Genomic DNA, 134,146 nt, shown 5'->3' on the forward strand with positions numbered 1-134,146 from the left:
TCGGAGTCTGGGGAGACGGAGATGATGGGAGTTTATGATGTGACTGATGTGCCGTAAGGATCACTGTCAAAACAACAGATATCAGCGGTGTCACGTTCAATCCCAAACCCCCCCCTGGGTGTCTGCGGGCAGAAGCTGAGCGAGTGTCGGCGGTGGAGAGGTCAGACAGGGTGGCCCTAACCCCGTCACAAGGCTTAAACCCCGCAGTCAGTCATTATTGACCCCGCACCCCCCCTCGCAGCCATTGTTATCCCAGCATCTCGTCTCCACCGGCCGACCTCAGAGAGAGGAGAGAGGGGACGGCGCTTAACGGACCGCAGCGTGAGTTTGATGTATGAGTGCGCGTTTTGGATTGACATGGGAGCGACGGCGAATAGCGAGCTCCATCAAGAAACAGCGGGGGAGGGGCGGAGTCAGTCGGTGCACTTGCCAGGTGGCTCTTTTTTTTTTCCCTCTCCGCTTTTATAGACTTGTCGCATCTGACCCTAGAGTGAAAATGTGGGTGTGTGTGTGTGTTGTCTACCCAGGGTTCCCTTGTTTTCCCACCAGCAACATTTCCAACTTATTATTCTCATGATTGAAGCGAAATGCAAGTCGGAAGGTTCAAAAGTGTTATTGTCTTTTTGGCTCAAGGCGTTTCTACATAATACGCTCCTTTGCTTGTTTTAATTCTGCATGCCCACTGGCTAGACAGCAGTATTAACTGGAGATAGGTCCACTTTATCACTTACCCAGCCTACAGTTAAAACACCAGATAATATTTCCTCCCATATACTTTAGTTGGGTCTCGACTATTCATTATTTATGATCTATTCCAAATTACATTATCTTTCACCGGACTTCAATTACACCCTTCCCTGAGGCTGGGAAAATGACTCACGGTCTGTGCAAGGGACCGTGGGCCGCGTGTGTGTGTGTGCATGTTAGTGTGTTTGAGCAAGAGAGAGAGAGAGAGAGCGAGCATATTCTTAACCATAACTGGATATGTCATGCATGTATGTGTGCACACAAATACGTACGTATACTGTTTATTCCAACTCTTGTTTTGACAAGATAATTGATAGCGCGCTGTAAATCCGTTATTTACAAAGTGACACAATAATAGCTTGGAAAATGATCATTATTGATAATAATGTAACGAGGAGGACAATATCTGCCCTGACAATATAATGAAAGAATGTGAGAAGCGAGGAGAAGAAGAAGTCTGGGAGTCTGATTTGTTGCGATCGAAATTGTGATTATGGGGTAGACTGGAACTCGCTCAGACAGTCTCAGTGTTCGACGTGAATAAAGGATGCCCTTCCTACGTGCTCTTGAGCAAAAGACAAAATATCTTCTGCTGCCATACAAGAAATGCAGCACTTTAGGATGAATCCCTGATCGGTTTAGGTTGACACTTTATTGATCCTTGACCCCCTGCATTTGACCCATCCTCCCAAACTTCTAGGAATAGGCCAGTGCCTATGGATTAACTCCAGATGTACAGCCTAGTGCCTTGGTCAAGGGCAAAGGCAAGGAGCATTGATCCAACAACCCTGTTCTCCATTCTGATTTGATTCAGCCATCCTTGCATAACTGTTTCGTAGCCTCTCCAACCTCATGTGTCTCATTTTTGCCCACCACATAAGCCATCTGGGGGTTGGACAAGGACATTGGGGGGGGGGGGGGGGGGATGGCGTGGAGAGAGACAGAGAGAGGCAGGAGCAGAGGGAGCTTGTTTAACATGACATCTAAGTATCTAATTACCTCTGCGGCCATGTCAGACTCTCAAACCTGGCTGCTTTTCACACATGGCTCTGTGCAGCCTGCCACCAATGCTCTGCTGTCTGCGGGGGATGCGGAACGTGGGCAATCTAGTACAACGGAAAAGACTGCGGGTTCTACACGGGAATAACAACTCGTGGAAAAATGGAAAGCGACATTGCGGAAATCAGTAGGGGGGCGAGAAGACAGAAAGCGGAATGGCGTTTTTGCGTTCGTAGACTTTAATGACAGCCGCTTCTCCTTTTAGAAACACATTTAAGCCTGCAAACAGTGGCTTGTAGCTCAGGAACGTCACACAGCACGGCGTCACACATGCCGGATGAATATTAATCTTCTAAGCTGCCTGGAAACGTCTACTCCTGAAATTCCAAAAGTCATAATTACATTACAGCAGCGGTGTTTAATCTTGAAAGTAGCAATATAAATGTTTGATGTGGTGCCATTAGTATCACGGGCAGAGTCTGCTTCCATTTCTGACTCCATCATCTATTTATTTCCTCGCCATATTCTGTATGTGCTATGGTGCTTATTTTTGGAGAGTGATAAATGATGAAGATTGATAACCTGGTGTGTTTGAAGTGTGTGCTGCCAAAGAGGACAGTGTGTATCGGGACAGAGTTCAACAAAGGGAATGGTTAATACGCGGCTGACAGGGTTATGGATGTGCAGGCTGATGTCTTCCCATATATTCATGTATAATTCACCCGCCGGCTTTAACTTTTAATGAAGTCGAAAGAGCAGCATATTGTCCATTGTCATCAACGTTTTCTCTGCTCACCTCTTGACTTTTTACTGTCAGGAAGAACAGAGAAAAGCAAACAGGAAAGAACCTCCCAGACCAAACTATTTGCACACAGATGCGACCCTGGTGTTGTTGTTGTTGTTGCGAAGGATTAAATTCTATATCTCCACCAGGTGGCAACGTCAGGGACTAATCATAAATCATCCCAGGTTTGGGTGAGGGAACGCCTTTAAAGCGCCTTTTGCTCCATAGTGACGCAGCAGCAGCAGCACTATGAGCAGCGACGTCGGATGGTAAATGAATCCCACCACGCCTGACAAGCTTCTCCTTGAGCCTTTCAGCCGTCTCTCTGGTTGTCGCTGTCGCCATGCTGTGCTGACATGACAGAAGCTGATATAACCTCCCACACACGCACGTCGCCGACGCCTGCCGTCAAACGCACACGGGCCAACATTTCTCCAGCCCTCATGTTAATCAGGCTGCCATTACGTCCCCCCACTGACTTTCTTTCCCCTGGCTTTGTTTGTCCCGGCGGTGACATTTCATGCCTGTCTCGGCAGTAGAGCGGCATAGCGGTCTAACTGTTAGCATAGTCACCAACAGAGTCTATTAAAGGCAAAGGGCTGTAATTCTTCCTTTCATGCCGGGGGCTTTGCCTTCACTTTCAATGACATGCACAGTGATACGTGGAGAAAACCCAGCAGCGTGTGGCAGCATCCGATTTACCACTCTGGGTTTCAGGGGCCAATATAGAGCGGCCGACTCCAGTCTGCTGCGCTCTTCCAAGGTGTGTATTTTTGGGGGCTTTGGTTTTCAGTTCGCAGTTTATATTTATAATACCGCTCCGAGGCCTATTTCTTTCGTCGTCTGAGCTGTTTGGAAACCGTGGAGTTGGCGTCGTCTACAGGGCCTGCGGTGCCTTCATTCCACCCCTGCACTCCGCACGCCATTCGTCAAAAATCTCCCTTGCTTGCTCCCCCCCCCCCCCCCACCCCCCTTTATGATTGATTCATTCAAAGATGGATGGCTACATCGCACCTTTCCTTCCCTCCCCCTTGACTCTCATTGCCGCGGCAACAACAGAGCGTGTATATAGAATATGCCCGGCGTGTGCTCTGGTGCACACGCTTTCCTCTCGCATTCTCTCAGAAAGTCCAAAAAGCCCCTACAACTGCAAACAAAAGAAGCTCCTGTGGATATTTATTATGTATAGGGTTCACCCCCCCCCTTCACTCACACACACACACACACATTCCCCCCACCCCCCTAACATCTAGCAGAGATTATATCCTTTGGGGGAGAGGAGTGAGCGAGATGGATTGTAGAGTGTGCATATTTGCAGAGGAAGAAGGAGGAGGCTTTTTCTGACGTTTCAGCGAGATGCGTTGCCTTCACGGGATTGCATTACGATCCCCAAACCCCCGCGTCGTTTCTCTCCTCGCGTTATTGCATCAGCGAGGTAATGTAGAGGTTCGGGTCTAGAACGAGTGGGTTCAAAACATTTTACCCAAGGACATTATACATCTGTTTGGCCTTGGTGCGCCTTCCAAAGCCCCGACACTCACTAGGAAAGACAATAACTTGTTTATATTTCATGCTTTTATTGCATCCTGGCAGGGCTGCTTATTGTTGTGGGTTGCGTAATTGCGCCGGGGCCCCCCTCGCCCCCCCTCCCGCTGAGACGAAAGAGAGCACCGCGGCTCGGAACCATCAATTTTGGGTAAACCTTGGACGCCGGAGTGCCTCGACTCGCCGCGCTGTGAAATTCCAGAAGCACTTAACACGCTGCGCTTGTCATCTTTCCGGGCGACGGTACAGGGCGCAAAAGTACCGCACTGTTGCCGTGACGCTGAAAACGAGCTGGTTAACATTCCAGCGGCGCGCTCACATTAACGAGCTTTGCCTCCTCCTCCAATTACACTTTCAACTCATACCAGTCGCGGCTTATCATGCGAAAGTGAGCTGCTTGTTCCCTGCTCGGGTGTGATTCCCCCCCCTGCTCTCTCCTTAGAACCGTATTTATGCTAATTTGTCTTTTTTACTCCTCCACTGCTAGATAGAAGCGTTATTTCTATTTCTATATTTCGCTCGTTGGTGGCAGGTGGCAGCGTTAGGGAGGTGTGGGAAACGGTTTCTGCGGCCTCTGGGGATTTGAGATGCATGTGTGGCTCAAGGGACGGCGGCTCCGACCGTACGCGTGTTTGTGTCATTTCAGCGTAGTTTCGCATGTGAGCAGCCGGTCGCCCTGCACGTATGTGTGTGTTACTTTGGGTGTTTTCAGCATTTCAGCAACCGAGCAGCCCCGGAGGCCCATAAATCCTTGCACCTGTGGACAAGACGGTTCTTTCGAGAAGCCAAAAACACACACACACACAACCTGCACACATATGCACACATTTACACAATCACAAGTTTTATTCATGGCTTTTTACAGCTGGATCCCAGTGGAAGATATCATTGTTCTGAGAGGTCCCACTTCGAGTTCCAGTTTTGTATTTCCATGTAAAGTAACAAGCTCTGTCTGGATGTTCTGTGCACACACCTTATCCCTTTCGCTTCCAATTGTCTGAACATTCACTTAAAATGAACTTTATGCTTGTAGGAACAGGAGTAGTAAGAGCCTCCAGCGAATCAATTTGATATTCCTCCATTTTCTATTGATTTATGCTTAACACATGACAACACACAGGTAGGGGCTATGAGAACCAAAAGTAGAATGTGTTTCTGTAATTATGTGTTCATTAGATTCATTAGAGTGTGTGTGTGTGTGTGTTCGTCTAGTTGTGTATGGTTTGAAAGATAAGCAAAGATGAAGACCGGCAGACCAAAACAAAATGATTACAGTGTGGTGGATCCTAAATGAAGAAGGTGGGTGCCTGTTAATAATTAATCAACCTCCTCTTATCTCTTAATCAAGTCGATAAATGTGTAGCAGTTAATAATGAAGAAATAAATGAAGAAAGAAGAAGGAGGAATGGGTTTAATGAGGGCAGCGTCTGCAGAAGTGTCGACGTAAGTTCATTTAGAAGCTATTCAGCAAATTATAATAAGACGTATTCTTCGACCGGTACCTCCTCGTTCAAACGACGCTGATTTTACAAATTCCTAATTTGTCTTAAAAGAAGTTCCTCCATAGCTTCCTCCATGCAAAGGAACAGTAACAGGAAATGGGAAAAGAGGAAAGTGATCAAGGGAAAGTGATTCAAGTAGCGTGTGGAAACCCTTACACCGTGCCTTTGTCCGGAAAGGAACCCTTAGTTTCCATCTCCCTCTCTCTCCCTCTCCTGGTAGTAAAGGCTGCGCCCATCTTGCCCTTTTTACCTGCAACTGGCAGCTGACATTTTTATCCACGCGTGCAAGTTTGTTTTTTTGACATTTTTCACCGGAATAACAATATATTTGACCTTATCTGACATCTGATACACACGCTCAAAATGCCAGGAGTCTGCTAGGGATTTCATTGAATGTGACAAGGAGGTTTGTTTTCTTTTTGATTGTGTCAAAAGGGACTCAGAATGTTTTGATTGCTCCAAAATGTCCTCTGGTTTCAAATTTACATCCTGGTTTTGTATCCAAATCTCAAGAACATTGTGGTCTTTTCCCTCTCACACACTCACAATTATCTTTGTTCCCAGCCCATTGTGGAACTCCTGTTGAAACCCCAGAAACATTTAATCAGCGTGATTGTCTTACCACTAGACAATGAAAAATAAATGCCTCCTAACCACGACCTGGCATTTAAAAGGGCCGAGGAACAAACCCGACCTCTCACACAGACAACAGCGAGGTACCGGCAACATGTCGCACACAGGAAAACAATCACAGCCGCTAATTCCACAGACATCGCACCATCAGCACATCCAGGCGATACCTGCGTGTACACGATTTGCAATAAAGTGACTCCCCATGGTGAGAGGTTTAGCTCGTGCTAAGTAAGCTACTTGTAATTAGTTCCTTCCCACTCCCTCTCTCTCTCCTTCTCTCTCCCCTGCACAGGTAGAGAGACACATGCACCTGTAAATAGAAACCTATTTGTAGCTGTGAAACTCCAGTGACAAAACAATCTCCGTACTCTGGGCGACTTCCTGGCTCTCCAATTTCCTATCAATCCGACCACGGCTAGTCAAACTGTGTGTGTGTGTGTGTGTGTGTGTGTGTGTGTGTGTAGTTTGTCTACGTTTGTTCGCGTGTGTGTGGGGACTTAAGTGCATAGATTGCCAGCCCTTCCCTAATTTCCTCTCTACCTGTGCCTGGCTGGATTGCTTCCTGTATATGATTGATTTAAACATAATGGGGGACTCTCTCCCTCTCTCCCTCTCTCCCTCTCTCTCTCTCTCCTTCTCTGTTGTTTACATGTGTGACAGCGGAAACTAAACGGCAACATGATACTGTTAGTGTGCTGAGGCTCCTCGCTCCGATCCCTCTTAACTCCTATTCCCCAATTCCTAACGTGGCCCACTCATCCTCCCTGATACTCCCCCAGTCCGACATGGAGCATTCACCAGATACATGCGAAACATTCCACAAGTACTATTTCAGAAGCTTATTGAGTGCATCTCCAGTATATTTTCCCTTGTCTGCAAACATTGAGACTGCACAGAGCGTTCCGAGGAACTTTAATTGCTGGCGGATTTAGTGGGTGACAGCAACAGAGCTGCAGGCTCGCACTCAGACCAACTTCATCATACAAACTGCCGTATTTAACGATATTAGACTTTCACCCTGAAACCTTGAAGCTCTGCGCCGCTGCTAAATTACAGTTTTAGGCACGTCACCCCCCCTCCCCTCCTCCCCCAACCTTAAAGAAAAGCTCCTCAGATTTTCATTTCCCTCATCCGGGATGAGTCCATTGTGTCTCCAGTTTGCCCGAGCTGCCCTGTCTGTCTCTCTCTCCCTCGCCCCCCTCCCTTGCTTCTCTCTCTTCCTTCAGCTCGGTCCGTCTCCGAGGACTTCTAAAAGCGAGCTGCAAGGATTATGATGAATGTGTTGCGTGCTGTCGCTGTCACTAAACTACAGTTTGAAAGGAGTCCAGACTCCATAGGGAGCTGGTGACATCAGAGGAAGACGGTCACCCCTCCCTGCGTTTCATCCGTTGTCCGTCTCATCTCTCTCCCCCGTGTCACTCCCGTTGTCCCCCGTGTGGCCTTTGAACTTGCCCTTTTTAACCGGCTGCCGTGTTTAGCTGCTGACCTATAAAATGCGGAGACTGTCAGCATCCATTGAAAGACAGCGCCAGTGATGCCCAAGACGGGATTTACATACTATTAATGTGCCGGCAGGGCTCGCTAATGGATGATGTGTGGATATGTTGCAAATGTTAATGTGCCATTTTAGGAGCAAAGAGAAGGTCTGGGGACGTCAGGGAAGAAAAGGGTGCCTTAGCGGTCAAGCTGAGGGGTGTGACCCTTTATCCTGTACGCAGGAGAAGCAGTTTGGTTCATTTGTAGCAAGGGTGAAATGGCGAAGACGCTGACTTCCTGCGAATGCTCTGGTCTCTCTTTGAAGCCGTCGATGCTTTGATCCACAGTGATCCTGGAAGTATTTCAATGCTTTTACCTGATAACAAAATGGAGAAACGTGTTTTTTATTTCAAAAAATGAAATTTAACAGGTTATCGACTAGACCACTAAAATAGAAAGACTATAATACTTCCTCCAAACATAAATACAGTTTCTTCTTCTTCTTCTTAACTACCAACTGTTTATGTGTGTGCGTGTGTGTGTGCGTGTGCGTGTGTGTATGCTTTGTTACCTGGTGACATCACAAAAACAGACACAGACACTGTTTCTGTCTCACTCCCTGAGAACCAGGACAGTGATTGAAGACAGGGACAGGATGTGATTGTAGGACATCAGACGTTCTGATGGTGATGGGTGTGAATAAATATTGTGGTTGACGGCATTACAAGGATAGTGGAATAGTCTTCTTTGTGTGTGTGTGTGTGTGTGTTTGTGTGTGTTTGTGTGTGTGCAGCATCCTTTTCTGTCTGCATGTATTTAATGTGTGTGAACATAAGCAAGACAAGTCTGTGTTTAAATGTACGGCCGTGTAGGTGACAGCTTTGGGAGCAAATATTCAGAATTTGATGGCTCCTGTGTGTGTGTGTGTTTGTTAGTGTGTGTGTGCCTGCCTTTCCGCACATGTGTGTTCTGCAAAATGCTCGCTCACCTCCTGCTAAGCCGAGTGTGGCGGGGAAGGTGTCCCGGCGGAGCGACACCGTCATTACTCACCCGGCTGCCAACATTTTACCTCAGCTTCCCCCCTTGGCCCTCTGCACTTCCTCTCCCGAGTGCGCTGACCTCCAGAACCAACCCGTAAAACCGCCACCTTCATCCACCTTCATCCCTCCTTTCCAGCTCTTTAGCCGTCCCTCCCTTCACCCACTTCAACCCGCCCTCTGATGGATGGCCCCCAGACTGGGTTGCGGGAAGGGTCAAGGCTCCTCTCTGGAACTTTTCAGACGGAGCGGAGAGCAAGGTAGACAGATTTCCGGTGAAAAGGGAGGAAAAACGGACTGCTGCTGAAGACTTGCAACAAGCTTTCACTCTCGCAGAAACAGAAACTCTTCAGTGTTGCACCTGCAGCCCTCCACCTTCCTCCTCCTCCTCCTGCCAGTCCCTCGCCGACCACCGCAGCCTTATTCTTCTTTGCCGTCCTCTTCCCCCGGCCGCATTCTGCCAGCGTTGTCTGCTGTCAGTAAGATCAGCTGGGGACCGCTGTGTATTTTGGTGCGTGTTGCTCGAGTGTGCTCAGTAAGTATTTGTTTGGGCTGTCAAGGTGTCTCCGGAGTGCCTGCTCGACGTCTGCTGAATATTTATCACTTATTTAATGCCATTCAGTCCCCGGGGGGTTGGACCCTGCCTCTAATACCAGCCCCCCGTCCCTCCCTCCCCCCCGAAGTCTTCTCTTTCTCTACCTCTTTTCCATTCCTGTCCTTGCTTTTTCATGTTTTTCCCTCTCGTCTTTCTATAGAGCTCTGCGCACGGTACTTTCTGTCAAACTGTGTATCCGTCACACGTCAGCCAAAGACACACACACACACACACACACACACACACACACACACACTCACTTCGCCACATATGCATACCGGGAACGTCCCGGTGTGTAAATGTTGCATCATATTCCCCTTCGATCGGTGGCGTTTGCATGGTAAATATCCTCCTTTAACATGAAGACATCACACAGGGAAAGGTTCACAACGAAAGCTGGCACGGAGGTATCAAGGGAGACGCAAAGATGGAGGGAGACGGAGAGGAAGTTTAACCTCTCTCCTTCCTCTCACTGTTTGCTCTTATCAGCTGGATAGAGATGGAACAAAGGGAGGGTCCGGGAGGAACACAATCTGTCCTTTTCATCCTAAACGTGCTCCATTTCACCACGGAATTGTGCGACAGTGCAGTGCGGTGTGTGTGTTTTCTTTTTTTTTCTCGCTCGGAGAATCTGACAAGTTGGAAAGTTGGAGAGAGAATAAAGGTGAGGGGATAAAAATAGACTGCGACATCGGGCTAGTGGGGAATTTGATACAATAACAGAGGGGGTGAGGGAGATGGAGGTTTTGGAGAACACACTGGTGCTGTGTGGGATATCCTCTATTATTGCTACTCTATCCAAAACAATAGGACAAGATATTGCTCTCTTTCGCTGTCGCTGTCGCCGGCCACTCTCGCCTGCTTTGTTTTCAGAGATCAAAGGTTGCGAATCCATCAAAAATCACCACGTTTCTCCTCTTGTTGGGTTGCATCATTCTGTCTTTGTCTCTCTCGCCCCGTCTGGAGTCGCACAGGCCACAGGCTTTAATCAGAAACAGGCGCCGTGGGCCTGCTGCGGATATCTGGCGCGCAGACGTCCCCGCAAAACACCCAACACGCAAACACCAACCCCCCCTACTGTGCCTTCCGCACCAATTTGAAGTTTTCTGATTCCCATCGGCTCCATTAGAAACCAGGACGGTAGCCCTGTCCCTCCATCTTGAAGCCATTTTGCCAGGAAATGGTATAATTCCCTCATCTGGATCCCATTATATCGGGGCCGTCTGCTATTCCTGTGATGCCTGTACAGTGTAATTAAGGGCTTTGTGTCTCACAGTAAGCCACGGGACAGCTTTCTCTCGCTCTCTACCTCCCTTTTCCCCTCTCGTTTTTCGCCTCTTAACCTCACACCGCATCTCTGGAGGACGCCCGGGCATTGCGGGGACAGAGACAGTAAAGACCGTTTCGAATTTGTGACCCGATATAGGCTGCAACCAGCTACTGCGGTAAGAACTATTGTATTTACAGTCACTCCGGTGCTGACTGCACTACATCCCCCTTTACCGCATAACTAACCTACTTCCCTGGAGGAGAGAACTGAAGTTTAACGTGCTCTTTCCTCAAATCTGGGGCAGGAGCATGAGCGCGTCTCCCTCTCCAGGCCACAAACAAGAGGAGGCAGTACAGCTCCTGTCGTTACCTCTGGATGATCCCATATATTAGGTCATTAACTGTCAGCAGTGTAGTTAGCTCGGAACCATGTAAGGACACGTCAACGGCAACAAATCTGCGTTTCGGCGTGTGCGTTTGTACCTTATCCCCCGCCAGGCCTTTGAGAAAGAATGATAAGAGGGAGCCAGTTCAAAAGCACACGTCATGGAATCTCATTAAAATACTTCTGTGGCTAGACCTCACCCCCCACATACACACACAACACACACACACACACATCACTCCTGAAGCTTGTGAAGTGGGTGGGGGAGTGTGTGTGTAAACGACAACACAACAAACTGACCCGGCTCACTTTCCAAGAGACCAAACATGGACACGAAGGGTGGCTGCCCCAGATACCACACACACACACACACACACACACACACACACACACACACACACACAGTCATTTACATACACAAACAAACACACACATGTAGACCTGAGCGTAGGCACACAAACACACACACACACACAGCTCCATCCACCAGTCACTAATTAATTGGATGAAAAAGCGAGCCATATTGATTTTCCAATGACATGCACTGGGGGTTTCAAGATCACAGTGCTGGCAGAAATGTGTGTGCGCGCCCTTGTGTGTGTGTGTGTGTGTGTGTGTGTGGTTGTTAGACTTTTTTTTAACACGTATATCTTTGTAACTCTCGTCTCCATCTTTCCCTGTTATTGTACGGCGTCGAACCGATGCGTGTTTACTCCCGAGCAGCAAACAAGTTGCGTTGTAATCCTGTGAACACTGCACAGCTTGCAGTGATGTCACTAATACCACTCCAAGCTCACAGCACTTAAACAGCTCGGTGACAAACAATAACGCTCCTGTATAACCAGATTAGTCCAAAACCCTGTGTCTTGCTTTTGGCGCCTATTCTGAGGATCAGTGTGTAATCCTGGAGGCCTTTATACACCTGCTTGTTGACTGTGCAGCACAATAAAGTGCAATGAAACACTACACCGCACAAAAAAATGCATTGGGACGATGCAAATAAGGTGTAGATCATGTAACATATTGCAGTCCTACACAATTGAGTGCAGCGCTTCACAATCCAATGCAAATAATTAAAATGGAATTAAAACAATACGCAACACTATACAGAATGCAGGAATTTCAGCCAGCCAGCCGTTTCACATCCCTCACAATCTCGCCTAATCAAACAATCCCTCAGACTCAAATCTACTTTTTTGGCATGTGTCTGTCATCTACAGGGGATCATGTGAATTGTACTTCCTCAAAACTGGATTATACTGCAGAGCGAACAGAGAGAGACTCGTATATGTGAGAGACAGATAATCCCACCTCCTCTGCCTGCACCTGTTTTAATCTCTTCCCACTGTCTGGAGGCTTTCTTCTCCAGTCTCCTCTTGAATTGAAACACACCAGGCTGTCTTTAGAGTTTTTTTTACTTTTTTTGCTGAATATTTCATTAAAACAAATCATGACATGACAATTGTACGTGGTTATGAAACATTTGTGGAGGTTTTTATACACAGAGAGAAACTTGCTTACTCTTGTACACTGTCGCCCATAAAGTTGGAATGATTTTTATTTGGACTTTATGGGGCAACAGTGTATCTATATAAACTGTTGCCCATTAGGTTGGAATAATGTATTTTTTCCAACTTAATGGCCGACCGTGTATAAACTGTCTGGCGTCCCTCAGGGCTCAATTCAAGAGACCCTCTTAATTGCCTAGCCTGTATGCTTAAAGACGAATAGTAAAGATGCAGGTAATGACATAGTTCTCCCAACTCCTCCAGCTGAGTGTGTGGGAAGTGTAGATAGATGGTAACATGAGCAGCTGGTGGAATTTACACTATGAGAGCCATTGCCCCTTTAACGTAAAGTGTTTAAAAAAAGGATTTCACCTTTCACCCACATCTCAAACAGTCCTTTTCACCATTGACCTACCAAGAGATTGATGGGTAGCTGTTAGGCTGTGTAGATGGTACAGGGAGTAAACCATAAGCACAGATTCCAGTTCATTAAATTCATGGCTTGTAGAATGCAGTGTAACCTGATCCATACCTGTCAAAGGTAAAACACGTTCAAATACTGAAAGGAAATCCATGAAAAGCCTTCAGTCACGTGGTGGACATTTTTGCTCTCTGCAGTGAGAGTGCCAGGCGTTGTTTGAGGTCGATGAGTCTGACTAATGTCAAGAGTGAAAAGAAAGACAGAAAGGGCAAAGGACAAGGGGAGGTTAAAGCAGTCAAGGCAGCAAAGAATAATGGGGATGATTGACTGAGAAACTATAAAGACTGGGGTTTTACTCGGCAGTGATTAGTGTCAACACCTCCTCCTCAGGTGACCTTACATTTCCCCCCCTGGGAAAGAAACTGCTGGCAGGAGCAGGAGTTTATTCCTGTATGCATGAGTCATGAAATAATTTAATATAAGGTCATGCAGAATCGCTGCACAGCCTTATAGTGTATGCATATGGTACCTGCCACTTCTTAAATTGACTTTACATAGATAGATAGAAAGACAGAATGTCTTGAAAGAAAATGATTTTTAAGAGGCACGTGTTGCCAAAAAAACTGCGTGGTTTCTTCTAAAAACATTCCTTGTATATTTATAATAGTTCCTTATAGGATTGTATATGATGATAGCCTAAGGACTATGTAAATATACATACAGTAGGCAAAGACCTAACGTCATAAACAAACCTTACGTCAGCATCTAATATAGCCTCTTACACCCTGAGGTGTATGTTTTGGCCCTCTCTCTCTCTCTCTTTCCCTCTCAGCTTGATGGCCACTCTCATTTTTCACTCATTTTCCCCCGTCGCCTATAATGAAGCTCCTGGAATGTGACGTGTTGGTGAAAACTTACCTCAGCCTCAGTACGGATGAAGATATTAGAAAATTTCCAATCAGTTCCACTTCCGTCTGGAATAGGCAACATCCACTGCTCCAAAGTACATGAAAATTAATCTGTAATAACTTTAAAATATTTAATGGAAATTTTTGCATGCAGAACAGAACACACACACGCACACACTCACGGACAGGGAGAATTGAGAAGTCCAAATATTTCCCCCTCATGTGGAGAGAATTTCACCCCCTGCACATTTGCACAGAAAAATGGAGCTGTTGAGTGTTGATCACTTTGTGTACAAGTGTGAGCTCATTGTGCGTTCTTTATGCAATAGAGGAAATGTACACAAAGCAGACGTCTAGCATATTCTCTTTATGCCGCCGAGCGTACAAATACTGCAGATTAAACAGCCTGGTCCTCTGTGTGTTTCCAATGCACAACTATCCATTCTAAAGATAGTAAATGATGCACTGCATGTACGCAACCCGGCCCTGGCTCATCAATACAAATGAACAACAGGCCTATCTGTCTGTATCCAGTGATATGTGTATCTTTGAACCATAACAGTATCACCTTACCCCTGCCTCCTCCATCAGATTACCATTGACTGGCGTCGCATTATCGTGGGCCTGACTTAAGAGCGCAGCGGCTTCTAAAAAGTTCTACGTTGTCAAAGGTTTCTCCACACTTGGAGGTGACATCCCAGATACAGTCATTAGCTTTGGCTGTCGCCCCGGCAATCCATTTTTACCGCACCTATATCTCCCTTCGAGGTGGCAGCCCCGCGTTTGAAAGCGTGTCACCTTTACAGTGCGGGCTGGGTAGCGGGATTGTTCCCTGCATGGAGTGTGTCCCTGGCTCACTCTACTGTAGGCTGTGCTACCAAATGAGATTAGAGTAAGGAAATCAATAGGCTTCTCGGAATATTGAGCAAAACAAACAGACTGTGCAGTGCCACTCCCCACCCAGCTTCTCTCTGTCACTCTGTTAGCCAGTTTTTACATTACAGAGGGAAAATTTGATGGCGAGGATGAAGATTTTACTGTGGGCTGAGGTTACTGCAGTTTGTCGCGAAACAACGTAATTACAGACGGTGATAAACTGATTTACAGGAGACATGTTATACGTTTTGTTGTTTTCCAAAAGTTTTTAATTGTGTGATATAGAATGAGGTATGTGTTGAATATCTAATCAGAGCAGAGCGGATTTTTCAGTTTTCAGGTGTCGGGTTATATAGCGTAGTCTGTTCTCCCTCAGTGTGCAGAGCAGCGCTGCGTCAAAACCAGAGTAGACGTGACTGGGTGCTTTGTAAAGTTCATTATTTGGCTTGCAGAGCTTGTTACTCACCAACTGTGCGCTGGTCCAAAATGTTGCCGTTTTAATTTGATGGGTTGTTTTAGACCTTGTTGGCCTGGAACGCAGTGTTTGGCTGCTGGAATACCAATGTCTCCCATTTCAAGGTCTGCTAGGCTATGAAACAGTATACAAAGCACAGCTCCTCCTTTCTGGCCTCCAACAGAATAGAACATGTTTCCCTGCTACCAATGTGTCAAACTTTTTTTGTTCCTTGAATATATTAGACTGCAGCGCCGCAGTAATAATGCTGTAGGTTTTTATGTAAACTACAAAGGTCACATAGCTATTAATATGTATATGTAGTGCAGGGCACAACATAATTGCAGTACAACTTCACTGTTCACTTGTCTTATTGAATCTTAGATACAAATTCAAATAAGACCTAAATTGGCATAGGTTCGCGATAAGATGTCCTTTTAAATGTCACATTGAATCCTTTCCTTCCGTTTTCACTCTGCTCAGGTACGTCAGACCGCTATTGTATCCTTGGATGTTATACTCTCTCATTTCCATTATGACATTTACCCCAGAACTTCCTTAGAATTCATGTCATCTGCCTGCGCTCATCAACCGTCATTCCGCGTCCGTCGTGACCTCAGAAACACGGGGTCGCGACAACCTCTCATTCGTTAGCCCATTGACTCTACTTCCTACTTATTCTATGCCATTTTCATGTATTCTCGCGGTCTTGCAAGAAATTACGGGCGGATCATCATGAGTGCACACAAAGTGGCACCTTTCCCAGGGATTTTCGCAATTTAAATTGCTCAGATATGCCCTGAAAAGTGGGATTTAAAAGCGGATCAGTTCAATGACATGATTTCATGTCTGCACTCTCCATCAACCTTTCCCTAATTTCCATTGGCAGCTTCTTCCCTCTAATCATGGCACTTTGGCTCTTCATGACAAGCATCCAAGTGGTACCTGAGTTAAGATGAGTATCTCCAGGCACCTTTAAATTGCTAATTACATTGAAGGTGTTTAAGGTCCCTAAAGGCAGTTCCATTTCCCACCTGTAACATGATTTAATGACCACTCAGTCTCTGGCCTTTGCGGGTCAATAGATGTCCATTCAGCTGGAGGACGTGTTTGGCTTTGCTTCAGTCTTAATTATCAGAACGATCTAATTCATTCATCAATGAGTAAGTGTGTAGGTAGTTTTATCACAGCTGATGTAGACGGAGATTAAGAAAAGCATTGGAAAATCAAAAGTCAGCGTTGTCCAATTTGCTGCATTAAGATAACTCTTCAACTTAAAAGAGGCATTTAATTTTGACAGGTTAAAGGTCAGTTCTTGAAATTTCCAACAAAAAGCCAATCTAATTTGCTGATTAAGTCCAAGGGATTATAATAAACTTCAGGCATTCTTTTCTATTCTATGTTAATTGTACATTCAAAGCAGATGTGGCAGCGACAAAAAGGTGACAAAACCTAGGCGTGAATCTACAAGAAGAAAATCATTCAGCCTGTGCACAGAATGAATTTTTCACATGCTACCTTTGTACTCAGGCAGTGCAGTGCTTGAATGTGTCCTGTCTATTTTTTGATTTACACTCCTACACGTACACAATGAAAGCTTTAAAGGCAACAAAGTCAGTCAGTTCTTGCTCTAAAGCATTCAGGGAAATATGTAATTGTGATTTTTATAGCTAATATTCAGCTATAGAGGGATTTTGTTAGGAGAAGTTTCTAACCTCAAAATGACACTTTTCTTTGCTCCTACTGCTTATTTATCAAGGTCATCTACAAGTGCATTACATCTTTTTTGGTTGAATTGCACATACAGTAACAATAACGATTAAAGACCTTGCAATTTGAAAATTCACACACACACACACACACACACTCACTGTCATTCTTTAACAATGTCTGTCTTGCTCCTGACCCTCTCGCACACAGTCACGATGTTATGTTTGGCGTCTGAGGAAAAGGTCATGTGTGAACGTGTGAATGCAGCATCTCCAGCATTATTCGTCAAACCCGTGTAACTCTCTCTCTTACCTTCTCACCCTCCCCACCCTCACCCACCCAGGCTGCCTTTGTGTTCAATTGACCACGCAGATTTACGGCCCCTGTCGGGCAATTAAGAGCCGATAGTTTATTGCATCGTCCACGTGAAGCATTTGAATGTTATTAGTAGGTAAGATTAACAGCTGGAAAGTGTGTTACGGGAGGAAGCAAAGCTATGCCCATTATTCTCTGCTTTGAAGTGAACAATTAACCCCCCTCCGAAACCCCCCCCTCCCACACACTCACACACACACGCATGAAGCCAGATGTTTCGCATATTCCCTGGAGGACATCTCCGCTCTCGCCAGAATCACACTGCTAAGCATAAATTGTGATTTTCATATGTTATTGCGGTTGAAACGCACATCCCATACAGATTGAAATATGTGGAGTGCTTCTTCTTTCTTCGTCTTTCTTCTTCTTCTTTCTCTCCTTCGCGCGTCTTAAGCACTTCCTGCAGGCTTTGGCTTGTAAACATCCGTCGCCAGGGCTGACAGTGTTGAGAGCCGTGCCTGCCAGACACGAGGCTTTGATTCAGCGTTCCGCGCTTGGGAATACCTGTGTGTGGATTTGTGTCTCTCGCGGGACCGCCATTTCATTACTTCCCTCAGCCGTCATACAGACTTTATTTCCCTCCCCTTCGGCGTAGTATATCTGGTCGGGTCGGGGGGGGCCAGGCAGCCACACCATGGAGTCACGCTATAAAATGAAGTCTAATCGTCCACCGGCCTCCTGTAAGTGCTCATACCTTCAGGGAGACATTTTGCTGTGGACAGACATGATCAGACACTACAGCCATGACCGATAGCAATTGCGGCCGACGGTTGCCGGCGACCCCCCGCTCGCTTTTCAAGCCACGTTTCCCCACCCCGGCGAACCCGGGGTCATAAAAGAGGCATTGTCAATACATAACTCTTAATGGGGGCAACTCACTTTGTCCATAAAATGTAGTTATATCTCTAAGTGGACAGCGACCTTTGGCCTTTTCATATTAGGCCGGAGGGAGAATCTTCACTTAGCATTAGGCTACAAACTCAGTGGAGATTTTGGAGATTGATATGTTCCATCTCCCGCAGGTTTAGCCCCGGTGATAGATCTGGGTCAAGTGAATATTCCTGAGTTAAGCAGATGCCGTCATTGCAGAGGGAGAGAGAGAGAGAGAGAGTGAGAGGGAGACAAAGAGAGGAGGAGGGGAGGAAAATGTGCTGTGTCGCCGTGCTGGAGGACCACGATTGAGAACCACTGGCTCAGAACGTTTCTCATTTTCAACCCATACGAATGGAATTTAAGCTCCTATACCACAATCCTATACCTCCAATCCTTTACTCGTGGCTGTTCTTTCGCCCCTGCTTTTGAAGATACGCGACATAATGAAGGCGGCTTTTGTGCTGCACCTGAATGCCAGTGTTAATTACACCTTTAATGGACTTGGTGTCCCTGTGGTTTCTCGTCTCTTATGGCAACCTTCACAACAATAATTGAAAGTCCCCCACCGTCACAAGACGGAACGCCTCAATTAACCTCTCCCAGCGGCTGTGACTGGTCAATTACGCCCATCCACACACACACACACAAACACACACACAGGCGCACACACACACACATACACCACCCCCCTTTGCATGTCAGCACACACAGTTCACAGTTCAGACGGTGTGTCATCTAAAGGGCAAGCTTCTAAAGTGATGCTGTCTTTTATCTTTGTTGTCGACTATGCAACACTGTGGATGTTTGTGTGTGTGGGCGTGTGTGTTTCTTGTATGGTTTTATCCAAATGCTCGTGTGTGTGTTCGTCTAGAAACGTATGAGCTCTGACTCCGGTCTTTATTGAAGTTGCTTTCATTTCTCATTACTGTATGACACTGATTCCAATTGGCTTTTTGACATTGAGTGCCAGTCGATTTCAATTCCCTTTGCATCTCAGCCCGCCTCCTCCTCCTCCTCATCCTCCTCCACCTCCTCCTCCCGTACTCACTTACACAGCGAAGTTTGATTCGCCTCCAATCCCTCGGTTCGAATGAGGCCAACTGTCCTTCCCTCGGAGGGAGAGGGAGGCAAGGAGAGAAAGAAGGCAGCGAGATAGAGAGGCCATCAGACGAGACGAGGGTGAAATTAGACAGATGGAGTTAGCGGTGGGAGAGGAGTCAGACAAGCGGAAAAGGCATCGGTCAGTCTGTCCAGTCAAGCTTTGAGACTTTGGAAAACACAAAGGAACTAATGATGTTGAGTTTTCTTTCCTTTCCTCTCTTTTGCTTTCACTCCGCTCCTTTGTGGGTTTCCCATTGACGTGCATTTTGTGTAATTTGAAGCTGCGAAAATGGTTAATATACCTAAAATAATGTTTTATTCTCACTTGAGTTGGATTCTATGGTGAGAGGATAAAGAAGTAATTAGCGAAACGTACCTGACCTTTCATTTTAATGTCTTAATATTCGATGAAAGCTAATTTTGTGCAAACATGGCCAATTTGTATTTGAATTGGTTGACCTCTCTTCTTCTTTCTCTTCGTCGTTCCCTGGTCCCAATATTTGTCCTTTAGTCTGCAGGACTAGATTCTGCCGTGATCAGTTTAGCTGAGTGCTGCTACATCCGTCCTTCACGTCTGCACAGCCAGGACAGCTACACACACACACAACACACACATACACGCACGCACACACTCACAAACACAAGCTGGTGCCCGGTTGCCAGAGCGAGAGATAGAGAGAGAGGGAGAAAGAGAGTCCTGCCAGTCAGGAGTGTGGGAACAAGACAATCACCTCGGCCAAAGCTGGACCTCAGATAATTCACACCTGCAAGTCGTAGGTATGGGGAGATAATGATGACTGGGAAGTGTGTGTGTGTGTGTGTGTGTGTGTGTGTCAGGGCCTGAGTACAGGGAGGGAAACAGAAGTACCAAGGGCAGATAAGACAGACAAGACACAGAAAATCACAGGTCTCTAAAGACTCCCGCAAAAGGCTTTTTCTTCTTCTCTGCTTTTGGCACGGCTCAAACAAACTCCCGACTTCCTTTTATCCAAAGAACCTTGTTAAATAGCTTTTTTTTTTGCACTTGTACTTTTCTCTTTCCTACTAACAAGGAAGTTTACATCTCCTGCACTTTGAGATAACGTTCTTCCGTCCTCGGTTAATCCACGGAATCAGTGTCAAGCACGTGCACGCCGTGAAAGTCCATCCAGATAGCGGAGGGACAGAACGAGACCTATCAAGGAGAGTTATTTCAGCCCGTTGCTTTGGCAGTGGACAGGGACCGGCTATCTGGAGGACATCTGGGTGATGTATGAAGGGTATGGGTCGACCGGGGGGGCGGAGGAGTCGGGGGCGGAGAGGGGAGCCAATTTTTAACCATTTTCCATACGACACCGGGCGCTCTTAAGACAAATGTGGCACCGACTCACCAGCAGGGAAGAGTTATACCAACTTTTTTCGGTATCGGGAAAGATCAGTGATTAGTTGGCTGGTCTGCGACACCTCCTGACTCATGGGGGGCAGGTGGAGGAAACGGAGTGACGCCAAAGAAAAGGAGGAGGCGAGGAAGCGCGGAGGGGCCGAAGAGTTGTTGTCGATATCTACGATGGCCTCCTCTGTTATTTACTGCTCTATCTTTACATCAATCTATTTTATGTCGACAGGGGAGCAGAAAACCGTAACGTTACATGTTTTCTCTCATTATCCCTCATTTTTTCAGTGTGATATAATAGGGAGTGTGTGTTATATTGGCAACGTTGTGAAATTTAAGGATCACGCCGACACAAATGCATCCATTAAGCCGAACCCATACAGGTCCTGATCCGCCCTCTCAGATTGGCTCTTTTCTTCTGCAGAGTCGCCGGATCGCACACAGCCTACGAGGTTCAAGGCTAACAAGCCCAGCGTTCGGTCTGCAGACAGTGGCTTCTGTGTCCTGTTTTCAATCAGTGTGCACAGTGGTGCCACAGCGAGGGAGAGTATAGGGTCATTTGGTTGCGGAGCTCGTTACTCGCTCACGACGAGGTGGTCGGACGTGTTGCAGTTTTAATTTGATGGGATTTTGTGTTGGACCTTGTTGGCTCTGGAACGCTGCGTTTGGCTGCTAGAATACCAATGTCTCCCATTCCAAGGTCTGCAAAGCTATAAAACAGCATACATGCATATAAAGCATACAAAGCACCGCTCCTCTTTTCATGATGCCTCTGCTCAGCGCCAGACCGTGTCATACATTCTCTTTCTTGAGGAGGTTATGCGGTGTGTGGGTGTGTGTGTGAGTGTGTGTGGCTATAATAACAGTGGAAATAGACAAACAACTTTTCTTGTAACATCCAAAGGTCAGACTAGCTACCCATATGTATACGCTTTGTCTACTGCATCCAACAGAATGCAGTACAGTTTGGCTCCGTCCGTGGTGGAACTTTGTCTTCTCACGACTTTCTACAGCATTTTTCTCATTAATAATTGATTGTTTTTGTATTTGTATGCCTTTTTGAAACAGGGAAGAGAGAATATGAGCCTCACACCGTCATGTTTGGCTTCTCATTCCCACTTCGTGCCACATCGCGGCCAAATTGAACTCAAAGCCCCAGCCTCCAATTGACGCTCGTGACTCACTCTGTTTTATGTGTGCTCTTTAGAAAGTGGAGTCATTGTAATTATATATAGAAAAAAGACACATCACCCTGCTGAATATTGGTCCTGGTTTTATTTCGGCAGTGTTTCAAACTAATGAGCTTCTCTGCCAGCTGGACCCATACAAGTGTTGCTTACTGGGAACAAAATTCATGGCGCTGGCACTCTGCACTTGCTTAGTTTCAGGAACGGAGTAGATTTGCAAATTTAGATATTTGTTGTTTTGAAAAGGGAACAAAAAGGGAGAAAATAACCACTGGTTTTAGAATAAAAACCTGTTTTAATCTTCCTCTGACCAGAATAAAACATTGAATTCTAATATTTTCAGGTCAAAAAATGAATGCCTGCATTGACAATAAACTCTCTCTCTCTCTCCCTCTCTCTCTCTCCCCCTCTCTTATGCTGCTGCCGCCCTCCACTGTCGGACACACAAACAGGTAAACAACCCTTTTCATCATTTTTTAACCGATTTGCTTTTCTCGCTCTGTTGATCCATTGTAGCGATCAGATCTTCTAGTTTCTGGTAGCTGCACTCAGACCCAGTGACATATGTAAATACATGCAATTCATACTGCATTAGTGGTTCCACTTGACATCGCTGCAATCAACAATTACAGCTGACAACCTAAAACCTGTTATCAAAGCATTGGACCTCAGTTCGCTTGTTTCCTCTCATTTCCGTTTCCCCTCTGAGCTCTTCAGCCCCTGAAAGCTGCCTACGGCCTCATCACTCTCTCCCTTTGTAGTTTGACCGCAGACAGCATCGCCTCGTAGACCAGGAATATTCAACCAGGACTGTCAGAGGAACGAAACTCGTCTTGTACAGAAATAAGAATATACATTTCACTGGAAATCAAATCAGTGTCTTAGCTGAAAACCTTCCTTTTTGCCTTTGATGGTGAAAAAAAAAGTAAAATCCTCATTCGAACCGGAGTTCCGCCGTTGCCTTCGCTGATTCAGCTGTCTTGACTTGTTCACACAGGAAAAAAGAGGAAGAAAAAACAGAAAAAGATCAATAATTCACACTAAAAAGCAGCCGGTGCATGATGCTGATAAAATGCTAACCCAGCAGTCGGTCAAGTTTAGTCGGAATCCAAAGACTTGAGGGCGACAAGCCTTTTAACGGACAGGATGATATTTAGTGGAAGCTGTGCACCATAAAGGAAAAGTTCACTCAGACACTCAAATTTCATCTGTCGTCATACATAATGTATCTTGAAGTTTACTTTGTCCCTCAAATTGAATTGTGCTCCAGCATGTTTGACTTTTCACCACCCAAAGAGAATAAGATGATAAGAAAACGTATGACTCTGAATATTCATTTGTTCCGCCGTTTGTCAGTCTGATCAGATTTCAAGGAATACAAAGAATCGTGTTTATGTCTTCTTACAGGACTCTTGTTGATTCGGGTTTCAAAGTGTATTTGTTTGACTGAGGTTCTTGCAGATTGGTAGCAGACCGTCAGGCTGCGTTCACCAGCAGCTGCTCCCTCAGTTCGGTCACCCTGGCGGTTCCTCAAACAGCGCTGTTCGTCCCAGGCCCATTTAATGAACTCTCCTGTTTGTTCCTCTGCTTTTAGCGCCCCAGTCACCATTGTGTCAGCCCCCTGACAAATATTGGTTAGGATGGAAGACAGAGAGCGACTGAGGCGCGTGGATTGATTGGATGAGGATCAGTGTCTCCGTCGCTGTTGTGTCATCTTTCGCGGATAATGACATCAACGTGTTTTATGTCTCCGTAACGATAACGAGAACCCGACAGGACACTTTCTTGAAGTTAGACGCAGAGAAAGTGACTAGCAAGACAGTGTTGTGATTTGTCCTCCTTTGACCCACTAAAGCCATATCAGGAAGACTGCGGCGATATCTGACAGTGATATGTGAGACTTCTAACGGAGCCAAATTCCGCCAACATAACAGGCTATTAACACAGCTGGAATACACCAAAGTAACAGGGATAATAGTTATACTGGAAATAATAAACGACTTGACCCGTTTTGGAACCGTTTAGTTTCTAAAACCATGTGTTGCCTCGCTGCGATGAAGCTTGGGGGGTCAAAATGACAAATGGGGACATTGATACTTTTTAATCATGTTCTGCACCCTTTTATTTGTCAGCATGAGTGGATTAGGAACTCTGACGGGACGCTGTTATGGGATTGTCTTCGCTAGTTTAAAAGTTTCCTGGAACCTAAAATGGAAAAGGTCAGAATTTGACCAAGGCTTGAGTTTACACAGCCACATTTAAAGAGGCGTGGCAGAACTGTACTACTTCTACTTCTACTGCTACTTCACCGCTCCCCTCGTCTTCTTCTCCTGTCCGTTCGAGCACCATCAACAAAGATTCTGTTGTGCCAGCTAAATGGAAATGGAGAAAACGGGTAATGTAGCCTGACCACTTGCATCGCTTCATCTGAGAGACCCGCTACCTCTCTAATGTCTCCCGTGACAACGCAGAGTGGCGGTCGAGGCGGCGGTACTGTAGGTGGCTGAGCACGCTGGGCTGACAGATCGCAGATGGAGAGAGAGGAGGAGGAAAGTAGCACAAATGGAGATACGGGCGGGGGAGGAGGGGGGGAGAGAGAGAGAAGTGTAGCACCGGTGTGCTGAAAGGGAAAAATGATATATGATTGTTCTCACTTTACATTCAATGGGACTGCAGAGAGATGCAGATTAAAGTCTCATAAATTGTGGGTGCTGAGCCGTAGATAAGAGAGGAAATTACAACCCAGCCCAAATAGAGAGTGGCTGGGAATGAAATAGAATAACAGCCATTATTCAAATCAGGGATTATTAGTCGGCCAGACAAACACAAGACACAGCAGCACGCCGGGGCCCCCAAAGCACTTTCATTTTCTTGTGTTGTCCTCTTTGTTGACTCGGATTGAGTCCTCAAAATGGAGGGGGGGGTTGGGGGACCTCTGCCCCCAGCACATTCCAATCAGATTAAACGAGAGTTGACGACAGGACATATGGCCGCGACGCGCCTCCTTCTGTGGAGGATTAATAAGGAGAGAGTGGAGTAATCCCCCGTTTTTCATCTGCTCCTCTCCATCAACCCCACGGGGGAACCGGCGAGCATCAGATTTCTGTCCCCTCTTTCATCTGATGTAATGGATTTGCAACAGCCACAACCTGGAGCAAAAGACGCCAGCAGATCAGCTTTCTATGAGAGAGGGAGCGCAGGAGGGAGGGAGGCAGGGAGGAGAAGGATTTTTTAGGGGGGAAAGATGGATGGAGTGACAGACATGGGGCTGCACAACTCTGCTCCTTGTTTCAAACCTACTTTCTACTTTATCTTATATCTAAATGATCAAATTTCCAAACAAACAACAATCAAAAATGTTTGAAATTGGAAAGGGAAGAGCAATGAGGCGATGAAAGGATTAGAGAATGAGAGAAATTGCTACAATGTGGGGGGATTAAATCAGATTCAATACCTCTTTCCCTTCCTCGTTACTACCTCCTCTCAAGTGATGCCAGGTAGGGAGGACAGGGGCGGAGAGACAGACGGAAGGAGGGGGAAAAGGGGGTCAAAGTGACCTGAAGGAGGGATGCAGACGCAGGAATAGAGACGTGCGGGAGAACGGAGGGTTAAAGAAGAGAGAATAAGAATACGGCATGAATGAGACAGAAGCACCTTTGATGGTCTTATATGCTAATCTAGCCCTTCCCTCTCAGCCAGAACTGTTTGGCCTTCTTGAATAAAAAGCTTCCTCTGAAATGAGGACATGATGGATGCCCGGATTTAGTCAGTTTCATCTCCAGACCTCATTCAAAAAGGGGAGCGCCAGATGAGTTGCGGTCACAAAATTGGGTGTGCCTTTGGCGGTAGTCATAGACAGGTATATTAAAGTGACTTATAGCCACCCGTGGCTTATGTGCCTGATAGTTATATTTATATTTGACGTGCCGATCGCTTAATTTTACTTATTTTATGGCCCCGTGTTTGCAATTTTTGTGCCACCTGCCTCATTTATGTATATAAAGGAGGGGAGAATTTATTCACCATTTCTGCGCCGTCAGCCAAAATGATTCTACAATGACTTGACCTTGCATTGTGCACACTCGCTCATCCTGTCCAGCCCGCTGTGATCTATTTAAGCAGCATTTAGTCCCGATGTGTATCATTCATGTCCGATAGCAGCGGGGGGCCATAAGTCTTTAAGACGCACACACTTTGCTAATCTCCCCACGGTGGGTTTAAAGATCCCTCCTTCCTCCTGTTTTCCTTTGTGTAATTATTCTTTGGTGCCTTTGTGTCATTATTTATTATCATGCCGCTCTTTCATCTGGAGTCTTATCTATGGAGCCAGCTCCCTCTGCCAGCTTCACCAGGACTTTGGCCAGCTACATAAACATTTCACTGACAAGGACGGTCAACTGTTTACTGACGAAGCAAAAGTCTTACTGGCAGCGGCCACACTGTTCGTGTGCGTGTGTGTGTGTGTCTGTGAGTGAGAGAGAGAGAGAGAGAGAATGACAAAGAGAGCCCCTAATGTACGGCTACTTTTAGATTGGACACCTACAAGTCTCTCTGGAAGGCCCCATTTGTCAAATGCGTTTAGTGCTGACCCTAACCTTGGATGCCGTGTCTGAGTGATATCGAAAGGAAGGATTAAGGGAGTCTTCCTCTTTTCTCATCCACTCACTTCTTTATGTTTCTGCACTCATTTTCTTCCCTGTCTTCTTGCTCCTCCTCTCCGCTCACACCCTTCTTTCATCTTTATGGGAATCAAAATCAGTTTGGCCGGACTCCAGCACAAAGCAGATACCTCTAATTGAAAGGGGAGGCAGGGGCTCAGTGGGTAGTGCTTCCGCTTGGGAATTGGAGGGTCGCTGGTTCGAGCCCGAGGTGCCCCTGAGCAAGGCACCGAACCCTCAATTGCTCCCCTCTCTGCGAAGGGTGGTAATGTAATGTAAGTCGCTTTGGATAAAAGCGTCTGCCAAATGGTCGTAATGTAATGTAATGAAAGAGTCCCTCCACCTTCGGTGAATTCCTTCCGGTGATTTTCCGTCCCTTATCGCAGGACAAACTTTGGTAGAAGTGAGGAGGAGCAGCCAGTGGCACTACAGCGTGTGAGGCCGAGGCGGTGGAGTGCCCGCTGTATAACCATGTACTCAAGCATGTGCAATTTAAAACCACCCATTGGCTTCAGCCTGTGCACTCCTTAGTTCTATTGAACACTCCAGTCAATGGCAGAAGTGATTCCAGAGTTCAACAAAGTGCTCAGAAACCACCAGCCTCACCTGATAATGTCAAAGGAGGAGGTGAAGGTGGGATACAAAGTGTAGATATTTCTTTGTAAAATGTGCTGACTTGAAATGATGAAGCTGAGTGCTTTGCCCCTGTGGGCAGCAGGGATAGATGCCCCGGCTGTTCCGTAGTATGTTGAAAGCGCTGCTGGTTTGTTGTTCTTTTACCGTCTGTGATGTCTTATGATTGAGTTTTCATGCGGCGGCTCTTTGAAGACGAATGTTCTTCCAGCTTCCAGTTGCGAGTCGTCTAGGGCAAAGAGCGAAGGAAGGCACTCGCCAGATGCCAGCACCAACCTGGACTTCATATCTCTGTACAGGTGTGTCCACGGATGAGGAAATTGGTGTGAGGACGGCAGCTGTTGACATTCGCAAACACGTGGCCATGCACCAACACACACACACACACACACACACACACACACACACACACACACACACACACACACACACACACACACACAAAGCTGTCCACTGCCAGCAGATCTGTCGGGACCAGCTGCAACGCTCATTGGGGGGTAACACCAGTCATCCATCTGCTCCATGTAGCCAGACCTCAGCCGCTGTCTCTGCAGTCTGAACATGCCTCACGCCAAGGTCAAGTAATAGCCAAGGCCAGCTTGAATCCACAGTACACACACACAAGTTATGGAGGACTAAAAGTGCCAAAATTAAATAAATAAATACGCCATTGAATAATTAATTAAAAGTGTCAATAATTAATTAAAAGTGTCGATAATTATTTAAATGTGTCAATAATTAATTAAATGTGTCATTAAATGTGAAATAATTGATTAAACAAAACAAGTCATACAATTTAAAAAAAAACATTTAATTATTTCAATGCACATTTAATTATTTCATAGTTCGGTGTTACAGCGAACCATGGATTAATTTTATCCGTCAACCTCGCCCATCAAAGTCGGTGGGCGGGGCTAACGCGAACCTAGTCTAATCCACTGCTTTGGTCTGCCTTGTAACAGAAAGTAGAAGAAGTTTTTCTAAACATGGCGGCTGTGTTGATGGAGGATCTCCGTGAACTTTCTAAAAAGTTGGTGAGAGATATTTGAGACCTTGCACAGTATGTGGAAGCAGGACCCGCCTTGACTTGATGTGCAGGGTAACCAATCAGGTGTAAGAACCCGCCCTCTAACTTTGACGGGTAAATTTGACAGAGAAAATTAATTCATGGTTCGCTGTAACACCGAATTATGAAATTTTTTTTTTTTAAATTGTATGACTTGTTTTATTTAATCAATTATTTCACATTAAATGACACATTTAATTAATTATTGACACATTTAATTAATACATGAAACTTTTAATTAATTATTTAATGGCGTATTTATTTATTTAATTTTGGCACTTTTAGTCCTCCATAACAAGTATGTAGACACATGCACAAATGCTTACAGTAGTTCTTGGTGTTTATTTTGGATTTCTATTGCACAATCTGAGGGTAATAATAGCATAATCAGAGTCAGGAACACAGCAACTCCCTCATTAGTGTCTCAGTTTCATTCCTTTTCTTTTCCTTTTTATCTCCACTTTCTATGACCTGAAGCTGTTTGTGAGCTGCCTTGACTCATAGATGATCTCTTGTACTGTAAACCCAACCAAAAGGTCTCTGGGAGTAGTAAACATAGTTTTAGATTATATGTGTATATTCCGGTGAAATGCGGTAAAACAGAAAAACAACGACCCTTATATATTCTATGCGCCCGTATACCCACGTCTGTTATTGTTTTTGGGCTCTGTGTTTGCCCTGCAGACGAGTGTGATGAACTGTGAAGCAGAAAGAAAGTCAGAATCAATGTCTCAGTCTAGTATGACACAACCCATTCATCGGTCACAATGCGCCCCGTGCCACGACTCGTCGCACAGGGCTGACGCGTTTGGCACTGAGTTGTATCGACACGACGGCAGACTCTCTCCGCAGCTCCAGCTATTCTTCGATTTTGAACTTTTCTGCAAGGCCTATGATGTAAGCTGAAAAACAACCGTGTGTCAATACGGAAAATCTCTTTCCCCCGGACTTGAGTCTTTCTAGATCCATACGCTTCCGTCTCTCTGTTTTGATTAGCGTTCTTTATCTACACTGCAACATGGGGACATATTTGCACTCTTATTATTATAATGGATGTTACATACGTCAAATAATAATGACCAATGGCTTTACATATCTGTCGTTATAGCGTTCCGTACACCAAGGCCTCGGCTCTTAAACACAATTACCAGAAAAGAAGGGAAAGAGAGAAAGGCTTCCTGAAGAGAGAAAAGCTTCCTGATTGAGTCAAGCCTCTCCTGCTGAGAGTATGAGTGCAATATCCAGGCCTTGGGGGAGGAAAAAGGAAGGACATGTAGAAAACGTGGCAACTGTTGCATCTGGAAGGAGAGGCACTGTATATGTGATGTATTTTGCTTTAATGATTTCAAATAGCTGACAGCTGCTAATTTGGTTGCATTAATTGAGAATACACACTCCTCATTCTATCATTGCAGAGAATAGGGAAGGTTTAAATGGCGGTAATCAACTTCACATCTATTTTTGATGAACCGAAAACGACAATTACATCAGTAAAAGAAACAAGAATATAGAAAATTCGATTGTCGATGCTGAGCGGCCGCACAAATCTAAACTGTAGTCCAATCCTGTGGCTCGGCAAAGACTTAATTGACTGCTTGAAGCACCTTTGCTCTTGTTTTCCTGCCATATGAATGCGCATTAGCACCCCAAGCACCACACAGTTATATAGGCTAACTGAAACACCCTCACAGCCGCTCACACACATCATCACAACATGGATGCACGAGCGTCTACGCACCAGAGTGATGCCCGTCTCTCTCTCTCTCTCTCTCTCTCTCTCTCTCTCTCTCTCTCTCTCTCTCTCTCTCTCTCCTGACTCACACCAACGCTGCCCCCTCATTCATCAATAGCGCCGGAACAACTGGGGCGCACGGGTCAGCGTGGCAATGCAGGAGGCGGGCAGGAGATGTAAGAAGGATTTAACAGCAGGCATCATGCCCTAAAGAAACACTCCCTGCATATCCTGCCTGCCTGTCTGCCAGATTAGCACTCCATTCCGTTAGCAGGTTGGAATCGCCGGGGCCAGTGCGCCCGTGACTTTGATACGCCTGCCAGGTGACACCCAACCGCATGGCATCCCACACAGCCAGACAGCCTCAAAAGGTATGCTGGTATGTGTGTGTTGGATGAATTACAGAGATAGCGCTGTGACAATCTGTCCGTACGCTGGATTTGTACGTGTAAATATTCTTTTTATAGTGCGTGGATGTCTTACGGGTATGGCAGCGGTACTTCAGTGTGTCAGCCTCACTCATGCTGGTGAGTGGTCGTTATGTGTACGTGTGTGTATGTGTGTGTGTGCTGGAGGCCTGCGTGTGTGATCTGGGCATGAGTGTGTAAATCCATCTGGTAATGGCTCAGAGATGATGTGGCCAGTTGGCATTGTCCAAGGCTGCCATTTCCAAGGCCCTGTGTAGACTTTTTGTCACGAGTCTCTTCCTCCCCTCATCCACCTCATCTCAACACACACACACACACACACACACACACACTCTCACACACAAAGGCAGCTATGTAGTAAGCAGCAAATCCGTAGAAACCCTCTTTAGGCCTGTAGATTACTGATGTACCCACTGCCTACCTGGAAGGATAACTCCCCACACCACACTGCTGCCATCCACAGCAAATGCCACCGACATGTCCAGAGGTACAATGGATGAATGGGAGGTCTTTGTTCTACGTTTAACGGTTTCCATTTTGTTTTATTCTTTGCATGCCAGCATCTGTTTTCTTTTCTTGTTGTTCTCTGTGTTTCTTTTGTCAATTCTCCTCACAGATCCTCTCTAAATCCTTACAGTCGGCTCCCTTCATTATATTTCCCCCTGACCGTTCGTGGCTCATGCACAGATGGAAAGTGTCTAAGTGCATTGAGACAAATATTGAACTCTGTAGAGGTACGACGAGAAGGACTGGCAGGATTTGCCCCCGACACACACATTCCACAGCGAGGATAGGGTGGCAGCATTTGCAACAGCTGGACACAGGTCAGCCTCAGAGGTCGGACTCTTCTCATCACCCCGTGGCTGAGGAGATTCACTACTCATGCCCCACTAGAGACACAAAGGGAGGAAAGAATGGATGGATAAGAAAGCCTAGCGTTCAGATCGATACATGCGCCTCTGAATATCCATTGTATTGTTACGGGAGAGCTGCGAAGAGTGGGTGTGTGTGTGCCTGTGACTATTTTTAGGTATAGGCCTCCGAGGTGGGAATGAGTGTGTCTGTTGCCTCCCTCTGGAAAACTGACACACTGGGGGAAGTAGGTCAGCACAGATTTTCTTTGAGGGGTGCATCTCATTCAGCAGGAGCATGAAAACATCCTCCGGGATGTAATAGAGGTGCTCAAAGAAAGAGATAAAACAAAGTACCTTAATAAGCACCGTCTCCGCAGAGTCTAATTAAGGAAGTCCCATATATTAGAGCTCTGCATTTAAGCATTATAGCCGTCCTCTGGTTTCTAAGAGCCATTTTGCTTTCTTCGCTCCTCTCTCAGGTCTCGCTCCCCTGTGCAGAGTGCGTCTAGCTAACAGCAGTGACACAGTGTCTGAGCTATCTCTCCCTCGCAGACCTCTGCACCGTGGAATCACTTTTGTCTGGCCGAGCGGCGTGTCATCTGCATATCTAGCGGGAAGGAAGTGACAGATGAGAGAGGAGACGGTAGAACAGACAACAAAAGCCAGAGGAAGGGAACAGGAACGGGAACGCAAGTGCAAGACACGGGAAAGGGATGCGCCAAAGAAAAGCAGAAGGGCAGAACCTTTTTCCTGCAGTTGATTTGACTTAAAGTATGTGATTTGTTACCCTCGAGTCAAATTTTAGAAACGCCAAATCTCTCTCTCTCTCTCTCTTTTAGATACCGAGCAGCTTATGCTTCTCCATTCAGAGCGGCCAGTCTTTTAACTTTGGTCCCAGCTGGGTTGGTGTGGTTTGGTTCTGGGGCCCAGCACGGCAGTCCCTTTGTAGTTCCCTCTGTGAACCCACGATAAATCCGAGCTTCCCAAAACCAGGACTCGGTCGCGAGAGAATATAAGGAGACAGGGTTATGAGAGAATAGTTTAATGTCTTTTTTTCGGGGGGGGGGGTTAATTTTTCTTTTATTTCTCGTGCGCTTCAATTCTGTCTGGCTTTGCAGCCGCAGGCTCTGCGTCCCCGGGGGCTCGCCTTGAGAGCCGAGCGCGATCCGCTCTTATCTCTCTCTCTCTCCCTCTCTGTTAGCGTTTTTTTTTTATCTTGTTTCTGATGTTGATGCGGAGTTTGATACTCATCCTTGACTGTGCACGCTCGCAGTTACAGTGTCGACAGAGAGAGGGTATTACCAAAAGCAGAGGAAATTGAAGAGGAGCTGAACTTGGTGGCAAAAAAGACTATCTTTTTCCTCTCCCCGCCCCTCCAGCTGTGTATCTAAGAGTATTTCGGTTTGGAAAACAGGATTCGCAATCTCTTCCCTCGCCTTCTTTCTATTTTCTCTCTCCTTTTGCAGCTTTAGTGTAAGCGGAGTTACCCGTTCCAGCCTCAAAAATGGCTGTTACCAAACTTTAGAGGGGGGGGGGGTTGATAACAGCATTGTGCCATGTAATTTTGCCTTGCAGTGACCCAGCTCAGCAAATCAATAACAATGCCTCAGTCCTGGGCAGCACACCAGAGCTCAGGCCAGTAAAGACAGAGCCAGCCGAGGGGATAGAAAAGAGAAATACTGCATGTTTTTAGCTTAAATTATGAATTCGGCATCTTGTTGATTTTTCTCGGAAAAGGCAAGAAGGATCAAATGTCAACTGGTCATGATGTAACAATGTTACATCGGAGCAAATCACCCTGGTGTGCAGAGTTAACCGGACTGAACTAATGAGAAGCATCAATCTGTGACCCTTAAAGCACCACCTAGAGAAGCAATTGATTCACAGCACAGAGCCACTGACCCGTCGTGCTTTGTTCCAGTTGGTCTGTGCTCTTTCAGTTGTCTGTAAAGTCAAAACGTAGGCACATTACCCTGAACCCGCTCGAACCTTGCTTCCACCACGGCCGAGGCTGGACATCGCCACGAAAGCAGAACTAATCTAAGACATTGTACAAGGATATACTTGTGTGAAATTCTCCATATTCCAAAGACAGGAACAAATGTAAACCTCGTGTATGGAGTTTGACGTCACACACAGTCAACACACATCATATTCCAGCAATGTCTTTATTGCTCAAATCAACATCCCGCTGTTCAGAGACGCGAGCAATAAATCTTCACATCTTTATTGTTGCAGATGATTATTATGGAAATGTGTGTACTTCTTTACACGTTATTTGCAGTAATCAGTTTGGGAAATAAGCATCTAGTAGAAATAACAAAGAATAGAAGGAAATGTTAGTTTAAGTGTCTATATAACCGATGTCAAACTTTATTATATCAACATGCATGGAAATTGGCTTTTATTCTAAATACAAACATTAGGGATGCGGAAAGGTCAGAACTGAAACTATTGAACTGCTTTACTACTGCAAAAATGGATACTACAGCATGAAAACTGATCCGACCCATGTGTGCATGCATATACAGACAGTTAAACACGATGCACTGAATATAAATGAATCTATAGTGTTAAAAGTGAAGTGAAATCGTATTTGCAGATCGCATATTCTTGGCACCGGAAATGCTATCTCGCGTGGAATCTAACCGACACACTGACCCCCACTGAATCAGGTTTTAATCTTCAGCAGCTAAACGCGTACTTAACAGTATACTGTAGTCAAGCCAACACATGAGAAAAAATGCCTCTGATCCCTGATAAATAGTCATAAATTTGCACTTGCTGCCAAAGCTGCAGCAAAACTACTGCTGTTCCAACATTCTCTGATTTAGGTTGCCGGCAAGCTGGCAAGTACAACACAGACGACTAAGAGAGGCTCCGAAACGGGTTTGTCTATTGCTTAATCTTAAAATAAGACAGAACGTCTGCCAGTTGGATATTTTTAAACAACCTGGTTTAACTACAAATCTAGTCTCATCCAGTCGTTCTCTGTGCCTGCTTATCCCGTGAACAGTCTTGGTGGGCTGGAGCCTATCCCAGCATTCATTTGGTTTGCCAGATTGCCAGTCTATTAACAGGAGAACACAAAGAAAGAAAGACAAACTCACACCGACAGCTAATTTAGGACTTCCAGTTGACCTAACCTGCATGTGTTTGGACTGTGGGAAGAAGCCAGAACACCCACACATTGGTAACCTGCAAACTCCAGCTGACCATTTTAACAATTTCCAAGAAGAGACAGTCTCTTTCATATTGTTTCAAAGACTTCTTTCCAAACAACTGCCACAATTTTTACTAAGATGGATGTTTTTGCTATGTTCTATTCACAACTCGGCACCTGCTAGACACAAACACCAGCCTCCTCTTCCAGGGAAGCTTCTATCTTTTCGCCACGGCCATTACGAAACTGTCAGTGAAGGAAATGAGAGGAGCCGATCTGATTGCCCACGATTGATGCCGGCCACTAACGCTGCTAATTTATTCCTCCTCATATAACCCCCTTTTACAACTGTTTGGCCATTACATCACCGCTACAGCAGAGCCTCTGGCCATAAAGTTGCGAATAATCTACTTAAGAGCGGGAGCACATCAGGGGCTGGATATGTGCCTTGATCCACAGCAGTCAGAGGAAATTTTGACCCCGTAGGTTATGATTGTGTCTTATTTTTTTGCTCCACGCTTGCTGTGTCTGTTTCTCCATCCATGTACTCATTATCCGGCTCCCTCTCCCTCATCGCTGTCGGTCTCCCATCTCTACTTTCATGGTTGCTCCCAGCAGTAGTTAGATTGATCCAAACTTCTATGGCTCTCCCTACAGCGCCCTATCGATCAAGCGAGAGTTAGGAAGGACACGCCAGAGAAAGAAGAAGGACATAGCTGGAGGGCGCCCTGTGTTCTCACCCCTCTCATTCTTCGTTTCGCCCTCGCAAAACAACAATGGGAGAGACAGGGCGAGGCAGGTGGACGAGCGAGGAAGTCGGGGGGGGCACTGACACCGAGACAGGCAGAAAGAGAACAGTGAAACATGCTGGCTCAAGTACTCTCTTTATTATGACAAGTGTAAGGAGACAAGAGAACGGTGTAAGTCATGATTCAGACCCACTCAGCCGTGCAGGACAAGTGAGTCTGGTTCAAGATGCTAAAATGGGAATTCTCCTTTTAATTTTCAGCTTGATTCAATCATTGACAGTTGACAAATTAGTAATAATAGTTTTTCACGCTCATCGGTGAGGCACATTAAGGAGAATATGCTGACTCGTGCCACCCTGGGACCGGCACCGAGCTTGGTAGTGACCTATTTTTGGTCCCCACCTGCATCTTAGGCAACACAGCATTTTGTCACGACTGCATAAATCAGTGTATTAACCACAGATGATAGAGGGGGAATGTTGTTTACCTCTTACCTCTTCCACTTTTACACACATTGCAACTACAGTACGGAATTTCTGAAACATCCAAACCCCGAACGCAAAGCCCCTTATTTGTTCTGTTCTCTGAAAATACACAAAGACCATCAAATTGATATTGAGGCATGTGGAAATAGAATTATACAGTTAGCAGGGACTTATATTCCTTAGAGAGCTCAATGAAGAGGAAATGTCTGATGTGATTAAGATTATACCTTAACTTTTCCGAGAAGCAGGTACCAAATAGCCAGAATGATGGCAGACTGGGTCGATGTCTTGGCCCGTCTCTCTGTCTAGAGTTTTCTGAGCAATTGCCAATTGTTTTGTTTTCTTAATACTTTTGCAGAAGTTGCTTTAGTTTCTGCTCCTATATTTTCTCCTTTTTGACCACAGATTTCAAGTAGAAGACATTGAAATAATAGACAATAGCAGTTTTGCTTTGACTACCCTGACAGGATAAACATCTGTCTGGCTCAGAGTGACAATAATGCAGGCATTTTTCTGATCTGCCAGTGTGTGTTTGTGTGTGTGAGCGTACCGTCAGATGTACGCCCTGCGTGGGAACAAGGCGTCATATCAGCGGCAACATTGTTTTCCCCGTATTAAAGTCAACCGCTCCACACAGATCACTTCGTGGAGAATCGCCACTGATCCATCGCCTCAGGCCATCTCACCATTTGGCCCCACATTGAACTGTTCTCCCTCCGTTCTCTCGTTCCTTGTTCCTCCCATGTTCTGTTTGTTGCCGTGCCAACTGAATGAGAAACCCCAGCACGCGGGAAGAAGAAAGGGAAAAAGTGAAGCAAGCAACTCCCATAGACGGGGCAGCCTTTTGCCTTTACTTTGTCCTGTCTTTTCATCCTCGCATATCTGATCCCTGTTCTTTACTCTCAGGTAACATTGTTGCAGAGCGGCGGTGCTGTTTGATTCTCTGCCCCAGCGTTAATACAATAAAGGGGCAGAACAAAAATAAGTAGATGGAGGCACGGCAGAACAAGGGAAAGTTAATTGTGCAGGAAGAAGCCTCCACCTCCTACCTGGCTAACAAGCAACGATATGGACTGCTGGATCATGAAGAATGTGTGATTCGAATTTGGAGAATAAAAATGTAGAAATTCTTTCAAATTAGTAATCAAGTATTTGACTTTAAAGCTTTGGACAACTGAAGTTAGCGGTGGTTGGAATGGAAATAAATGATTCTATTAATGTATAATATATATTTATTCAGTTTCATCCCATCTCATTTTCTTTAATCATTTTGGACATTAGTTTTAGACTCTGGACTGTTTGGATGGAGGGATGTGACCCCATTTAATTTTCAATAACTTGTTGAATTGCTTGTTGGCTTCGGATTTGTCATTAGCAAACCAAGGACGACTGCATTGTTCTCCACCCTGTTGAAAATGAGCTCTCCGTCTGTAACAGCGTACTCTTACCGCCTTAATAGTGATTATTTGAATCGTTCGCAGACAGGAGAGCACCTGGGGCTAAAGAGAATGGAGAAATCCCTGCAGACATACCTATTGCTATACTCCAACGTGGTGGAGTGGTGATACAGTAGGAAGACCTCATTGTTGGGGGGTTGTCAAGTCCACTTATCCAGACGAACCCCCGACTAGCTCAGTCCAGGGACCGAAAGTAGTTAGATCTGCAGTGGAACCTCAGGCTTTTAGAGGCCTCTCAACCAACCCTGTCAGGATAATGGCTTCTCCTCCCGAGAGGTCACAATCTATAGGCATTAGCCCTTCATCTACCTCTCTGCCTTCATCCCCCTTCTGGAGATGTCACCATCAACCCATTACCTCATCCCCACACCTCAGAGGGACAGAGCTATTGTCATCAGGCTCTCAATAGCTCGGCCCTGTCACTATTAATATCTTTCCTCTTTCCATCTCTCTTTCCTAACTTGCAGGGCCTTTTGCTCTCTTTCTACTCATTGTCAGCTCATTTTCAGGGTCTCATTGAAGGAGTAGAGAGGGAGACAAAGAGGGGGGACAGGGAGAGATAGAGGAATAACATTTTCCAGGGCTATCTCGCCGAAAAGTGGGCCGAGGGGGGAAAAAAAAGAAACGAGCCCGGGGGTCAGTCAGTGTTTTCGAGAGGTTACATCCATCTCAGACTCATTTGGACGGTGTAATTTGTCAAAAAATATCCCGGCGCAGGGGGAGATTGCAGCCCCTTTTCTTTTGCAGAGAAAGCCACAGCTTCATTGACGAGTGTGTGTTATGTCCAAGGCACCGACGTGACCTGGAGAAAGTTGAGAGTTGTTAAGGTCACAAACAAACTCTGGGGCAGTTTGTTTGTTTGTGGTGGGAATATGATCCTGTGGTTCTGGAGCAAGTACCAAATCTGAAGTAGTGGATGCAGTAAGCATACCATACACACTTGTCTTTGGGCTCAGTACGTGCTTCACTCCCCCTTTCAGTCGTTTGCAGGCTTTCAGCACATCTTTGTCACATTATGCGAGACAAAATGTGTTTCGTCCTTGGTATATCGCCCAAACCATGCCTGGGCTGATTCAGTCGACCTCATCACAGTAAACCAGAGAAAAGGACGCAGCGTGAAACAATCTTCCCCCAATTACACACCAGCCCTCCATCGAACAGAACGGGAAGACTTCATTAGGATATTTTGATAATGCGTTATTAAGGGAAATGTGTGTTATTGCAGATTATATTTGCAGGCACCCACATTCAATCGTATATATAGATTCCATTTCTTCCCTGCATAATGGGGTCCTGGGGATGGATCCCATTTCAGAGGGAGAATGTTTGAGGCCCATTGGTCCTGTGTAGTGGCATAGTGTTTTGTCTCAGTTAAGGGGTTCAGCAGGGCAGCAGTGTGAGCCCTTACTGGGGTCCCTTAACACCGGGGCGGAGTATCAGGGAGGAGAGCGAAATTGGATCTGTGGTATTGTGGAGATGATGACGAGGAGGAGGAGGAGGGGGAGGAGGCTGACCTCCGGCGAGTTTCTTCCTCCGGCGTTCGCACCGTCAGGAGCACACGGGCACAAATCAACAATTATTCATGCTCCCCTGCGTTGGCCGGTGCAGGTTGGGCTTTATTCTTGTAGAAGTTTTAGAGCCTCAGGCAAGCTCCTAGCACAGCCCAAGAGGCATGATGGGTAGTTTCCACTACGGAAGCGAAGAGCAGCCAACCACTTCCACCGGGCAATTAAACCTTACGGGTCTAAGTGGTAAGTCGGAATCACAGGGGAAAACTACGCCCGTGCACATGTCAGAACTCCCACACGGACCCACAGACATCATGGGATACGGTCACACACACATCCTTGAAAGCATACACACACACACGCGTGGGCCCTTTTGTTTAAGAAGCAACAAAAGCTGGAGGAATGCAATACACGGTGGATTTCCAAGGAGAGGGGAAGGAAGGAAGGAAGGAAGGAAAGGAAGGAAATTGAGGCCATTAGAAGGCTTTATTACTTTTTCCTTTATCAGAAGCTGGCGGATAAGCTTGTGGAATAGGAGAGCGAGGGAGGGCGAAGGAGTGGAGATATAAGGCTAATAAACAGCGAGAGGAGCAAGTAAGAGTGACTTGAGAGAACTTGAAAGGCAAAGAGAAACAAATGGAGGATAGAAGCAGAGCGTTTCTGCCCCGAGAAATTAAACAACGCAGGGGCCGGGGGGGAGGGAGGGAGGGAGGGAGGGCTTGGAGAGAGTGTGTGAGGGGGGATTACAGTCCGGGCACGTCGGGTCGGCTCTATCAGCCATGGGTGCCAGTTGCTTAAAAGTCAGCGAGAGCGGCTCTTTGTCCTCTGCCGGTGTAATGTCTTCGCTCAGCCCATTTACCTGACTCACATAAAGGAAGTGCAGTCTGCAGAGTAAATGTGAGAATAGTAAATGAGAGTGTGTGACGCCCGTTGTGTGAGTGTGTGTGTGTGTGTGCTTCAGCCTACCTCTAAAGTTGGCACAGGCTGTGTTCTCCAATCCCCTTTTTAGCTTGGCTCTATATGTGTGTGTGAGTGTGTGTGATATTGATGAATGAGGCTGCACGGTGGATGACTCATGGGAAAAGCGATCAATGTAAGTGTGTAACCGTGTGTGTGTGTGTGTTTTTCGTGACCCCGGGCTTCAATGAAACGAGCCAACGTAGGAGTGTGTCACGTTGCTTTTAAAGCGTGTTTGCATTTGTAGCCGCATGGTTGGTGTCCCTGTCCTGATCCCGTCCTCCTCCGTCTCCCCCGCCGCTGCATATTCAACGCTCCTCACCTGTTTGTTAGGTGGAGACGCTAAATTGTGGAATTTTCATCAGGGTTAGGGTTCAGGCGAGTACTACACTTCAAAGCCTTCAGTCGCTGCATATTCAGCTCACCTACCGAGACCTTCTTTCAGAACAGGAGTGTCTCTCAACCCTCGCTCTCTCTCTCTCTCTCACACACACACACACACTGGCACGAGCTGGAGGGGATGTAGCGTCTTCAAATGGGGGAGACATCTCATTGGAGACCAGAGGAACAGAGGGGGAATGCTAATTGTCCTGTGCAACCGCTGGAAAAAGCAATAAGAAACAAAATCAGCCCCTCAGACACACGCAAACACACACAAAACACACACACGCGCGGACGCATCAGGCATAAATTCACTCGCGCACACTCCTGCTTCGCCTTATGTGCTATTTCCCATGTATACTAATGTTAACGCTATGGCAGCAGTTTGTTTACAACTTCGGTGAAGGGGTCAGGCTAAATAAACACACACATTGACGTGTACCACCCAAACACACACACACACACACACACACACACACACATTTACACAGTTATCCTCTAGCTGTGCTGAACACTGTGGTAGTTTTACGCTGCTGACTGGCAACAGATGATGATACCATTATGATACCATGTAACCTGTGTGCGTGTGTGTGTGTGTGAGTGTGTGTGTGTGTGTGTGTTGCCCCATTATCTGCGACTTAGAGCCCATCACCAACACTGACAGACCCGATGGTTAAGTGCCTGTAATAAAGGTCTTAAGTGCTTTGGGCCGAACTGATACTCGGTGGCCATTTGCAGTTGGAGGATAAGCGGCCCGGGCACGCCGGTGGAAACGATTGGGTTGGAGATAAACGCTTCCATGGGCGTCACCCGAGTGCACAGATTGGAGGCAACGAATCATAGAATGCAAACAGAGGCCTAGGAGTGACTTAGAGTCTTCTGGGCGATGATGGCGTAGGATTAGACGCGAGGACTTTGACATAAAGAGTTGCAGTAGGTGGCGCGGTCCAGACTTGAAAAGTTTCCTGACTTGAAGCTCGTCGGTACGACTCAGGCGAAACACGAATTCCCACGCCAGTAATTCCTCCTATGTAAGTAAAGTTTATAAAGCAAAGACTCCCGACTTCCCTCAGGCGCTGTTTCTTGCCTTCCCCTTCCCTTTATTTTGATTTTAGCCCTTTATCCCGGTGTGTTAATATGACTCTCGTCGCCACAGGGTAGCCCCGCATGTTTGGATAAGGTGCAGGGGCCTTAACTCCTCCGGCGTCCTTACAAAAAAGATACTGCTCCCTATGAATATTCATCCGGCAGGAGCCAAACGGAGGATGAACGCGGCTCGTGGCGTGCGTGCCTTCCTCTCTCTCTCTTTTTTCGCACTTGCCAAGGCATCAGCAGCGTGGGACGGAGAAACTGCGAGGTTGTCGGCTCTCGCTAACGAGGAACGCGCTGTCTTTACATTTGCTCTCGACTCCCTCTCTCCCTGCCTCCCTCTCTCTCTCACTTCCTCTCGCTGCCTCCGTCCTCTCACACATTCCCCATGTGGCCGAGGGTTTAAACTTTTATTAGAGCCTGGATGAAAATCCTTTCCTTGTGTTAATCTTGAGGAAATCACAGGGTTGTAGTTATCGCGTGGAGGATTTTGAAGCCTGGCAACCAAACTTAATAACCCTTCCTAGTGACATATGGATTAAATTATCAATCATAACCACTGTAAGGTTTTCAGCTCTCATCATGGCGCACGTTATTATCCAATGTAGGCTCCCTGCCATTCTGCTGAAAGCTTGATGGCCTAATAAGTTACTTTAGAAATGTGCTTGTGTGGTGAACAACCAGGGGTAGGCTTTATAATCCCAACCCCCCCACTACAATCACACCATTCACTGTGGAGGCTTTAAGCTTCCAGCGAATTTCAACATGTCCGAATGTTCCCTAAATACACAGCACGACGTCCCGTCTGGCGCAGCCCCGCTCCTTTCTCCTCTCTCTCGCTTGCCCCTCCGCGCAGTTTGGCTCAAATCGATCAACCACCTGCGGCAGCTATGTGCATTCTGTGTCGCCCAGTAGGTGGGATGAATCACCGCATTGGGGAAAAAGCCGAGCGGACCGGTTGATAGAGAGCCCATGCTGGTCCGTTTACAAAGCATCGTCGGAGCGTCAGGATTTCTTGTTAAGCCCTCAGTGATCTGTTGGTTTAGCATTATCGCCTAAAGCAGCGAGCGTCGTCTATTGGAGGCGACTGGTTGACTGATTTATACGATCACCAGTTCTGTTGTATGCCAAAGTAGCCTGAACCAGGAATGAATTCAGTGGCCTGCTCTGATTTGCGTGGAGCAACCATGAAGCCGAAGAAGGAGGGGATTAGAAGAGCGCATGGTGTTTCTGATGGCTTCTTAGTCCACACCAGGCCTTTGAGCCGGGCCTGGAGGACGGAGCGGCTAGTGGAGGGAAAGGATTTTGAGGACATTCCGCTTTTGTCGGAGCGAAACAGACAGAAATTGGCTCTAAGCTCGCCGGCGCTCCCCAAGAACAGAGAGAGAGAGAAGGGAGAGAGAGAGAGAGCGGGCTTAGCCTCCGCCGAGGATAAGAGCAATATCCAGCAGTCCTGTTCTTATTCCCCGTCTTCCTCAGATTTTAATGCTGTTTTCTCATTAGCTGCAGCGCTTCTTGTTAAATTATTAACATTAAACATTCACGAATTAATTGGTTCAAAGGGCATAATAGATTCAGCGCAGCATCGCCTTTGTTCATGGCCGGGCAGAGGGAAGCTGTTTATAGACGGAGAGCCGTGTTTGTTCCGAGCGACTGTGGCTGTTGTGTTCTTGTTTATGCCGTTTCATTTGATGCTCCTGTCCTCGGATCCACTCCGAGATCCCCGAACGGGACCCTGGCGAGTGAAGCGGAAGAAGAAGAGGAGGGAAAGCGGGGCTGAACGTGACCGAGAGGGGAGGAGGAAATGCAGGAATGGAGTTAGATCGCAGGAAATCTGGGCTTCTTAAACATTTTCTAGAACCGTTCTACATCCTGTCTCACTCAATCCAGACCCAGGACTTTGGAGTGAGGAGACCTTCGAAAGACCTCTCCTCGCCACATTCCTCAGCGACCACGTTCCCCTCCGACTTCATACCCACAGTCTATAAAAGGGAACAGAAAGACTGAGTCATGGAGCTGCTGGTTTTGGAGCCTGGAGTTCAGATAAACAGTGAAACAATACCCCGGCCCAGAATGTTGTCACCAGAGATAAACACAGGAGGGAGAGTGAGATATGGTATCCCCCCAGAAGGACACGTTTCCACTGTGTGTGTATGTATGTACGTGTGTGTGAATGTGTGTGTGTGTGTCTTTGCGGTCCATGGTTAAAGGGATGGGCCACTGTGGCTGACTGTGTGTCTCCATCTGGAAACACTCTGTTTTGGTCTGCTGTTTAATCTGGGAATGTGTAGGTTGTCGAAGGAGTCACACACACGCACACACACAAAGAGACACACGGTTCCACATACAGCGCACTGAGTAGGATAGAGTTTCTCTTTGTCGTCTCGGAGACCCGGTGAGGGACAGAGTGATCGAACAGAGCAACCCTGCTCTTAAAATAGAAGAGACGAGGCGTGTGCAGATAAGAAGGGACAAGGCGGTGACAAGAAAGAGAGAGAGAGAGAGAGGTAGAGGGAGAGGTTATGTGGTTGCGCTCCTCTTAGAGGGAATCGGCAGCGTTGGTGTGTGTATGAATTTGTGATTTCAGCAAAATAGCCAGGGTCAGGGCGGCTTGGCATTCATTTAGGTGGTCAGCAATGTGGAATGTCATATTTCTATCACACACACACACACAGAATGTTCTTTACATTTACTGCACCCACACACACGTACAGTAACTACATGTACACAGCAGCATTGTGTTACATCCTGTAGGCGAATCTATACATGCATACATTCAAGTTCAATCAGTTGCTATTGCCTGTACTGTATGTATGCACACACACACACACACTCGCAGCAGCATACAAAGCGTCACATAATGTGCCCACACACACCTTGACGCGCTCAACAGAACATGAATGATGTATTAGCGGACAGATTATTGGTTGACATCGACGCCCCTGACTGACTTCCTGTCACTGCCGTAGTTTTTCCACACACACACACACACACACACACACACACACACACACACACACACACACACACACACACACACACACACACACACACACCTGTTTTTGTTTTCACGCACAAATAAGCGCCAGGAAGCAAAACACTCCCAGTTTCCCACGAGTCTGGATCGGTGCAGAGCGAAGGCATAGCTCTGTTTACTGTCGGGGCCCGACCGTGGAGAAGAGGGTGTTGTTATCCAATTTTGTTCCCACTTTCCAAATATTAATATTGTATCGGGGTTCAAAATTGGCCAGGTGCGAATACACACACACACACACACACACACACACACACACACATGGAATCACTCACACAGTAATCCTACAGCTGGTGTGTAGCAGTATAAACTTTGCTGACAGTAATAGCTGATCTTGCTCCCTGTGCTGCACAGTTAAGATCCAAGACTCCATCAAACACACACACACACACACACACACACACAAACACAACTGCAGCCCCCTGTCTGTATTGCCACACATACGGACACACACACACACACACACCTGGCATTCCAACACCACCAGTAAGCCAATTCCTCCAGCCAGTCCATTAAATGGGCATTAATGCTGCTCCTCCCATCATGCATCACCTCGCTCATTAGCATTTCTCTTCATCACCCCCACTCACAGACACTCCCCCTTATCTGCGAGCGACATTGGAGACTTGACTCGATGGAGCGCCGGGTCTAAACACTGGGCAACAAACGCACGACTCCCCCTCCCCGCTCCATTAATTCTGTTAAACGCTCAAACGGCCGTTAAAGGCGTCACATTGGACAGCGTGTAATTTATTGTAATTATTATGGACATTATTAGTGTGACCGAAGCATTACAATTATTATCATTTTCATTATTTTGATTAGGCTGAGGCAAGCTGTAGTGGGCGACCATTGATCTTTGCATTATGTCAGTGACAATGTTTCACAGTGGGAAGACATTTTCCATGACACGGGGCCTTATTACATTACTGTATTGTCCTTGGAAGACATAATTGCTCCTGCTTTTCCTCCCCTCTCATCCCTCTGACCTCTTTTTGTGTGTTTCCTGCACCCTCGCCATGCTGCATATAGTGCGTCTGTGTGTGTATGTGTGTGTGTGTGTGTGCGCGAGGCAGCCCGGGCGTCTTCTTTTAGCATAATTGAACAGTTTGTTTGGCGTAATTGCAGACTTTTAAAAACGGAGGGATTAGTTCTGCCGTGTTGCCTCCATGTTTTATTTAGCAGGACTGATTGGAATCCGTCCAAACGGAGACGGAAATGGCCGCAGGTAGTGAGGATACCGGGGAATATCTGCTCGCTTTTTCAAACTTTAAACTCATCCCACCATCGAATATCAACTTAACTTATGCACATTTTGGCCCAGAGGTGATAACTGGATGCAAACCATATTACAGGGTGATAACCGAGCATGACTTAAATCATTTTAAAGATATTAGTGAGCTTGATTATGTGGAAATATTAAATGTATCTGTTTATATAACTATCCTACTAGTATTCATAGACTGGTACTTCAGAATAACAGCGTTAAAGTATCTTTTTCCTTGGCCCTTGACCTTCTTCATGGCTCTAAACATTTCTAGTCTATTCTATAGTTTATTCAGTTGTGTGCTCTAAAATGCACTGAAGGAGTGATGACCTTTGGTGCATTTAATTTGACAGCATGTTTCGTCTCTTTATCGGTTTATCGTCTAAGTGGAGAGCAAAAGTGGTGATGTCAGTATGATGTCAGTGGCATTTGTGTAGGAAATCAGTAAAGCACACACAAGTAGTCAGTGAGTGATTTGTAGATTTAATGTTGATCTGTGGTTGTTTTTGTAATATTGTGAAAAGTCAAAGCTCCAGCTAGATGGAGTTGCACAACTTTCAAGACTAAAGATGCAAGCCTTGAAAGTTCTGAGACTCCATTTTGATAAGGCGCTGCTGGCAGATATGGAAATGTATTGAAAAGAGTTGAAACTTTGTGAAACCTTTGGTCTCTTATGTCATTTTTGCAATCTATGTTTTTCAAACTAGCGCAAAAGAAAACCGTGCAACATTTCTTTTCCAATATCTTTTATTTTTATTTTTGTTTTTCAATCTTTTATTGATGTGTTTTCACTTTCTTCAAACATTCTTTAATTTTTTTTGCCTGTTAGAAAAACGAAAGACGAACACAAAAGATGTTTGGTGGTAAATGAATGAGAGAGAGAATGGAGATGATGGAGAAGAGGTGTAAAGTGGTGGCTGTAGTGGACAGACTGTTTGTGTTTGAACAGTTATTCTTGATCTGGGTGAAAACATAAATATTGATCTGCCTGTCTGGCTGGAGTCCGACAGCAAAGCTTTGAACTGTGAGCAGTGCCGGCCTGAGCCTCTAGGGGGCCTCGGGGCAGGGTTTGTTCTCAACTCTTGCCCTAAAATCACTTGCAATGGTCTGTCTAACATTGACGTGAAGACGAATTCAGCTTAGTAGCCTGACACAGAGCTGTTTATGATGTGTAGAATATGACTGCTACCTTCTAATAGACTGTTATCCAATTCCCAGGCGTGATTTGTGCCGTGGATTCATTTTCAAACATCTTCAAAATTGAAATTTCATGAATAAAGATATTTTCCCCATTGTTGGATTCTTCTCAATGTTTAAGCCTTTTATCAACAAACGAGAGACTGAATTATTATCTCCTCTGAGATTCATACTCGGAGGACTGCTGTGAACACAATTAATGAAGATGAGTGATTAATGAAGATGAAGAGGCTCATTTTCTGCGGCTTTTGCAGTGCGGTGCTTTTTTCTGGGCTTATCGAAATAAACACTCAGTAAGTTCTGATAAATTAGGTTTTAGTCATCCAATTTACTCCGAGCTTAACTTTAAAGTCATTTCAAACCTGTGTTCAGTTTGGATATAACAATATACTGTTTAACATTAGAACATGAGCGCCCCCACCTTCCTCCACTCCAAACGGTTTGTACCAAAGGGCAGAACGTTCTAGAAATGGGTTCAACTGGAGACTGGCAGTGGGGGCAGGGAGGTGCAGCACTCTTCACACTTGAGTAAGTGAGATGTAAGCCAGACAGTGTTGTGACATCTCCACATCCATCCTCATTTTCCTCCACATTTGCAAAGAAAGAATTTTAAACACATGCTCTCATCTTGACAACATCTGGGAGAAGGTTTCATACAGCTCTGGACAAGTGTTTCCGCACGCAGACGCTACACAGAACGGGCCCAGAGGGTCACAGCTCGAGCTGTTTAATAGCACAGAGTGAGTTCTCCTGCCGGGTCTGACAGCCCGTCACCTTATTCAACACGACCTATTTGCTAATCAAACTCCACCATTTCTGCTGCATTGTTTTCTCTCAGACCTCCTTTATCCAAGCGTCTAGGCTGTCACGTCTTATTTCTGAGGAATTAAACAAGCAAACAAGCCTGGTGTTCAACTTTTCATACCGCCCCGGGCCAACACATCAGATATGCCAGCGAATACCCAAACACTAAGCACGCTTTGGGCCTCTGCTTCCCTTTTATTCTCCATTTTGCAAAACAAAGACGCATGCCATGTTTTCTCGACAAGTGATTTAGCGGGGCCTGTTTTGTGCGCGCAATCTATGCAGACACTCACGAGCTGGGAAAGCAGTGAAATGACCTCTGACCTCCTTTTCAGAGAGCCTTTCATGCCTGAGTGAGAAAAGCACAATTTTGGGATAACAGCTACTCTGAAATTGTTTTCCAGCGTTGACTGCGTCGTCTGCACCCATCAACCTCGCCGCTACATCCACCCGCCCCCTCTGCCACCCCGCCTATCCCCTCACGTAATAACTGCCCAACCAGGAAACTCAGCATCCTCTTGTGATACCGTTTGGAATGCTGCCGGATTATAGTACGCTTCTGGATTAAGGCCATCTTCCTCCAAAACATCTGTTTTACTACAGAGGCTCATAGAGATTACGAGAGAGACTGTGCTACTCTGTTACAACCACAAGATGTAATCTTGTAAAGTGATTAGGATGTGTGTGTATTGTATGAATTCAGACAGAAGGGAAAGGACAAAAAGAAAAGGAGGGGGGTTGGGGGGGTTGTTGAAAAGAATTTGCTGACGATACATCGTCTGTTGATTGTTTCCTTTGATTAGAGGGCCAGACTGTGCTTGTGCCTGTTATTGTTTCCTGTCATCTCCTAAAAATGCCTGTTCATAGTTTAACAGCTTCACTCGTCACACTGTTAATGTGTTTGTTTGATTTGTTACCACGTATTAAAGCAGGGAGCATGTGTTGAATCATGTCTGCTTCAAAATCTGGAGAAATGCATCCAGTAACACGAGCCTGCACTAAGCCCCTTTACTCAGTGTGCACAGTGGTGCTGCAGCAATGGAGAGCCGAGGTGGAACATGTAGAGTACATACGTCCCCTTTAACGTTTGGGACGTCACGCATTCGTCTTGTTTCGTTTGAGTCCCTTACATGACAAATCCACCAAATCGGTGTGCAAACAATATCTGGTCCTCACATATGCCGACGCTCCATCAGTCCTTTCCCTCCCTCTCTCTCTCTCTCCTTCATCTTCATCTTCATCTCCCTGGCACATCTGCAAAGGTTTGTGTCAGCCTGTCCTTCCCTAATCACACTCTTACATACAAACAAATGCGCATATATGCAAACATGCACACACGCAATCTCTTAAACACACAAACATGTACTTGTACACACACACACACACAGACAGGGCATACACTCCCCACCATCCACTACTAATTAGGAGCTAATTATCTAGGCAAGTGTAAACAATCTCAGCAGATGGCAAAAACCGTGGCATTAGCACTAATGACCTTGGAGCAGTGTGAGACCGGGGCCTCCATTCAGGAACAGCCTCTCTCGTTATGATACGCTGCATTTTCATTAAATATGATCACGCACACGCACACACACACACCCACGCACACGCAGGCACGCATGTACACCTCGATCAGTTATAATTAAACACGTTGTTGTTAACCTCAAAAGTTCACTCAGCACAAAGAGATCTGAGGAGAATCGGCAACATTTCAGTTCTGGGGTTTGTTTGTTTTGGTTTCGTCGCTCAGGTTAAAGGTTAACAACACCATTAGAGTTGCAGTTCAGAGTGTAGAAGTAGAAATGTGTGAGCGTGTGTTGTTCTGTGTTTGTCGCATGTGTCCTGCTGTTGATCGTCGTGATAACGAACTCGATTTTGGTGGTAAAGGCAGACAAGACATAGAAAGATCAAGAGATAGTTTCACACACAAGATCCACCAAATCGTCTATATTAGAGTTCCGAAACGTCTAATCTCTTGCTTGGTATCTGTCTGATAAATGATTGTTGTCCACAGTAAAAAGGCCACGTCGCAAATGTTTACTTCAAGATCTATTATCTCGCTTTTGTATGATTTGATGAGGCGTTCAAGCGTCTGTAGGAACCGCACTAGTCAAACATAAAGGTGCAAAACTCTTTCACTATTTTCAGCTCCTTGTCACCGCGTACACCCGGTTATCCAAATGTTCCACCCACTTAATCAAGCGCTCGATAGTTGAAAGCCACAAGTACAATATATTAATTAAATCTCTGAGGGTACAACTGCTCATCTCGTCTCCTCGGCGGTGAGTAATGAACTCTTGGCTTACACTTGTACCTGCCTGGTAGCAGGAGACACGCTCAGATTGGCTCTAGAAGTCTTTATCAGTGTATTTCTCATTCTTGTTATGATTGTGGAAGTAGAGCTGTCACAAGAGACGCCTACTTGCACTCATTTGTGGCAAAACTGTGCAAAATGCGCCCGTCACATCTGCTCTCCCCTGAGAAATACATTAAATGAGATGGAGAGGAACCTTGGTCCTTTTAAGGTTACCGCGCTTTGTATCTATTCCAGTCGCCTCCACTCCCACGACTGTCGCACTTCAGAAATGCATTCAATTTTCAAACCCCTTTGACGGTGACGCAACATTTATTAAAGAATTGCAAAGCGAGTGCCGCTTACCCCCCTCCTTTGGTGAGTCGGGAAAGAATAGGACGTGGGAGTAGGCAGGTGGGTGGGAGGTGGTCTGGAGAGAGGGAGAGAGAGAGAAAGAACAAAGTGGAGTGGAGGTGCGTGGACAGAGAGCAGAAAGAGAGCGGAAGCGAGGAGGCGGCGTGCTGCGACCCCCTTCTGGGACATGAATGGCAAAGGCGGGCAGCTTCTGGTATCTCGCTTTTGATGGCCCTTAGCCCTCCATTTCCTTTTCGGCAGCCCAGCTTGGCGAGGCCATTCTGCCCTCTTTCTTCAAATGACAGCGCTCTCTCCTTCCAGGACAATGCAGCGTTTTGACCGTGTTTGGCTCTGATCTGCATCATAAAGGGAGCCTAATGCGGCAGGTAAGAATAGGAGCGTCTGGGCTAATTGCACTGGAGGAAGCTGGCCCGCTGTGTTTGGATCTTGGTCGCATGTGGACAGGTAGAGGGCAAAAGCGGGGGGGGGGGAGACTAAATGAGAAAGTTTGTCCTTAAGAGAGTGCCGAAGTTTTGGTCGGTGCCTGAAGCGTGACCAACTTTTTCATTAGCATGCCTTTGAACCTCAAAGGCAAATAAAAATATTACACCCGCACATTAAAAACACGCCTGAAAGCGCCGAGGAACACAAGGACGCGAATCCGAACAACGCCATTACGCTTTGAGAACATTACATCAGCAGACTGAGACGAGGTGAATACATGAATACGTCTCAGACATTCTCTAGTCCTCTGTCAAACGTCTCTCTTCATCCATTTTAATCTTACTTCACCGACAAAACGCCTCCGTTTTTAAAGCAGCTCCTCCACTGATGGAAGTGTACGGCACTGACATTTCCATTATGTGTATGCATGAATACAAATCAGCTAATACAGAGTGGGACCACTTGGCCATGCAGAGAGCACCTCATATAATGTTAAAAGGAGCAACCCCGGGGCCATTAGTCTTCATCGTCTTCAGCCATAGAACAGTCTGCTGTTGTGTTATGATGGTAAACGCACACTATGAGTTTGCCTTGCCAAGTCCCCGTGTCTGTGTGAGGGTGCATGTTTAGGGAAAGCCAAGGAGAAAGCGGTGTGTGTCTCGCATGTATTAGGATGTAAAAAGACAGCCGACAGGATGCCAATCCGAGGTGTTTCACCTGTCATAGTGTTACGGCTGGTGACAGAGTGAAGGATGGCTCTGACCTTCAGCAGTGACAAGAGGGCAAGGCGGCGCAATTAGTCCACTCTCCGGCATAGCTCCCACTCTGTCCGTCCCTGTCTCTGACTCCTTAGCCTTCCTTTCTCCTGCCATTTACACCGGGACACGCCCACGTCCCCCTGAATGCCAAGGTCAGTGTGCGGTGTGATGAGCGCATCATTTCATGTTCAAACTGAGGGAGGGTGGAACTTGACACACGCATGACGCCTACTTGTTCATGTGCAGCTTGGAAGAGCAACACAACTACAAATGCAGAATTTTAGGATAAAGCAGCAAAAGTAAGGAGAGATGAGGGCAAATGCATTACAATGCAATACAAGTAGGCGGAAAGACGGAAAGGAGAGAAGAAAATGCATCTGTTAAGTGAGAAAGAAGGCGATACGGAGCAGAACATAGAGGAAAAACATGGTGAGGACGGTTTGTTGTGTAGGAACAGAAAAGACAGTAAAAGGACAGCAGATGAATGAGGTTGGGCCAAAGTAAAAGTGGTGTCAACAGGTCACCGATAAAAGAAAATGGAGTGTGTTTAGGATGGGTAAAGGACAGGTGAGGCCCCGCGTTGCATGGACGATGAGGGTGTGATCTCCCTATAGACAGTGATGAGCGCGGGGGCTTTTGATGGATGGTCCACCCTGGGCCGTCTTGGCGGTGTCATTAGTCGGGAGCGGTTTGCGGGGAGGAGCGGTATGAATGCGGCGCACGGTGCCACCGCTCGTTCATCACCGGGGGCTGCCGCGTCCGCTGAAGCCATCAAGACGGAATTGATCCAGCGGCGTGTGTTCTGAAGCAACGGGGGAAGTATTTAAAGCCAGCCGCACTTGAGGCTTCACACGTGCGCAAGCGATCAGTCATCCCCCCGCTCCCTTGATAGCTTTAATTAATGTTTCTGGTGGCGAGCGGTCTTTTTTAACAGGAAGAACCGCATATTTGGCAACGTGGGACATCGTTCACTTGGCTGAACGTGTGTGTCGGTGGCTACTATTCAAACGCATCATTAAAGTTTATTGAGATCTCAGGAATACGCGCCCATTGAGATGCAGCGCTTCACACACTCCCCTGACCCCTTCATACACTCAATGATACTCCAAATTTATTTTTTATCTCAGCTCTTTTACGCGGTTCCTGGGTAATCTGTGAACGCCACCAATACAGAGGCAGGAGGGCAAACTCATTTCGCCCCTGTGCAAAGCCGCAAAAGTGGTTCCACCTAAGCTTTGTGCGGTAGAAATATACGTAACATGACTTGAAATCTGCTTCCTGCTGTCGATATGGATGTGGGCATTAACCCTTAAATTCCGTGGTTGTACCGTCTAGGTATAGATTCTCATCTTGACAAATTAGTGTAAAAAATTGCTACTTGAATTGAGTGGAACAAACGCTGCTATTTTCATCAAAGCACCACTTTGGCTCGTCAAACAATGCGAGATGTTAGAAAGTTGTGATGCAGACGTGCCAATCAGGGTAGAGACGATGCGTTATCATATGTGGGAGCTGTCAGTCACCGGGGAGGTGCAGTAATGGCTCAGCTGTCACAGGCAGACGGACAGACGGAGGGAGAGACGGAGCGGGCAAAGGGAGGTCAAGGCAGAAAAATGGAGAGAAGATGGTGCAGGAGATGTGTCACTTTTTCCGGAATCCTCTTGAAATCGTTGCTTTCAACTTTACTGTTTACAAGTTTCTGTTCACTTTGACTGCTGGTACAGATTGAAGGTTCTTCTTCGGTGCCCCTACACCTGAAGAATCAATCAAATCAGTCTCAAATTGGAGCTCAATCGATTTCTTTCAGGCCTTTCAGAATCATTCCCATAGCCGGTCCGTTGCAAAGCTGAAGATAAAACTTTAAAACCTTAAGTTATGAATGAAATTATTCCATCTTGCCTCCATTTTTTTTGGCTCATCACTCAGATTTTGATGCCAAGACAATATTACGCCTTTGCTTATTCGACGTTGCCGTGTTTGACGGACTATCTTGGAGAGGAGTGATTCATCTTGATGGTAAATAGAGACGTTGCTCGGCGCCCAGTGCCTCTCAGTCCTACCCGGTTTATCCGCGCTGCGCTTCTTTCCCCCTGCAAGCCCCGATTCCTAGACTTTATGACGCAGTTTAGTGTTGTGTACTCTCGGCTTTAAAACGGCTCTGTCCCTCCGTTCCTCTTCTCCTCCTCCTCCTCTTTCATGCTTCAGCCACTTTCCCCTCGTCTCTCTTTGACCCGGGTAAATTGGCACTATATAACTTGATGACAAATACCACATAAATTGAAAGCTCATTAATGAAAGATTATGGTCCTTCTGAATGGCTTGAGCTGCCTTTTATTCTGTGTCCTATATAATACAAAGAGCCATACTGAAAAGGAACAAACAATGACCCCTGCAGGACTATAAAGGACCACAGGGCTTTTATGCGCTGTAGTTTTGCGCAATTAAACTCATACCCTTGACCGAAGTCGTGACCTTTTTCTTAGACGGTCCCCTTCCCTTTTTCCCGTCCATTTTGAATCCGTGCCTAATCTTTTAATATCTATTGATCTATCCGTGGAAAGGCAATGGCAGCGTAGAGGAGAGCCAGGGGCGTAAGCGGAGCAGTCGTGATTACAGTGAGAGAACACAGCGGGAGGTCAGAGGGAAATGTATGGTGTTAGCTAAGAAGCAGCTAATTGGCTTGCTGAGCAGCGAAAGCAGCCACATCCATTCCCTTGGCTTTATTTAGACATGCCCTTCATTAGGTGGGGACAGAGGGGACAGAGCAATGATCACATTTGTCCCAGGAGGGATGGAGGGAGCTTACAGTGTGTGTGTGTGCGCGATTGCCTCTATGTGTGTGTGTGTGTGTGTGTGTCAGGAGGGGATGGAGGGGGGTCTCCTTGTTTATATGTATATGTCTTTGTCTCAGTGTGAGCATCAGCGGATGAACAGCAAGCTGCCAGCAAAGACAAGGACGAGATGGATGAGGTGAGAGGGGGGAGGCGACGTGTTTATGCTTTGTTTGTGCCCAGACTTTGTCGAGATCTCAGCAGCGGCGTAAACATGCGACATCGCCGGCGAACTGCCTGCGTGAAAAAGTGCATACCTGTACACACACACACACACACACACACACACACACACACACACACATACACACATTCATAACCACGCAGAAGAATGAGCAAGCGGAGGCGGTGTTTACTCACAGAGGCTCACACATTCTTATGCATGTACTGTATACACAAACACGCACACACACACACACACACACACACACATGATGAACATACAAATCACCCTCAAACGCACACCAGGCACAAGTCATGCAAATGCAATCCTGTTCTCTCATCAGATATGTGTTGTGAACATGTAAACAATGAAAAAAAGCATGCAGTGGATTGAATAAATCGATTTCCAGCCACATTCATAAGTGGAAATGAATCACATTTCCATCGGCCGGCTGCCAAAAGGCCTCTAATCTACACACACATCACAATTTCCTCACCATTCTGATTTGCACATAGTGGGATGTGATGTTTGTATATGATGCAGCTGTGATCACGAGCGTGCAACAAGTGTTCTAATTCTTCTCTCGACTTCAAAATATAAAGCGTTGTGTGTTTCCTGTTGTCCTCCAATAGCAGAGGTTGAGCTCTGGTTGACACTAAACACAGACACTGGATATGCGCCATTTAAAAAAGGCAATGATCTCAAAAACGAGGAAAATCTGTAGCATTTGTCTCATATTCAGGCCTTTGGTAAAATCCTCTTGCTTTCAATGTAAATTCTTCTATTTTTGACATTTTGCATTGAGGAATTTGCAGCGGAAACAGGAGAAATCATCGAAAATATGATTTTGGGAGACAGCAACAAACAGATTGCTTCGTCGAGCCCGAGTTCTTTGCGGTGCACGTATCACTTCATGTAATCTTCGCCGCCAACCAACCGAATCATAGCTCTTGAATGGTGCCAGACGTGTGTGTGAGGAGCTTGAAAGGACTGAGACCGATTCCTACAGGAGCCAATGTCAACGTGACATTTCCCTGAGGCGCCCGGACTCTCTCCCTGTATCTCTACACCACCTGCTACGCCACAACAAGAAAAGTCAAGTCAAAAAAGCCAGGCGTAGTCCATTACAAGCCTTCTCACAGAGCCGTGAAGTGCAGTTGTTGTCCTCACCACACTCCGGAGCGAGCCAGTGCTGAAGCCGTTGTGTCATGGATAATGTCCTCTTCTTCACACGGCGGTGATCAAATGCTTCACACGTTCACCTACAGCAATCATCTTCACTTAGCGCTGTAATTTAGACAATTATCCCTTCAAACCCCGCCCCCCCCATTTCAAATCAAGTACTATTTTGAGTTAATTCATGTTATCCGGGGTAAACCTGAACCTGAGCCCGCCCTCGTTTTAGTTACAGTCTAGATGGCACCAGGAAATGACACTTTGAGGTGAAAAGATATCGCCAGAGTAAAGAAGTGAAAGTACTCTGAAAAAAGGCCGGTGCTAGCAATGGGAAAGAAGGTGCTTTGATAACAATTTGAGGTTTTTGTGATCATCATTGTCAGGCAAATAAAGGATCTCTTCATGGGACGTCATGAGGAAATGAATGCACACGTTGCTGCAGCTTTAGATCCGACTTGCTGTCCTTTTGTCCTATTGGAATCTCCCTCCGAGCCTCTATGTAGATCCCGACCCTCTGGTTGTGCAAAACCAAGCACAGAAATATGGCAAGAATGCTTTTTAGACTTACAAATCTCTCTAATGTTGAGTAATTAAGCAAGCGAAATAACAAAATTGATTGTTGTTCTTCTGGTTAATTGTATCTCTCATTAAGATCCATTTGTGGAGGTCATCAAGCGGTCAATGCCTTAATGTCTCCTCCTATTAGAGCTCTGATTAGAGTGCAACACCGAAATCTGTCTACTTTCCTTTCAATCTCAACATTTGTGTTGTGTCGCACTCGTGTCACAGCTCCGCATTTACGCTCCGTCGGACAGGACGATTGTAGAGGGAAGTTTTTTTTTCCATCTTCGGTTATTCCATCAGACAGGCTGACTGACAGGTCCGCGTTGCTATGAGTAACTGGCTGTAGGAGTGTATACATGTATTATTTAGAGTGTGGTCATGAAAGCTAAATCTCCCGAGCTGCTTCCTTGTTTGTGTTCAGATTTCCCCCCTTCTCGCCTTTGACTCAGAGCTGGTGGAAATTCCCTGAGGCGAAGTTTTAGATTCCTATTTTGGGGGTTTTCAGACTGAGCTTGTTTCGCTAATGCTAACACACGCTGTCAACTCTGATTTTGAGGGGTTATTTAGAGTTAATGAGTAATGGAAAAATAGGTTTGATATCTGCGGGAAACATCCACGTTCTGCCCGGATGTTTCTTTAGCTCAGCAATGGCGTTTGCAGCTTCTCAAAGGTGTGGCACATATTTAACAGCTTCTCCGCAGCGTTTTCCTCTCCACCTCCCTCCTCACCTTCTATTACCAGAAGCTGTGCCATGTAAGTTGTTATCGCCCGCTGTAAACTGTGAGGAAAAAGTCTCCGACGACCTGACCTCGACTTTGTTCTCTATACTTGGCTCTGTAAACCCAAAGTGTTAGAAGTTTTAAATATCGCACAAAGTGTAGAACTTGAGAATATGTTCTACAATCTGGGCTTTGATTCATGTAATTATAACCTACCTACCTACCTACCTACTCTCTCTCTCTCTCTCTCTCTCTCTCTCTCTCTGTCTCTCTCTCCCCTTTATTTGCGACTCCCCTGCTCTAACCTGCATACATTATTCAGCAGTAAAGAACATTGTGCCGCTGTGTTAATTTTTTAACAGCGACCGTGGAGGCTCCCCGTCCCTCTCTCTCTCTCTCTCTCTCTCTCCCTCTCTCTCTCTCTCCCCCTCTCCACCGTAGGGTTAGTGAGGTCACTGATGCATACTGTAGCCGCGTGTAAGCCGGCACGTTTACCTCCTCAGTCGGCGTAACCTCGTCTTAACCTCTGAACTCGACTTTTTATCCCCCGGCACAAATCTGCATAATCGTTTACCGCACGTTCGAAAATCTGGACGGGGCACAACGGCTCAGCTCTGCTTTCCAGTCAGCGCACAATAGCACAGGTTATCTTCCGGGGACGCTCCCATACAGGGTTCCTCGCAGCCATACGATCCAAGCGTGCGGGGCGCTCCCCCGGCTTTATTGTGTCCCATAATGCAGGAATTGATTTGCCTCCATAAACATAATGGCATAATATGCTCAGCGCACTGTGCTGCACACTCCGCTGCCGAGGAGATTTTTATTTTCTGGATCTTCTGGGAAATTAAGCCCGGCTTGCACCCGAGCAAACACAACCACAACCCCCCCCTTGCCGTACTTACACAACGTGCACACGTACACAAGTTTGAGCGGGGAGGAAACAGACAATTTCACGAAAAAATAAAAACAAATGAGGAAGCCTATGTAAACATTATTTCGCTTATTTTTGTGGGAAATTACCTGTCGCACTCCCACATATTGAAACTTTCCCGATATTAGCCGCCTAGCCTAGCTTTGCCAGATGTTATCGGCGGGACGGGAAATTGCTCCGGGCTGAAGCGATAAAGTTAAAGCACGCGGCGGCGAGAGCTTAGCCTGTCACGGCTAAAGGTTAGCCCGCAGATTTACGAGCGCCCGTACCCTCTGGCCCGGGCTGTTTAAAGAGGCAGACACTTACAGCCATTTCCGCCCTCAGGTCTGATTGATTGCGGTCAGACGTGGCTTAGTTATATAGCTGCAGTGGAGAGGAGACGCAAAACAAAATGGCAGGGAAGAGGATGAGTGAGGAATGTTGGTATTTGCGTACAATTCAGGAGACGTAGGAGCTGCAAAATAAGAGAAGAAGAAGAGGAGACGAATGTTTGGATGTCACCTGATCTATACTCTATACTGCAGATCTGTTTGTCTATATTTGCTGTAGCTATACGGAGACGCTGATGCACTGGGATCACGCAATTCCACTGCGGTCAATGTGATGCTCAGCGACCGGGAAAGGCTAAAAACTATTATTTTATTACAAATTGTGCTGTGATTTCCATGCCATTGATGTTTGCCTAGCTCAGACAGAACGACACATACAAAGCTTCCCTCCTGTGTTTGCTTCCGCGCCGCAATCGCCACATATGACAGGTTAACGGCGGGAAAATGCCGTTTCCGAAGGGTCTTTGTTTGGCAATTATGAAACCCCCGCAGCCTGAGAGAGAGAGTCACGCAACATTTCCCGCAGTGATTGACAGGAAAAACAGGACAGGGCTCTTAATCACTCGTTCCCAACGCTCCCCCGCCTCACACCTTTGTCCGGCGTTAAGTGTCGCGCCGATCGCTTTGTAGGCGGCAGCGTTTTGACAGCATGTGTGTGTGTCGTGTCCGTACATGCAGCTTATGTGAGTCCAGTGGAAATCAGCTGTTGGCCTTGGTTTGAATGTCTCTCAGGGACATGTGGCAAATATCACTCACACACACACATACTGAATATACAGTACACACGTCTGTTCAACCACACACACACACACACACACACACACACACACACAGAGGAGCAGGCCAGTGTGCTAAATAAAGACAGACAGTGGAACAGATTTTCTCACCCAACGGGGCCATTAGCGACTCAGTTAGACCACCAGCAACCTTCCGTCTTCATCAGCGTCACAATCACACACACATACTGACACCTGCCATCACACAAAAAAAAGGACACACACACAAAATTATGCAAACATTTACACACAGATGTACACACAAACACACACACGGGGACCAATTCCAACGGCTCGGAACTGGAACTGGAGTTTAAACTTGTGAGTGTGGCTACTTTAAAAGTTGTTTCTTCCTGTGTGTGTGTGTGTGTGTGTGTGTCTGTTTGTGTGGAGCCTGCAGGCTATAGCTGAATATGTATGTATTGTCCAGGAAAAAGGCGACGGACTCCTGAGAGTTGACCGGGGAGGGAGGGAGGGAGTGAGGGAGTTAGTAAGCTGCCACCGCGCAGCACCGGAGCCTTCTGGGAACTGGAAGCAAACCCATTTGCGCGTCTCCCCGTCTGGCAAACTGAGCCGTGGCGGTGGAGCTCTTAGACGTATCGACCCGGAGCCCAGGTGCATCCGCTGAAAGGATGCAATCGCGTCCTCATTGGGAAACATTGCGCGAGGCTACGTCTCACCGGCAGGGAACAAAGCCTGTGATTAAACGAGGTGATTAAATGAGGTGGAATCCAGTTTTGTTGATGGAGGAAAGAATACAGACAGCCCTTGAACATGATCCTTGAAAAAACAGCATCAACTCAAGTGCTTCTCATTTCAGGAAATAAAGTCTGAACTCCTGCCCGCCCTTCGTTATTCTGTCCCGCCTTCCTCTTCCCGTATGGACACCGGCCCGATCTCGAGGCTTGTTTTGACCTTTTTAAGCGCGGCACTTGCAGGCAAACGTCCCCGACTACGGCCGCTGTTATTTTAGAAATGAATTCTGGGAGTTCTTCTCAATTATGAATGCTCACCCCAGGGCAGGCATTTGTACCTGGCACTGTTCTCATTAATGAGCGGCCTGATTTAATTGACTCTGTGCTCGCAGACCGGTTTGGGTCTGTCTGACACACTAACCTGCACACTCCCACACACACACACACACACACACACACTTTTGCTTTGAGTCAACCTGGACACTAAGCCCCCAGGGGAGCGTCCTTTGGCATGAGATGTGCTATATGCAGATGAGGAGCTCTCACACACAATAATTGCTTTGTATTGCAGCAACAGAATGGAGGCTCCAGCCGTATGTTCACTTTTAGGGACTGGAACTAAACAGGGAGTCTTGTTTCACATGACGGCAGCGGAGAAAAGCAGATGATGTATATCCGCCGGCAGGAGGTCTATTTTATCTTTAAATAAGCCTCGTTTGTTAGAAGCAGTTAACTGTGTGTTTCCTCTTTGTTCATTGTGTCATTGTTTTGCACATTGATTTGCTGTAGAGCCTCATAGTGAGCAGTCTTGATGATGTAATGGTTAAATCTCACTGTATTGTTCAACCCCAGATTCAATTTTCCCTTTAATTCACTCTGGATTCCCCAAAATATAAAGAAAAAACGTGTCTAATCCAATGAAAAGCTACAAAAAATTGCCAATTACGTCGCAATTTGTTGTTATTTTAATCAACTCAATTGCTTTGGCTCCTACTACAGAATATAAATGAGTGTAAGTGTCACCCAGTGAATACACAGCAATTTAACATAAGGTTGCATTATGTTTAATCATATAAACAAAGCAATGTGGTTTAACAGAAAACATTAATGGAGCCAGATATTGTAGTGTAAGAAGCAGCGAGCCAAACTAATAAGAGCTGTGTGTCCATTCCTCTCATTATGATGTTTATTGGGGTCATAACTGAGATGATTGTTATATTCTATGACTCACTCACCCCCCTGGCTTTCACTCCCTCTCTTGCAGCTCTTGACACGGCCTGACGGTGGTGCGAGAGTTCACTTGTGTGTCTCTCGTAAAAACCGTGCGTGGCACAATCAAAAAGTTGACAATGGGAGGACTGTTGGGTTTGTAATGAGAGCCTGGAGGAGCGTTTAAAGCCCTCACGTCTCCCCCGCCCGCCTGTCCCCACAATCGTTTCTCTCCCTCTGCTGCTGCTGATCCACCGCTGATATTACTGATGAGCTCTCACACACTTCCTAATGAGCAAGTCTGCAGGAGATACTCATCGGTGATCAATGTTTCCACCGGCCCCCGTACCTTCCTGTGGGTATAGCTGCGAGCGGCCAAGTACTCCTGTGTGTGTGTGTGTGTGTGTGTGGGGGGGGGGGGGGTGTGGGCGACGTTTGCACCCCTTTTGCGTCCTCCCCGGATCGCCCTCTTCCCTTTTCACTCCCTTTGCTTCCATTTCCCTTTGCCTCCTCCCTCCTTCCCTCTTATCTCCTAATCGTAGATAAAAGCACAGCGCACATCAGCGGGGGAACAATTAGCCTCGGCCGGCTCCAATCACGGCCGCACATCTCAATTGCCCTCGTTTTTTGCGCCCCCCCCCCCAGCCGTGCCAAGCATTGCATCACAACATTGCTCTGTAAGACATCTATCTCCTTAAACGGAGCTCTTCTGCATCTACTTTGCATGTTATCTCCGTTTGTAGATCTGTGTCAGCGATACTTCTCCTCTCAATATATCATTTACAGCCTCTTTTTTTTCCATTTACATCACTCAGGCTTTGTTTCCCTGCGTCTGTGTTTTGGTTTTGTATTCCTCACACTAACAGGCTTCACTTCACACTGTGCCTTTCTGATGAGCTGTGTCTTTGTTTTGGCCCTGCTCTGTATGCCTTTTCTGTGCGGAGGCTCGCTTTCGTGTCTGACTAGCTTTAGGGATTGGGAGTTTAACAGAAGCGCAGCGCAGCTCGGGGATGGCAAAGGGGGCAAGGATTCTTCTTCTCTGGAAAAAAATATCTCGGTAGTAATGCGAGCAGAATCTGACAGATCAATACAGCGCGGGGTTATTTTATTGAGTCTTCTCTGTCTGCTTGAATTTGTTATAAATATTTATCCACGCTGGCTGATCTCGGCGGCCTACGTGCTTTGCTCAGGTAAAGTCAGGAGTCAGACCAAAGAGCTGATTATAAATATGCAGCGAAGAGAAGGTGGCGGAAAAAATTGAAGCAATTCATTACCCAGTTTTGACGGCGTGCATGTTTGAACTCCAAACAGCAGAGTCTGCTTCCAAGCCACATCATTTCCCTTCATTTTACCTTTTATGCATGCTGATTTATAACCCGACCGCTACTCTGTTCTATTCTGGCAATACGTATGACTAATGTCTTTGACGTTGCGCAACCACTTTAAGTTTAGAAGTACAGTAGTAAAAGGAATCAAACCGCATTAATATTGGAGCATTCGAAAAGATCTGGAGGTCAAATCTGGGATGTATCTTTGTAATAAAACACCGTTATGCTTTTAGGTACGTCCGATTTTAGAAGGGAAGACATCAACATGGATAAATGCCTTGTAAGTCTTCTCTTGGGTAAACTAATACCACTTTATGCCCATTTTTAAGCTGAAATACCTAGATTGAGCTCATCTCCACAGCCTTGGTTGTTATAGAAACGTGCGGCGGTCGCAATCTCCAAATAGAATCTTTCATTCTATTAATTAAAGAAGCATATTCCGAAGATTCTTGATTGTAAGGCGAAGTGAACGCTTGTAAATCATCGTCTTCGCACGGCGTTTTGCTCTCCGTTCCGTATTCTCCTCGCTCGTTCCCTCCGCTCTTACCCGTCTACCCTCCCAGAGCCAAAATAGAGGCGCAAAATATCAGCGCCATAGATCATTTTGACAGTTTAATTTCGATGCCTGATTATCAGTCAATTTGATAATTATATTATCCAACCATCCAATTAATGTGTTCTATATTTACAATGATCATCGAGTGAGCGCCGCCGTTTTTGCGTCATTTATCAAGGTTGAGATATTGGAGCCGCATGGGACTTTGACAGCGAGTGTGCGGCGGGAGAGTTCTTGATTGAGATGTTAAAAAAAGAAGCCGTGCGCGTGTGTGTGTGTGTGAGAGAGCCTATCAGTGGTAAAGGCACTCACTGGTCTTCCTCGATCCATTCCTTCACACTCCAGAGAGCGCGTGGAGCGAAAACGCAGAGAAAGTGAAAGACAGAGCGAAGCGAGGAGGGGGCGAGAGAATGATGAAAGGATTTCATGCCTCCTCCTTGGCTTTTCTCCTCTCCTGTCTGTTTGTGTCTACCTTGGAGGAAAGTGGTGCACGCTGCCAATGAGTTACACACACACACACACACACACACATGCGGGCTCTGAGCAGGAGATGCATGGGCCGATCCCTTCACGACTTGTTTCCTCTGCTTCCCTCCTCCCTGTCAGCCGGATATCTCTCTTGACACTCCAGGCTCGGGCTGTACGTCACCAAAACACAAACAGCAGTGCATCACGCCGAAGATGAAGGTAGCCGCGCTCAGACGGGCTTTTCCATCTGGAGCGCGGCAGCTTGGCTTTTACGTGCCAGTAATCACACCAAACGCGAAAGAGTTTGCTTTGTCTTAGGCGATATCCCGGCATCTGACCATCTCCAATCTGTCATTCCGAGAAGAACGGCGCAACTGTTGCCTTCTCACTCCGGCTGTTTAATGGCTCTGTGTTTGCTTAGTCTATGGTCTTTGCTGAGTGGGATGAAAGTAAAGTTTACATGAGACATTTGTTTCTCTTTCTCATATCCCTCAAGCTTCGAATCCCGACCCTGTCATACTTTGCGTCGTGGATTCATCTACAGATTTCTGCCTTTCGTGCATTTCGTGTGTAGGCGTTCTGTCCTCAGGTGCTAGAACTTCAAATCCCAACCCTCTGCTCTTTCCTCCCTCAGATGACGTGCCGCCCTACTTCAAGACAGAGCCGGTGCGTAGCCAGCTTCACCTGGAGCGCAACAGGCTGGTGCTGACCTGCATGGCCGAGGGGAGCTGGCCGCTGGAGTTCAAATGGATCCACAACAACACGGAGCTGACGCGCTTCTCGCTGGAGTACAGGTAAAGTCAGTAGAGCGAGAGTGTTGATTGATTGATTGTCGAGTGATGTGTGGTCAGGGAATGATTGTGTTGGAAAGCGACCGTGATCTTTTACTGGATGCTGCTGTTGCTCTCTGGCTTGTTTGCTCTCTCTCTCTCTCTCTCTCTTCCTCTCTCTCGCTCTCTCCTTGTCTCCTCCTCTTTTTTCTCTGCATCTCTCCTTCCCACTCGTGGCGTCCTGACCTCCATCTCTCCCAAGAGAGGCAATGAACAAGCGAAAAGGCATGAATGAGGGTTCGGGCAGGAGATAAAACGTCTTTAATGTTAACTGGAAGATCCTAATCAAGTGGCAAACATTGCTCTTATCTCAGAGAGCAGTGTGCCGGCACCAAACGTGTGTGTGTGTGTGTGTGTGTGTGCAGACACCAGTGTAAATGAAGCACTGGAGGATTGAAAGAAAGCTAGTTAAAGCACTCTCTGGCTGATCTGTGGTTTGTGTGAGTGTGTTTGTGTGTGTGTGTTTGTGAGAGTATTAGTGAAAACAACAAAGGGTGAACGGATGGCCAACATCGGCCTCGTTGATGGAGCCGGGCTTTTCCTGGGCAATCTCCAGAGGCAGATAAGAGCGAGAGTGAGAACAGAGGGGTGGGAAGGGCACTGATACACACACGCACACATGCACACACACACAGAAAATGGACTATATGTGAAAATAAGCCTGTCTGTCAGAGCCTGGAGGCCCTCCGACTGTGTTATTGGGTGACGGAATAAGTGATGGAGTGATTGAATGGGTGATTAGACGAGTAGTCAGGCACAAAGTAGTACGGGATTCTGTGTGTGTGTGTGTGTGTGTGTGTGTGTGTGTAATAACAGAGTACAGTAGCGTTTTTGAGGTACTTTATATGAGGAAGTCTCTATATTTCACTATATTTACAGAAAAATCTAATGACTTCAGTTACTTAACAGATTAAGACTTTAAATTCAGAATGAGATATACCAATAAAAAGCTTTTGTCAGTAAAAGGGGAAAAATCGCGCCCGACGTGCTCCGTACTTTATTTTTTTTTGACATTATCTCCCCCAGTTTTGGAGAATGAAAGAGCTTAGCGGCTTTAGCGTGGAGGAGCGTGTAATCCTTCAATTGTCCTCACCAAATCCCCAAAATAGGAGAAGATGCTGATGTGGCGGCGTTTATTTCTTTATTTCATTTCTAAAATGTCATTAACGCATTCCGGTTCCGTTGGAGGACTCTGGATACATTTTACGGTCGATAATATTGGAGATTTGAGTAGAAGTTGTTTGTTTTTCAGCGTTAAAATATGAGAAAGTTCAACATTTGTGTCTCATTTGTGTATTAATCCATTGGAAATTGCACTTGTTTGTGTATGTGCGTGTATGTGAGTGTGTATGTGAGTGTGTGTGCGAGGTTACGTAGTCCTCGTTCTTCCCATTCTTGTGTTCCAGGAGTGTATTTGAGAAGAGCCGACTACCATATTAATGAGGTTATGGTAGAGGTCCCCGAGCGCTGAGTGCCGCTTTAAATATTGACACGGCGCGACTTGACCTTGTGTCCTCTGGCGACCGATCGATACGACGAGATGTGTCTGTGTGTGTGCGTGTGTCTTTGTGTGTGCATATGTGCAGGGCATAGCACATTCAGGGCGCAGGTGCAGGTGTGTGTGTGAGCGAGAGAGAGAGCTGGAAGGTGAGAGCCGTGGTTTTGGCGACTGTCACGCTCGGGAGTGGAGGAGGCTCGCCATCTATTGATTGCTGTCAGATAGCAGCAGTGTCACCCCTCACGAACACACACACACACATGCACACACACACACACACACAGACTGTTGGGCTGCCATCGGGCTTTTCAAGGATTTTTCTCCAAATTAAAGTTCAACTTCATCAGGATGGAGGAAAGTATCCAATACAATTACGGATTTTTGAACTCATCAGCAAGTGAATTATCTCTGCCACACCAGATCAATGGGGGAGGAGCGGGTGTGTGTGGCTAATCTCGCAGTGTAGCCCCCGCAGCGTCTGATCACGTGACCCAAAACCTCAAGGGCGGCTACCTGGCTCGCCACCGCCGCCGCCGCCGATTAACCTAGAAACTTAATTACCGGACTTAATTATTAGCCAAACCCCACGAGTCTTTTCCTGTTTTGGAAGCCACTTCTCCGCCGCAGCGTCGCCCTTTGCTGTCGCTTCCAGGAGGAACTTTACTTTTCAATTTGGTGTTACAATAAAGAAGGACAAAGTGTTTTAGAGTGTGACTTATTTCTCTGCGGTGACGTCTGAGAAACTTGATGATATGTTTGGAAATAGAACAACACTCACGACAACGCTTCTACAGAAAAGAAAGATAAGGAGGTAGGAAAGTACATTAGGTAGGAAGGAAGGAAAGCTAGGGCGGAAGGTAGAGATGATCAAAGTCTTGCTCCTTTTGTTCCCTTTTGTCTGTTCCTTTGTCATTATGTCTAACTGTCACCGCCGTTACGACGAGACAATGATAATTATCTTATTTTAAAAGCTGAACATTCCATCTGAAGGTTCCACATGATGCTATCCTTTCAGCAGCATGAGTGGAGCGCTGCGTTTTTTTTGTCCGTGCGCTTTCATTTCAGCTCTTCCACACAGCAGAAGAGCCTTTGTATTGTACAAAAATAAATAAAATCCAATAATAAATAATAAAACATGTAGTGCCACTTTAGTTTGAGGGAAAAATGCGGTTGAGGAAACACAGAGACGGATCCGTGACCGAGCGCGGCTGCCATATTCATGTCTTAACGACGACTAATCAGCTTATTTTGTCATTCTTTGTGTGTGTTTTGTTGCCGCGTTTAGTTTTAATGAGATGCTAAGGGGCAAGAGGAGCAGCACATCCAATTACAGGCACAACACTCGTCTGCACTTCACTTGGATCTCCACTTGAATCGCTTCGTCTCCCTCCCACAACTGGCAGGAGACTCGGACGTGGCGAGCCCCCAGCCAGCCTCTCTCTCTCTCTCTCTCTCTCTCTCTCTCTCTCTCTCTCTCTCTCTCTCTCTCTCTCCTCTCTGGATGACCCTAATGGATTCCCTTCTCTGGCTAAAAACATCCATTTTGCAGCACCCTGGCATACTCCTCTACGGCCCCCTGACACAATAGATTTTCCTCTCTCTCTCTCTCCCTCTCTCCACTCGCCTCTTGTTTTCAGAGTGGAGTTTGTGAGCGAGAAAGGACAGAAGAGAGAGAGGGAGAGAGCGAGAGAGACAGCAAGAGTGCATTCCCATTATTGTGCACATGCATACGAGTGTGTAAGAGGTTCATCGGCTGATCTACTGCAAGCACAAGGACACTACAGCCTTTAACCTTAAAATATCACAAAAGCATCTCGGTGAAGAAAATCGCTGTCATGGCTTCCGTAAGCTCTAAAAGAAGACAAGTAGATTTTAAGCAGGAGAAATGCAGGAGAGGCAGATTAAGGACAGATTAAGGCGGCGAGCCATCATAGCGGCTTCCTCTCTTCCACTGAGAAGCAGCAAGACGCGTGGAAAAGTATCTGCGATGTGGTTGCAGAGCACACAAACACACACACACACACACACAAATATTAAAAGCACCTAAATATGACATGCGGCACCTGAGTTTGATTTAAGTGGGAGGCTACGATCTGATAATGAAGGGGAATTCATGCCCGTTCATAACGGCGGCAAAGTGGTGCCACAAATTACTCCTGATGCCTGCATTTACTACAGAAGGCGGGTGTAAACCGAATCACGCCAAAACCTCTTCCCAAAATTGCACCGTCTGATCCGCGGGAACGCTCGTTTCAGAGCCAGGAAACCCTCCCAATAAATGTCGGGCCCGAGAGAAATGGCTTCCAATGAATCTGCGTTTTGTAGCGTCGTCACTGGCTCGAATAATTACAAGCTATTGTGTCGTAGCTTCAATACGCCATGCATGTTGCGGCCGCAGAGCTATCCCGCGGCTCCATATGGCTAATTGGCGTCGTTGTTGAAAATTGCTCTCCGCTGACCACTGACAAGGCAGCCACAGATGCAGACGCCTACATGTAACACTGAGCAACAACAGCATCCTGCTACACAATGACGCTTCAGCTGACGGTTGGCTAATAGTCTCTTTCTAGGGAGATGATCAATTTTATAGACATGAAGAAAAGTAGATACATTGATTTTCAAACTGAATGCAACAAAAACGTGTTGACGCCATTGAAATGTTTCCTCGCATCTTCCCCGTCTTTAATAGTTGTAAGATAGATGGCGGAACGTGCTGGTTGTCCCCCCCTGGGCCTTTAAAGAAGAATCACCCGCCATTGATTTCCACTAGCTTAATCCAGAAAGTCGCGTTAAGTATTTGCCAATGACGGGACCGGGGATCATTGTGAAGACGCTCATCACTGGCAGAATACAGAGGAGCTCTTCCGATTTGATTCACCAGCCTGTCAAAAGACGTCTCCTCCAAAAATTGAGTCAAGCGTTATTGATTTTTCTGGCGGCGGCGATGAGGAGTGACATGAAAAGACATCGCCTGAAGCTCAGTGGAAAATTGGAAACATGTGCCAGTGTTTTGTCAGTGATTTCCAAGTGGGATATTAATAATGTGACGGCTGTAGCGAGATATGAGTTATGAGTTAAGTTAGGATCGGCACAATACGGTAAATTGAAGTAGAATTATAAGACACGACTCTGATATAAGAAACTAAATTAGCTAGTAAAGTAATAAGTCATTTGCTACTGTAACCTTTCGATTTGTTTATTTGTCATATAAAGTATTACAAGTCTTAAAGATGAACCATAAAACTTTAAAAAGCACAAAGCAAATTAGCATCTGGCCATCTGTGATAGTAGAATGGTGACCTTTTCTTCAAATTGTCCTATAGCTTGAAATAAAATGAAATTGTCTTCAGAAGCGAGCCACAGCCGACTAGAATACGAATCCACCTCTGTAAGGAGTTGGAAGGTAAGTGTCGCATGGCGTGATGAAGAGGATTTAATTGGATTTCATTACAGCCACTCTTCATCTGAGGAGTTTTATTCAACCTAACACATTGAACAGATCTATTCTTATTTGCATGACGTGCTCTATTGGATTTTTCGATCCATTCCAACTCTCCAATGCCGTAACCCTCCTGTGCACACTGAGTCAAAACATGTAGTATTTTTAGCTACTGTTGCGTTGAGTGCAATTAGGTCATTAATTATAATATTCATATGCTCTGTGTGTATGATTCATAACATTAACATGACAGACAATTATATAGCATGTTTGTGACTGGAGCTCTCTGCAAGCAGGAGTATGAGGTTGTTATGGGAACAGACCGCGACAACATTGACCTCAGCAAATCATACCCTGTCATCCCTCCCTTCCTTCCCTATCCCACTCCCTCGCATCCTTTCGTGTCCAGGCGCGTCCGCTCCCTCCGTCTAATCCCCTCTCTCCTGAGTGGGGCTAATTAAAGGGGAATCTGACGAAGTGTGCTGACCACAGGAACATCAATCAATCTTTGTCCGACACGAGCGAGCCCCCTACTGACTCCCCCAACCTGCTGCCAGCGCGCGCCGCTCTGCAAAGGTTAATTGTATTCATTATATAAGGGACAGAGGGAGAGAGGAGGAGGAGGAGGAGAGAGAGAGAGAAGACACACTCTAAAGTCACCCTGAAGGTTCTGGCTGTAGGGGTGAATTCTCTATAGGCCTTATCGGGGTTAAACTTGGAGCACCGACACCACCTGTCAGCTATTTCTCCTGCTTCATCTGCCTCCATAGCTCTCTCTCTCCCCCTCTCTCTCTCTCCCTACACCGCCGCGGCTCGCCGGCTGCACGGTCTATTAACGGTCTAAAAACGGTCTAAAAATATGCGTCTCCACCTCAACTCCACCGACGTGACGACCATTTCCCTTTAACATCCCCTCCTGCGCCTTTGTCATGCTCTGCCCCCCCCCGCGGGCGCTTTGGCATTCACCTCCTATCGCCTCCATCTATACATTCATATGCATATTTGTATTAATTTAGCCTGATGGAACATATGAATGGAGTCACACATCATTAATGAAGGCTCCTGATTAGTTGATTAAGCCTTAACAGACTTTGTGCTGGAGCTCATTTAGTCCCTTTGGTCCGACTGACACTGATACTAATGAGGTTTGATACCCCATCATTTTTTGGTTACAGATATTAATAGCTGTCTGAAAGCTTCACCCGTACTTTGGCACCGGCAAGTGCAGCTAACTTCTAACACTCTGGCTTTGATGTGTTTAAGTCATACACATCTAACATCCCGGTTGGAATAGCTTGGTTAAGAGATTGCCTGCACTGATAATATTGATGTACACTTAATTTGAGTTTAAGCCTCAAAGTAAATAATTGATCTGATTTGGGTTATAAATCAGTGTATGCTTGCTTTCTCATCTGTCTCCCTTTAAGTGCATTGATCCACACATGCTGCCTTTGATGAACTTAAAAGGGGGCATATACACATTTCCATGTTCCTATTTATGGCATTGAATTTTCCAAACTTTGCGATGCTTTAATGTGCGAAAACACATCGATCTGCCGCCGCCACCGCCGCTGCAGAAACTTTGCAATGCAGCAAGTTGGTAAAAATAGAGTGGTTTGGCACCGTCGCTGCTCTCTCATGCTTTAGTGTTTCCGAGAAAATGCTTTTTTCTCCCCTCTTGATTGACAGGCAGGGTCGGGCCTGAACTCACTTGCTCCTTCCTGTGTGTGTGTGTGTATGTGTGTGTGTGTGAGGCTTAGAGGGTCTACCAGGGTGAGCATGATGTCATTTAAAAGGTATACAAGCAAACATTTTTAGTAAATAGAAAGGATCTGGGCTTTTACAAGTTTTTTACTCACAGCATCAAATCAGCTGTATGTCACTGTTTATGTTGTGACACATAATGTACTGTTCTACAGGGAAAGTACATCCAAACTGGGTCACCGGCATTGTTTTATTGTAAGTCGGAGCCTTTTGGGTGATATTTGATGTTCGCTTACAGGTCGACAGGTGTGAAATAAGGACAGGATTCCATTGAAAGGTACACAGACAATGAGAAGCAAACGGCAAATATCACCCAAAACGCTCCAACTTACAAAGAAAAAAGTGAGTCACTGTAGATGAATAATACATGAAAACACACTTTTATATCCTTCTGAGGTTTCTGGAAATGACTGAGTACGTGCGAAGACGAGATTGCCCCTTAGTTCCCAGAAAGTCGGAAAATAAACACGCGGCGTTAAGCTTCCACATTTTCCCGTGGACAGATTGTTGAATGCACCTTTGTTGCTCTCATTTTTACTTTTTGTTGCGCCTGTGTGCGCCCTTGCACGAATGAATTCCGAAGTACAAAACTTCTTGAAAACATAAGGTTAAATCACTAGTATATTTGAGGCCTTGCTTCGATCTGTGCGGCTCTCCTGATGGAATCGCGTCGGCGACTAATTACATGTTGTTGCCATAGAAACCAATAGATCTTATTACTGAAGGTTACTCTCAGGGTTCCTGCCAGGCTGTGTGCTAAGCGCTCTCGGGCACACACATCATGTGGGAATGTGACAGCAAATATGGTACACACACACACACACAGTGGCGACTGTTTCACCTCCCACGAGAAATATAGACGGGATTTCCTCGAGAATGTGCCACGATAGAAGGTTGAGATTAAAGACTTTAACTTGCTGAGGGCTGATTCTCAACTTTGGTGTGATTTCCCGTCGTTCCAGACCTTCTGTGACTTTCCTAGTCGCCTGCCTGGTTGCGTCTCCCAGCTTGTCACCGGTTATTCACGGTGGGACAGCTGTGGAGACGTTTGGCAGATGAAGCCTGTCTCTCCTGAGCAGCTTGGTGTGATCCAAATGCAAAGAACATCAGGCTGCTCATCCTCATCTCTGTAATCAAGAACTTTGAAAACAAATACATTCTGCACCCTGATCTTCACAGGAAAGGACTATATTTACATTGTGACGTGTGTGTATCTCCAGGTGTGTCGTCACCTTCACCACACAGTAAAGCAGTGTGTAGTGTGCTGGTCCCTTGACACACAGCAGCTGTAGGGTATGTTACACTGCCTCCACATGGCGGGGAGGCAGTACTGCCTCTACATCTGGATACCCTGGACCTTTGCCAAGGTCAAGGGGAAAGCTGCTGGAGTCACACACCCTGTGCGGCAGGGGAGCGTGTGTACCGCTGTGTGTGTTTGCCTATAGGACATTTTGCATACAGTGTTTGTTTGTGTGTGTGCGTGTGTGTGTCTTGTGGGAATGAGAGATTCTGTTGGCCCCTTGAGCATCATTATCATTGGAATAAACAACAGCTAAGCTCTGATGTCCTCTGTGCCCTTGCATCTCTATTAGATGGTCTTAAGTGTGTGCGCGTGTGTGTGTGTGTGTGTGTGTGTCCTTACATATTTGCTTACATGAATACATCCGATCCGTTCTCTTCTGCTGATTCTTTTTAGCAGTTTAGCAGTTTTTTTTTGTTATACCTTTAGTGCTGTGAAAGCTAATCTGTGTCTTGTCTGCCTCTGTGTGTGTGTGTGCGTGCGTGTGTGTGTGCATTACAGGTACCTAATCCCTTCGTTGGACCGTTCCCACGCCGGCTTCTACCGCTGCATTGTCAGGAATCGGGTGGGAGCTCTGCTACAGAGGCGCACAGAAGTACAAGTGGCCTGTAAGTACGACGTGTGTGTGCTTGCGTGTGTGTGTGTATCTCTGTGTTTACGTAGGGGAGGAAGATTGTTAGATAAAGCGATGGATGGCATACACAGCTTCCACAGATATAAATAGTCGGGGGACAGTTGGGAGCCAGTGTGTGCTTGTGTGTGTGTGTGTGTGTGTGAGTGCCTGCAGAGCACACACAGCGTGCCCACGCTCTGTCTGCACAGAGGAGCCAGCCAGCAGAGGGACAGATGCTGCCGGGGTCAAACATCTACCTGCAGCTCATTCCGGGGCGTCATCTACCCGGGCAGCTGTTCCACTCAGCGCTCTCATTAGATTGATATTGTTTGCTCACGGATTGTCTGTAACTTTTGCTTTCGTTTCAGTGTGACCGTCGCTTATTGTACTTCCCCCGCGCTTTAGTCAACAACATCTGTCACTTCAGGGGCAGAGAAACGAGGATCAGACGGTTCTTTCTCTCTCTCTTTCTTTCTTTCTTTCCTTGGTGATCAGATGTGATGGGATGTGATGCACCCAACCAGGCATGAGGCAGAGATTTGAACAGGCCCACTGCTCCACTTCTTTATTCCAGCCGCAAAAAATCAGATTGCTCTCGTCTACACTCTTTGCTACTCCCGTTACTGTCTGTCCTTTTGTTGTCGTCTCTCTCTCTCTCCCTCCGTCTCTCGGCCTGTGTGTCATCGCTCCCTCCGTCGTCTGGCCACCACTGCTTTCTATTTATCTTTCACCTTCCTCCCCACTGTTCCTCCCCCTCTCCTTATTCCCACCTCTCGCCCCGTCTCCGTAATTTACTTCTTCCACCTCATCAGTTGCTCGAGATGCGGTGTGGGCCGTGAGATGTGCCGAGTAAAGGGAGAAAAAAAAGAGGAAAATTAAGGACACCCGCGGAAGAAAGGATGATGATGAGACGGAGAGGGAGGGAAACGGAAATGGAGGGGAAGGGAAAGGGGGGCGAAGATCTTTTTTTGTGTGAGCTATTCCACTGAGGCAGCACAATTAGGATTGAGGAGACACACCTTGGAGAGGGGGGGAAACACGCCGCGGCATCCGCGATTAGGGAAGGGGCGGAGGACATCTCATCGCCCCGAACTGCAGATCAAAGTCGGGGACGATTCACACGCTTCCCTGATTTTCATTTTAACTTAACACCATCTTCTCTTTTAAACTGAGAGAGGGATGGGGGGAGAACGAGATTGCCATCAGAATTCACAACTACGCGCTTTCCGAAAGATAGAGTTATTCCTGCGGCGTCCCTTGAAATGATGAGGCGGTTAGAATTCTGCAGCCGAGGCGCTCGACTGTGACGTCTTCACCGAAGTCCGTCACTCCTTTTCCTCTCGGCCAACCTTGAACGCAAAGGGGAAAAAGACAAAGCAGGCTTGTTACCGCCGTCCTATTATCGCTTACTGTCAACGCCCGCCGACGCGATTCCATCAGGAGAGCCGCACAGATCGAAGCAAGGCCTCATCGACTCAAAATTCAGTATAATTCTGTATCCACCCATAAATCTCACTTACAAACAGGCAGGGCGTAGAGAGAAATGCGTCTTTTTTCACTTCTCCAAGCTGTAATGAGGTCACGGAAGAATAAAACATTGTAACAAATGAAATGTAATAGAAGATAATCAAATAGTGACAGCGGCGGGCATCTATTTTATTGAGTAATGAACACATTTAGAAAGTGATCGTGATTGATTGCCCTCCGTGCCTCCACGCAGAAGGAGATAGAATATGAAAATGAGTCGATCCGCCGTCCCCTCTGTGTCCCTCAGAGAGTCATTACGTCTTGGTTCCTTCTCCCCTTTCTTGATGAACGGCGGAAACCATGGCAACAACACTGCGCTGTCCATCAAAATGGCTCAATATAACACTTTAGAGCAGAAAGCAGATGGCATGAGCTCTGCGGGGACAAAAAGTCAGAAAGAGAAGGAAATGGCGACTCGGAATGAAATCTGCCCCTTTACTTCTCCGCACTTCCTCCCTTGTTAAAATGTCTCTCCTCTGTGTTGTGTTTCCTCTCTCTCTCCCCCCTCTTCCGCAGTCATGGGAAGCTTCGAGGAGGGCGAACGCTCGCAGTCGGTGTCGCAGGGCGAGGGAGCCGTTGTCCCGGCCCCTCGCATCCGCAGCTTCCCCCAACCGCAGGTCACCTGGTACAGAGACGGACGCAAGATCCCCCCCAGCAGCCGCATGTAAGTCCTCTCCGGCCTTTTTCTCCTTCTGTTTATGCCTTTTTTTTATCATTTCTGTGGATTTCCTGGGTAAACTAAAGCTCCATCACTGAGGTTTCTGAAATCCCCCCTTGAAACCCATTTGATCTCATCCCGCTCTCCCTCCGCGCCCTCTATGACAGAGTCTCAACATGGAGGCTGTGTGTTTCTGCGGTTGGACATCAGCTGCGCCACAAGAACCCGTCGGGGGGGAGGGGGTGGGTTGCTTCTCCTATTCTCTTTGCTTTGAAACTCAAATTGTGTAAGCGCGCGGAGGATTGGAGCGGGAGAGAGAGCGAGAGAAAGATCGTCCCTCTCCAAGTTGCTGTGGGCCAAACGGAGAGCTGCAGCATAATTGCTTCCGAGTAAAAGAGGCTCCTCCAGTCCGCTCGGTGCCCAATCTAACAAGCACGGAAATTGAAAGTAAAATTCATTGCCGTGCTATACGTTGAAGAAATATCTGAAATTGTCTCGGTAAGAGCTATTTCTCACAATTTCACTCCTAAAACGATGACGGCGTTTATATTCATTCTGGCCACTTAACGTTCAAGGTCTAACACACAATTCCGTGTACCTGCCCCTCACTTATCCCCCATCTCATCTCATCACATCTGCATTTCACCGTACAGGCTGGGTGGAGGGTGGGGGGGGTGTGACCTTCCCCTGGGGTTGAGTGTATCTCAACTTATCAGGCGCCCTCATCGTGGGTTATCATGCAGCGACAGAGAACGGCGACATTCCATCTTTGTTCCCTGTTGGAAAATCCGAATGAAAGAACATGTCAGTGACTCGTCTCCGTGTCCATAACAGTGACTGTCTTACACGCCTGGGAGGGTAAAATGAAACACTCAAGGATTAGGCTTTCCGAACTGGATCCAGCATATCTTTGAGAAGCAGAGAAGAAGCACATTTCTCCTTCTCTCACTCTCTCTCTCTCTCTCTCTGTCTCGCTCCCTTGCTCTCTCTCCATTACAGGCCACCCACTGTGCGCACCTCATTGTGCTCAAACCTGCACCCCCGTCCTTCCTTACCCCTCTAGCTCCGAGCGCGCTAATTCCACGCGTGCACCACCAAGGTCACTGTGTGCAAATGAGCACGCTTGATAACAGGCTGCCTTTTTTTTTTCTTCTTCATTGAAAATCATTTAATTGAATTTGATTCGTGCCACTGGCATTGAGAGGCATCAAAAAGTCTCTGTGGAGAGAGGGAGAGAGAGAGAGAGAGAGAGAGACGGAGTTCTGCACCAAACCACTAATGTAACCTTGATGAAAGGTCCTTTCTGAGGACTGCAGGTCTCCGGGGCAACCGCCAGCCGTGCTGCCACTCTTAACATTGTCCCGATGGCTTCTTGCTCGTAATGCTTCTCAGCAGTGTGAGCTCGCCGATCCCTCCCCGCTCAGCTTCCGGCAGCGTTTCGTAGGCGGAGCACAGCGGTCTCACGCCGTCGCCGAGAAGAGAACATGACACAGAACTGCTACCACGGCCGTGAACTTTCCTTTCCAATACCCCTGAGACTTCCTCTATTGCACTGCCTCCTTCCTCGTCACCTTCCTCTCCCTGGCTCTCTCCTCAGGTGTCATAACTTTAATTTGCAGGCTCTCCAGGGGGGCTCCCCTTGCTGCCTCTCTCTGTGCTCTGCTTAATCACACCTCTACAATAGGGGATAGGGGAAGAGGCGAGGGGCGAGGGTGTGTGTGTGTGTGTGGGGGGGGGCGAGAGACCCAGAATAACCACAGTAATCACCTCCAACCAATCAAACGGCTAATAAAATTGCCCGTGGCGCCCAATGCGGGTTATTTTACGGGCTGTTGTATCTCTGGCGTGGTGATGATATTCCCAGGTGAGACTGCGTCAGGACAGCAGCAGTCTCCTCTTTAAAGTGCGTCAGGGGACCCAATTTCTTCCCGCAGTAGAGCGTCACCACAGCTTGGAAATCGCTCGGCGGTAAATTTATGCTTTGTGCCGATCGGATTCTAAGTAAATGGTGTAACATGAAGGAGGGAATATTCAAAGAGGCGTCAGGGATGAAGGCCGGCGGACTGTAAAGGAAGCGAATTCCCTTTCTCCGTCCCTCTATCTCCTTGCCAGTTCCTCTCGGCTAATCAGTGTCTCGCTGTGTCCGTGTGACTCTTCGCTCTTCGCCGCGTCGCCTCTGCAGCTGTTGTTCTTGGCATGGGCCAAAGACTTCTCTTCCCTGTCTCAGCACGCCCACTAACTTTGAGGATTCTTTTTTTTTCCTTTTCGGTTTTGTCTTCGCTCGCTTCGTCGCGTTCAACTTCCAGTACATCCTGTGCTCTCTCTGCTTCCGGCTGCCGATATCTCGACGCGAGTTAGATCCTCTGACTGACCTTTGCGACGGATCGCTTCAGCCTGGATCCGTAACGTCGAGCGCCACGCCAGATGAAGCACTTATTTATCCATCCTATTCGTTATTCCTCCTTTATCCAATGAAATCTATTTGTAAGGGTGTTTTCTTTTCAGCTGGCACGATTTGTTGTGTTGTTTAGGAGACATACTGTGGTGTGTAATCGGAAGGTAAACACATTTGAATGGGATCAGATGGCAGCCGGGTGGAGTGTGTGTTTCACCCCTGACAACAAATCACATCCAACTAGTATGTTTCCTCTTCCAGATACTATTCTCTTCCCACTGACATTTAAGCATGGATTTATCTGTGTTGCACCGAAAACAACCTTGTAGACATGTCGGCGAAGACGGAAGGCCGAGCCCGACCGAGGAAAGTCAGTAGGGGGACATCCCTGACACACACACACACACACAGACACACACATTACCTCTGAGTAATCGGCTCGAGCCACTGATCAATTAATGGCCCCGCGTGTGATGCTTGGGTTCCTGTCAGTCTGCTATGGATTCCTCATTATTCACGTTGCTCAGCGAATAGCCGAACCCTCTCTCCCCGCACATTCCCTGTGACCAGCTGCCCAGAATGAGTCACGAACCGGCGACAACCGGCGGGTCAAAAAGGGGAAGGGATCTCAAGGAGAATTAGCTCCGGCGCCATTTACGAGGAGAGAGAGATGGAGTCATGAATTAATGCCCGTCCTGAAGTTCACATCCACGGGAGAGTTTGACCTTTCGGAATATTTCAGTCTCCTTCTACTTTTCGTCCTTTCTGTGCTGGAATTCGTTTTCTGAACCCTGAAGCCAGTGGTAGGAAACAAAGCGGAGCAATGAGCCACAAATCTCCAGTTTGTGCCCCCGGTGAGAAAACAAGTGGCTGTTTTCGTGAGCAACACTCCCCCCCTCGTCGCTCCCGCTCTTCATCTCGCCATCCCCAGGAGCTGTGGCTTTCTTATCACAGGTCCATCGAGCTGTGGGGCTACCTGAACTCTCTCCCTTTGTTTTCCTTCATCTGGCTGGGTTTCCGAGTCGTACCTCAGCCCCGCCAACACCCCCGTCTCCCCCTCTCTCTCTGTCTCTCTGTCTCCCTCCTGGGGGAGAGACCGTCGGCCATCCAGGGGCCATTTGTCGCCTTGTGATGATAATGGATGTCTGAGGCTGCAGACCGAAGTTAGGCCCAACAGAGAGGGACAGCCACGACGGATGCCAAAACACTCCCCAGTGGGGGTGTGTGTGTGTGTTTGTGTGTTCGTACAAGCCATGGCTTTGTCACGCTGGATGAAAATGACAAGATATTCGCACAAATCCCCAGATACGAAGTCCAGGGAGCTCGTGCGCCATGTCGCCCTCTAGAGGTGAAGCCTGTAACATTGTTTATTTCATTTCGCCCCTAATTTAATTTATTTGCTGTAATCAAAATCAGGGAGGGGAGGCAGCAAGCGGCAAATGACGCATTTCACTTCCACATCTCTATTTCAACCCAACATAAATCCTCATTATTATTATTGATTAATGTGCTGCAGTATCATTATCTGGCCAGCAGTCAGTGGAAGCTCACCCTTGGCTCCTGTAAGTAGATTCATTGGGGAAAGTAATGGCATGTGAAGCTAACATCGCTCCTCGCCACCGGAGGAGCTGCGAACGCCACCGCATTCCACATCACCAGGCCTTTGGTGTGCACCGCAGCTCCGTCCAGGAAATTATGACGGAGAAGAAGTTTGGAATGAAACAAAAGCATTAGAAGGGAAGACAAGGGACCAAACAACAACTGAGAGAGAGAGAGAGAGAGACAGACAGAGGCGTGTCCGCACATATCTGATTCCTCTGTATCGCTTGAAGTTTCTGTGACTTGATGAATGCTCCTGCTCCTTTGGGGGTACGTTCGCACGCCACCGCAACCGGCGAGCCACGGACAGCTGCTCGGGGGGAAGATGAGAGGGACGTGGCCTGAAATGCAATCAGCGAGAGAATGATATCTATCAAAAGAAGGAGCATGCTGAAACAAAAATCTGAACTTTTCCATCTGCTTCCTTGTGCTGCGCCGTGTTTAGTCGCTGCATTCCATCAGACCTCGGCCACCGTGATCACCAACAAGCGAGGGAGGAAGAATACTCAGCCAGGGGGGTTAATTAAAGATCAAATGTGGATGATGATGATGATGAGTGGCTGAGAATTAGTTTAGCATGTGTTTTGATGGGATAGTGATGGTAGTTGTTGGGAAAACACTGAGTTGAAGAAGCGCCTTGAAGATTGAGCTCGCCGCGTCACGCTCTATAGCGTCCCGGAGAGGAAAGTGTCTCCTAACAGTAGGTCATGGTCGAGCGCTGCCTCCTTTACCTCAGCGCCGCAATGTATTCATCGTTAACAGCTCCTCCAATGACAGCCCAAAGAAGTTCAATCCCGAGCCGTGTCCCCATTTCTAGGAAAGGTCCCGGGGAATCACCTGGGATCCGTTTAGTGTTTCGGACACTTCCGCTCTGCCCACGTCCCCCCTGAGGGATCCATAATTCATGGCCATGCGTCCAGGATGTCACCGCGCCAGTGAGCCAGTATTAAATATTTACCGCAGATCATAAGCTGGAGCCATTGCGGCCTGCCGAGCCCCTTTAGGAAGACTGTTTTCAGTCTCCGCACGGCCCGGGAATCCCAAATGAGAAGGCTGTGGCTCTGTGCAGAGGTATTCCAGAATCAATCAGTCAGTGAGATGGATCTCATAAGTCATCGTACTGGAACAGCACAGGTAGCTAAACACAGCGTGCACAGCTTTGACGCTTTGCCTCACACAGTGCAAACCCACATGTGTGTTCTCGTGTATACTACTTTCTTCCCCCCATTTGAATCACTGTTGTTCTCAGTTCCTCGTTAGCTCTCTGGCTCCCTTGATAGGGAACAGCAGGCGCTCAGATCCCCCACTGGCTGAGATGCAGGTCAGCACGGAGGAATGAATAGCTGGTGGAGTGCTGTGGGGTAGAGAGCGGAGAAGGGGAGAAGGTAGAAGCGGTCATCGAGAGCCAAACGCGAAAACACGGTGCTGATGTCTGCGCTGCGGGGGGTCTGTGCTTTTCGCAGTGAGACCCCGTCAACAGAGCAAGTCATTATCCCCCCGACAGCACAGATCTCTGGACGCTGATTGTGAAGGTTTTGTTCATTATAGATTACGAAGATTGGTGCTATTCCATATTTAGCTTTGCCGAGAGACACTCTGAAAGGTTTGAAGAGGGAGTCAAAGGAAAATCAAACATGAACACTACAAAGCACAGTGGGGGCGACAACATTTTGATGCCATTGATTTGTTTGTCCATGTAGGGGAAGCCTGGTCGGGGTAGCTGGAAAAGTAGGAGGCAGACTCTAAAACCTCTTACTTGAGCAATAAATGAGCTCTATTGATCAGGTGCAGCGTGGTACATGTGCAAAAATAAATAAAACAACTTAACACACTAAACGCAGCTCAACTGAACAAATCTCAATTCATCTAAACTCAACTTTCATCTATCTATCCCCTAATGACTTATAGTTGGACCAATGCCAACAACACAATTCCAAACCATAACACATAACAAGACGCTCTTCTCCCTATACACTTGAGCTGGTGTGTGACCTCACTGATGAGGTCACGAAAGCATAAATAGAGGAAGTGAAGGCAACACATGGTCATGGAACTGAACCGTATGAAATGCTGAACTGAATGAACCAATAAATAACTAAACTTAATACCTGTCTGTTTAGTTTAAGCAGAAATGTTGGATGTGAGCTGTAACAAAATTCAATGCAAACACAAGCAAACCTGGTATAGTGTGTGTGAGCATTTACCGAGGGAGTTGTGGCTCAAACAACAACAACAAGCATGGTGAAATTAAAGTATATAGGAAACAAAATGGGACAAATGGGACAAATGGAGTGCTGTCACCCACTTTATTATTCAGAGAGACCCAAGCTTGGCGATGGCATTGGACGCATTGTTTTCCTGTAGTTGAGCCAGTATGTGGCTTAACAAATGTCAGGAATGTGCTTCTTTTTCGAGTGTCAGTGTTTGTGTTTGTGCCTCGGGGTTACCAAACATTCTTCCCCCCCACCCCCCCATGTGTCCACACCAGCTTTTAGTAGCGGCGAAAATAAAGGCAGTAGGAGGTCGCAGTCGATGGAGGGATGAGGCTTGAGGGGGAGATACATGTGGAAGGAGGCACCGAGTTGGAACGTGCTATCTCCCTCCAGATTGTCGAACAGGCACAGATAATAAGAAAATATTGATTGTAAACACAGTCAGGAGGTTGGAACATGAGGGAGCAGAGAAGGGGGGGGGGGGGGAGTTGGTTTTGCCTCACTGCTTGGTACATTGACAAGGGGAGAGACCATGGGAGGACTTAATAGAGACAACAGGACACCAGGTATTAGACCCTATAGAACACCTGCTGAATAATGGATCTGCACGTATTTATTCAATCATCCCTCCAGCAGTCGACCAAGACTACATTAATGTTTATTGCCAAAAGTAGAACCCTGCCAAAATACATTAGAGAGATTTGGTCCATAGGAAACAGAGGGGGTACAAATAGCCAATTAGAAGCCGGAGGAGGGGTTATTATGCCGAGCCGTCATATTTTAGAATGGCGCCGTGAGTACAAGTATGAACGGGAGAGGTCGTCAATATTCCCGCCCTGCCCGGTCAGCAGCAACACATTGTTTACACATTGTAAATCAATATGGCTAATGCTGCTTGAACGGTGTAATTAAAATGTTCAAATGTTTAATGCCCTTTTCAAACACCGGATCAAGTGAGGCGTGGACACATGGCTGGACTTCACACACACACACACACACACACACAGTCACACACAATCTGGGAAGGATCGGTTTAATTATGAAGTATATTAATTGATCCGATTTCTCTGGAGTATTGAGTACGGCTTTCTAATAAAATGTAACTCAATAAATGGATCATGTACTTCTTTCAATACTTATTTATCATTAATAATCAAGACATCAATCAATCATAGGAACAAATGTTGCATTGGCAGGTTGTTAAAAATCCAAGGGTGTGTAAGAATGAAACATCTCAAGCCTGAATCTGCTTATTATTCAGAACAGAGCCGCTCAACCTCAAACCAGGGAATGATGATCAAAGAAGAGAGGACATCTTCATCACCACTCACTCTAACGTCCAAACCATGTCCTCTGCTTTGTCCCCCCCTTCAGCGCCATCACTCTCGACAACACGCTGGTCATCCTGTCCACGGTGGCGCCGGACGCCGGACGCTACTACGTACAGGCGGTGAACGACAAGAATGGAGAGAACAAGACGAGCCAGCCCATCACCTTATCAGTGGAGAGTGAGTAGTGGAACCCTACGCACGCATAACTTCTAAGATACCATTTATTCACCCTCCATGTGTAAATATGATTATATACCTATACATTTTAAAGATTGGTAGCCGTGTCCACACACTGCTTCGCCTCATCAGACTGAGTTATAAGAGGAAACAGACACAATATTGTGACATAGTTGAATGGCGTCCACAGTGATTGTAAAGGGTGAGGATGAGATATTATAGCTGACAGCATAAAGGAGCAGACGTAGCCTATGGCACATATGGAGAGCAGAGGCAGATTTGATTATAGCAGCATTGCAAAACACACACACACACGCTCACCCTTGCACACAGTCTCGGAGGAAGATGGATATGAGTGTGTGTGTGTGGGAGACAGTATGTCACATATGGCTGGTTCAGGTTAGATGGAGAGCCTGGTGGGGAGTCATCTTGGCACGACTTGGGGAAACACAGCATGCATCATGAGCGATGCACATGTGCTTCACATATTAAAGTATTTGCACATCCCAAAACACACACACACATATACACACATTCACAGTGTTATGCATCTTCCACAGTTCTGTGTGCAGTTGCATATGAGTCAGTGAGTATCTGCCACAGCAGCTGTTCCTGCAGAGACACCCCTGACACTGAACGTCTCATGAGCTTTCCTCTGCTCCGGCGCTCGCTACCTAAGGGAGGAAGAGAAAGGACAAAAGGGAGAGAACACAAAGGAGGCAGTAGTTACCTGTCAGTGGATTGCGTTCTTAGGATAACGCTTAAATTATTCAATTAAACACAGTATTATCCAGACTTTGATCCTGCTGAAGTGAGCTGTGTGTTCACAAGCGCGCACATGCCCTCCTTCTCCATCTAATGACCCCAGGATGGGTGTGATTGAGCCGTGACAGCGCCTGAAGCTTCGTCTGACACGTGCCGCCACGAGCACAGGCCCAGGGCATGAGGTGATTGACAGATCAGTGCAAGTTTATCACAGACATGACACACATCAAGCGGCAGAGACTCCCCTCGCCTGACACCCACGCACTGAAACATAAATTGCTCCCGCTAATATAGACGTCGACACACATAGACGGACTCGCGCTTTAACCTCTTTACCTTTGGGTCCGGCAGCGTTTCCCTTGTTCCTTCTTCACCAGCACACACATCTTATTATACACATTCACCGCGCCATCACGTCCTATTCGGCTCATCCCTCTGTCAGAGCCTGGATACAGTGTGTGCAGTGGTCAGTTTCAATATTTCACACGGCTGAGCATTCGGAGAGAGTGCAGAGGGCGGAAATGAAGGGAATGACACGTCGCTGGCCAGAAGCACGGCACCGGATCTGACAGCGAACGCACCGGGAATGTGTTATGTAGAAATCTCACAATCTGTATTCCCGTCCGTCCGTCCGTCCAGATGTAGGCGGTCCAGCAGACCCCATCGCCCCCACCATCATCATCCCTCCAAGGAACACCAGCGTGGTCACGGGCACCTCCGAGGTCACGATGGAGTGTGTGGCGAACGCAAGGTAAACACGAGGTCACCGACTGGGTGGGGAGGAGGGGTAGGACACACAAGCAGGTCTGTGTTCTGTATAGTAGGAAGAGAAAGCTGCTATTCAATCGCCCCCTTTCCTGCCTCCTCAGGCCTCTCATCAAGTTGAGCATCACGTGGCGCAAGAACGGCGTGCTGGTGACCACCGGCCTGAGCGACTTCAACCGCAGGCTGACCATCCTCAGCCCCGTGGTGAGCGACGCCGGCCACTACGAGTGCGAGGCCATCCTCCGCAGCAGCAGCGTGCCGTCTGTCAGCGCCGGGGCCTTCTTACTCGTGTTAGGTAAGGAAGTACACGTAAATCACTGGAATGCATCAGGTTTGCGGGTTGTCGTAGTTACAGCGATGAAAAGGCATAGTTGCAGAGTGAGAAAGCGGGAAGGTTGTCATTGACCTAAAAGGGAAGAGAGAGAGAAAAATGCTAATTGTCGCCCTGGAGAAACTGTTTAATAGCAACGCTCGAGTCACTTTCATTCCCTCTCGCTGTAGCGCTTGATGTTTTCAAGGTTGCGATATGATTCAAAGCACGAGGTGAGATTTCTCCCTCGATGCGGCGAAACTGAACCTCTCAGCTTCAACATGGGCGGGGAAGCAGACATTGAAATCATTATTTGCTATAGCGTAGAGATTTATTTGATTTTCTCCGTTATCTAATATCCCAAACGCACACTTATGCAATTTGGGGGGGGGGGGCAGGAAATGAATGGTGTGTAAGGAAATCTGACACAAGGCAGATAGTAATTTTCGCAAGCCGCTTCACTGTAATCTTGCGTTTTTTCAGTATCCCCCCTTCGCACTCTTTCTTTTCAGAGCCGCCGCAGTTTGTGAAGGAGCCGGAGAAGCACATCACAGCTGAGATGGAGAAGGTGGTGGACATACCCTGTCAGGCACGAGGTGGGCACTGTGTGTGTGTGTGTGTGCCTGTGTGTATGTGAATAACATTGACACAGTAGGAGTCGAATTCGTAACTCCCATTAGAAATAATGGTGGGTCCTGTTTTTTCCTGAGATTCATGCATAAACATGATTGTATTATCGACATAATGTGGAAGAGCATTGTGTGATTGCGTAACGGTTGACATTTATGAGACCAATCACAATAATTGAAATACATGTTTCTTGTAATTGGATTTAAAATGAATTTACAAGATTAAAGGCGGAAAAACGTGAAGGGGAATGTATCACTCTGACTCTCTCTCTCTCTCTCTGACTCTCTCTCTCTCTCTCTCTGACTCTCTCTCTCTCTCTCTCTCTCGCTTGCTCAATCCCAGGGGTGCCCCAGCCAGAAATCGTGTGGTACAAGGACGCCGTGCCCATCAACCCGGTGAAGACGCCCAGGTACAGGGTGCTGGCGGGGGGCAGCCTGCAGGTCAACGGCCTCCTGCCCGACGACACCGGAATGTTCCAGTGCTTCGCCCGCAATCACGCAGGCGAAGTCCAGACCAACACCTACCTGGCCGTGACCAGTACGTACGCAGAGGTTTCTCAAACCGTGGTGCGAGTGTATGTAGTGGTACGCTGTGGCAGCGTCTGAGTACAGAAAGGGTGCATTTGTTTTCGTCCTCACCCTTTTTCTTTGGCTCAACTTCCTATATGTGCTCGGAACTTTAACTTTTCTGCAGCGACAGCAAAGTGAGGAAGAAAATGTGAGGAGTTTGTCTTTGTCTTAGATGCATTCTCTGATTTGAAGGTGCTAGCAGTGTGACAGACGCGCCATAATGCTGTGACTGAGGTGTGAAGTAGCGTGACAGCATTGTGTTGCGTCGAGAATCAAAGCTATTTCTTGTCATTTCAAGCATCGGATAAATCTGCTGAGCGGCGAGATTGTGATTTCTCGGTCGCCATGGAGACCATCTTGTCACTCTTACGATTTAGTTCTTAAAAAAAAGCTGAAAAGTGTCTGTCTTCCCTCTTTAAGGATTAGATGTTATTTGTTCCATGCTAACCTTAAAGGAAACACTGCAGCTTGTGGAATCGTGAACGTTTTTGTGAATGAGCCGCCGCCGCCGCTGGGATTAGAGGATCGTTTGTACTCTTAAATCTGGCCCAGCAAGTTTTTCCGACATCTAATTTCTGTCTCCATCCTTTTGTAGCCTTCGCTGAATTCGTGAAATTCTCTCACACTACTCACCCCTCCCTCCCTCCCTCTCTCTCTCTCTCTCAGTCTGACTTCTCCTCCTGTCCATCTCTCCCTGCCCTCCAGATCTATTATCGTCTGCCTTTCCTCAACACATTTACACGTTCGTCTCTTCACTCCTTCCCAACTCACGTGTCACAATTGCGCCGTTGCTTCCCTAATCTCCATCTCCTCTTCCTCCTCCCCCTCCTCCTCCTTTTCTCCTACACTTTGCTGTCATCCCCGTTAAAAAGCTTTGATTTATTGCATATCAAAAAATAACGATTTCACTTATCTACATATTTTCCTCACTATCTGTCTCTTGTTGTCTCTCTCTCTCTCTTTCTCTCTCTCTCTCTCTCTCTCACTCACAGTTCTTTCTGTGTATATCTCTCTCTTATTTTGTTTTGGGAAATTAGAGCATTGACGGCTGTTGCCAGCTACAAACACACCTGAAGTGAGGTTCTGCCGCAGACGTTTTGCTCTCTCACCCTCTCACGTGCTCTCTCCCTCCGCTGTGCTGCCTCTTTATTCTGTGTGTGTGTGTGTGTGTGTGTCTTCCCTCAGGCATTGCCCCGAATATCACAGCCGGACCCTCAGACAGCACTGTGATCGACGGCATGTCAGTCATCCTGCATTGCGAGACGTCGGGCGCTCCAAGACCCGCTATCACCTGGCAGAAAGGTCTGTTACACACACACACATTCACACACACACACACACACACTCTGTATAAAAGCTTCCTGTGGTTTGACATAATAAGCCTGATTCGACACCTTTACCTGGAATAACTCTTGCATCAGAGTGCCAGAACATGCAGACCCTGACCTCATTTACCTCCTCTTTCTCCTCCTCCTCCTCCTCCTCTCCCCTCCTCCCTCTCCTCTCATCCTCCCATTCAGGCGAGCGAGTGTTGGCCAGCGGTTCAGTGCAGCTGCCCAGGTTCACTCTCCTGGAATCGGGGAGCCTGCTCATCTCGCCCTCGCACATCTCCGACGCCGGGACCTACACCTGCATGGCAAGCAACTCCCGAGGCATCGACGAGGCCGCGGCCGACCTGGTGGTGTGGGGTGAGCAGCGCCGGGGTTAAACGAAGGCCGCAGCGGCTGTTTTCAGTCCTTTTTCTATAACAAGCGGTGAACACTGTTTCGTGTCAAAGTAAGCCGGCTGCTTTCATTCCTCTGATGAAATAAAAAATCGTCTGAGTTGATGGGTGGAAAAGACAGGAAAATAACAGCGGTGAACGCAGCGTGAGTCTGTTTGGCAGAGGCTGAAAAACGAGGTCGTGCCACTGAATAACAAAGCCACACACGCTTCTCTCAGATACAAAGGCGCGCTTGTTTGCAAGTTTTGAATTATCACGGAGGTGTTTTTCGTCTGACAGGGAGAAATATACAAAACAGCAGCATGTTATTTTTGTTGGAATGAGTTTTTCCAAATGTGTCTCTCACTGTTTTCCTCTTCTCATATTTGTTTCTGCTGCTCCTTGTGCTCCGGCAGCTCGCACCCGGATTACCACCCCGCCGCAAGACCAGAGTGTTATCAAAGGAACTAAAGCGATCCTGACCTGCGGAGTCACACACGATCTCAGTCTGACTGTCAGGTAGGACACCAACACACACTGGCCAACACACACACACACAGCACCTACGTGGCCATCAATCATTTCAGCGAGGAGTTACTCCCCCGGCTGTGTCCTCCAGCGCTTCCTGGGGGATCTCAAGTCTTCAGGAGTATTCTGGGTACTGCCCTCTTGTCTCCTCTCGGTTGGACATGTCTCCCCATGGAGGAGTCCAGGAAGTATCTCAACCAGAAGCTCCCCAAATCTCCACTATCTCCTCTCCTCAAAGCGAGAACAGCGGCAGTTCTTCTCTGCCTCTCCTGAGTCCCCCTCCCTGTCCCCCGAGGGTCCGTTGCCAATAACCGATTGAAAGCTTCGTCTACCACAGTCTATCTGACCCTCAGCGAGAGGTTCACAACGGGACTTGAACTCTCCCAGTGCATGAGGAAAACTGATGGAGCCATTTCAGCCATGAGGGACGACCTTGGCAGATTCCAACAACAATATTCAATACTTGCGTGCAGTAACTTCTACTTTTCACCGCGCTTGTTTCGTCTGTCACTTTGAGTTCACAGCACCAAAAAAAAATCAAATGCTCTCCTTCCTCTGAACTCGACTGCAAGCTTGTCACCGGCTAACATCAGCAGCGATCAGTCGCCCATTCTGTCCCTTTATGCGTAGATGAGAGGGAGAACATCTGAAGCAATGTTTGCACTGTGTAGTGGTGACGACTCCCGTGTTTGATATGCGGCGCTCAGTTGCTATGATATGAGCGCGGTGCCGCTCTGGTGGCTGGTTTGAAGAGACAAGAGGGGAGCCAGATGAAATGTTTCATTAATAGCAAATTCATGGAGGTTTGTGTGCGGAGGCATTAACTCCCCACACACACACACACACACACACACACACACACACACACACAGAACCCTTCATGTCAAAAAGCGAGCATTCACATCATCTGAGCTGGTTAATTATTAAACGGGAGAAAACCGACAATCTAGCTATTGGGTGGTTTGAAGGTTCGGACAGAAAGTACAGATTTGACTCCTCTTCGATCCAAAACTGTAGCCCAAGATCACAGTGTGAGACGCATCCGCTGACCGCCTGCATCCTGAAAACAGCCTGTGGCAAAACTCTAACACTGCTGGAAATTTAGAACCAAAACAACAAAAATGTGTAAACATATATATAAATGATGTCCTGCTTCAAAAAATTGCTGTTTTTACGCAATCTGTAGGTGGCATAATTCATGATCTTGTTTTAACTACTGTTTTTTTTATCATGAATACATCTGCTCACCAACTATTCCACCTGTGCTCCACTTCTTATAGATTCATTATTTAGCAAATGTTATATTGAGGTAAAACCTGTAGAAGCCCCCCCACACCCCCCCCCCACACGCACACACACACAAAAATTGCAACCAACTGCCCTGACCTAAAATGATGATTTACTCACACAAGTAAATAGTCAATGCATCTGTTTTCCTTTTGTGTTCCAGGCATGTGTGGGAGAAAGAAGGTGGAGTGATCAACGTCCAGTCCATCCCCCGCATGCGGATGGACCCGGACGGCACCCTGCACATCTCCCAGACGTGGTCGGGCGACATCGGCACCTACACCTGCAGGGTGACGTCCGTCGGCGGCAACGACTCCCGCAGCGCTCACCTCCGTGTCAGGTGAGACCGCCCAACACCAGACACCGCCCCCCTACATCTCCATCAGCACTTTCCCCCCGGTGTCTTATTTTCTCTTTCACCCTGTGTTAAGGGAAGACAAACACACACACACACAGGGACACACACCTTCCTACACACACACATGCGCACTCTCACACCTATACCTTTCTCTGCCATGCTGCCTGTTCTTATTGACACCTCTGACTCATTTCCACTTAAATGACACTTGTTCTTCCTCACCTTCCCTTTCCTCCCTCTCCCTCGAGACATCTCCAGCACTCCCCTACTCTCACACACACGCACACGCACACACACACACACTCCTGTGTTGTCTTTGTCTATTCTGTCTGCCTGCTGCTGTTTCACATCGACACAGTCACTCACAATAGCAGAAGTCAGATTGAATTGAATCAGAAGGAGACGTCTAACTTTGTGTTTGCCAGACCGTCTGACTGACTGATTGCCCGCTTGCGTATCAGCGTCTCATTTCGCCTGCATATCGCCCATCTCTTTGGCTGGCTGGCTGCCTTTTGATTGAGTTACTGTCTGTATCTGTTCATTGCTATACAGTTTATCTATCAGTCTGTCTAGGCTTATCTGAATTTACGGCGGAATGAATGAATGTTTCCCAGCTTTGGACTCGTTTGTTCCTGCCTTTTGTTTGTGCCTTTCCCCCTCCCTCTCCGTCTCTTTATTCCCCCTCAAGCCACATCCTCCCTCCCCTCGTATCAATCACAAATTCTCTGCCAGTCTATCCATCTTGACAAGAAACCATCTTTACTGCCTTGTCTACCTGTATTTCATCACCTGCCCGGCCCGATCTCGCTCCGTTGTAAAACACTTAACTTTGCTCCCCGGATTTGCAGAAGGGAGCAAAAGCGCTCCGTGTGGATTTACGGCGACACTGGGGAGGAGAGATTCCTTATTTATGCAAGTTTTTCCCGCCGGTCCCTTACAGGCAGCTGCCCCACGCCCCGGAGAACCCTGCGGCAGTGCTGAGCACATCTGAGAAGAGAGCCATCGACCTGACCTGGGCCAAACCCTTCGATGGCAACAGTCCCCTCATGCGCTACATCCTGGAAGTCTCGGAGAACAGTGAGTCGTCACGTGTCCGTCCTGCTTGCGCCTTCCATTACCTGGATGAATAATTTAGAATGAATTGAGGTTTGGGGGAAGAAAGCAAACGGGGCTCTTGGGGATCAATATTGCTGCATTGAGTTAAAAAAGAAGAGAGATGTTAAATGCTGCTTTTTTTGAGGAAGATGTTTCTTTTGAGAGGGAAGGCCTGTGATCTGATGCCTTAACTTAAAAGTGCAAAGCTTGACTTGAAAAGGAATGTATTTGCTCCATCAGTGAGAGTGATTAGGAACGTCTAATACTTCTTTAATCTCAGCGTTGGATGGATATATTTTGCAGCATATGTTCTACTTCTAGTTCTTGCTCTCTTCCATTGCTTCTTTTTCCCCCACGATCACGTTGTATATTTAATGCAAAGATGTTTTGAACTTATTGCTTGCAAAGGGGCAACAGTAAGCCCTGGGTTTTGTAGCAAGGCTTTCTTACAACCTTACCTCATCTCCCCTGCTTTGCCCTTTGTTTACAGACGCTCCCTGGGCCATCCTGCTGGCCAGCATCGAGCCGGAGTCCACCGCCGTGACCGTCAACGGCCTGATCCCGGCGCGCTCCTACCAGTTCCGCCTGTGCGCTGTCAACGACGTGGGAAAGGGACAGTTCAGCAAAGAGACAGACCGGTGAGACAGACGGACTTCGCAATCTGTTCGGGGGAATAACCGAGATGCACGGCGCCCAAATCGTTATGGGCCTCTCTTTTTTTGTAGAGTGCCCATCCGGCTACGGCGACACGGGCCAGATTTTTACGGCTCTGTCAATAATTAAGTGTGACCGTGCTCATCTGTTTCCTAGATGACTGGTTTGACGGATCCACACTCCTTGCCAAAGCCGCAAGTGGGGTTTTAGGTGTGATACTGCGTTTGGGTTAAGCCTGGGCTAACTTGGATTATTCCCTCCGTCCCTCCCTCTGTGGATAGATAATACACACAGCTCCCCAGCCATGGAGGAGCCAGGGGGGATGGTGGAGGGGGGGGTCTCCATCTGGCTCACGCTGAACACTTTGTGACAGCGTTTGATCCTAAGCCAGCGTCGCTTATCTCACTCCCCGTTGCTCATAAGCATCCTTTCCTCCGCCGCTCAAGGTTCTTTATCAGTGTAAATATTGTACTGTCGCTTTTGTTGAGCTGAATAGAGTCGGAATGCTTATAATCTGGGCTGCGATAGTGCTCAAAGGTGAACATTAGAGATATAATGCCATCATTTAGTTTAATAGCAGGATGTTTAATCGTGGTAATTTCTTTTTAATCTGCTTGAATTGTCTGTTAGAGTTAAATATGGTCCCATTCCAGCGCTTTGCCCTCTTAATCTGCCTTCAAACGCCTCCTTTAATCCCATTTCTCACTCAACCCCCGACAGCGTCTCTCTCCCAGAGGAGCCCCCCAGCGCCCCACCTCAGAACGTCATCGCTAGCGGCCGGACCAACCAGTCCATCATGATCCAGTGGCAGCCGCCCCCAGAGAGCCACCAGAACGGCGTCCTCAGGGGCTACACCGTCCGGTAAGACCCACTTATCTGCGTCTAAAGGTTAAAGAAGGGGTCAGGCGGTAAAAGCAGCGTTATTCCCGTTGAGTTAATTCACCTCACTGCCTTATAAAACTCTCTGCATGAAGCCTGAGTTAGAGCTAAAATTCAAAACATCAGACCAGCAGGTTTTAGCTGGCAATGCACCAGAATGACTGTATAGTCTGTAAACATGCAATTAGTTTAGTTTACGGTTGGCGTTTTATTTATGACATCTAAGTGAAACAGCAGGTGTTTACGCTCTGTCACTTTTTTTGAGGCCACACTTGGCTGGTGCTTTGTCTCCCCCTTGCAGTGCCACAGCTGTACTGCAGGTCTTGGCTGGAGTTCATGAAGCGCCGGCTCTTTGCATTCAGTTGTAATTCCTTGAGTTGTTCTCCCTCAGGTACGGTCTCAAAGGTCTGCCCGTCGACAACCAAATCAAGAACATCTCCAGCCCGGAGGTGACTAACCTGCTGCTGGAGGATCTCATCATCTGGACCAACTATGAGATCGAGGTGGCGGCGTACAACCGGGCTGGCCTGGGCACGTTCAGCCACAAGGTCACCGAGTGGACGCTGCAGGGAGGTAACAGCGCTTCTGCCGTCCGTGTTCATGTGAGAATAGCGTGAAGAATTGTATATCAGAAAGAGAATGAGCGATGGCGGGTCTAACCTGTGCGGCGCCGATCAATACTGGCATCAAAATAAATGCAGGCAGACTTCCAGCAGTTCACTGAAAGGCTCTCTTACCCTCACGTCTCACCCTCTTGTCTCTCTCCCTTTTCGTCCTCCCAGTGCCCACCATCCCCCCTGGCAGCGTGCAGGCCGAGTCGGTCAACTCCACGACCATCCGCTTCACCTGGATGGCGCCCAACCCTCAGTTCATCAACGGCATCAACCAGGGCTACAAGGTCAGTGAGACGTCTGGAGTGAAGACGAGAAGTGCGAATGTGAACAATGGACTTTAACTCGTCCATTCTTCAGCCTGTGGTCACTCGCCATCTTTCTCAACGTTGACTGTGAATGTGTATGCACGTCATGATGAATGTCTTCATTATTTTGTCACGGGGGCTTGAACGTCGTCCGTCTCCGTCTCGGCGCCTCTCGTGTGCACTTCACTGAAATGAATGGAGCCCACAGGGGGATTGTAAAATCACTTGCACAGCTCTATTTGTTTCTGTTTGACGTCGTCGACAGCCAGTGATGTCATTGTTTTTCTTTCCGGGTTGGAGGGGGGGGGGTCACTGTATATACTCAATCAACTCAAGTTTGAGATAGTAGCTCTTCTCTCTGGGGACAGTGATAGAAGCAGGACATACTAGGAAGAGAGAGAGAGGCATAGAAGTGTGTGAAGGGCGATCAAATAACAATGGGAGAGAGTGGGAGAGTGAGAGAAACAAAGAGAAGTGGCGGACAGTCAAGCATCCGTTGTGTCCACCTGACGTCCTCTTGCCAGCGCTCCACTCCGCTCGTCCCAGAAGCCTCTCTGTCCACTCTGGAAGCTGGACGCGTTACTCACTAAGCACCTAATTGGTCAATCCAGACTTTCTACTCGCCAGTTGTTGTTGGGTCTGCAATCAGGATGCATTGTGGGAGGCCTCTCGGAGCTCGTCCCGTCCTCCTCTCTCCCACTCAAAGCCAGTTTCCCTACCCAGTCGAAACCTCTTCAGTGGGTTTTCCCTAATAGCTGAACAACTCCTTAGAGCGGTGCAGCACTACAGGAGAGAACAAACGTGTGTGTGTGTGTATGAACAGACACAAAAGCATGATTAGATGCTTTGTTTTCAGCATTCCGAGCAATTTTCTACCTCATTCTCTCATTATTTCTTTACTTTCTCTGGTGTGTTTTTAGTTGCTGGCCTGGGAGCCTGGAAGAGATGAAGACATCGCTATGGTAACAGCGAAACCAAACTTCCAGGAGAGCGTTCACGTGGGTTACGTAACGGGTCTGAAGAAGTTCACCGAGTATTACACCTCGGTGTTGTGTTTCACCACGCCGGGCGACGGCCCCCGCAGCCCACCCAAGGCCCTGAGGACGCACGAGGATAGTAAGTGACTTCTCTCTCACTTTCCCCCCCCGTTTTCGCCACGGCGGCCCGGGTGACACCGGTGTCTCACACTAACACGTCCTCTGGGCAAAATGTATTATTCATGCAGAACCAAAGCTGTACAGAGCTGCTAATGAACAAGCACAATGAGGATAGAGCAAGGATCACCGTAATTGGGACCTCGTTGCCTTAGAGATCACTGGTTAAGGCTTTAAAACCCTTTAATTGTCGTCAACCTGTCATCATGCGGGGTTCCCAGCATTCTCTGATCCCCGAAACACTCTTTGAATCAAAATAAAGTCCCAATCTTGTGGTTATGTAGGATGTCTCAGTCCTGATTGGTCTTGTTTGTGTGTGTGTCCGTCCAGCCCCCGGAGCCGTCGGCCACCTGAGCTTCACCGAGATCCTGGACACGTCTCTCAAAGTCAGCTGGAGCGAGCCTGGCGAGAAGAACGGAATTCTCACAGGTACGTCCTCACCGCTTTCTATACTTAAGGTGGAATGTCTCCAAAGAAGCGGCGAGGCAGACAAATCGATGTGGAGTGTGTCAGCCCGGTCGTACTTTGCTTTTTGACCTGATTTGCTTTGACCCAGGCAGCTGAAGCTCTCGGGAACCGGCACGCTCTGGGGTGTGTTTGCATCACGCTCTCACACAAGCGCACGCCGCACTGAAATTGACGCTCACATTGTTTGTTTAAAAAGGATTTGAAAGGATTCATCAGACCCATTGTGGAGCATTTTCAAGCTTTTCTCTCCCACTCTCTGATTGCGCCGTGCTCTCTCCCAGGGAGACCAACGCGCTCCCTTGCCACATGAAATTATTGATTTGGCATGAAAATATTGCTTAAAGCTTTATGTAATCACATGAAAAGAGCCGCCGGCCGAGGAGCAAATTGCATTAACTTTGAGAGGGTGAGCAGAATGGGTGCGGGGGCGGGGCAGGCAGAGGGGTGGGGGGAGGGGGGGGTACGGGATAATCAGTCTGATTTAATTTCCTATATTCCCTTTTTGATGAAGTTAATTTAATATTTCTGTTGGCTCCCTGCGCAGCATGCAAGGCTGAGAGACGCTGTTGTACAATCCGTAGATAGTTATTCTCCCTGACACGCTTCTCCTGATCTGATCCCTCTCCCTGCTGCTTCGTCACAGGCTACCGCATTTCCTGGGAGGAGTTCAACCGCACCAACACCAGGGTCACCCACTACCTGCCCAATGTCACCTTGGAGTACAGGGTGACCGGGCTCACCGCTCTCACCACCTACACCATCGAAGTGGCAGGCATGACCTCTAAGGGCCAAGGCCAGCTGTCCTCGTCCACCATCTCCTCCGGCGTCCCTCCAGGTCAGCAGCCCCCGAAAACAAATTGACGTCTTAACCTCTTTATCGACACGGATTTACATATGGAAACTGCACAACTGAGTGAATTCACATTAACATATTATTACGCCAAGTTGCTGGCTCACAGAAATAATACTAATTTGTTATAATACAGAAAAAGTGATGTGAATTTACACTTGCATCTCGCTGTTTTAATGTCTGATACTAGAGATAAGACCACTTTTATTCTTATAACAGCAAAATCAGTTTGTTTAAACTTGCCAAGAGTTTAGAGTTTTCCAACGACAGATTAATGGCAATAGAACAATTTTTTCACACCTGTTCCTCGGGGCGCACAGCATTTATTTCCCTACTCTCCCTGCACCTAAATACCTAAATCAGGTGTGTTTAGGTATCTCTTAATCAAGTGAGCACATCAGACCCACAGGACCAAGGATTGAGAACCACAGAAATAGCAGTTGAACCTCTACAGTAAACGTAACAGCACAATGATAGTCATCTATTAGCACCGCGTCATATGCAGCGCTGGATAATGAACGTTTATCCACCCGTGTCCTGGAATTTGCATCCTCCATCAACTCCCCTTCTCCATCTTTGAATCAATGAGCGAGTGGCAGCCGTTATTGAACCCCGTCCCTTCCCGGGCGAGCGCACACACAGGCCCTTTGATAACCCTGCAGATTTACCGTTCGGGCGCTCTCACGTTATCTGGCGCCAGACGCAGTGAAATCGAAAGAACCTTCGACGGAGACTGAACCATAAAGCAAACCGGCGAGACGAGAAGTATAACCGATACACATATCAGCCCCCGCCCCACGTGACGGTCGTAATAGTCCCCACGAAACCATTAAGGACCTATTCCTATGTTGTAATGGTTTCATATTGAAATTGTGCGATGCCCGTGTGAGTTACTATAGCAGCGCTGTAAGAACTGTGAACTTAAAGGCTGTTGTATTGACGGTATAAGCAGTTATAGGCCCTGGAACGGTCATTATCCTCACTGTGTATGACCTCAGATGTGTAAGGAAAGTGCTTACCTAATGATCGAACAACAAGCCGGTCAGATAATTGCTGGAGTAATAAACTGGTAGCTAGCTGCTGATTTTACTGTAACATTTATACTGTATATTTATATAAACCGTGTATTTTGTCCCTGTGTTTACTAATCGTGGAACAAAGGAGAACAGTATTATACCTGCGGGAGTGATTGTGTCTCTACCGTTGCTCCACCGTCTACACTTTTAGTACAGTATCACAGTTTGACTCTCATATTTGCATAAGTAGGATTTATGTAAACTATATTGTTTACTGCAGTGGGGGAATTTTAATGTTTACCTCGCGAGACCCCACAGGGAAAGAAAAGATGGGAAGAAAGTGAGGCGCATTCACAGATTTGCTGATTTTTACTTTCAGAGAGGAAATCTATTCTTATTATCTATTGGGTAATGTGTAAACATGATATCAGATTGTCTATCTCCCAGATAACTGCAATATAATTGACACAGCCCGACTTTGTGGGAGTGTAGACAGAGGCGGTGTGAGAGAGTTTAAGAGAGAACATCGGCGTGTTCGTGTGTGTAGTATCTGTACGGCCACACGAGGGCGATGTGGTTAGATGCATCCACCCCTGAGCAAACTCCTTGAGACGGCGGCGAGTTGTTATATAACGCCGTCTGAACCCCCGGAGAGTGCAAGATTGGGATCATAAGTCAGATATACGACGGCGTTTATTCCCTTTGTCGTTTTTATGGCTCCCATCTTTTCCACAGCTTTTTTTTTCTCTCACTCCCTCAACCTATTTTTAAAAACTTTCCCTCTGCTCCCCTCAGAGCTCCCCGGCCCTCCCACCAACATGGCCATCTCCAACATAGGCCCGCGCTCCGTCACGCTGCAGTTCAAACCAGGCTACGATGGCAAGACCTCCATCTCTCGTTGGCAGGTGGAAGCGCAGGTGAGGCCCCCGAAATACAGGAAGCGCCCTTGAATAATGAAACGAACGGATGTTGTTGTAATGCATTTGCTTCCTTTCCTCCCAGGTGGGCGTGATAGGAGAAAACGAAGAATGGGTGAGGGTCCACCAGCTGTCCAACGAACCTGAGGCCCGCTCCTTAGAAGTTCCCGGCCTCAACCCATACACCTTCTACAGGTACACAACCTCCTGGGGAATGATGACTATCTCCCCCCCCTGCTTCCATTTGTGTTATTATCTACACACACACACAATACCCAAACAACCCATTATAATAGCAGAATGATTGTAAACCAGCTTGTGATTTCCTCAGACTGCAGGAATGAACAATAAAGTCCAAGGAAGCGGCAGATAATGTGAAAATTAAGCTTGTGTAAATCGTGTCAAACAGCCGATAAGGCTTAGACGCGCATCGGTATCGCATCTGATTTCAGGATATATACTAGCAGCCTTATCTGCTGTCTTGCTTTTGACTGGAATATAAGCTCATTAGGGGTTTGTTGTGATAGTTGTATTGATCTCTATCTCCAGGAAGTGTGTGTGTTGTGTGTTAGACCCGTGATCAGATTCACTGTTCAGCCAATTAACATTTGGCAGAGTCGAGTGCCTGAACATGCGAGCCAGACGTTACATCAAGCCGCTTTACTCTACGTTTTGGTAAAGTTGAATACACTAAAAATCTATTTCAATTCAGGTTTATTCTGCATATTGAGTCTACAAAATAAATAGCCTTCCACCCAGCGTATTTAAATGGAAGCGTAATATCATACTGAGTGCAATTCCATCGCTGTGATCTCAGTTTCAGTGCATTAAGCCCCATGCAAGAGGAGGCACCGCTGTGATAATGCTCATCTTCGCTTGCCGTTGCCAGATTCTGAGCGTTTCCAGCCGTGGCGTTACAGTAATCACGCTGATGTTTAACTCTAAAATACACACCAGGTTCCGTATGAGACAAGTCAACATCGTGGGCACCAGTCCGCCCAGCCAGCCCTCCAGGAAGATCCAGACCCTGCAGGCTCCTCCGGACATGGCCCCCGCTAACGTCACCCTGCGTACCGCCAGCGAGACCAGCCTCTGGTTACGATGGGTGGTAAGTGGGAAACTGTTCTAAAACGACAATCCCGAGCTGAAGCGTTGTGATCTTCCTTACTCACATCCTCCTCCACCTGTCTGCCCCGCGCAGCCTTTGCCGGAATGGGAGTACAACGCCAACCCGGAGCTGGTGGGCTACAGGATACAATACTCCCGCACAGGCTCGCACGGCCGGGCGCTGACCCACATCATCGCCGATCGCCAGGAGAGGGAGTTCACCATCGAGGACCTGGAGGAGTGGACGGAGTACGACGTCAGGGTCCAGGCCATCAACGGCATCGGGACGGGACCCTGGAGCCAGCCGGTCACGGGCAGGACCAGAGAGTCTGGTAAGGTTTGGCAGACTGGCCTCATGCACTGGGTTGGTGTGTGTGAGAGAGGGGGCACTGATTCATTCTCCAATACCTCCATTTTGGCGCTTGGCCTTTCATTTCCCTCCCTCTTGCTGGCGTCGGTTGTCAGACCTCGGGTAGCCAGCAGTGGAGTGAGATTTGTCGGGAGCGAACGAGGGAGGCTGAGGAAATTGAGAACACATGGACCAGAATGTGGAATTCCTTCAGCTACTTTTTTTTCCTCCCTTTCTTTTCCACTCACTCCAGCAAATTCTTAGGAATCAGCGATTTTAGTCCAGGATGAGTGCCAAGGAAGAGAGAAAGGTCCGTTTCTGAAAAGCCTTTTGTTTCTCTCAGCTTAATTCAGTAGGCCTGGAGGGTAAACCAGGACCTCTCTTTCACACACACACACCCCCCCCCACACACACACACACACACACACACACACACACACACACACACACTGTAAATAATACCATTCGCGCGTATCGGTCACAAGCAGGTTAACGCAGCATAAATAACGAGCTGTGGCTTAAAGTTGATGTGTTTGATGTTCCAGTCCCTTCCTGTGGGCCCACCAACGTCTCCGCCTTCGCCACCACATCCAGCAGCATCCTGGTGCGCTGGTTTGAAGTCCCCGAGCCAGACAGGAACGGACTCATTCTGGGCTACAAGGTCTGTTTTTTTTAATACATTTTAATGTTCTACTTTTATTCCCCCGTTTGTTTACTGAGTAAGCTGCTGAAAACCTCTAATTAGGCCGGTTTTTATCTTTGGATGTGTCGGCCTCTCATCAGAAAAAGGCGATGGGGAGGAGATAATGTGCGCCCGGCCGACTTGTTCTCCCAGTGATTATCGCAAATTCTCTCTTGCCCGACCCGTCTTCGTCTCTAATTAGGTCGTCTTCAAAGAGAAGGACTCAGACAGCGCGGTGGACTTCTGGACGGTGGAGGGAAACGCATCCCACAGCGTGCAGCTGACCGGCCTCGGGAAGTACGTGCTGTTCGAGATCCAGGTCCTGGCGTTCACGCGGATCGGAGACGGACGTCCCAGCGCTCCGCCCATCTTAGAGAGGACGCTGGACGACGGTAGGGACACTTGCTCTCAGAAAGCAGCTTTGATTTTGGTGGTACAGTGAAGAGGAACGTCTGTGGTCTCATTGTCTCTTTCTGTGCAGTGCCTGGACCTCCTGTAGGGATCCTGTTCCCTGAAGTGCGGACCACCTCAGTCCGGCTTATTTGGCAGTCCCCCTCGCAGCCCAATGGCATCATCCTGGGTGAGTAAATGAGCCGAGGCGCCCAGGAGATCAGAGACGGATGCCACTACTCTAAGGGGGGCCGTTCACACTTGCAGCGTTCAAGTCTAAACTGGTTGTCCCTCCCATCTTCTCTCCAGCCTATCAGATCACGTACCACCTCAACTCCACCAATGGCAACGGCGCCACAGTCGACGTCCTGAACCCCAGCGCCCGCCAGTACACGGTGCCCAGTCTCAAGCCAGAGTCCGCCTACGTGTTCCGCATCACGGCTCAGACGCGCAAGGGCTGGGGCGAGGCGGCCGAGGCGCTGGTGGTCACCACGGAGAAAAGAGGTAAGCGACGCCATTTAGTTTTGAGGAACACGACCGTCTGATTATGGAAAAATATGGGAGAAAATAATGAAAGCGGTCATTTTGATTGTCGTCGCGTTTGTAGTTTGCTGCCAAAGTAGTAACATTTGTGTGTGTGTGTGTGTGTGTGTGTGTGTGTGTGTTTGTGTGTGTGTACTTATGCTGAGGGCAATGGCAGGTGTGTGATCAGTGTTGGCACAAGTTAGTAGAGAGATTTGCTCAGCCTGCGGTGCACTTAGTTTCATTTTTTAACAGTCCAGTAAGCAGATGTGATTTCTAAAGGAGTGAGTGTTCCCTGAAGGTGTTTATCAGAAAACACTCTGATGCGACTACAAGAGCGAAATCAGTCCATCTGCTTCCCTCGGGGTCATCTGGTGGATTGTTTACTCGCCAACTTTTGCTTTTCTACTGTGACTTTTCATCCCTGCCAAATGGCTTTTTTTTTCTCTCCAAGGCTTTCAATCGCAATGCAAAAGACGTCGTCTCTCCTGTCTGTCTTTGTGTCCTCGCACCTGGAGGCGGCCCTTTGTTTCAAACCTCTTTCATTCTCAATCGTCCTCTTGTCTCCTCATCCATGTCCCATTCATTCCCAGAAAATCCCTCCTTAACTCTCTCCTCTCTCTCTCTTTCTCTCTCTGCAAACCTCCTCTTCCTCTCCTCTCTCCTCTTCCTCCCTCTCTCCAGCTCGCCCCCAGCCCACCAGCCGCCCCACCGTGCCTCAGAAGGACGTTCAGGCCCGACAGGTGCTGCTGTCGTGGGAGCCGGGCAGCGACGGCCTCTCCCCCGTGCGCTATTACACCGTCCAACTCCGGGAGCTCCCCGACAGCAACTGGACGGTCCACTCTGCCTCTGTCAATCACGAGGCGTCCTCCTACGTAGTATACAGGTAGAGAATCTTCCATTTGTAGCCAGCGGTGGCGGAGCTTTAATGAGAGCGTTTCATTCCCGGTGTCATTCCCTTTCGCTCTAAATGGCGTTATTAAATGAAACAATTCCTTTATCTCCACACAGCTCCAGCTGCTAAATATCCTTAAATATTACCCCGGGGATTAACGTGGTCCGGGTTAGAGCATAAAACAATGAATTGCACCGAGCACTTCTAGCTTCATAAACTGTTATTAAGGCCCCACGCTGGTTTGCAAACTGCACCTCCGAGCTTAACGGGCGCTTTCTTGTTTCCTTCCCCGAAACGAAAAAAAAAGGCTGAAGCCCTTCACATCCTACCAGTTCCGCGTGAAGGCCACCAACGACATCGGCGACAGCGAGTACAGCGAGGAGAGCGAGACCATCACCACGCTGCAGGACGGTAAGAGAGGAGGGGGCGAGAGGGAGGGAGGGAGGGAGAGAGGGCATCAGCGGGAAAGTTTGACGAGCTTATTAAAAGTCCTGCCGAAGTTTCCGTTTCTTCTCGTTTGTCAAAAAACAAACAGACATCCAGCAGCGGGGGAGCGAGTTCAGGCAAACCGCTTTTTTAAACGGCTGGAAGAATATATTTCTCCATTAACACTTTGTCAGGCTCCATGCAAATTAGTTTGTTATAAAGTATTCTCTACTGAAGTGTCATTTATCGTCAGTGTGTCGCTGTGATCGGCTTTATTCTCTCTGTGCTGACACACACTTTTTTGTTTTTGAAACAGATGAATACATAAATATATATATACACACTGATAAATATCTTAGAAGTTGTCTGGCACTTTGCATGAAGCAGCAGGGATTGTGTAAGTGTAATTATAGTGTAAACATGACATTTGAATTCCCCTAATTTGAGTAGAAGTATAAGTTTTAAAGTTGGCAGTATTGCTCTCACTAATTGACTGAATGACTTAATAACAGTGCAGGTCCAACATCAGCAGCCTGAGGGTGAAGCCGGGGCTCTGTATCACTGCTATTATGAAAATAGGCACTTTATTTCAATCTCCTTTATGAATCAGCCCATTGTGATGTGAAGACGCAGGAGGTGACGTCATGCTCGCCATCTGTAGTTGCCAGGAGATGAGAGGGGCGGGGTCACAACATCAAAGTCCTCATCCTGCCCGATCATCTGTTTTCTTTATGCCCCGTGAATGCCGCTGCACTCCCCCGGGCTTCTGCAACGGTGCGATTCTTCAGGTCAATTTGCCTAATTCAGTCTCTCTTTTTATCGCCTTTTCAGCGCCCGACGAAGCGCCCGTGATTCTCTCCGTCACGCCGCACACGACCACGTCTGTGCTGATCCGCTGGCAGGTAAGGGGGGGAGACGGCGGTGCGGCTGTCGCATCGTTAATGGGAATCCACAGAGCTGTGAGCTGTAATGAGAGACCACGCCAGCACACACACACACACACACACCGAGGCTTATAGTTGAGGCAACACACACACACACTCATAAAAGCACCCTCCCTCACACTCTCACCGGAATTAACAGGTCATAAATGGGAAACAGAAGGCTCGAAGCTACAATCTGAGCTTTACAGTGAACACTTATAGAGTAACGATAGAGATGCACTTCTGCTACACACACACACACACACACACAGAATTACACAGACTGAAAATCAAGGTTGTGTATGTTTTGACATATCTGAGATCACATTCATATCTTGTCATCCCACTCAGCGGCCCTCAGAGGAGAAGATCAATGGCATCCTCCTGGGCTTCCGTGTGCGATACCGCGAGCTCCTGTACGACCGCCTCCGCAGCTACTCCGTCCACACGGTCAACAGTCCGTCCACGACCTGGGCCGAGCTCACCGGTGCGTAACCAGCAAACCTCAGCTCTGTAATTTGTATTAATCCGGTAAACGCCCGGAGGTCCTTTTAAGGCCTCGGTGCGCTTGTCAGATTGTTTAATAGCATCTGAAACCTGGGTCTTTTAAAGATGGGGGAAATTGGTGGAAGGGGGAGGGTACACACACACACACACACACACACACACACACACATATACACACGCAAGCCGTTTGGTGTGAGGTGTGCTGAGGTGTGAAATTAGGTTGGGGTTTTTAATTTCTCTCTCTCTGTGCCCAAGTTTGTGATTCGTCGTGTTGAGATTAGAGAGACGAGCAAAAAGGTGCAGGGTTGCATTCAGTTTGCTTTTTTATTATGAAGCCACATTGTTATTGGAGCAACATATGGAGACGGGACTCTGATGCGTCCAGCTGCTTCCTTTTTCATGCCATATAGCTTAATGATAATGGAGATATGAGTTTAAAAAAAAGCCAATAATTCTTGTGTTGAGTCTATGGAGGGCGTGATTGTCTGACCACCAGACTGTGATTCTGACCCCTCACCCCTCTCTCTCTCTCTCTCTCTCTCTCTCTCTCTCTCCATCGCAGCTCCCTACAGCATCCGCAATCTGAGCGACTCGACCATGACGCAGTGCGAACTGGACAGTAAGTTGGCTCACCTCTCACACAGATGAACATATGTGGGAGTGTGATTAAGTAACAACACAAAACACTCATTTGCATTTTGGACTTTTGCCTTGGTTCCTCACCTTATATTACCAACAAAGAAGAACTTTGGGCCAGCAGCTACACATTCACTTACACTCCCAGCACACTCCAGCGTTTTCCACGTCATATTATCTTGACGAGCCCCAATGAATAAGCCAGATGTTCTCACATTCATCCTGGGGGCCGACGCTCCAGCGACTTTCCTCCAAGAAGTCTTAACGCATCTCTAATTGTGTCATTCTGCCGCAGAGCTGAGTAAACACAAGCGCTATGAGATCCGGATGAGTGTGTACAACGCGGTGGGCGAGGGGCCGAGCAGCACGCCGCAGGAGGTGTTTGTGGGAGAAGCAGGTATGCGTGTGTTTGTGAGTGTGTGTGTGTGTGAGTACCACAGGGATTTTAGCTGTCATCCCAGTCAACAATGTCCCAAGAACTGCATTGTTAGACCACCCTCAGCGTGCACAGAGGGGGGGAATTAGCTTTTGGCAACAGCCGTCGCTCTTGGCAACCCGTGCAGCGAAACCGTCCCCTTTAAGAAACATCCAAATGTTTCCAGTGTCATTCGTCTTCCTTAAGTCATCGTTCTGCCTGCCCGCACGCTGACTCAGCACAATTCTCCCCGTAATTAAAACGAATGCGTATCACGCCGAGGGATTTCCTGTGCGCCTAATGCGTGTGTGACGGTGTGTGTGACAGTCCCAACAGCGTCGCCGCAGAACGTGGCCATCCAGTCGTCGACGGCAACACAGCTGGACGTGATCTGGGACCCTCCTCCTGTCGACGCCCAGAATGGAGACATCCAAGGATACAAGGTCAGAGTGACACACACACACACACTGGCTCTCCTTCCATGAACTCCTCAATGTGCTGTTTTCTATTTTTACTCTTTTGTTTTCCATATAAACCCAGTGGTGTAGCTCATTAAAAACTATATTTGCTTGATTTTAATTACTGTTAAATGCACAATTTCGAGACTTTTAGGGGAGGCTGTTTTCCAGGGGGCCTTACAATGAGGGATTCAGTCTCTTCCTTAAGGAAACATTGACAGTAAATACAATAATTGCCTCTCTTACCCCGCAGAGAGAGAGAGAGAGAGTGTCTGGAATGGATTTCCATGGTTATAGAAGTAAGTGTGCTCCCTGTACGCCGTCTTTAAAATGTATTTATGCATCTCTGACTCCTTGTAGGTTTACTTCTGGGAGTTCCAGCGCAAGAACGAGACCGAGCGGCTGCGAACCCTTTTCATGCCCGAAGGCGGGGTGAAGCTAAAGAACCTGACAGGTTACACGACTTACATGATCAGCGTGGCCCCCTTTAATGCGGCCGGCGACGGGCCCCGCAGCCCCCCGACCAGCGGACGCACTCAGCAAGCAGGTAAAAGCTTTTTACCCAGTCAGATAACAAACAGCCTTGACAAATGTCCTTTAGTTGTTTGTCACATTCGCTTGTGTACCCGTGGCAGTAGATTTGAGGCCCCCCGAGAGTCCAACATGAGGAAGAAGTTCCCTTTTTTGGTAGGGGGGTGGGGATGTAATATGAAGATGGTGGTAATCATTGCTGTACAGAGGCCAAACACACTGAGCATACGTTCCCAATCAGCTCAACCTCTCTGAGAATCTTATGTTTGAAAAGTGGATTGTATGAAATCATCTGGTGAGCGCCACGTCTAAGCCCCGCCCCCCAAACAACCCCCCCCACCCGTCTTTCTTTCTTCCTCTCCGAGGCACAAAAGAAGTTTTTTGCATGGTTTGTCATGTATCTCACAGTGAGACGGAAGGAAAGGGGACGTGAAAGGAGGAGGAGGAGGAGGAGGTGTTCACAGCTTTTGGGGTTTGGAGAGGAAGCAGATGACAGGCTGGGGGGCGATGGAGGGAGGGATGGGGGGCCGCACTGGGCAGATACTTGTCCCATCTTTTTTATTAGACAAAGGAGCTTTGTGTTCTCGGCTCCTGCTCGACTGTGTGTATTACAAGCTCAGCCGAGTGTAATAGCGCCTGGAGCCTCGCCTGTGACTGTGAACTAGTCCGACCCCAGTCAAACGATACCGTCCAATAATAACGCTTTCAAAACCTCTAAGCAGAAAGCAAAAAAGGTGCCGATGAGCTAATCGAGCCGGTTGGGCCGTCAAACACTGAAGGTTAAAGACAAATTGATGGAAGTGTAACACCTTTGGCTATTATGGTGTGGAACATCCAGCTCAGTGTGATCCACAGAGCTTAAACACATCATGAGAGGTCTGGGCAAATATTATACGACCCTTGGTGTGGAACTAAACGACCCTCTCTTGGGTTATAATTTCTCAAATATAAGTCTGTAACCCTGTCGGAACTCTGTTGCCAGTGGTTCTGACATGTTGGAGACCCTGAAATAGGCACGGCGGCGAGCCAGCTGCCTCGCCTGTGCTCACATTTATACATCCAAACGATTTATTTAAAATCCAATCCAAAGCAACTGAGACAGAAATCCATCACTTGTACCATTTTCCCTCATTTCAATCACCATTCCCCATATGTCCCTTTGACCTTTGACCCCTTTGTATCCCCCCCCCAGCTCCCAGCGCTCCCAGCTTCATCCACTTCAGCGAGTTGACTACCACCTCGGTTAATGTGTCCTGGGGCGAGCCGACGTATCCCAACGGCATCCTGGAAGGCTACCGTCTGATCTACGAGCCCTGCACCCCTGTGGATGGTACGGCCTCGTCTTTACCCATCAGCCCTCCTGCTGCTGGTGTCTTTAGATAACACTGATGATCGATATTACTGTAGGATAACCTCACCTTAACCTTAATGTTGTTCCCACTGTCCCCAATGATTTACTACAATGCTACTAATCCAATTACTGGTGCCTGTGTGTGAGTGTGTGAGATTGACGTGTGCGCCCCTGCTCTAAATGTGGTGTGTTCGTCTAGAGTCTTCAGTGGCCTGTGCCGACTGTCTTCACTCCCCCTCCCCCCCAGGCGTCAGTAAGACAGTGACGGTGGACGTGAAGGGGAGCGGCCCCCTCTGGCTGAAGATCAAGGACCTGGCGGACGGCGTCACGTACAACTTCCGCATCCGGGCCAAGACGTTCATCTACGGCCCCGAGGTGGAGGCCAACATCACCACAGGGCCGGGTGAAGGTAAACAGGATACAGATCTCTCTAACGGAATCGTTCTGGAAACATCGTTAATCCAAATCTACGCCTCTATTTTCACTTCTGCTCATCCAGGAGCCCCGGGACCCCCTGGAGAGCCGTTTATCACGCGCTACGGCTCAGCCCTGACCATCCACTGGGCCAGCGGCGATCCGGGACGCTCGCCTATCACGCGCTACGTCATCGAGGCCAGACCTTCAGGTACACCGGCCTCAGCTGATCTGTCGTCTCCTCCCTGCTTAACAGCCTCATATTCGCCTCCTTGTTAGTTCGATTTGGGGAAAGTTGCGGAAAAGCGTCGACAGCTGTTCCACGCTGGTATTTTAATGGGATATTGATTGCGGTGCGGCAATTGAGACAAACGAGTGTCTGGTTTCCGTTTTTGATTGACGGCCTCCTGGCAGTCTTAAGAGGTTGATGGATGGCCCGGAGAGTGGCGAGGAGAGTTGGGTTACACCACTTTTGAGTGAAAACAGGGGGGGGGCAAGGGTTAGGCCGTCATGGGCTTTTAAGGAAGCGGAGCGCGGAGTGTTGGCGTTAAAGCGTAATGGAGGATAATCCCCGAGGGAGAGTTGGAGACGGTTGAGACAAACTAAAAGGCCCTCAGACCCTAGAGTCATCTTTGAATGGAGTTACATCATCTTTCTAAAAGTTGAGTGGCTTCGGCGATGAACTCTGTGGGGGTTTGTTTATGTCTGCGCCTGCCATTATAACAGTCGAACTCACATTGATGTTTACAAGCTCCCGTGTGTAATGGATGGTGTCTGGCTGGTTTTGGAAAGCAAATAGCAAAAGCATCGAACATTCCATTTGAAATATGACTCCGCCGCTATTTACGATGTAGATTTCGTTGTTGTAAATTTTATGGGCGAGCTGTGAAACTGATGTATTGTGTAATATTTGTCGGAATTATGAATCACCCTCGGAGCTGCCAACCAGACCGCCGCTTTATATCAAGTAAACATTGTAAAACAACCTGCTATCAAAGACAAATTGGCATTGTTTAAATGTTTTTTACAGCTTCCATAGTTCAGCTTGATCCGTTCTCGTGTAATATTGCCCTCTTCACTCACTTTACAGATGAGGGATTGTGGGACATACTCATCAAGGACATCCCCAAGGAAGTGACATCGCACACGTTCTACATGGATATCCTCAAACAAGGAGTTAGTTACGACTTCCGCGTAATCGGAGTGAACGACTACGGCTACGGCTCTCCCAGTCTGCCCTCTCCCTCCATATCCGGTAAGTTGCCAGGTTTGTCCAGACGCAGACGGAACGGGAAAAACAAATGGGCCGATTAAGTGTTGCAAACTCTTTCTCCAGCCCAAAAGGTGGCGCCGTTCTACGAGGAGTGGTGGTTCCTGGTTGTGGTGGCTCTTGTCGGCCTCATCTTCATCCTGCTGCTGGTTTTCATCCTCATCATCCGAGGACAGAGCAAGAAGTACGCCAAGAAGTCGGAATCAGGTGAGCGACACACACACACAGGGGGCGTAACTCGAAAACTCGAACTGCGAATAGACGAGGGCACAGGGGCGCACAGCTTTCTCAGACAGGAAGGGATGGATGGAGGGGAGGAAGAGGGGGAGAGGGGGGAGGAAGAGCAGAGGGCTACTTATCCATTCTGTGCAGTTCTGACATCAGCGGGTACTTCCCCCAACAGCTCAGCACTTCTGCTGTGGGTGTTGTTGCTGCTTGGCAGAAGAGGGGAGGGGGGTCCCTGCGGGTCACTGCCCATCTTTCTGACTGACAGGCGAAAAACAAGAGGTTCCTTCTCTCCCCCAAAACAAAGACGCTCTCAAAACCCCTCTAGGATCGCGGCCCGGGCCAACAGACAGACCGAGAGAGCAAGCGGCTGCTTTCTTTCTCTCTCTTTTCTGTGTTTGCCTAACCACCAATTGACCTCAAGTAGCCCGGGCGCCCGCGGAGGACCCGCCCTGGCCTTGTCGTCCCACCCCCATCAATCTTAAGTGAGCCCAGAGTGTTTTTAACCTGTAACACAGCGAGCAATAACCCCTGCGAACATTAATCTCCAGCATGTAGACGAGGTGGGACATCTGCCATCTCTCTCCTCTCAAGACAATAATTTGTTTGGAAACGAGGGACGTTTGACCTCAAACCGGTGTCTCTGTTACTGCGAGCTCGTGTTTCTCCCAAGCATTATTCAAAGCCACAAAACTTTCTTTGGGATTCCAGCGGACTTCCAGATGTTGCCAAAGGCGCAAAACACACTTTTAAATTTGTTTTGGTTTGTTTTTTTACTTTGGGATCTCCACTTGAATTTAAAATAAGATGCTACATGAGATTTTTAATCATCGACACACATTTTTGCTTTATTAATTCATCTGTTTTGTGAGTGTGTTACACGCTTATTTGTTTTTCAAAGGTTCATTTATTCTCTTAATTTAAATGTATCATCCTCCTCAACAGTCTCATTTGCATCCGTTGTCTGCTTGTCGTCTTTGAATTCAGTCATCCGCTTAATCCATCCTCCCGTTCTCTAACCCGCCTGTCCACCCGGCCTGTGGTCACACAGTGTCTCTGTACGTGTGTCCAGGTAACAACTCCAACTGCAACGCCCTGACCCACGGGGACATGGTCAGCCTGGACGAGGGACGTTTCCCCGCGCTGGAGCTCAACAACCGACGCCTGTCTGTGAAAAACTCCTTCTGCCGCAAGAACGGCGTCTATACCAGGTCAGCACACACACACACACACACACACACACACACACACACACACACACAGAGACACACACACGGACACACACACACACTCAAGAAATGAATCTGCTTATCGTATATATTCGTACCACAAGAAGCTTTAATACGGTCATGGTGCTAAAACGAGAACAACCTGATTTGAAATGCAAATTAAATAACAATATGGTGAAATAATTGGCTTTCCAAGGGGAAATTTACCTCATGCCTGAGAGCATTTTTGGCTCTGTGAAACAAAAACACACACTCCTCCAGAGACTACCTTATTAAATCCACACATTCCCGCCATTAAAAGCAGTATATAAAGCAAACGCTGCTCCTTTAATGAGCTTCTACATTTCACAGAGTCTGCAGGCGTAAGAGGCGCAGCGCGGTCGGACCTCGGCGTCAATCACTCTGACTGGCATCCGGGCCGAGACCGAATGTCTGGCAGGGACTGAGTCATGTATTTAAAAAGTCCCATTTAGGATTCGGGTACCTTGTGTTGGATCCTTAGCACCTGTTTACGGTGGATGTCTCTGCGGTGTCTGTCTTACTGAGCGAGGGACATCGTACAGAGAAGGCAGGTGCGCTACGAGGACGTCTGTACCGTGCAATGTGGAGTTTTGTGTGGGTGTGTAGGAGGTGTGTGACCTTGAGGATAGATCAAAGGTGTCTCGGGCCTTTGAGGACGTTCCAGGCTCCCTCCCCCGTGACGTCTCTGGAAGCGAAAGAATGCACAGATGCACCGAATCACACTTTCCAAATCGTCTTTGAACTCTGGCCCCATAATCCCAACACCTGAGTTTTTTGCAGCGCCAAGCTTTAAAAATCCGCAAGGAATGTGTTTTGTTGTTGTGTTGTGTTTTAGCAGATTGGAAAGGATAAACAGTTTTATCTTCCCGAGCGTTGTTTTTCTAAACCCTTGCATTAAGACTTTGGGTTCAGCTTGGGTGCGATCTTGATAGAGGATAAGGCGGCAGAGATTACCGTAGTTTTAAACACTGTTGAGTGACAAAGCTCTTGAACGCTACAGACATGCTAATGAGTCCCTCCAGGCAATTGAGGAGAGAGGAGAGGTTGATAAGGTGTAAAGACCCGGGACGGATTTGATCATCCCTCCCTGTGTACTACAGACTGGGTTCTCTGCTATGAGAGGATCAAGCGGACCCCCTTTCCGTCCCGGTGGGAGAGCTGATCAATTATTTACACCTCGCCGGACTGTGTTTGGAACATGGACCAGACTGGCTAGAGAGTGAGAGTGGGCTCAGCTTCCTCTGTGTTTTGAAACAGGCACTTCATCATAATGTCCCAGTGGGCTCGCAATAGCGTTGCTTCACGTTTTGGCTCCGGCTTTGTGTTTGGCTCTGGTATACGGGGGCCCTCGCTGCAAGGACCGCTGAGGAATGCAAGTTGCTAAAGGTTACGGCGGAGAGTTTGTTTAGAACAGAAGTGTAGAGTGTTGGGATGAGGACTTGTGACTTACTTGTGGCTTGCGAAACAATAAATCTATGCTTAAAAGCCATATATTTAAAATTCAGCCATGTTAGTCATTACACGCACTTTAAACTCGGCACTACACACACACTTGGATGGAATTAATAGGCTTATGTGTGTGTGTATGACTCAGGGCTTCATCGGTTTCTGATTTATTGCCTCAGTCTGCGTCCAGTCTGAGTTCTAACATGCTTAATGCTCTGAGTGTTGACTCAACTCGGCGTTAGCTCGTAAACGCAGTATTCAACTATTCAAATGTGTTTTTATGCACTGTAGTTTCCTGCAATTGACAAGTGAATGGGTGCTTTGTGAATTCTCACAGCTATTACCTCTATAATGCAAATGCACTCAATCACTTTACATTATTCATATAGCCCTCCTCCGCTCATGCAAAGCTAATTAACCGTTACTTTGTTTAGTATAAATCATGAAGCGGAGCTGAAAGGCGCGTTTTAAAAACTCATCACCGCCGTCGTGGAAGCTGTTGGAATCTGTCCATGAAATGTCTCAAAATTATTTAAAAAAATGCTTCTATTTGGGAGAAAATACTTATGCAAATGTGGTTTTGGCGTGGAAAGCTGGGCGACACTGTGGCCTGGACGGTCAAGAGAACGCCGCGTTGTCCCGGGCGGCCTCAGCCAAACCAGCGGCAATCAGCAAAAACAGATGGCTGTTTGTCTCGCAGGATGGAGGGGACAGTGGAAAGCACGCAGAAGCTCAGGCACCGAGAGGATTTTCTTTTTTTTCTCTGCCTTGAAATATTTATTTAACAGAACCCCTGACTGCAGCGCTCCATTTTAGGCAATGTTTTCCCAGTATTTCATCTGCCTCTGCTCTCATTTTGTCTCACGTCAACACGACACTTTCAACCCGATCAGTCTTCACACTCCCTTACGGAGTCCCCCCTCGTTGCTCGGCAGCCGTCATTCATAACCTGGAAAGTTAATCGGCTCAGCGTTTTGCGTCTGAGTGAGACATTTGTGACGCTCCTCCGATTGCGCAACGCCGCTCCATCACTCGGGTGGAACCTTATCAATTTTGACGCGGCCGTGTGTACGTGTGTGTACGTGTGCCATGACCCCGAGCACCGTGGTTTATAATTTAGTCACAAGGGTCCAGAGGTTTGAAATTCCACAGCCCACAGTGAGGACTGAATCACAGGGAATTATTCAGGAGAGACTGCGGCTGTAGGCAATCTGCTCATGAATGTCCCATGAGTCTTATCAAGTTAACCTCCTCCATGGTCGCACACACACACACACACGGACACACACACCTTCTGGCAGTGGTCCACATACATGTTGAACACAAACACTTGTTTTCAGATAAAGAACTGAGGCTTAATTTTCCCCTGATCGGAATATGCATCAGCTGAAATGTCAAAGAATGGACTTGTGTATTTTTGTATTCAAGACAAAGAGGAGGAAATCTTTGAATTCCACATTCCGACAATTGTCCCCTACTGAGCTGGTGAAAAGGAAAACTGTTGAAGGCACTTTGCAAAGTCAGGGGAGAGGGAAATTACATTGAATTCCTTTTAGCAGAGTAATGTTGCAAATTTAGGATAGAGAATGTTGAGGAACGATATCGATCTCAGCTGATGGACTCTGATGGTTTTGCTTCGATCCCTCCCTCCCCTAGGTCTCCTCCCCGGCCGAGCCCGGGCAGCCTCCACTACTCGGATGAGGACGTCAGCACCAAGTACAACGACCTGATCCCCGCCGAGAGCAGCAGCCTGACGGAGAAACCCTCCGAGATCTCGGACTCGCAGGTATCTCACACCGTCTCCGAGCTCCTCTGCACAGCCTGAGTCAAGAGGGCGTCTTTACTGTATATGTTCATAACCGTGTGTGTGTGGACACGCCCCCATCTCCTTGAATTCTGCGGGAATTCAACGTTGCATTGTCGGCTGTACGGCGTTCGGTGTCGAGGAAGACACGTCCACATGGTGTCGTCTACTGTCTCTCACCTTAGACCTGCGGACTTCATGAGGTATAGATGCTGTTAGGCTAGCGGAAAGATGAGACATTAACAACAGCGCATCCTAGTGGTAAGGAAGGTTTTTGGCCCCCAGAGATTGAGGTCACTGCGCTCAACCACAGCACGCGTTACGCAACAGAGCGAAACTTATTTTAGACCGAGTTACGCGTCGACGTCGCTCTTCCAACTTTCCCCTGGAGCTCTCAGCATGTCTGGTTTGTATTTGTGTCAGAAGCAGCAGGTTTGCTTCACTGGTAGGTTTCCGACGCTCGTCTCTACGTTCGCCCCAACGCAAACACAGGCACATCAGCACAGACTGATGACTGACAAGTATTGCCAAAGCGTCTTTGGCTCAGCGAACGCCAAAAGCTACAAAGCCGGACTGCTTTCCGCCTCAGGAGTGTGTGTGTACTGAATGCATTCTGTCTCTCTCTCTCTGCTGTCTGTGTTTCTCCATTGATCAGTCTTCCACCTCACACACTCTTGTCTCTTTGATTTCCTAACTTTCACGCTTTGATTCCTTCTCCTTTTATTTTTCTTTCCCTGAGTTACTTCCTCCCCTCTGTGTCCTTGCGTTATGTTGCTGTAGCTGTTTTTGTTTATGTCGCCTCCCTTCTCCGACTCTTTCTGTGCTCTATTGTTGAGATGACTTAACGGTCTAGCTGTCTGGTTTTGATCCTCGTCGGATGAAAGCGTCTGAGGGGAAGCGGACCAGAATTCCCCTCGGTTTCAAGGCTTCCTTCTGTGTTTCCTTTCATCTTGAAATTCTTTTACTCTCGGCCTTCCCTAAATTATCTAAGAATATCTCTCCGCTGCTGGATACATCCCTGGTGTGAATTCCTCAGCCAGGAATCTCTCCTCACCTGGCCTTATCGGGAGCTAAGCCCTACTTCCAGATCATATGAAAATCTCCCCACAATGAATCGCTACGGACAGGATCTTTCCCGCTGCGATGGCGTTCCTCTGAAATGAAGCATTTTGACCTTTCGTCGCCTCTCTGACATATCTAGCGTTCACACTTGTGTATTGTCAAACACGGGCCTAATGCACTATCTCTCCTCCTCGGCCCGGGATGACGACCCCTGCTGCCACACTGCAGATTTGAGAGATTTGCGTTGGCTTTGATGAGTGAAAAACGCACAGAGCTCATCCTGTTAGTTAGGGTTGCACCGCCATGCCCGCCCGCCCCCGACAGGCCGTCGCATCAACACCCAGGGGTGCCTGTGGAGAAATCCAGGAATGCTCTTTGAAGTTTTATTGAGCGGATAACTCTGGGTTATCAGTATGACACTGTGCCGCCTGTCCCCTTTAATCCTCGGGGCTCCTTCTCTAGGCAGGTATGAGTTGACTATTGTGCTCCTCCTCAAAAGGGGGATTTAGACCAAGATAGCATCGACTCGGGCCAAGGAGCAAGGCCGCCGCCGCCACCGCTGCACGTTTACTTTTACCTCGCAGCAAAGACGTGTGCATTCACGTCTCGGGAAGTCCAAGGCAGATGATCTCATCCCGGACTGTACTGTAGATTATCCAGAGCTGCATTCCGTGGGAGAGAAATGAAAACGTCTGCTTTCCCTCTGCTGCTCGCTCCCCAATGTTTCCCTCTTTTCTGTCACTGTCCCTCTCTCTCTCTCTCTCTCTCTCTCTCTCCACCCTCTCTCACTTCTCGGGCCGCTCTAGGCCCCCGCCGCTGGCTGAGGCTCGGGTGGCGATCTGTCTGCAATGTTTGGATTGTCTCTCGTGACAACGCGGCGTCTTGTTTTGACTGGGCCCCGTCTGAAAGCATGAGGTCACGGCACGGAATAAAAGGAAACGCGATGGACAAATCGGGCCGCAAAAAAACTATCATCTTCTGGCATCTGTTCTTACGAGGGAGAGTACAATGGACAAAGACGAGCGCGGTAACAGAGGGAGAGGGGACACAAAACTCCAAACGTTCTCTAAACTAGTGTTAGTTTAACTTCTCAAATCCCTGTATTGACATTTTCCTCATCCTCCAGCCTTGCTCACCATATTCCCCCTTTGTCCCTGTGGACCCCTGCTGTGTCCGCTGCTGCAATAAGAGTGACATAACACCCCTCCCCCCTTTACTCCAAATAATCTATAACTGGAGGACAAAGCACTGACCCACAAAGCTTCAGATTTAAGGGGGGGAGGGGCGGTCTCTCTTATATGCACAACCAAACTTCCATTCTTACGTTTCTATTACAAACTGAACAAACGAGGCAGTGTTACTGTGAGGTGATTGTTCTGTGTGTGTGTGTGTGTGTGTGAGTGTGTGTGAGTGTGTGTGTGTGTGTGCGTGTGCGTGTGTTTATGTTCTATGGTGACGCACAGGACCTTCTTTCAGACTTTCCTCTCTTCCTTTTCAACATTTTCTTTTTTCTTGGAGCAACTTTATCACACAGATGTTCAAACACACTCCCGTCAGCAGGTCTCACCAGTTAATGGGATACGTCTTTTATTTCATCTTAAACCGCTTAATTTCACTCCCTTTATGCTGAATAACCGTTTAGTCCTTGACACTGGTGGGCTGGTGCGTCTGTCCTACACGTATCCCCCGCCTAGATACCATCAGAGCTCCCTGGAGACTCGCTCGCAGCGCCGCGTTCCAGGCTCGGAGTCGGCTTCTTTCACAATATTCAGCTGCTGTAATTAACTTGTAATGACTTGATGTACAGCGCTGCCTCACAGGTCACGCTGCCCCCTGAGGCACATTTTTCCAGCGCCTTTTTTTTTCTCCCCCTCTTCATCTTCTTCGTCGTCGTCTTCGTGATCATCCAGTTATTTTTGACAAACGTTGGTCATCGTCCAAAGACGGGCGGGCGGGAGGAAAGACTGGACTGGTGACTGCTTGTCCGTAGATTGTTGCAGGAGACGGAACATCTGTTACACACACTCCGGGGGCCGAGCTCAGGGCAGGACACACACACACACACACACACACACACACACACACACACACACACACAGGAGGGGTATTTGATCTCTAAATGCAGTGTTAATTCGTCCAAAGTGAGGTAATGCCACTTGAAGTAGCTCAGTGTGTCTTGTCGGTCCATTGTGGATGGTTTCTTGTTATTGTCTTGTTGTGTTTCTAAATGCTGCGGCATGACTGGAATGCTTCTCACCACTTGGTCGGGGTCAGGAGTGTTTACAACTGGGTGACAAGGTTACAAATGGACAGGAGTGCGCACCCCCAATCCATGCCCCCTTAGGAGTCTGAAATGTTTTTACAGGGAGGAACATTTGGAAAGAAATAGAAATAGAAATGTAAATGTACAGTTTGAGCATCGACCAGCTTGAATCGACGTTTGAATCAAGAGGGGGGGGAGAGAGAGTAAAGGCGCCATGTCTGCTTTTGATTAATTTATAGAGAGGAGCGAGCAACGAGAGGGGGAGAGGAGATGGCGGTGCCTTTGTTTGGAATCCAAAAGGATAAAAAAGTGAGGCCTTAATCCATCACAGGGGGGCAAGCGTCGACTTTGACGATTGTAAACTATGTCGACGTGTATCAAGGACTGAAAAGGACTGTGTACAGGAGGTCTGGCAGAGGAGACACGAATCATGTGGAGGCAGGAAGGAGGGAAATCTGAGCCTATAGCCATGTGTATCACATCTGTGCAAGAGAGAGAGAGAGAGAGAGAGAGAGAGAGAGAGAGAGAGGGCTGCTGTGCTCTGGAGTGAGTCCATCCACTGCATGTCAGCACCTAGTGACATATATAAAAAAAGAGAGGGATTGTAATCGTACACCACGAAAAAGTCAAATTATCTGAGTCATTGTAGCTGAAAAGGCCTTTGTCGCCTCATCTTTTGTAATATAGCTGCTTTATATTCCAAACAGATTCTTTAGAATATTACCCAGTGACAATGTCGGCAGCTACTGAAGTTTGATCTTGGCCTCGTCATCGATCACACGCTGATTGACAGCTTCCTTTCGCGGCAATTAGTTGACCGTGAGCGATCTTATCCCACCCAAGCTGCTTTTCTTTTTGTTTGACGTTTTCTGTTCATTTTTTTTCCCCGCAGACGGCGTCGGATCTGAATTCAAATTGACTTTGATGCATGAAGAATTGAAGAGAAATGAACTTGCACACTTTTGGATTTCTGCTCCAGCTCCAGCAAACCATTTGTACTTCTTAAAATCAATCTGACTTTATTCAGGAAGTATATTTGATGGTGATTCTAACCATGATGAGGCCATTCTGATCTTTGCAGGCTTGGCCAAATGTCTCTTATTTTGCATATCGTCATGTAAACCCAATTGTTTTGTTTACCCATAGGAGGCGCTGGTGTTTTCATATGGGACAGGTGGCCTACATACACTTCCACTGCATTTGGTGAGGTTCCTATGGCTGCCTGCTTGAATGTCTGTAGCCTGATCGGTGATTGGTTCCTGTCCTTAGTCCCAATCTCCTCCTTCAGTCTCATACCGTAGCTTGTTGTGGTTATTGTGCGACAACAACACAATCCTGCCGCGTCTCTCCGGCGCGGCTCGGATTCACAGATCTCAGCACTGAGCATAGCTTACAGCTCGATCTGCTCCTGATTGGTCGATCCTGTTTAAGCCCCCCCCCCGAAGGCAGTTTGACCTTTGCCATCCTGTGTTGATGGTCCGTTTACAATGCACGCTTCAGAAATACGCCATCCTCTTCATCATCATGCTTTGACCATCCCCTCATTTTGGTGTCCATATGTACTTGTGTCGTGTTGTAGATGTGTGTGTGTGTGTGTGTGAGTGTGCATGTGTGTGCATGTGTTCTTTATACAGAGAGGAGGGTGGTTGATACTTGTTGACTTTCCAGTAACCTCATGTTCATTTGCACTTATAGCCTCTACATCTCTAACTCCCCAACACGGATGTCGCAGAGTTTCCCGCCATAACTCAAACCTGTCTGTCTCTCTCTCTCTCTCTCTCTACCCCTTTCAGGGCAGCGACAGCGAGTACGAGGTGGAAGCCAACAGACAGAAGACGCACTCCTTCGTCAACCACTACATCAGCGACCCCACCTACTACAACTCCTGGCGCCGCCAACAGAAGGGCATCTCCCGAGCACAGGCCTACAGCTACACCGAGTCGGAGTCGGGCGAGCCGGACCACTGCGCCCCGCCGCCTCTGCCCCCTCTACCGCCACTGCCCCCGCAGCTCAGCTCGCCCAGCCCCCAGCCTCAGCAGCCCCAGGGCCAACCCCAGGGCCAAGGCACCCTGTTCAGGCCCAAAGGTAGCCGGACTCCCACCCCGTCCCAGCAGAGCTCCAACCCTCCCAGTCAGCACAGCACCCTGTACAGGCCCCCCAGCAGCCTAGCTCCGGGCTCGCGGGCCCCCATCGCTGGCTTCTCCTCCTTTGTGTGAAAAAAAAGAAATGCTGAGACACACACACGGTTCTCAAGTTATCTACCCGAATTGTTTTGAAGGAGACCACGACGTGACGTCACACGTCAACCCAAACAAGTCATGTGTGTCTTTTATTTCTTTTAATTCCTTTTTGTGATTTCTGTTTTAGTCTGGAAACACACAGAACAATACGACAAGACTTTCCTCTGCTACTTTCTTTTATTTAGTGTGTGTGTGTGTGAGTTCCATTGTAGACTTTGATTTCTGACTCGTTCTCTTCACCATCTGTTCACATTTATTTTCTCATATCAACCGTTTGCATGGATGTTTTTTTTCAGTTTACTTTACTTTACTTTTGTTATTTCTTTGCAGATGTTGAAAAGGTAAATAATCTTGATTATGTACAAAGTCACAAGAACCTTTGAAAACACACAAACACACACACACACACACACACACATAGTATATATAAATATATATACCAACAGGACATAATGGAGTTGTGCGCGACTCTGATCTTCATCGGACGCTTTAATGGAGACTGATGTTATTCTGATGGATCCACATTTCTTGGGACCTGAAGGATTTACAGGAAGTGGACGTACAGAAGGAAGTGATGAAATACAGTGATGGGGCATTCTAGCAAAATCGGGCAAACTTCCACGCCTCGTCCTGCTTCGATTGGTCGGGGGACAAGTTTCAGCTCATCGACCGATAAGGCACGAGTCCATCAAAAGAATCAGACAGCATGTGGCCACGGCAGGTCAAAGGTCACTGATTGCACAGTGCCTGGAGGATCCAGAGGAGATAGGCGTGTACATCTGTTCAATTGGAAATCTTTAAAATCTATATGTGAGTGCGGTGCCGTGGACTGAAGATGCCTTGATAGAGAAACATTTATGACATCTGGCGCCGTGTGTGTCAGAACTGCTGATGGTGTCTTTCATAATGACACCATAATGGCCGTCCTCGCGCTATGAGAGCCTTCTTTTAATTTTGACAGATGTGGGCTGTGAATTCATTTGCATACGCCATCCATATTTTTATCCCTACCCTTTGCTGTTTCCACATGAGCACACAGACACACACACACACACACACACACAGAGACACACAGACAGAGACATATCAATCTCATTCCGCATTCGTCTGACTGAAATGGCAGCGTAACTGTTTGAAATCCAACTGGAGTACAAAGTGTCAAAACTGCCCGAGGTCGTCTGCCGCTGTGACACGCCGGCAACAGCTGCTGGTGCCCGCCGAAAACTTTTTTTTGATAAGACACAAAGAGGAGTTCCCCCCCTGCGTCCTCTCCGTCCTCTCCGTCCTCTCCTCCCTCGCCGCTGTAGTTCCCTGTCACTGTCACGGGGCAGCGCCGGGCCTGCGCCCAAGAGATGATGTCATGGAATTGCCTCACCTCTCGCTCTCTCTTCTTTTTTGTGTAATCAACCACTCTGTGCAAATGCAGGTGTGTGTATCTGTGCTGTCCCAAATGCTAATATGTGTGTGTGCTAATGTGTGAGTTTGGGGCACGCGCGTGTGTGCGTATGTGTGTGTGTGTGCGATTACACTTCTTCTGCGTAAGCTTTACAGAGCGTTCACTGTGTGTCTGCTTATAAAGAGACTGTCCTGCAGCAGCTGTAAACCTTTTCCCTGGAATGATGCCACAGAGGGTTGGCACACTTATCATGCTATAGCAGAGACTCTGTGGTGTAGTCCCAGTTTTCATGGTTAAAAAAAATAGCGGAAAAAAAATATATCTCAACTACTCTTTCTTTCCTCTGTGGGGTGACTTCACTGTACAAACAAATGCTTATCATGCAGAATATGAATGAATATATGATCACAGTACGTTTCTGAAATAAATTATTTTTCAATGGCAGTGGTGACGGTGGTGCTCGTGCTTGATTGTGCAGAAGGAGAGACCGAGTCCAGGTCACATGTTCATACTCGTGATCCCCTCAGAAACAGAAGTCCCTTATTTGTACTAACGTGTATCAAATCCAGCTGGGACGGGGGTCAGCGGCGTCTCCACATCAGAGGCTGCGGTCGTCTGTCAGAAGACGTTCCCCCCCTCTGAGGAGTTATCGGGGCGTGTCCGAACTGGGACGAGACCACGGGGCAGACCCAGAATAAACCTGTGACGCATCACATCTGGCTTGGGGAATGTCTTGGAATCCCACCAGGAAAAACAAGCAGGACACAGCTAGAGGAGAGAGGGACGACTCTGCTCGCTTTGCTGTGTATGAACGGACATAAATCAAAAGGTGTGTATGAGACAGAGACGAAGAGGATAAATGTGACAATATCCTCTCGTCAGCGTGCGCCAGATCGGCAATCCTGTGTTGTGTAAGTGTTTTGTGCGAGCATACATATGTATGAGGAGATGATAACTCATTAGATGATGGAATTCCACCTCACCTTGTGTGTGTGCATGCACTCCCATTAGTGTTTCCTGGCAGCGATAAATGGGATCGTCGCTGCCACTGTGAAATCCTGTGATGGGGCTACAGCTGTCCCCTCTCCTGACTCATGCTCCGTCTCGCCAAAGACACACAGGGACATTGGAAGAACAGATTATAGCCTTTTTGTCATTTCACCTTTCATCAGCACTGTGTATTACTCTCAACACACTCTTGTTTTCTCTGTCCAACAAGCACACACAGGAATGATGATTGCTACCTACAATAGTCGGGCTAAATCTTGTGTCCCTCCTTCAGGTTTTACAGTGTAGTTTGATGGTTTATAGCAAGTAGCAGCTCTGTGATGTCTGAAATGACTCAACTGAAGGAAAATAAATAATCCACTAGCTCATTTATTTGTGCCTCGGTCTCTTTCAGTGGATTAAACAGGCTCATTTTACCATTTAAAAACACCAGATTGCCATGTATTTATACGCGTGTGCGGGCGACTTGAAAAGTAGTCGAAAATATCATAAAATGGCCAAACACGCATACGGAGCGATCAGCAGCACATGTTGTTCAGACTGTGTCAGATGGCGTAGGACACTAATTGGATCGCGCTCAACTTGATCCATAGCTAACCTACTAAATGCATACAGTGGGCATGGGAGGAGAGGAGATTAGATAGGGAAGGATGAAACGGGGGGAAGTGGAACTAGTGCGCCCGCGGCACTAATCCCGTTTTTGAGAACACATGGGAATTTTTGTCCTGACAGAAGAATGGAAACACAGAAGGGTTTTGTTCACTTCGCTCGGATGTTCGCTTCCATCTTGTCAGTCGCTCTCCTCTGTCCCACAAGCACTGAATGACGGCGGTGGTCCCCCGCTAAAAGAGTCTGAAGGCTAAATTGCCCTGGCGAGCTTTGAGAACTCACAGTTTGAACATTAAAGATTTCAAACAGAACATGTGTTTCAAAGGACCTTCCAAGTGCTGCTTTTAATTGCCTCATTGGTGGGCCTCGCTAAGGGCGCTGTGGGGACTTGAAGAGGATATACTGGTGCATGGAGAATGGATACTAATTTCAGAAAGGGAACTACAGTGTCTGCGTGCACCTCATCAATGCATGAATGTCATTTTGACGGTTGGTGCTTGGTTGTGAATCAACCGTTAAGGCCCCAGTAAATTTCAAAAGACATAAGATCAAACAGGTCAGTGAACACAACCTAGAACAACAGGCAGTGTAGTGCTAGAGAAGTGGAATTCTTTTTAATAGAGCAAAGCGCCTGAAGGCCCCATCACCTTCAATGAAAACTTTGATGGGGAAAGTTTCACACTGCTGTCTCTCTTTCCCCTGGCTGAGGAAGGTAGATACCAACTCCTTCGTTCTCTTGACCCCTGACCTTTGTCATTGTTTCTTTCATGGTGATGACAATATGAATGTGTGTAACATTCATGATGTCATATGAATGATGTCATAGTTTTTGGAGGACTGTTTTTAATGACATCATTTGTTATCTGATATGAATGATGACTTTTGTTGTCATTTGGAGATATTTAAATCAAGTTGAATTGAATTTTGATTGAATTGAATCGCTTGTAATGATAAGATGAGATGAAAATCCACTCCACTACCAGTAGGGGGTGCAAAGTGGTCATGAATCACTAATTATCAGAGGCATCAAAAGATAGGGAGAGGAGTTAGCAGTAAGTATCGTCTCTGTTTGTTTGTTTGTTTAGACATCTTTCCTAAATACACAAGGAAGTCATGAATGGACAAAAACAGAAGCTGCCCGCACGCAGATCCCACACCAGTGACTCAACTAGCATGTGATATTTGGACCAATTACAGCCAGGGGACATATCAGAAGTGGAAAATACAAAACACTGTGCACAGAGAACACGAAGAGAGTGAAAGAACCACTGTGTCTCCAGTCTCGTGAAAACTCTCTTGGCCCTAAAAGTTGTATGAAGGTCTTTAGGGCATAGCGATGGTGCAGTGTTACTGTCTCCCTGTGGGAAACTCTTTGCTTCAGTCAGTTCTCCTGAGGACTGAGGACTCACCCTGCTGCAGTGTGGAGAGAAACTTGTGAACCAACTGTGTTGCAGTTCATGGAAGTTGAATTTTTGGAATGTAGGTCACCCAAATCACCAGTAACATAAAACCCCTAAATTGGTGAAATTATTGAATGAAGTCATATCTGGTTGCGATTATTATCCTTTGGAAGTTTGAATAGAAAAAGAAGAAGTTAGAAAAAGCCTCCCAGCAGCCTCCTGTCCTGATTTCATTCTTACTGTACTCCTTTCAGGCTATAGCCATTATATAACAAACGCTACAAAGCCACACAAGGAAGTAATAATTGAACAAGGGGCCCATTTGGGGGTAGTGTGCCATTGAGGTTTTATATTTCTCTACAGCCTCACTGGAATTCTGAGGGACTCGAGAAGGAGTCGTCCCAGACTTCTTGCACCACCAATTTGTCCATTTTTATACATTTATGACGTTTAGGCGGGGAAATCAGGCTTTAACAGACAAATGGCATTACAAGTGTTAAAGTTCACGTACGAAGACCAGATGAATGTGTTGCAACTGTTTTATATCAAAGACACAAGCACTTTTAAAGATTTGAATTTAATGTAATACTGATATTATTAAAGAATGATTGGAGTAAAGAGCGATAAGTCAGCACTCCTTACCAGGGAAAAACATTTCACGAGTTAGTCAATAGATCAATATGCCTGAACCCTTAATTATGGTAATGGTTACATCACTGTACATTTGCCAAGTTGCTATAAATCACAGAAAAAGTAGGCAGGACATTCCTTTTGAGTTTTATTGGCTCTGCAGTTGATGCTTAGACCACACATTCCTTATATTTACCCAGTGTTTAACCAACGCACTGAATGACTGTACTGTGTAAAAGTGTGTGTGTGTGTGTGTGTGTGTGTGTGTGTGTGTGTGTGTGTGTGTGTGTGTGTGTGTGTGTTTGTATCAGTGGGTAGGTGGGCAAGTTGTTAAAAGAGTTAGCTGTAATGAGTGTACCTCATAACTTATATTGCTGGAGTCTAAAATCCAATCATTAGCAAAACAAGAAGCTTTACACTTTTTACCAAGTCAGGTCTTAACTCATTCAATAGGAAATAATGAAGCATTAAATCTCTACTGGGACCCTTTAATACGCTCTATTTTCACACTTAAAGGTCAAACTGATGATTACACGGTGCTGCTGCACAAGTTGAGAAATTTCCCCAACATTTAAAAAAAAACCTTGATTTTTTAAAAAAGAGGTACCAAATAAAGAATGATAGACAATTATACTAAATTTAAAAGCAATATATTTGTTATAATGACAAGCAGTCAGGAGGAAAAATTAAACAATAAGAATACGAATAAGAATAAGAATAAGAATAAGAATGTAAAGAAAATAATAATAATAATATATAAGTGCGCATTGTGAGAAAAGCAGTTTTGCAATGGAATACGATAGATTCAACTGAAGTAAAACTATAATAAAGTTGAACAAACTCAAACACGTATGTTAAACAGGGCTGCGAACCCAATACTTGAGTAAATGTACTGCGGCCAAATGGACTCCCACCAAGCTTCAAGTACTGTCCATTGTGAGGAGTGCGGAGTAAATCGGAGTAATGGAGCAATAATCCGGTCGCTGTCCCTTTAAACGGCGGCAGGAGGAGGAGGTGCTCTGTAGAGGGGGAGGGGGAGGAGGAGGAAGAGGAGGGGGCCTGCTTTGTCACACAGCTTCAAACTAAACGGACATTGGGACTCACACTGCGCACCACCAAGCAGGACTGTCCGGCCTCAGCGATTCTCGTGCTGCCGGAACAAACACCCGAACGCACCGTGACGCAGAGGGATTCACCTCCGATTCTGGAAAAGTCCGGGAATTCTCCCACTGGAATATAATCTGAAACTTTCCTCGTGTCAGCACTGAAAGCAGGTAATGTTTCCCGTGAATTACTGTTGTTTTACTTTATAAAATGGAGTCCTATTTGTGCTTTAGTTGATTTAACGAGGATTATTTTGGTCGTAAAACAACACGTAAAACTCGTTTGTTGTAGTTGTAGCAGCGTTCACGTTCCTCTTTGGGCCTCGGACAACAGAGTTTTCAGTGAAGTAAAAGGTAAAATGAATCTGCATCTCATTTGAATGCGAAATCCGCGGGTGAGCAATCAGCGCCTGGAGGTCCCCAGGGGAGACACCTCAGCAGAGACCCCCATCTCGCTTTCTCCTTTATCTGGACTAATAGAGTTAAATAAGGTTGAGATTGAGAAGATCGGAGTGAGTTTGCAGTTTTATTTAACTCTTTGCTGTAGCTATATATAGGAATTTATGACACATAATATTACTTTGCCTTTTTATAGTGAGTGTTGTTGACGACCAGGCTTGTTATGATCATGAATTTGTGCTGTGATCCATAAAGTTTGTCATGCTGTGGGCCTCACTGATGACCTACTTTAGTTTGGTTGCTTACTCTATTTTACATTTTTTGGAAAATGGCACAAATGTGAGTTAAAGAAGTAATAATAATCTTGTCTGGACACACTTAACCTTCACCATAAGCACCCTCATGGCTTCTAAGTCTCTTGAATCACTTGAAATTAGGATCCAGGTTGCAGTTGAGTCTGGAGTAGGCGTCCTCATCATGGCTTCTAAATCTCTTGAATCACTTGAAATTTTGAAATTAGAATCCAGGTTGTAGAGTCTGAAGAAGGTGTCCTCACTACCTACTGCCAGCCTCAGGACAGCCTTGTGTGTGTGTGTGTGTGTTTGTGTGTGTGTGTGTGTGTGTGAGTGTGATCTAATCACAGAGAGGGACAGATGGGACTTTAGAAGCATGCTCCTGTGTGAGAGAGTTACGTAACAGTACTCTGCAGTGGGAAAATAAAAGCATTTTAAAGTACTTTAAAGTCTTTGCAAAAACTCTGGAGCTTCTCTCTCTCTGGTGTTGTCAAGCTTCCCACTTTATGATGTCATCTTTTCGTTTGTGTTTACACACTTGGCACCCGCTTCTCACTTCTTGTCTGATGCACCGGATGATTTACTGGAGAACTACCATCTTCCCTGTGTACCCTCCTGTCCTGACTAATCATTGTGTAATTAAACTTTGCTGTGTGCACTTGACTTTAAACACACTGACCATAAAGGCTGCAGCACCGTATTACTCCCTGCACCTCATTACCAATCGGCAGCTCCCCCTTGTGAAAACCGTTAGTCGGGACAAAAGTAGGTGGACATGTTGACTAATGGGGTCGGCTTTGTCTTTGGATGACTCGTGCCCTCTGACACCACAGGGGAGACCTTGAGGCAGACACACACTCACACACACATCATCATTGTCCCACCAACATACACTAACAGCCCCAAGTTCAATGCCTGTTTTGCTGAATATTTTTGTTAAGGAATGCTGAGACATTTTTGTAGATATAGGGGAAGGAAAAACAAAAACAAACAAAAACTACCAATAATGATAACACAGATATGTGATACACGTGTGAATGAAGTGAAAATGGCAACAAAGTAGCGGCGGTAAAGCGCAGCCAGTTATGATGACAGGACAATATGACCCTGGAGTTTCAGATGACACCAATGCTGTTAGTATGATGAGTTCATAGGGGCAATTTTTGCAGAGTGACATCATTTAGTGACATAAAAACAACAACAAAAAACCGGCCGGGGAGGCATGAGAAGGAGAGAAAGAAAGAATTCTAATAATTTAGACCATCTAGTACTGGGATCTGATAAGATAGAAAGAAAACAGTAACTAAACAGTCTGATCCAGGCCAGGGTCAGGCTGTGCTCTCTCTCCAATGCTCCGGGCTGGTACGGGAGTGGAGGAGACGCACACTCATCCTCTCGCTCTTCTTCTTCTTCGGGTTTTCAAGGCTTTTCCTCTCTGTCCTCCCATTGAAAGTGGTGTTGTTGCAATAACCCACACACTCCAGCCCTTTCAGCTGCATAGCTTATGGTCTTTGGGCACCCCGGAGCTGTCAGCCAGATATCTCTCCATCAAGCTCTATTGTGTACGCTGCAGAGTTAGAGGGGAAGGGAGTGTGTTTTGTGTGTGTGTGAGTGTGCGCGCTCGCGTCATCTCTGACAGTGCTCTTTTTTCTTTTGGAGTGTGCAATCGAGGCTGTTCGAGTTTGCTCTTGAGTGTATACTGCTGCATAGTGAGGGAGCAGCTGGCTCCCTGCCAGTGCCGGGCTGTGCTGAGGTCATTACAGCGAGCTGGAAAGAGAGACAGGAGAGGGAGGGAGAGAGAGAGTTAGGGGGGAGTAGTTAGACTCATTTGTAGTCTGTTTCTCATGAAAACTCTGACTCTTGAAGCAATTTCCCCGTGACTTGAGTCAGATGTGTTGTGTCTATATTGCGCTGCTTTGCTTCCCATGCCGGAGTAAATGCCGCAATCCACCCACCTTTATCCCAGACTCCATAGGAGGCTAAGAGGGAATGATGGGAAAATGCCTTTGACATTTAGGCCTCTGCAGGGCCCAGTTTATATTAAACTCTACACACAAAAGGTCGTCCATTTGAAGAAATAAAGTATATGAGGATTCAATTTACCTTTGACAGTGTGTCCCAGGCTTGTTAGCTGTAATTCAGATCCAGGGAGAAACGGTTAGACACTTAAAAAGTAGAGGAAAAGGCAGTGAATGAGTCATCAGGCCTCTAGTTAAGATTAGTATGCAAGCAAAATACAGTTTGAAGTATCAATACCTGTTTATTAGTAGAAGAGGAACGCTGTTGGCCTCCAAAACCAAGAAAGCTGAATGCCCGGGAACAGTAACTGACCTCAAAGGTGAAGGATGTTGTCTGTGTTTCAAGCTATTGGTGTTGGAAAGCAGCAAGCGTTATGATGAGGATGATGCCCTGGAGGAGATTTGCTCTGATGACGACGTCTGACTTCATCATTGAACTTCAGACTCCTCTAGAGTTTTTAGATCCAAGGACTTTTGAGATCCAAGGACTTAAGTTTGTGCCATTAGATATGTTTTTGTAAATGAAGGCGTTGTGTTTTCCCAATTATCTTAAATAGACTTTGGCGTCACATGTTTTTGAGCAGTGGGCGGCTGAAAAGGTCAAGAACATGTGGGTTGTTTTTTGTGGCTGACTCCCAAGGAAGTCTGTCAACACTCTGCGTGTTCTCAGCTCTCGCCTATCGCCTTATCAACCAACAACAAACCTGAACTCATCTTTCCGTTTCGTTATACCATCATCATGTAGTCACATTGCCTTAATTGAGCATAATCGGAAGCTTAAACATGTAAACGTACCGACCGTGTTGCTGAGACCTGTTTATCTCGATCGCTGCTGGTTTGTTGTGACCATTGTGCAGGTAAATAACCAGTCAGGCAGGATTGATCTTCCTGTGTGGTTGAACAATACGCCATAAAGAAACTCCTGAACCTGCGCCTTGTTTCAAACGTGTTTTACTACAGTCGGAGTATGATTGCAGGTTCACACGGTGTCATTTTCGCTCTTGTAAGGACATTGTTTATGTCTGAGTTGCATTATTTGAGGTTGTAAAACAGGTCGAGATAACGCCTGGGTGTCACCTCACTGTGGGGCGGAAAGGTGCTCGCAAGGGTTGACCGGCCGCATTCCAAGAAGTTCACTCGGCATCCTCAGCGGGTTCCTGTTGTTTCGGCACAAGAGACAAACACCCCGTCTCCGTCAGGCGACACGCCTGTCCGTCTGTCCCTCGCACGTCCTGGAATTCCGTCTCGTCACCCCGGCGCACAGACTCGCATCAATATTATGCGCAACCCTTAGCTCAGTCGTGCTTCGATACGATAAAACCGAACCACAGCGTCTCGGAAAAGCGCTTCCTCGGAAAAAAACATTTTGTCTTTTACTAGGAGAATAAATTGTCATCTCTGCGTGTAATAAAATTAATTAGAAAAGCTGCAGCACAGACGGTCTGACAGTGATAATATCCCAGCAGTGGATGTGTAATTATAACGCGTTTAATGGCTAAATTATGGTAAGTGAAACGTTCTGATAGGAAATCAGTCTTTGTTGAACCACAATATGAGTGGAACCACTTCCCCATCAGCTGTCACTCACACCAGCACTTTGTAGAAACGCCATTAAACATTAACTCATCAACGTTCTCACTTCCTCTGTTACACCCGCCGTACGGTTTGCCGGTCGCATGGTTTTGCAATACGTGTTGCCGAGACGATGACTCGCCCAACGCACCCATGATCGGTCAGGTGGAGGCCCCGGCCCCATGTTTACAGGCCTCAGTGTCTAGTTGCCGTGGACACAAACAGGTGGTCTCTCTGGAGAGCACAGCCGGAGAAGAAAGACAAAGAGGGAATGTCGGTCACCTTTCCTTTCCCCTGCTAGATGACGCATTCATTACGGGGAAATCTAGCTGCTGTTTGTGAGATTGGGAAATTCTATTATTCCTATCGTGGGTGGGAATCAAAACCTCATGAGATTAGCTTGTTTGCTGTTGAATAAGGATTCGTGTCGCACAGTTTCGGCCTCCGGGACCAAAAACCGGGTCAGCGATCGAAGGTTACAACACTTTGATAGATTAGAATCGCTGAGGTTTGTGGGTCAGCTGAGACCCTTCTTTGGTGTGTGTGTGTGTGTGTGTGTGTGTGTGTGTGTGTGTGTGTGTGTGTGTGTGTGTGTGTGTGTGTGTGTGTGTGTGTGTGTGTGTGTGTGTGTGTGTGTGTGTGTGTGTGTGTTTAGTGGTGCTGTTGAGTGGTGCACTTATCTGTTTGTTATCCATGTGTGTGTGTTTTTTGGGTGTACCAGAAGGGTTTGGTTCCTGTCGTCCTCTGCGTTCAACCCATTGCTTTGTTTCATGTTCTGTACCGCCTTTTGTGCTTAGTGTGACATTCCTGCTTCGCCGGTAATGGAGAGTTTTTGTCTGCCTTTCGGGAGCCAGCTGTGTGTGTGTGTGTGTTTGTTTTTTCATTTTTAAACTCTGGACAACACGTTACCTCGTCACCCTTGAACCCATTCATGGACGATTGTCTGCAACACAAGGCAGTTAGATTGAAAACCGTTGAGGGACTTTGAGCCTGTTGTTATCTTGCCAACACACACAAACACACATACACACATTAACAGTCACAACAGGCCATCTGCATGCTCTTCCCTAATGATGGAAGCCTCATGTTTGCACACATTCGCTACTCAAAGAGTTTCCAGGAAATCCGAGTTGCTACTTGATTACCAGAATCCGTGCGGGTTGCCAGATGTGAAAGCCATCTTCAAGCAGAAACCAAATGAAAGAACGACGAAGAGCGGTGATGTGATCCTAGTGACATTTTGAAGACTCTCATGGCTCCGTCGGGGCAATTTGGCTCGTTTCTTTCATCATCTACGTGGTAGAGAGGGAGAGAGAGGAAGACTCCGGTTATATAACAAGATGGAAGTTTATAATCGGCTGTAATCGATCTTCCAGGAGTATCGGCGATTATTTGACTTGTGTTACTTCGCGGGAATTCAGCTGCCGTGCTCATGTTCTCCCCTCCCCCTCCCTTTCTGATTCACTTGCACCCACTTACAGCACGTTCTCCCCCTCGTGCCATTCACAACGCCTGGGTTTGGGTGAGGTGACTCTGGACGTAACCGATCCGTGGGTGCTGAGCCGGACATTCCTCTCGAGTCACTTACAGGACTTCTCTCTCTCTCACTCTCACTCTCACTCTCACTCTCTCTCACTTGCTAAATCGCTTGTTACCGGGGTTAATGGCGCCCATGTTTGTCGGCCCGCGTGCTCCCGTTGTTAGCGAGTGTTTTGGTCGACGGCCGCCGTTGTCATTAAAGGGAACACTGCTGGGTTTTACGACCTCATCTTGTCAGTGAGGGTTCAGTGCTCGGGTCCCTTTACAGCCACTAGAGGCGTCTGATAAAGAGCCGCTTATCTCGCCGCCGCGCACTTTGAAAAGCTACGGGTCCGTGTGAGAGCGAGTGTCTGCGGGTCAAAGGTTTAGCTCCGCCCTCACACGAGGAACAGCCATTATCCATTAAATGAACTGGTTAGCTAGAGCGAGAGCCAGCTGTGACGGCGGCTCCGTGTTGGATTGTTGATCTCCTCTTTTTTTAAAAATGTGATCCGTACATGAAGGTCAGCTTTGTTCCGTGGCTCAGCAGCTGTGGGAGCGTTACATGCAATCACACGGCCCAGATTCTAGTCTTTGGTACAAAGTGTGACTGCGGCCTGTTTGTCATAGACTGATGGTTTAGGATTTCAGTGTGTGTGTTAATTAGACTTTGGCACACACACACAGCTCAGTACAGTCCCTCCACTGTACGCATAATGAGAAGTTGGTCTGGTTCCACACAGGAATTAGTGAAAGAGCGTTTGTTGTCTTGCTGGCGTGTGAGTGGACTCGCACGCTGCCCGTCCAGAGGGTGTGTTCGTCCTCCGAGCTGCCATCTGCGCCGCGGTAACGACGCTCCGTGAGGAAAAGGTTGCGCCCCCTCGTCCCTGGCGCCTCTCCAGGTTCGTCTCTCTCTCTCTCTGCCCGGCGGAGTGAAAGAGACGACACGTTTTCACTCCATATATTATTGAGGCACGTCGGGGCTGGATTGTTTCTTCAGGGCAGAGTGGACGAGGAGGAGAATCCATTATATGTGTTGTTACGGTTACTGACTCTGCTGACTCTGCTGACACGCAACATGGCAGCACGGCAGCACACACACACACACACACACACACACACACACACACACACACACACACACACACACACACTCTCCCTGCCTGCACGCTCTGTCCAGCCGTGCAGGAGTAAACAGGCTTTATCAAAAGGCCAGCGTGACGACAGGCTGGAAACAGACAAAAACAATTTGGAGGCCCGTCTTCCTCCTCCTCCTCCTCCTCCTCCTTCTCAGGGTATCGTGGATTTGTAAAGGCGAAGGAACAAACATCGCAAGACACACTCCTCCCATGTTGTGGTGTTCAGGAGTCTGCAGACAGATATTGTGATATAAAATGGATCAACGGTGCGGCCGCCACACAGTGCAGTAGATGCTGGTTCAGACTCGCTTTATTTACTCGTGTCGAACACGCTGCCCTTAATCCGCCTGTGGTTGTGCTTCTGCCTGTGCGGCATTGAGGCCCTGGAGGCTCCTGCACTGCAGCTCACACACACACACACACACACACACACACACACACACACACACACACACACAGAGGACCTACTGTAGTACTTGGGCAACAGTCCTGCTGAGGTGGGGATAATTTCCACGCTCGGCTGTTGGAACTTGCTCCCTAAAGCCTTTTTACATGTAGGCGGCAAGTGTTCAACTTATTGGAAGTTCTTGTCTGGCTCGATAAAGACACGCTCACACACTCATCTCTGACCTCTGACCTCATGCTCTCATCTGCTTTGGTATATGAGCATGTTTGGCCTCTCTCCTCCTTGGCGTTTGGTTATGATTCAGACTTTTTCTCTCATTTGTCATTGGAGGCCTGCAGCTCGAAGCTTTGTTGATGTAAAATGGTGAGCAGGAAAGACCGGTTCAGTCCAGTTAATAAGGTAGTAAGGAAGAACAATGGGCAGTTTAAACACACAGGGTTACCTCACAGTGAGGGCACGCTGCAGTGATGTCGTCTGTTACATCAAATATATCACAGAATATTACAACAGTCAGACATCTGGTGCTGCAGCCCTGAGATCATCCAGGTGTGTGTCAGTGTGTGTGTGTAGGCTGCCTCTTTGCTTAGCTATAGGCTCAGCTGCGAGTTGGAAGGCTGCCAGCGGTTGTTTGGATCGCAAAGCACAAAGGTGAGCGACGCGAAATAAATTGGCGTGAGACGAAGGCGGCGCCGCCTCAGCTTCACACGTGCTGATGGAGGCCTGATGGAGGCCTGATGGAGGCCTGATGGAGGTCTGCGTGGTCCCTGTGCTCCTCACGTTCCTCGCACCTTCCATATTTGCATGCAACTTCAGATTTTTTGTAGCTGAGCGTTTCAGTTTTGTGATGCTTCATTTCTCATGAATCTCATTTACACATATTATAGCTGTGTTGTTAGATTGTGTGTGTGTTCTCCGCATTACTAATTTAATATTATTTGACGTACAGACCACCCCCCTCCCCTCCCCTCCCCCCATGGGAATCTAAAGTTTGGACCCGGAACGTCATGGGACTCACTAAGTGGCAGCTAATGAAGTTTGCCAAGTTTCTTTGTCTGAGGGGAGAAGTTTTCACTCTCATGCGTCTCCATTGATCACATCTGGTCATGATGTCATTAGCACATCAATGTTGCAGACAATGGAGCTGCTGAGTCCCATTGTTATCCGCGCAAACAGCGGGGTTCAAGGTTAAACCCATGATTTCTTAGAATCTGTGGGGGTTTCCTGAACCATTGTTACATTTAGACGAGATCTAAATCTGCAGCAGGAGATATTTGACCTATAAATAAACTTCATTCTGAAATTAGAGATGGAAACACAGAACGTTACATGTTGTTGGAAACAACAGGATGTCGCAACCATGAAACTGAAACTTTATTTTAACATTTTCCCGCTCTCCTCTAAGCATCCAGCTGCTTCCGGAAGGTTACGATTACTCATTTCAAATAGTAATTGCAGAATCTAAGCACATTGATCTCTAATGTAGGTTAAAGTAATTGGAAAGCATATTTTTCTTTATTATATTCACATTATGTTGTATTCTGTAAGTATGGAGGCAGTAGTTTGAGCTCCTAAACTGCCTTTGAATAAATCACACACAATCACTCGCTTTTAAAAATGACATGAAGCCACAAAGTCTTCCAGCTTGTGTGTGTGTGTGTGTTTGTGTGTGTGCCAAGCCCCTTACGCCTCCACGTCTCTGGACAGTGGAGGACTGTAGGACGAGAGCTGTGCGTTCCACGAGATTACAAGCGAGCGTGATGAGCCCGGTGATGTCATCCATCCATCCGTCGGCGAGCGCCTGCGGGTGACAGAGGGCGCTCTTAATCATTCACGGTAGCCTGTCGCCACGGGTGTCATGTGAGGCTCGGGGTGCTCGGTTACAAAAACAGCGTACTCTCAACTCCTCCGCGTGTGTGTGTGTGTGTGTGTGTGTGTGTGTGTGTGTGTGTGTGTGTGTGTGTGTGTGTGTGTGTGTGTGTGTGTGTGTGTGTGTGTGTGTGTGTGTGTGTGTGTGTGTGTGTGTGTGTGTGTGTGTGTGTGTGTGTGTGTGTGTGTGTGTGTGTGTGTGTGTGTGTGTGTGTGTGACTCTAGAGGATATCAGGGATGATGCAGCTGAAGTCATTTGGACTCAGAACATTAAACACATTTTAGATGCAGAACCTCTAAATTCTGTGGACTTCTCGGCGCCCACCGGCTCCTGGGATGTTGTTTTGAAACACTAGAACGCACTTGACGCTGCCATTCTTCATGATTTATGATGTAAGTTGCCTGAAAGGTTAGAAGTGAATATGACAGGACTGCCTGCAGGCCATCTTTTATGTCACACACACAATAATGGTGGTCTGGATGATCCTGTAGTAGGGGGTTGAAATGATCCCACCTCCCTTTAAACACCAAGAGGCCCATAAGACATAAAATGAGCCGTTTCCTAGAATGGCCTTAGGTGTGAGGGTTGCACCTTTTTGA

At 47.3% G+C, this 134,146-nt stretch overlaps 2 protein-coding genes across 2 annotated transcripts in view; both read left to right on the forward strand.

Annotated features, from left to right (window-relative positions):
* Positions 1 to 63,512: 63,512 nt before the first annotated feature.
* Positions 63,513 to 120,018, forward strand: sdk2b (sidekick cell adhesion molecule 2b). The gene is made up of 44 exons (XM_076152016.1): positions 63,513 to 63,607; positions 72,146 to 72,252; positions 74,301 to 74,448; positions 82,024 to 82,157; positions 83,562 to 83,673; positions 83,792 to 83,982; positions 84,510 to 84,593; positions 84,970 to 85,164; positions 86,382 to 86,498; positions 86,717 to 86,884; positions 87,315 to 87,417; positions 88,877 to 89,053; positions 90,012 to 90,148; positions 90,657 to 90,804; positions 91,541 to 91,681; positions 92,091 to 92,272; positions 92,482 to 92,597; positions 93,539 to 93,734; positions 94,103 to 94,201; positions 94,884 to 95,075; positions 96,902 to 97,023; positions 97,109 to 97,218; positions 97,981 to 98,131; positions 98,225 to 98,462; positions 99,025 to 99,140; positions 99,364 to 99,553; positions 99,643 to 99,741; positions 99,861 to 100,055; positions 100,758 to 100,959; positions 101,276 to 101,379; positions 102,226 to 102,296; positions 102,669 to 102,804; positions 103,387 to 103,443; positions 103,756 to 103,857; positions 104,203 to 104,318; positions 104,694 to 104,880; positions 106,057 to 106,194; positions 106,463 to 106,624; positions 106,715 to 106,840; positions 107,720 to 107,884; positions 107,966 to 108,106; positions 109,197 to 109,335; positions 112,477 to 112,606; positions 117,743 to 120,018. Exons 1-44 carry the CDS (start codon positions 63,528 to 63,530, stop codon positions 118,163 to 118,165), a joined length of 6,447 nt encoding a protein of 2,148 aa, XP_076008131.1. The 5' UTR covers positions 63,513 to 63,527; the 3' UTR covers positions 118,166 to 120,018.
* A 4,265-nt stretch (positions 120,019 to 124,283) lies between these two features.
* Positions 124,284 to 134,146, forward strand: part of cdc42ep4b (CDC42 effector protein (Rho GTPase binding) 4b) — a 16,556-nt gene continuing 6,693 nt past the window's right edge. The window contains exon 1 of the mRNA XM_076152019.1: positions 124,284 to 124,506. The gene's annotated coding sequence lies outside the window, so the exon portion shown is untranslated. The remainder of the gene's footprint in view (positions 124,507 to 134,146) is intronic.

This window comes from Genypterus blacodes, unplaced genomic scaffold (genome assembly GCF_046128005.1).
Source record: "Genypterus blacodes isolate CSIRO-AG114 ecotype Tasmania unplaced genomic scaffold, CSIRO-AGI_Gbla_v1 ptg000055l_1, whole genome shotgun sequence".
NCBI lineage: Eukaryota > Metazoa > Chordata > Actinopteri > Ophidiiformes > Ophidiidae > Genypterus > Genypterus blacodes.

Excerpts from the sequence above, each read along its gene's own strand:
- sdk2b (XM_076152016.1), top strand. The coding sequence starts at position 63,528 with ATGGCCGAGGGGAGCTGGCCGCTGGAGTTCAAATGGATCCACAACAAC. Across the intron at positions 99,554-99,642 it reads AGAGAGGACGCTGGACGACG|TGCCTGGACCTCCTGTAGGG; the intron begins GTAGGGACACTT and ends CTTTCTGTGCAG. Across the intron at positions 108,107-109,196 it reads CGCCAAGAAGTCGGAATCAG|GTAACAACTCCAACTGCAAC; the intron begins GTGAGCGACACA and ends ACGTGTGTCCAG.